General features: G+C 40.6%; 2 protein-coding genes across 3 annotated transcripts; one reads left to right on the top strand and one right to left on the bottom strand.

The window, feature by feature from the left end:
- Positions 1-12,645: 12,645 nt before the first annotated feature.
- Positions 12,646-103,363, bottom strand: dock4b (dedicator of cytokinesis 4b). 2 transcript variants are annotated; one of them, XM_026326652.1, is made up of 52 exons: positions 103,159-103,363; positions 77,501-77,584; positions 74,778-74,818; positions 74,085-74,140; positions 73,883-73,979; positions 73,182-73,330; positions 71,708-71,792; positions 67,270-67,421; positions 63,308-63,389; positions 63,097-63,157; positions 62,855-62,987; positions 61,784-61,872; positions 57,369-57,494; positions 54,993-55,117; positions 54,282-54,444; positions 52,185-52,291; positions 50,671-50,824; positions 49,167-49,264; positions 48,875-48,958; positions 48,071-48,171; positions 46,999-47,080; positions 46,030-46,200; positions 43,618-43,810; positions 42,873-43,009; positions 40,847-40,981; positions 40,409-40,507; positions 39,904-39,998; positions 39,490-39,565; positions 39,069-39,169; positions 38,866-38,924; positions 38,003-38,151; positions 37,623-37,708; positions 35,686-35,781; positions 35,527-35,587; positions 34,869-34,962; positions 34,384-34,532; positions 33,243-33,329; positions 32,971-33,075; positions 32,558-32,699; positions 31,425-31,591; positions 29,394-29,480; positions 27,926-28,102; positions 25,078-25,161; positions 24,606-24,725; positions 24,068-24,189; positions 23,071-23,182; positions 22,018-22,099; positions 20,635-20,744; positions 18,817-18,889; positions 17,047-17,163; positions 16,201-16,262; positions 12,646-14,236 (listed from the first exon to the last, which is right to left on the bottom strand). In XM_026326652.1, the coding sequence occupies exons 1-52, from the start codon at positions 103,193-103,195 to the stop codon at positions 13,784-13,786; spliced, it is 5,907 nt and encodes a 1,968-aa protein (XP_026182437.1). In that variant the 5' UTR covers positions 103,196-103,363; the 3' UTR covers positions 12,646-13,783. The 2 variants fall into 2 exon arrangements, with proteins under 2 accessions (XP_026182437.1, XP_026182436.1); XM_026326651.1 differs by having other exon boundaries at positions 23,071-23,191.
- Positions 103,364-123,582: 20,219 nt separating this feature from the next.
- On the top strand, positions 123,583-130,536 carry ifrd1 (interferon-related developmental regulator 1). The gene is made up of 12 exons (XM_026327268.2): positions 123,583-123,830; positions 125,608-125,712; positions 125,913-125,994; positions 126,825-126,949; positions 127,621-127,778; positions 127,956-128,006; positions 128,309-128,487; positions 128,626-128,734; positions 128,855-128,989; positions 129,148-129,276; positions 129,612-129,707; positions 129,867-130,536. Exons 1-12 carry the CDS (start codon positions 123,800-123,802, stop codon positions 129,951-129,953), a joined length of 1,287 nt encoding a protein of 428 aa, XP_026183053.1. The 5' UTR covers positions 123,583-123,799; the 3' UTR covers positions 129,954-130,536.
- Positions 130,537-142,565: the final 12,029 nt, after the last annotated feature.

Consider the following 142,565-nt stretch of genomic DNA (forward strand, 5'->3'; position numbering starts at 1 on the left):
ACACAAAGACAAATTCCATCTAATATTACCTCTAGATTGGAGGTCACCAGTCTTTAAAAACGGAGATGAGCTAGGCTGTGAATAAAAGAAGGGAAACATTCATTTCTACACCCCATGTAGGGTGTCATATGATATGCCTTTCAATTCTCTGCTGCAATCAAATTTTGAAAGTGGAAATGGCAACATGCATCCAAAGGCCTGCTGGTAGCAGCATGCCTCACAGACAAAGGTGCCGCTGGTACCCTGCTGCTTTCAGCAGTTCTCCGATGCCTTTGCTGAATAACGGGCATAATAAATCAACTGCCAGAAAAGAGGTGGGGAGAGAAAGGGCTTGGGGCATGAATGGGAGATGCAAGCTTTTTTAGTATACATAGAAGTGGATTGAGAGGTAGAGATGTATAAATACAGAGATTTGCAAAAAGAAAGAAAAAAAAAAGATAAAAACAAGAGACACGCCTATGAAAGGCTTTTATGCTGAGTTTTAGATTTTGCATGTTTGCTTTCTCATACTATCCATACTAGACAACACTTTCTGGACAGCTTTTAGCTCTACATTGCATTTAAAATGTGCATAGATCCTGTGAGAAGCTGTCTTTAATGTCAACCCTATGCAATATAAATCAGCCTTGTTCTATTTGAGCAAGCACAGACAGGAAGCACAGCTATATTTAGGAGACAGGTTCTCTCCCATGATTAAACATGGAGCACAACAATTAACATTTTAAAGGTTAGTGTCTCCATAGAGAAACAAGCATGTTTTCCTTTGCACAGCACATATGGCACAGTCAGCAATGCCAGTGTTGTTTACTGCATATCTCAAGAGTTTGACACAGTTAAGATGGAACACAAGCTTAAGATTCAGGGATAATCCCTCAGAGAGAGACAGAGAAAAAGTAAGATCACGAGAAAATGATGAAAAACTGAGTAACATGCTGCAGGAAGGCAGTAGTTCAACTGAGTTTCAGGATAGGCAAGGATCAACAAAGCAGACAAGACCAGGTCCAATAATGAAAAAAACAGCCTGTGCAGTGCTTGATCCAACTGATTGTATGCAATTGCCCTGGAATGACTAAATAATAAGATAGCTATGCCAGAAAGACAGATGAAAAAGCCCCATGCAGATTCTGTTTGGCTGGATCCACCACAATTAGCCAGTGTTGCTCACAGTCATAGTAGCCTCAACCAACATGTCTCAGGACTGTGGGAGGAAATCAGAGCACCCAGAGAAAACCTGTGCGAACATGGCAAGAACATGCAAATTCAACACTGAAAAGGCTTAGAGGATTCAAACACAGAACCTTTCTTGCTCTGAGGCAACAATGCTAACCCCACACTCCCCAGTCATATTATTTTCAGTGATGCAGACCTTCAGCATCCTCTATTCAAGATTCCACCCCTTTTTTCAGAGATTCAACTTTTTAAGATTTCAGACCAACTCTTTATATTATATATATTTACAAGACCTGTCATTTGCACTAAAGCTTGGTCACTGTTATAACAGGGAAAAGAACTGGAACTGAAAAAAGGCAGTACTGAAAGACCTCAACTGGACACTTTATAGGCCTTTAAAATAAATATGCTCAATATGCTCACTGGAATCCATTTGAATGTGTTTCCATTAGTCACACTGGACATTCAAATTTTATTTTCAAATGTTTGAGTCCTGTTTTTCAAGTCTAAAACCATATTCTCAATGTTGCCTTTTTCAGTTTGCATGATTTTCCACTGTCAACAGGATCACAAAGATCAGACATAAAATTCTGGGAAAAAAAAGTCTATGAAAGGAGGATGTTCAAAATTTGAAGACAGATTTGTAAGACTAACAACAATTAAGCATTTTTTTCCAGATGTGAATATAATTTAAAAGCCTATCTTTCAGTGTTAAAACCATATTTTATACTTTCAAACTTTATTTTCAACCTTTCAAAACCTAGTTTTAATGTTACAAATTCTGTCATCAGTTTGACTTCATAGAAGAGAAGCTGATGTGTCACCTCATATCTCATGTGAGAACACGACCTGAGGAAGGATTTCTCTTTTGTTGTCTTCAGACAGAGCTGACTATTCCCACACAGTGCCACCTCTTCTCTACAATACATATTGCAGAACCTGCATTTCCCATGCAATTTCTCTTTGATTCACACCCAAGTCCGGATCAACAAGCACAGGGGGGAAGCTCCACCGAGGTGAGAATAAATCATAATTTAAAAGGCACTTCATTAAGCCATGTATATATTTACAAGACCTGCCATTTGCACTAAAGCTTGGTTGATGTAGATGACACAAATAGAGACTTAAGTTGTATCTATGAAATGCAAGTACCTCAAAGGCACAGTAAAGTGGCACCTCTTCTACACTATATGGCTGTTGGATCACATACGTGAACAGAGACATACACTTACACTTCATATTGTTAAAGAAACTCCTAGCACGCACACACAAATCATTAGGAGAATGCTTCAGTCACATTATACCATATCGCATTCACATGCTGAGACTAACAGTCAATCCAGCCCATGAGATCATGCTGCTTCAGTATAGGTTGGCAGGACATTTTCTTTTCTTGGCCTGCCAAGAGATGCAATTGTACCATCAGTATCAATTGGACCTCTGCTGTTGTCACACATCGTGGTCTAGTGCTGCACAACTGCCAGTGCTAGAGTGTATTAGCCTCTACCCTTGTTGAAAACATCAAGACCAGAGCAGCACATAAAATATACCTGCTTGCAGTCTTTCATTTTTTTCTGGAGCATTGTGCAGTTGATGCCGCTTAGAGTAATTGCTACTAAAAAAAAAAAAAACAATGTTAATGAGAAACTAATGCTTCACAAAGAATGACTGCGTTAAATCAATATTGTTTTGTTTGCATTGTTCATGTTCTATTTTATAAACCTATATACAGCATGATTGTTTTACTCATGTTAATAGTTTTTTTTTTGCCATTTTGGCTAGGGCCCAATAAAAATAATAACATGCTGATTTTTAGCAGGTATAATAGTTACCATGTATATTGCTAAGTAGGGCCAACCAAAGTAATATGCCAAACCTTAATGCAGTCTACCCAGTTGTTTTGTTATATTTCAGTCAAGCACGCATCTAGCATTTCCACTGCTTCTACCATCTGATAAACACATACAGCTTAATCTGCATTAGCTCACTTGACAATACTTGAGGGCAGCTGGAATAGGAACAAGAGCTAGTGGGGAGGTGACAATCAGAAGATCAGATCAGTACTGTGCTAATCTCATTGCCATTTAAACCAAAATTGATTTCCATAGGAAGGACCCCTGGCATTGGGGCCTCCTCAGTGTTTAGAGCCCATGGCCTTATTCAATAGAAGGTAAAGGTCTGGTATTTATAAGGGAGGTAATTAGCTTAGTGTCTCGCCATGCTAAGTAGGAGCCCCTCTAAATCAATCCAGTCACTGTGACCCACTCCACAGGGTCAGTCGCCTCTGTTACTGACTGAGAAGACAAAGTAGTAAATAGTAGTTGTTTTTACATGGTTTCTTTGAGTAAACAGCTGCACTAAAGCAATAGGTTTGTTGGACTGCTGAGTTTAAAGAGAAGCTCTTTTTGTTTCTGTCTAATGATCTGTCAACATAAGCTTTACTTTAAAAGGCATACACCAAAGCTGTTGAGTGGTGAGTTTACATGATTATAAAACTGTGACAGAGTGGGTGAGTGGACAAAAAGAAAGTAAAGATTACCATAGATACAGATTGTTTTCCACAAGACGAGGAAACAGTGCAAAAGCCTCTCTCCCATACACTTCAGCCACAGAAGCAGTGGTAAAGTTTGGGATGACAACTACAAATATAATTATTTTATGTTTAGATTATTCTGAACTTTCTATTTGGCCTAATATGTGAGTGGAGAAAGTAAATAAATAGGACAATTAAAACCAGTAACTATATGGCCCACCCATTGAAAACTCTAGGTAAGATATTGAGGCATAAGATACATAAGGCACAAGCTGTGGACGGTGTTGAGAATCATAGAGGGTAAGCAGACAGAAGGAAACCACAAAAGCAAAAAGAAAAATTCAGGGGCTCTGAAGTGAAAGGTCCTCCAATTTTGCCAGGCAGCTTGCTGTACTGTAAATATGTCCCACTTGGTGGGAATCAGTGTAAAAGGCAGCTAGCAGCTGGTGCTTAGCGGGGTCCTGCTGGCCCAATCCCACAGTCGCTCCGGCTCACTGATGAAGACAGATGGATTGGGCCACAGCCTTGATGCAGGAAACACACCCTCGAGCCGGCAGATTAGAGCCAAGCTTCCGATGGAGCTCTGATAGCCCACTGAGGGAGAGAGAGCAGAGTGGGCAGAGAACTAATGCTTGGTACTCTTGTGCCTCCTTACATGAACTTTTGAACCAAGAGATGATATGGAATGGGGTCAGATGAATGTCAGTGGTTGAGGGAGACAATAGACAGAAACTGCAAATGCCAAGAATTTTAGAAACACTGTCAAAGTTACCAACAGGTAAACAGACAGCATCCTATTTAACAAATTTTAGGTGTAGAGCAACCACTAGTGCTTTAGCAAATTACTTACCACTAACAAGATTACTTTCAAGAGGACGCTACAGCCACATACCCTTGTACTATGTACACTTAAACAAATGCATCATATGCTAAAAGATTAGGGCTGTCTTATGAGAGCTATGTCACCCTAACATGGGTTAAGAAAAACAGCCTTTCTTGATTTTGTAACGATGCATTTAATAGCAAATCCAATTTTCCTAATAAATTTATTTTAGCTAATGTAATTTTCACTAGTATCTTTTTATCTCTTTTACTAGAAGTAGGTGAATGTTGACTATCAGAAAACCAGATGTCATCCAAGTTGTGCTGCCTAGCTCGCTAACGGGACACTGCTGGGTGCTTAGAGCCATCCTTCTCAAGCAAATCAAAGCATGAATTGAAACATTATTCCATATTTCAATCACATCCTGCTGTTACAGAACGCTTCCAGCGTCTCTAGGCTGTCTTTATGTTGAACATTAAACTGTATACTCAGCTTTCAGATAGACTACGCACATACACATCTTTTAAGGGATTCGAACCACTGTGCTGAGTCCAAGTGACTCAAGTGACTCAAGATGGTGTGAGCAACAGCAGTCCTACAAGGAGACCCTGCTGGTTGCGACACTGCTGGCTCAGGCACACCTCTGATCGACTTAGTGTGATGAGAGCATAATTAAGACTGCAGCACATTAACAGATGGCCACAGTATCGCACACTGAGTGAGAGAGGATACCTGGCATGCATATTATAGCATAATGGACATGCTTATCAAAACATACAGTACACACAGATGCTAGTAAATGTATTGGCACAGTTATGTCTGGAACGTGAAGATAATTATATATGCATTTGTGATATATTACTAACAGAAAGAGGCATCAAAAATATGTATATTCCAATAAAAGACTATACAATCATTTCTCTTCAGGGATGAATAAAGTTTATCTTTGCATCCGCTATGCAAAGTAAGACACCAAAATGGGCTATGAGTTAAAGCCCTTAGTATGCATCATACAACCACACAGATGAAGCTTTCTTCTGATTGGCTGGTATGTTACAAACTATTAAGACTTTTAGGTCTCCTGGGACTGTTCTGCTTAATGTCTCAAGAGTTGCCCAGGTGGCCAAGCAATGTTCACTTTCTACACAGGTGGAAAAATATCCAGTAAAACCGATGTCTAGCTCTTTTAAAATCCCATATGCCATTACAATTGACTATGTAACCTTAAATTTAATTTCTCAATTGTCTACTTATATGTCTTGTGTATTGCTTTGTCTTTTTATGTCTTACGTAAACACTATGAATTGCCTTGGTAAATATTATTTGTTATTTATCTATACTGAAATGTAAAATAACACTTTACAACTAGATAAAACTTATAAGGTAAGCAAAATGACACAGCACTGTTTAATAGTATGTTAATGTAAAATCTGCAGTTTGCTAATATTAGTAACATTAGCTGCACATAACACCAGTAAGACAAATAGCCCTGAGTGTACTAAATTCAGCAACAGTTTTATTGCTTATGAATTGAACTATACGTTTGCAATATTCTAGTATTCCTTCTTTCACATCACAGCTGAAGCTAAGTGCATCTTGTGCATACAGTAAAACTGCATCTCCTAACCCTTAGATCAAAAGATCTGTTCATTCTGTTTACTTCTATTTCTCATTTTTATTCTGCCTGCTGTTGGTTTTTGTCCTATCCAAATAGGATAAAAAGTTAATAGGAGTGAAACCTCAGGGAACAGATGAGAAAACAGTAGTCACGATTCAAGCCGCACACAATTTTATGACATGACCAGGAAAAAAAAAAAAAAAACAAATCAATAGAATTCATTGTGAGAAACCCCCTCAGAGCTTCACTGTCAGAACAAAAGAAGAACAATTTAGTGCTGTCTAGCTGAAGTGGTAATAGCCCAGTGAAGTCATTCTGCTGCAGGAATCAAAACCATGCGTACTCAAGCAGTGCATTATCCTTCCCATGGCTAACCCCCTGCCGCCATCTCCACACCCCCTTCATCACATACCCAGACATGAAATTCTGACAGTTTTGTCTTTTGAAATACCATTTACAATTTGAGGGCAGTCGAAAACAAGCAGGAAAATGAAAAGTTTGCAGAAAGTCAAAGAAACAAAAGTGTTTTGGCAGCCACATTAGCTGCTTTTGTTAAGCTCTACAGAGAAGTCATAACCGCTTTGTTCTGTTAGCATCTGTTAGCTCTGACACTAAGGCCTGATTTGAGGGTCTAAGACGGTCTTTATAGAACCACTATATTGTATCTTTAAGTATCATATACTTAATAGGTTGTCTCTTGCCCTTATTTGAATGAAAACACCGTTATAGCACCGAAATGACTCCTACAAAAGAGGAAAAGATTTTTTTTTTTTTTTTAAATAAGCAAGAATGGTAGCAATACGTTACCAATTGAAGCTTTCTATACTTAACCGATACAGCTAGCTAACTTCGAGCAGGGAACATTGGTGGAAAGTAAATACATTTACATTTAGAAGTATGGGAACTACACAGAATAACATTAGGTGATTTCACTTGCAACTCTTTAAGAACATTAGCTGTGTGTTTGGTGTGTGGCGGTTGAAAAATTACATTTGTTAGCACCCACACATATAGCTATCACTAACCAACCACTTTGAAATAGCAATTTTCAAATCCATCTGATTTTGTAGAGCTACTAAACTCTCCTGCTTTCAGGACAGTAAGATATATATGCCCTCAGTTTCTCTTCAGTATATACACTTGGTTTCTGTCAGGTAGGTATTTGCTATTTGCTAGATTCGCTAAACAAAGTGTTTAATGTTAACATTTTCAAATAAAACTCACTATCCCTTAGAGGGAGCAACTGTTTATAATCAGATAAACAGTGATTTTCTTTAACCATTGTTAAAATACAATAAGCATCTATGTCTCTCAAACATCTAGATGAAAGATGGTCTGTACATTTCAAACATGCATTCTCTAATGAATAAACTATCTACCTATCTATCTAATATCACATGTGATTGTCCCAACAACAGGTTACTTTCCATTCAAGGCAGTTCCACTTTAAGATTACTGTACTATTGCTCAAGCTACCTGACTAAAACAGTCTATTTTATATTTAGAGAGGCTTACTTCTCCAGTGTAACTCCTGAGCTGGTTTTTAACTCGGTGGCAAACCCTTATGGGGGCAACACTTCAAAATCTCACCTGACCTTTCGTTTATTCATGTGTGTAGGAGAAACAAGAGAGTCCTTTTCACAGCTGAACTAACCAGGCAGAACTAAGGCAATCACCCAAGAGAGTGGAGATGGAGAGAGCCTAACATTTAATTTAATATACACCCCACAGAGAATGAGGGCTGGTGACAGCAAGAGGTTAGATAAGGGCAAAAGGGTACCTATTAACATAGCTGGCCTGATACAAGTCTTGATGCAGCCGCCCTCTGGTCCTGCCCCGCAGACTTTCCAATCACGATGGCTGGAGCGGAAGTAAGGATCAGGAACCCTTGGTGGGCATGAACACTCAGTAAACCTCAGTCGCCATTTGTTGAACTTCAGTGGATGACCTGCTGCAAAGGACAGGGGTATATATGTTAATGGTAGATCAAGTGCTGGATTAAGAAAGTGTCAAGAGTCATAAGGCATGGGACTGTCATACCAAGATTGGTTTGCTTTTAATTATTTTTAAGTGAAATACTTGTAGGTTGTGTATACAAACTGTACTAAATATGAACTAATACCATGTATCCAGGTTAAGTACAGAGTTTCAACCACTGATTCTTGGTATAGAAAAATTCCAATTGCAGTAATGGTATATAAGAATGAACAAACCACATATGAAAAAAATGTATGTATACATCTGCAATCTATAATACTAGAAGTGGACAAGAGTTGGAACTATACTTTAAGAGTGACTAACTGGTGGTTTATAAAAGTGTTTCAGTGGCTTGTTGGGGATTTCCTTAAGCACCACAAAGCATTTTGGTAACAAATGTTTTAAGAGTCAAGTCATTTCCCTATCTTGTTAGCACAAAGGGTGACCCCTGTGTTATACCTCCCTGCACTGGCTTTAGAGGAATACTTCAAAAATCTGCAAGTATACAGTATGTCTCTCCCAAGAATACACATCTCCCAAACACACACGCCTGCATCTCCCTGATCTTTGTCTTGTGGTTCTCTTCAGCATTCAAAGGGTTTGAAACTAGTAGTCAACTCCCCATTCAACTGAGGCAATAGTCCTCCTCAGAGGACAGCACAAGTAAAAAAAAAAAAATTAAACTTCAGTCATTGTGCCATTAAAAACAACCTGGAGTATTTGAAGCTGTCAGGTTAAAATCCCCCATAAGCTGCTGAACACAACAGAGCTGAAATAGGAGTGGAGCAGAAAGATAAAACGCACCATCTATTCTTGTGAGTTTCTCTTTGAAACTTCTCTTCAGTGTGCCTGTGAGATGGAGGTTCTTTACTCCCTGCAGAGCTGCTCCAGCTTCTCTTCTCCCTGGAGAGATTTGCAGAGCGAGACAAACACCTTGGGTTTCTCTGCGGCTGTGTGTTCTCGAAAATTCGCCTCAGGCAACTTTAAATTAATACCTAGCATTGCATTTCCCCTGATAATTATGTATCATCACCCATGAATGCTATAAACGGAGGGTGTTTAGTGCTTCTATAATAGGGCTAAGCTGTTCAGCAAAAAACTCATGCTGGATATAATGAATGTTGCATCTTTTCAAAAAGTGCTGAATGACTTTACAATTACAAGGAGCTTTGCAGGTTTATAATATTTACATGCTATTACAATGTCATGCCTTACAGCCATGGTTTCTGCTTTTGTGAGGAAGCTCATCCGTGACAATAAATGCAAAATGTCACTGTCTGCAAATCAGCATACATTTGTTTTGTGCTTAACTCTCTTTGGTCCGTTAACCAGGACAGGCTTTGTTCACTGCTACTACAACAACAAAATGCTGCTCTTTACTCAATAATGAGCAGACTGACAAGCCCATGGAGGTCTGTAACCAACGACTCCCTCCTGTCACTGTTGTATGCTCCCTTTGTTGCAAGGAGACTCAGCCATTAGCCGGGATTTCATTCCTGACATGATAATTGCTGTCAAATTACAGCTAACCAACAACAATTATGAGTGCTGACAGGTGAAGTGTGCTCGTCTCACAATCACCAAAATGCACACACACAGCATTGTTTGTAGGTGAGTGTGTGAGGGGATTCACACAAACAATTTCCAATTGTTCAAGGTCCCCCGGTCAAGCAGCACAGTTTCATCAACACACAACTGTAGTGCTGATTACAGAGCAGGAGCAGGCCTCAGTTCAGCTGCAGTGGTGGGTAATTAGATGGTTTGTGATGAACAGGGAACTTACTCCCTTGTGTGACAGTGTCTTCTGTTATCACACACCAGTAACTCATCTACAGCCTCTGAGCCACTTGGGGTGAAGGCAGACTTCTACAGGCTTTAACACTTGGCAGTCAATGCTTAGGCATGTGAGAATTATGGAGAGGAGCAGATTAACAATCGAGCTACTTCGGTCTTCGTGTAAAATAAAGTCTAGTGTCAGTCTGAATGCCACCTCTTATTCTCAACAGGGACATGGCATTTTAAGATTTTTTTCCAACTCAACGTTAAAATTGTTTACCATGAATTGTTAACACTGACAGTCCTGTCTCTGGCATGGGAAAACACAGCGAACAAGCAAATATATTAGTTGTCCTGGAGAGTTTTAGGTTTACATGATAAAGTATATTCCTTAGACAATATAGCAACCTATTGTAGTACTTCTTTATTGTGCTTAGTTAGCTTAAATGCATAACGAAAAACTAGCTTCATATCCCTCTATCACAGCATTTACGGTAGCTGGCCTAACGTTAGTAAACCAGGGCTAACAACAACAACAATTCAAACATTCAAAACAGCATATTTAAGATAAAAAGACGCCGTTTTTTTTTTTAAATAAAAACATTTAACAACAGTGGGACAGTTGTGGATGTTATTACAGTATTTTTTTACATTTAGCGTTAACGCTGTTCTTGCTTGTAACAGAGCAGAAAGCGCTCACGGATAGTAATAGTTAGCTAGCTAGCGTTAGCTAATTAGTTTGGCTCCCGAAAAGAAAAACAAACAAACAGTTTTTTCTTTTCGATAATACTAACTTTAAATGTAACAGAGAAGATAATTCACCTTACCTATTATTCTTTTTGTTCGTCTTTAAACAAGGATAAGACGAGTAATGCTATTACAAACTCAGTCGGGGGTGCAAAGGCTGTTGTTCCTGAGACATCTGAGCACAGGTGAATGTAATAGCTTTAATTAAAGCTGTTTCTGCTTCAGGACTCATGGTGTGGTTCCTTATTATTGTTATTCCCATTTCCTCAGCTTTGCAAACACAAGTCAAAATATTTGCTGTGGAGATAAACTATTATCTCTTCTGAAGTGAATGTGGATTTTATTTGAATTGTTTTATTTTAATAGCCTGCCTCTTGTCAGCACATACAGTTGTTTTCTAAACAAACAAGCTGTTCAAGCCACTTTTATATTATGTTACTTTATACTGAGACAATAGATTTAAAAAAAAAATTCCCTCAAATGGAAATTTTTACATTATTCTAAAAAACAAAAAATACTGAAAACAAATTTGTTTAAGCAGGTATAAAACCTGCCATGAAAAGAATTGAGCATATATACCAAAAATAATGAAAGGACTCCTGTAGCTTTTCATAAACTGGAAACCCTTTGGCCCATCATGCTTCATCCAGAATTCCCATCTTGGAATTTCAAGGAATTGAACACGGATTCTGCTCAGCTTCTAGTTCTTGAACGACTCCTTAGCCACCCTCCATGTTTTCATTCCTGTTGTGTTATCGTCTATACATTCTGAATGCAAACTGGTCAAGCATCATCAGCCACTTCTTTTCACCTAACATAGGACCTTGTAAACTTTACTTATGTTTATGGGGGCAGTCGTGGCCTAAAGGATAGAGTCGGACTTGTAACCCGAAAGTTCGAGTCTCAGGACCGGCAGGAATTGTCGGTGGGGCGGAGTGAATAGCCAGCGCTCTCTCCACCTTCAATACCGCGACTGAGGTGAGACCCTTGAGCAAGGCACCGAACCCCCAACTGCGCTCCGGGTGTGTGTTCACTGCTGTGTGTGTGTGTGTGTGTGTGTGCACTTCGAGTGGGTTAAATGCAGAGGGGAATTTCGAGTATGGGTCACTATACTTGACAATAGTAGTCACTTTCACTTTCATTATCTTTTTTCACCCCAATAAAAGTTAGTACACTAATGCAGCAACAACCATATGATCTCTTGTTAGGGCCCCACCAACAAACACAAACAAGCAAATGTCAACACCTGATAAAAGAAGGCAAAATCACAAATTTCCAAACTCTCATAACATAGAAATGTGTTGTTCAATCCATTTGAATGACATAGGGCAGTTTATTGAACTTGTAAATGTGTTAGGCGTCATTACGCATGACCTTAGTTTTTCTACAATCACAAAACCATAAAAGTTTGAACATTTATAATAATAATTTGCTGCTTTAACATTACATTCAAAGCTGTAAATTGTTATAGCTACATTTTGTTAAAAACACAATATTTACATTAATTGTAATACACAAATTTTATATTTGGCATACTTACATTAATCTCATCATATAATTTACAGATTCTCAAGTACTGATTAATGTGAATATTTAAACTGAAAAGTTCACAACAAATCAAAAAGTAAATTAACCATACAAAGATGAAACATACAACATACAAAAGCTAATTACCCCCCAAAAATGGTGCACCAAATTTAAGATTGATTTAATTCTTATGCCAAAATTTCTTCTATTATACAAAACTGTGAAAATTGCCTGCCACAGAACACTTACTTCACTGCAACAATGCAATGCGTTTGAGCTGAGCAACTATTCATAGTACAGTCAACCCACGTCCTTATTTTTAATCAAGCAGAAACTAAATCTCAACTATACAAATATTTGACAATGATTAGTTTGTATTTCTCAAACAGAGTCAGTCCTTGTGTTTTAAGGTCACTGCTGACACTGAAACTCCAATTACTGCTTTGTCAGATTGAGTTCATAATAACAGTCCTGGTTATAATACAGAAGATAAAATCTTGTTTGTGCTTGTCTAGAGTTGTTTCTGATCAGTAGATAACACTTTATTTATGATTTTTGGGTGAAATCATTTAAAAAAATCTTTCTCAAAAATTTATTTTTTAGCTGAGCACCTAAGCTTCTTCATTTTAGGTCCCAGTTAAAAAGAAAAAGGTTCTTTACAGCACAATGTACATTATCCTTTGGCACAATACATGATAAGACCTCCCAATCCCCCAAAGCTCATGTACATCATAAAGAGGATTAGGGGGTGTTTAAAAAAGTGATCAGTGGCAAATTCCAGCGTTTAAACATGCATTGCCTCCTCTGTTTGCCTGTGTGCTTGGTTCAGGACCATGTTTTTGTTGTTAATGGGGGCAATGCTCAACTTCAGTGAACAGTAAGAGGCTAATTCTAAGACTGTAGAGAGATGGACAGTCGAGTGGTTTGTTAAGGTGCCAATTTCGAACTGAAAACCTTTCCAGTCTTCTGATTTACATATAACCACCAGGAGTTAAATAAGCCTCGAAATAGTTGTCATTAGTGTGCTGAAGTTACTTTTATTTCAGTTCAACTTTTTTTTTTGTACCAGTGCTTATTTGGATATGGCAATGAAAACACAGCCTTGTCTACTATTACACTTGACTGAAATGCATACACGAGGCCTCTAGCACCTTTTTAGCCATACAGTATAAAAATGTATTGTTAAAAAAAAAAAATAACGTGCAAGACACGGATAAAAGACTCTGTTTCCAATACTTAAGGCAAAATCAATTCTCATATATACCAATATACATATATTTGAGATTATTATCTATCAAAACTTTATCTAGAGTGTTCTGGTAAACATATGTTGCGAATGACTGTGGAGACCTATTGTACATACTAGAGCTAAAAGTGCAGAATGACCATGTCAATGCAATGCCCTCTAGTAAATACAAAAAGGAACTTTTATTACCAGACAGTTTCTTCAGTTTTTTGACTGCCTGTTATGCTATATGCCTATGTTTTTTATTGGAGTGTATGTCAGGAATGCCAAGCTGAAGATCACAAAAAATAAGTGAGTGCCCAGTAGAAAAGTGCAAAATACGCCAGTGTGTTTCTTTTATTTCCTTCCACATGCCTTACCCAGCACCTATAGCTGGGACACCTTTCTGGGCAGAGGCCTTGGTCTTGGGACTCGTGGGTCTGATGTTCCATCCAGCTTCATGCTGCCTGTGCGGAGCTGGTGGGGCTTGGGCGGCAAGGCTGGGGGGTCCGTCTGCGGAGGGATGGAAAGGCTGTGGGGCAGCGGCACGGGTCTGCGAGGGTTGTTCCTCTCGTATACGCTATACGGGGGCGGCGTCTTGTTCTCTCGGCGGATCGGCTCATCTGAGCTGGAGACCGAATTTGGCAAGGTAGTGGGTGGAGGCAGTGGGTGTGGCAGGTGGTCACCTGCAGGCAGCTCGGTGCCTGAGGCCTCTGATACACTGCAGCGACTGAGGGAGGAGATGCCACTACTGTAGCTGCCAGAGAGGACAGGGGAGTTGGAGACCAGGCTGGCAGACTGGCACTCTGTGGGTGATGGTGTGAAAGGTGGCATTGTTGTCTATAGAGACAGAAAGAGAGACAGAAAATCATACTCATACAGAAAATCTCATGTCAGTGACATAAGCCATCATCCTCTAGTTAACATTATTTGATTTGCAGTCCCATGTTTTTAACAAATTAACATTTTTTGTACATTTGTACTTAAAATTTATAGAGCCATTTATGGTGGTAACAATATCGCCATATCGAATGCCTCTGGGTATTCTGCCTTCTCCAGCACAAGTGCTGACACAGCCATAACACAACAATAAATACTTAAAAAAAAAAAAAAGAAAAAGAAAAAAGGAGAGTCAGTGAACAGACTGAGAGGGCCAGGTTTTTTCACTCCATCAACCAGCCTTGTGCACCGAGATGAGAAAACACAATATGCTGCACTTCCCTCTCAAAAATCTGATCACTCTTCAAAATGTTTTTCTAAGCAATTACACCATACTGCCATTATATCTGCTAAAACTTAATTGGATCTAGTGGTGTATGCAATTGATCATAAGGTTGCATTGTTCATACTACAGGGGGCTTGAACAAAGAGGTATTCATTTGACATGCACAACTGGACAAAGCTTTTTACATTTGGGTTACCATGATAAAAATCTGTATATTTAATATAGTGCTGAATAGCAGTTTAAACTCCTGACCCAGTTTTTCAACAGAGAAGCCACCACTAAATAACATTTCTACCTCTGGAGATGAGTAAGTGCAGCTCTGTCAGACTGGCACCATGTGTTTTCTACAGGTTTACTACTGTCCTGGGGTTTCTGGTCTGGTAATGGGCCCCTGGCTGCATTGACTGATGTGTGTGTTCAGCGTGTGAGCGCTCCTGTGCCTGCTGCAGGTCCGCGGAGGACGCGTCTCTGACTGCTCTGATGGGCAGCTTGGTACCTCGCTCCAGGCCTCGTCTCTTGCCACAGCACTCTCCCACACACACACGTGGCATTGTACACACACCTAACCCCACACACAAAATCTGATTGACAGAGCATGCTGAGTGCCAAGCTGTCACTCACACTTTGGTTTCCAGAGTTATTCTCTTTCCGCTTGACACACACACACACACACACACACACACACACACCCGTGCACACACAGACACAACCGCGTTCTTGGTAGTTGTCACATATAAGACATCACATCCACAACAAAGCTGGGAGCTTAGCACTGTTTGTGACAGGCCCACAAAGAAGAAAACAGTTAGCAGGAGACAAGCTTTGGTTCACCAGAGTTTCAAAACAACTTCCTCCCCTCATTAAGAGCTCACTCAGAGCAAGGTAACCTTGCCTAGACCTCTGCTACATCTGCAGACTTGTATTAACTACTAAGAAGCTCATTAACAATAAATCACAGCTTGGAGACAAAGCTAGAATAATGTTATCTGTAGATAAACACAAAACACTCGAGGTCAGAGATATTAAAAGTTTGTTTTAACACATCTCAGTTGCCAGATGCTGAAGGGAACATTCAGGACGGGACACAGAGGTCTCATCACATTAATAGTAAAGGAAAAAAATGAATAGGTACTTTAAAATCGCTGACAAGTACATGTAGTAAAGTTAAATAAATCCATGAGGTTTGGCATATTTTTGGCAAGCAGGCCAGGTGACATCCTTACAGTGGATGACAGTTGGCGTCTAGCAGATAGATATTTAACTAATACAGTGAATCCCCTCCAGCCAGTATAGTTATGGGTCCTCTATGGGACAGTTATGTCATAAAAACTACAAAATCAGCAGCACTGGAGCAGTTAGCAGCTTCAGTGAACAGTAATGCAAAGCTCCCCAGCCTTATGCTTGACACAAAGTAGGATAAAGACCCTAGAGCCAGTCGGTAAGGTGTTAGCCGTGCAGGATAAAGGCTCCATGGCCGTCACTAAGCAAGGTCAGGCTGTCCCAGAAAAAAAAGACAGAAAGAAAAATGCCCAAAATGCAGAGCAAATCGACAGTTGAAGAGTGATAGAACAGAACCAACCTTTTGCGGTGATCTGGATGTGGGGACAGGGGACTGCGACCTCATGTTTTTAGCTGAGGAGCCTGTTGACAGAAAGATAAGAGATAGCGAGAGAGAGGGAGAGGGAGAAGAAAACAGGGCAAATTCAAATTAGAGGAGAATTTTCTTCTGTTCACCAGGATGACACAGCATGAGTCATGCAAACATACACACATGGAGCTGAGAGGGGCAGTGGCTTAAAGCATCAGTGAATCACATAAGCGGTAATGTTCTGCAGGTCCTTTAGGTCGCCTTAAGCTGTTGCTGCATCCAAACAGCTGTTACTGCTCTATAGCAATGAGGGCAGAAAAAGGGAGGGAAAACAGCCCATCTGCTTATAATGCCACTGGGCAGTGCAATACATCAAAAACACTAGAGGATAAATCAACTCTGTTGTATCTGTAAATAAGTAAATAACAAAAACATAGTTTGGGTTGCTGCTGGAGAAAACTGTTACTGAAATGTAATGACATTTGTTTCTCAGGAGGACTGACAGGAAAAGCACAAATCTGGGAATTGACTGGAATTTCCACTGGGACCGATTTTAGCCCTCTGAGAGTCCACAGAGATTTTCAAACTTGTTCTCAGTTGATCTAACATCTGATACCAAAAAATATCAGAATTTCAAGCTGGTTAAAATAAATAAATAAATAAATTTAAAAAATGCTGGCATCATCATGTATGCGGACCGAAGCCAAGAAATATAAGCCGAGAGCCTCAGATTGGAAAATGCCAAGAAGAGTTACAGAAAGCACCAGTTGTCAAAAGATGGAGAGGAAAATTAGTACCATTATTCATCAGAGGAATCAGCATGAACGGCCAGGTTACCTGTGTGCGGTGGCCTAGGAGGTACAGGAGGGCATAGCAATTTGCCAACAGAGTCAGAGAAGGAGGGAGCACTCTCTTTGACACTGTCTAGGCTCCAGCTACTGGGTGTGGGTCTCACTTATAGTACACAGAAACATCACAAGTCACGCAACAGGTCACATGATTACACAGGACAACATGAGAACATAGTGAACATTTTATATGGATTTTATGATAACTGGAAACATTTAGGAATGACATTAATAACGACATTAAGAACATGTGTGCAGGAGCAGACTGCAGTGATATATGCTAAAGGCCTCACAACTTATTCTGTCAATCATCTCAATGACTGGTGGAAGTCTACAAAAACACACTGTTTTTTTATACCAGTTTTGTTTATTTCTCGTGACAGATTTCTTTATTTCCTTTCTGCTCCGTGCTCCTCTTGCTGGTTTTAAAATTTTTAATTTATTGACACTATTATTGGTTTAAATCTTTGAATGTTGTTTTTTGTCTATAGGTCACACTGAATCATGCTTATAACTGTTGAAACAGCTACTAATTAGCTAGCTAGTTTCTGTAAAAATAGAACATAATTAGAGACCATAAATGAATCAGTGTTTTGTCAGGTGACAGTTTTGTGGTAGCTTCAAATAACTTTTTTTTTTTTTTTTTTTTAATTGTTAAGCGGCAAACGAAAGACTAGTGACTGCCATTGTTTTAATGACATTTTGTATTTGGTATGTAGAGTTATACAGTAATTTAAGGTTCAAGGCAGAAAATGTGAGAAACCACTCTTTCATCACAGGTTTTCTGTAAATTCTAGCACCTTTTGTCATTGTTGTATGTGTAAAGGTGTCATGTCACCATATTGTGGCAGTTCATCTATCTCTCACTGCATTATTTACAGGTCACACCTAAAATCATGTGGAAATGTGTGTGTTTGTGTGTGAGTCACAAGGAAGTGCTCACATCTTTATTTTAAGGTGTCTCTTCCACATTCCTCCTTAATTATTTCACAAACTGCTCTGAAAGCTGCTCTTTTGTGCAGCAGTGAACAGTGCTGATGGAAGAAAAAAAAAAAAAAAAAAACGTAGGTTCATTTTGTACTCAGAATTTTGCTGAACTTCAGAGAAAAGCAATCACACCATTCAGTTTTATTTAAATTACACATGTGGGGTAGAGAGAGGGGTCTCAATTCACAGACTTCTTTTCCCCAGAAAATATAGCTCCCCTTGACTATGCTGAGTGAAATGACTACCTACTGAGATGAAATGCTGTGATCTAGACAATGTGTCTGGTTTTGGAGTCGGAAGAAAATGGAATGCAGCGTGTATATGTATGTGTGTGTGTGTGTATGTGTGTGTGTGTTTGTTTCATTTTGTGCGTATCCTGAGGAGCTCCCTGAAGCTACTGTGTGAAGACAGATGCCTCCGGTCACTCTGTGGTCAAACTGTCATGCACACCAACGCATCCGAGTAGACACCCACCACCCTGGACAGGTGTGTAAACATAGCTGAGTAACTGAGAAGCTGCCTGTCGTTGCTGCGGCACCTCTGCATTATTGTGCTCCACTGAAGTGTGCTTTTATTAAGAAATTATACAGGAATTACTGTTAATGGACACATGGTAGGGAACGGGAATAAACGCTCTTTTAAATAACAAAAAGAACCACAGAAATCAAAACAAAGCGGCCACACGTTACCATTATTACTCTGCCTGGTATATCTGGAGTGTGGGAGTGAGTGCATAGATATAATGGATGTAAAAGAAAATGCTGTGTTTTACCTTTGTCTGGTGCGGAGAGGTTTGGGTCGCTCCTTGGTAAAGTGGTATCACCGATCTGATGAGGAGGAGCTCTCTGCGCACAGAAGAGTCGGTTCAAATTACTCACAAATGCAACGACAATATATCGGTGTAGTTGTGATATAACACGGGTAAATACCAGGTTTAACAGACAGATCAATAAAAGTGAATGTTGGGCAATACAAAATACCACCCTTGAAAATTCAGTAGAATAGACAGGAGATAGACAGCAACACATTCAGACAGACAGAGACAGAGAGGAAGTGTTGAAAGTGTAATGACCTTTATGTGTAGTGGTGTGATATTTGTAGATGTGGCTGAGCACTCGCCCTCCAGCCTCAGAAATACAGAAATGTTTTTGTTTTTTTTACCCTACTGCTCTAATTACAGTGAAGGATACAAGTGATCAGCGTTGCTAATCAATATTCCATTAGCAGCTAACAGCGAGAACTTCACTGTTGTCAGCTTGGAATAATTGTTAGGCCTCCCATCATCAATTCATCTGCAAATTTAAAATGATTTGAAACGACAAAGAGGGTAAGAAAAACAGATGAACTGTACCAGCAGCCCCGACATGACCGTATGAGATGAAGAGCCTTGAGAAGCGAGCACATTTTTCTGTTAGTGCAGCTTTGTCACTAAGGATGGAGTGGGTGACTGAGTTACGCACTGCCCTTCAGCTAGAGAAGGAAGTGCAATATTATGTTGTTCTTTTTGGCTCTTGTTATTGTGGTAGCATCAGCTTGCAGTACTGGACTGTGTTCTTTTTTTTTTTTTTTTTTTTACTTTAACAGAAAATGAGCCAATCCTGGATTGTTTGACTTTAATAAAACATTACTAACTGCCTCTCTTGGAAAACTACAATTCTCAGCTACAAAATGCTTCATTTCATGTGCCCTTGTGCTGGAGACTTTTTTTTTTTTTTTTACAAGACTGAAGTCACCCATCAAAATATATTGTACAATAGAAAGGTGACCTTGTTTCCTGCGCTATTATGCACCTTATGGGCAGCTGCAGTGCTGGATAAAAGTACCTGCCAGGAAGGATGTTTTCAAAAATACAGAACCACCTTTGTCTTTTTCAAACTCCCACACCCACACATTTGAGCAACAGGTGGAGTCCAGTGAGCACTGCCAATTAGAGTGGAAACAACTCACAAAAAATTGAGGTGTTCCTCTTCAAATATGCTCATAAGATAAGAAATGTACACCAAGTCTGTCGATTTTCAAAACATTAAATTTCATAAGGGGAGTGTTTTTTTTTCAGTTCTGCATTTCAAATATTCTGTTAATTGCATCTCCAGAAGCACAGGACTTCATTCCAATGGGTTTATGTAATGCCTACCACTTTTAGTTATTTGTAGTGGGCATGGTAGCTGGGAACATAACATAGAAACCTCCTGTTTGAATTCATCCAAAATAGACTTCAGAATTTAATGTTCTGATTAAATAAAGCTGTATATTGTATTACCTGTCATTACCTGTATTGTCACAACTCTAATTTTTAGCTTCTGCCTGATGTTAGTGGTGTACATAACACAATATAATTTATAATTTTTAAGCTGATTGGAAGTAACTTTTTTTTCTCACCCTACCATTTTATCCATTTTTCAGGTAATCATCTGAAATATTATCTAACAATGATTCAATCTCCTGAGTTTACCTATAGTCATTTTACAACATGAAACGCACTTAACAATTAAAAAGTGGTGTGTGTGTGTGTGTGTGTGTGTGTGTGTGTGTGTGTGTGTGTGTGTGTGTGTGTGTGTGTGTGTGTGTGTGTGTGTGTGTGTGTGCTAACCTGTGCAGGGTCCAGGGGGTTGGGGAAGATAGCGCTGACTGGTCTCTCTCGTGGAGACAAACAGGCATTTTCTCTTGAATGTTTGTGCTTCTCTGCCATTTGGGGCGAACCTGGAATAAATGGAACGCAACTGTATGTCAGAGTCACACATACATACAGAAACACATACAAGAGCGTGCACAACTCAGAAGAAACCAAACAGCGGCAAGGTATTACACTATAGACCCCCAAATACTGGCAATCAGGAAAGGCCAATCTCCCTGCAAGACACTCTGCCATTCTTTCAGGTTCACTTGCTCCATAACATGATAAATGACCTGTCACCTTACACACACACACACACACACACACACACACACGCACAGCAGAATCACGACTGAAAAAAGACATACACTAAACCTTGACATAGAAACATATGTATCACACCAGCAGAGATAAACATTGAACCCCCACCCCTACCCCACCCCGCCCCGCCCACACACACACACACACACACACACACACACACACACACACACACACACACACACAAAATGACTCCATCAGGTCGCTATTTTCCCAGCGTTTGCTCTCATGTGGTGTTTGCCACAGTATAGATCTTGATCCATTAACAAATGTGAAAGTACTTGGAAGGCTATCATCTGAGTATGAGATACCCATCGCTGGCTCTCACTCAGATAAGACCACACCAGCAATAATTCTCTACAGGTTTTATGGGTAGACAAAGGCCACTTTTATTAGGGCACCGCCCGCTGCCAAGAGCTTGCCAAAGGGGAGTGTGTGCGCTTCCATAAACGTCTTCATATATTCTTACTTTTTATGATGTGGATCAGGCAGAAATACATTTATGCATTTGAACACAGCAAGATAAGAGGGCAGAGAGAAGCATTACATATTTACACTCCACTGTACAGGACATTTGGATGACCGAGGCCAACCTGGACTGGAGATCATATTGAGGTCCAGGAGGGATACTTGGCAGAGCAGCAATCATCTCTTACGCACTCTTGCATTTTCACTGGCTGCATGTTTCAGTGGCATTTGTCTCCACCTATCTATCTGCCCGTTATATTTTTCATTTTGGCTCATTTTGCATTCTCTCTATTTGTCAGACTAACTTTTCTATTCAAGCCTCCTTTCTCATTGTTCTCTTTTTTCACTCCTCTCCTCAGTGTATCCCTAGTTGTCATCTAACCTCTCCAGCCTCAGCAGACTGCGGTGATTTTAGAGAACACCGTGTCACTGAAAGGTCAAAGGTTTAGTCCTCGTATCCGGCATGTCCAGCTGAACCTCTGTCTGCTTCACTCCGGACTGAAATATCAGCTAAAAGCTTGCAGAGTATGACACCGTGAAAAGAGTCGCTCTGCAGTGTGTCAGTCTCACCTCTGGCGCTGGAGGGGGCTGAGCTGGTGACATTGGGCGAGGCGGAATGGTTGGAGCTTAGGCTTGAGGTAGACGGACTGGGCTGCAGGGGGGGAGGGGGGCAGACAAGAATATATCATAAGTATATAACAGAACGGAGCATAGCTTTTAAAACATGATAAAAAACTGTAAATATACATATGTCTTCAGCTCAGGTGTAATCATCACGAAAGTCACATGAGAGGGTAGTTTTCAAACTGAAGTTTAGAATACTTTTAGCTCTTTTATTTATACAAACACAAGATTCAGCTAACACATTTCCAGTGGTTTGAAAACTGCCTCAAGCTTCCAGTCAAATCCCAATGTCTTTGATCAGAAAATTAAAATAAACCTTTCGGGATAGATTACACTTTTATGTTTTTGGGTGATTTTTCAGAAAGAGAAGAGCTACTGCCTTTTAGATCACTTATGTGAACTGCACAGCAGAATCTGTGTGTAAAAGCTTAAAAATACAGCACATTGTCTCCAGGAGGGTGGGCTACAAAAGTATTTGTGTTACAATGCACTTTGTACATTGAAATGTAGCATAAAAGTAGTCATCTAAAGAATAAAGGGAATGCTATTCTGCAAAGTTATTCAGTCAGATCTCTGACAACAGTCTTCCTCCTTTTGTGTTTTCATCTGCCTCCTGTTATTCCAGGCCTGCCAGGTGCGGCAGTCAGCTTGCCAGGAGTTGTCGGCAGCTTTCTGAAATGGCCAAATCTAGTTTAGAATACTGCCCAACTCCAGCAGGCTCTCTGGACGTACCACACAAAGCGCTGTGTCCTAATTTGATATAATCATGACAATTTGCTTGGCCAGACAAAGCTCTGAACAGGCGGAGAGGAAGACAAAGAGAAAAAGGTCAGAGGAGAAGAGAAATGAGGGTAGATTAAAGTGAGGGGGATTAAAAAGTATTTCGAGTGAAATCTGTAGGGAGCATGAGGACAAATGGACACTATCTACTATTTAAGAGCCTTTGAGTGTGTGTGTTTATAAGAAACTGCATGTATGTGTGTGTGACGGAGAGATTACCTGCATGTTGAAGACTTCATCCGAGCTCTCTGATTGCCCTGTGATGTTACTGACCTCATTGGAGGCTTGAGACGACAGAGAGGACGAGGAGTAGCGGTTCACAGCAGGGTAACTGAGGACACTGAGGGTGACAGATGGTTGTGATGAGTTTTGGTAAATGGAGACAGGTAATGTTATTCTGTTTCATTACATTTGACAAGTTTCACTCACCAGAAATTCAGCATGAACCGCAGAAAGGCAGACAAAGAGGCAGGCAGGGAGGGGAAAAAGACAAACAGACACAAATGTCAGATTAGACAAAGATAATTGAGGCGGCAATCAGAGCATTTCATCAAATATGTGTCTACTAAAAGGCACAAGTGTAAAAGAAAGGTTAGAGAACAAACAAAATGAGGTTTTTAAAGGAAGGTTAAAGCAGATGTAACCTGATTCTGTGTTGCCAAACAGTCCAAAAAAACTCGATAAGTAAAGCGTGAAATGTCACTGGGAGATTGAGGTGATGTGTGTCTGAGCTTTCTGTGTGGCTGTGTTTCCTGAGATCAGACCGTGGAGGCAGAATGTCGCAGGTAGACAGAGTGACAGGGTCACTGAACACATCAAAACACACACACACACACACTTGCACACTGTCTGCCTGCTGGCCCAGCAGCAGTTACACAGAAATATCCCTTCAGGTGCCAGCCAGTCACCCCCACCTATTCTGTGCCCAGATGGAGCCACACCGGTAAAGAACAGGAGAAAGGCGAGAGCAAAGGCAGAGAGCGGGGTGTTCAATGTGAGGTGGGGAGGCAAAGACAAGGGGCTGCAGTGAAGGGCAGCATATCAAGAGAAACCAGAGGACAGTGAAACAATATAAAGGAGAAATTTAAAACACATCCTGAGAAAGGAGTGATAAGGCACAGATCTCTAGTGTGAGTAACATTACATTCTTTTCAACAGGAAAACAGGGATAAAACATCACAAATGAAAGAAAACAAAAACAAAATTGAAATGTCACCTCCGCCTGGTGACACTTTTGACACCGTCTGGGCTGATGATGTTGGGGACAGAGTTCCTGCACGGTCGTGGGCTTCCGTTGGTGAAGTGGATTGGGCTTGCTCGCACATAAGCTGGAAACTCCTGGGGGTTTTAAATTGAAAAAGAGGAAGTGCACATGATCAAAGGCTATTTCGTGTCAGTGTGAGGTATGTAAGTAAAATACACACAAATGCAGATGAAGGTAGCGCGCTTAATGAGGGGTGGCTTTCTCGCCGGAGGACTACGGGGACCATTCACTTGGAAGCCCTAACACAGTGATCGGTTTCTGCTGTCACATGCAGAGTTAGCTTACATAAAAGACTTCGGTTAATGATTTGAAGAAAATTATGTTAAACAAGTGGAATTGTTTTAATCTTCCTAATACATGATTTATTATCATTAACTTAAACAAATTCTGTTTAATTTAAAATACGAATCTCTCACTGATTTATAAAACGTACAGCCTTTGCATTCTTTAAGACGTACTGAAGTGTACCGTCTCTCGTCTTCTGGCCTACCTGTATGCCGAGGCTGGATTTCATCAGATGAAACTGGTCCACTAGCTTCTTATGCAGAGGTCTCATGTCCTGGGGGACAAATTTCTCATGCACAGCGAGACCGTACTCCAGAATATGCGCCTAGGAGACAAAAGCTGGTCAACATCTCTGGATTTTACGAATAACCAAACACAAATGAAAACCAAAATGAAAATCCTTTTATGAATGTTATTTGTGCAAATTGATAGCTATTTATACTCATTTGTCGCAGACATGCTTGGTTACAGTAAGCTGCAAGGTAACTTATTTAGAAAAATGTCTTCCCTCTTACCACATCTTACTGTGCATTCAGTTGTTTTTAACAACAATTTGCACAAAACAGAATGAGACAGAGGAAATATATGGGTCATACCAGCGATATCAAGTTAATCTCACCTCATACATGTATTAGAGCTACATGTTTACCTTCCTGCATTTATTCCTTATTACCAACCTGCTCAAACATGAGTTCTCTCAGTCGCCCGATCTTCTCGCTGTCCTCAGGGTGATTCATAATGTAGTCCTTCACGAAAAAGGCCTATGTGGGGACAAAATGCAGAACATCTGTTACGTACACACGGGAAACTGAAGCAGTAAGACTTTTCTGCACTGCGGTGTTACCTGAATCCCTGCAGGGCTGACACAGTGAATTAGTCTCCACATTTTTTTGTGTTTAATCTTTCTAAACATGCACAAACAAACTGAGCAAATAAGCAAACAGAGTAAACTGACATTCAGCTCAAATAGGAAGTATGACTGCTGTCTGCGTTTTTGTGTTGCGATATTAATATCAAGTGCAGGGATCAGAATAAATCTAAAAACAGCTATAAATAGAAGAAATTTGGTGGAATCAAATGAGTGATTTTACTTTGATTTAGGAACCAATTTGGTCTCACATATTAAAAGCGTTTTTCACTTTCATTCATGTCCCTGCCTGCCGTTCTGTATCATGTTCCCTCAGAAACATCATACATCCTGATTACGGCTTATGGGCTGAGCTTTTTATTCGTTTTCCCAGAAATTTTCTTCAAAAGGCGACTCAAAAGAGAAAACAGATAAGATGAAAAAATGTTGTGGTCCGCGCTGAATGATGATGAAGGTTTGTGCTCCAGCTATATATATTAAACGCCAGGTCCTTGCTGTTTACAATGCCATCAACACTTGTGATGGGGCCTACAGATTCTGGTAAATCCTTTTCAATCTGCATCGGAGTACACAAAGAGGAGAGACGATGAACCGATGAAAGACTCGGCTCATAATCTGCTTTCAAATCTGCCACGGGAGGAAACACAAAGAAGAGACTGAAAGGTAAAGAGAGAATTCAGAGGAAGGGAAAAAAAAAAAAAAAAAAAAAAGATCAGCACGGATCCTCTCCCAAGGACACAGCTGTCTATCTCCAAAGAGACAGAGGCAGATGACAGTTACAGAGAAATAAATAAAATGCTTAGTGCTGCTTCAAACATGTGAGCAGGCAAACACACCTCGCTCATTATCAAAGCATGCATGCCACTATGGCTTACGGTCTACTAATGCTCAATTAAACAAGGAATATTATTATTCCAGACAAATATCCTCAGATGGAAATCTTTATAAGATGCCATGTATTAGAATGCATTGCACATTGTAATAATCTCTTAATCATGTAAGACAGATGGTTAGGAATGTAATAATGTAAACATTATTGTGGTCTTTATAGTTATTGTACTCTAAAATAGTATGCAGTAGAGTCAGGACTTTAATCCTGAAGAGAACTGCTGTGTTTCAGCAGGAAATTCAATCTAAAGTCCTCCGGAAAAGGGAGAGAAACTAATCAATAATTTTCTACAAATGATGGACATTTCTCGTCGGGCTGCGGGGAGTGAGATGTCGCCGTGGAGTGGCTCCGTTAATCATTAAGAAAAGTCCAATTAGAGATGGAAGGCTGAGGGGAGGGGAAATAAATCGGGCGGCATCCCCCCTTAAGGCCTTCATCTCAAACTAAAGCAATAAATCTGAATATTAACACTGACGATTTCGCCTTCATTTATAGCTGAGCAAACCTCCACAGCTGTCGATCGGTTTTACGCATGGAAATGACTAGATTTCTAGGCGTGTTCTGTGGGGGCACTGCATATATTCTGCAAAAACTCTGAGTAGCAATGTGTTTGCTGCAGAAATAGCTCCATCTGTGTCACCTCATGCAAAATAATTGAAATTTGTCTATTGTGTATTATATGAAAATACAAATTAGAAAAGGCTTACTGACGATTACCCTGAAAACCGTCATTTATATGCATATAAATATACATAATCAATGAATGAATGAAAAGGAAGAATTGCTTTATAAACACACTGACAGCTAAAAATTGTTTTTCTAACAAAATAATGGCAGTAAGGACGGAAAGCACTTTAGTGACCCATGCCTTTGTGGCTCTATCAAGTATCCTACAAACCCTAATAAGCTACTTCTACACAGAAGCACGCTCTTCTGCACAAACCCAATATACACTCCCAAACACACACACACAAACAACATATACGCACACAAACAGTCGTACATGCACGGACATGAACAGGCACCCTCGCATATGTGCTCCCAGTGGAAAAGAGTGGTTGCTATGCGACACAGAACAAGTTGCTGAGACCACTCAGTTTGTTGAAGGTAAAAAAAAAAAACATTTTCCTTGAGTAGCTTTTCGGTTGCTTTTTCTTCAACTGTGCTCCACTCGGTTATGAAATTGCACTGCATTGTTATCCTGCAATTGTGCCCCTTCAAAAAGCTTTTAAAGACCCTGTAGATGCAAATGTTTGTCAGTGAGATTGACCGTATTTGAGTTTTTCTCTACCAATCTGTGTGTCTGTTACCACTTCAATGTAAAATAGAAGCTGCATCGACACTCCCATCTCATTCATTCAGCCATTATTAGCCATCCATCTCTCCATGCTCCTTACTCCCAACTCCTCTATCTGACATTTTTTGACCTGACCTCTCTTTCTCCTCACATCCATCTATCTATTGAATAACCCCCCTATCCATCCACAAGATTCTACATCATCATCCATCTCCTTTCCCACTTCCACCCTCTCCTGCACTGCAGTCGTCTATTCATTCATTCATTCATTCATTCATCCAGTCATTCTTGCTTCCCCTCATCTATCCATGTGTTCATCCGCTCCTCCCTCAGCAAAATGCTCTCTGCTCATACGTCTGTCTGCTAAAACCCACCTTCATGCATCATTAAGCTATCCATATGTCATCGCTCCGCACCCTTGCCTTGGTCTCTAAAACCCTCCAACCTTTTCCTCCATCTATCCATCCATACCTCTTGGTACCGAGCCAGCCCCCCGTTGACAGCGGCGTCGATGACCCCGTTGAGGCACATGGTGAGGGGGTTGATGTTCTGCATCTGCCGGCTCTGACACTGGGTGATCAATGTGCGTAATTGTAAGTTCTTGTTCTCGATGACCTCAATGGCATTCTCCAATGGGCTTACTTCCACCTACGAAGAGGGAGGTTGTAGAAAAGAAAAAACAGTTGTAAGCAACCACTTAGGGCCACTAAAGGGAACCTTCTAAAGTCTGAACGAAGAGAGTAGAAGAACACTGCTTATTAAAAGTTGGGGGTGTGGAGTTTGTAAGGAGTGGGCATCTATCAGATGTGCACTGAAACAAAAGATGCTCTTGAAATGCATTATGGGAAGTGTAGGACAATTTTGGAATTTGACTATGAACTATAAATCAGGATATCTTGGCCTGCTGATGCTTTGATTTTGACCATTCTTTTCTGTCTCTTGCAGATTTCCAAACTTTGTGGAAATACGATGCTAAAATTCCTACAACAACCCTTTAACTCCCTAATTTATTGTATGCAGTGTATGCACAAGCCTTAAAAACAGTAGACATTTGGAAAAGAGAAAAAAAACTACATTTCTGTTAAAAACTTCCACTTTAAGTTCTGACTGAAAACTCGCTGTGATAATTATCTGTGGGTTTAACAGTGCTGCTGACACTTTTAATTTAATGTTGCACTCGGTGCCAGTGTTATGTTAAAAATTATGATCATAGCAGCTTTATGTACAGGGCATGCACTATATTATTGCTAACATAAAGAAAACCTCCTTCATCCTGTATTTCTTTGTGTCTTTTTCTTCTTCTGCATCACACAAACCCTAATCCTCTTGCTAATAGAGCTTCTGCCAGTTCTGTATTTTTTTTATATGCTACCGCACTGCATAACCACTTTAGAACAACTCTGTGTTCACAATCCACAATTTCACACCACGCTCAGCAGCTATCCACTAAAGAATATGCGCTTAGACCCACAAGAGACAGACACTGTGTTATGTTTAGCATATGCTGGACAAAATAGCATTTAAAATCCCCCACTGCTCAGGAATCTGAATGAGAAGATCCAAGACAGAAAGCTTTTGAAGGGATTTACATGTAACACTGAGTGTGAATGGACTCACGTCAAATACGATGGTGGTTACAAGCTAAAATGAGGGAATAAATATTGGCAAAGTTTCCCAATAGAAAAATCCATTCTACAAAATAAAAAATGGACATGTTGGTAATGAAACCAAAGCAATTCCAATCCAATCTATTCAGTGGAGGAAATGAAATGTGTCCAATCGCCCCAAACTCCTGACCTGGATCATTATTGTTGTTCAATGTAATGTCCTGGATCGATACTTCAGTACTGTCTAACAGTACTCCAAATTGCAACCTGAAAAATAAGCGTGCGGTTATGGTTGTGGTTATGGTCATTTCTTCAGAGGCGGTGACACTCACCAGCTCCCTCTTCTCCACCTCAAACCAGCGTGAGATGCCTGGAAGACTCTGGACCAGCGTCAGGGTCGTCCTCTCCACCCACAGGCTCTGCACAGGCACACAATACACCCATGAGTATTAGCTGATTGATAAACACACTTAAAAAATCCATAGCCACTTAATGCTTGATGTACACATGCACTTTGTCTCTGGGAGACAGCACACAATTTAATTACAGATACACAGGTTGAGGGAAAACACACCGAAAACACCAAGTGCCAAACACCCATTTTTAGGTGCAGCTGAGATGTCATGTCTTATATCTCCTATCATCATTCATGTTCCTCCATCCTCCCTGTCAGCTAGCTTTCTTGTCAATATGCCAACATCCCACAAGGTCATTCTGGCAGTACGTAAACTGTGGAAACTCCAGCGTTCACTGTGTTTGCAATAAGGGATTCAGGGTGGAACATCTACAGAAATGTTCAGTCCATCTTTGTTAACAAATTAATAATAAGCATAAAGAAGAGAGAGTATTTAAATTATATTTTGTGCACTTGTGCTTTTAATACCAAGACTGAAACTTCCCGATAGCACAGAAACAATCAACAATTTTGATAACCAGTTAGAAGCTTAAGTCACATAAAAGAAACAGTTTTATATGACTTCAAACTCGGAAGATCTTAAGGAGCAAATAAAAGCAGGACATCCTTAAAACTGAAATGTTGGAACGAGAGAAAAAAAAAATCGTCATTTGTGCTTAAAATGCACCGTCTGAAAAAGAAATAAAACAGCAGATAATTAACATAGTTTTCCATCACTTTTGTGTTGATCGAACAATAATTTTACTTTTATCAGTTCATTGCAGCCTTAGCTCTTGTCTTAAGTAACACTACATTATTCTGTTTTATTCTAAATGAAGCTAATATGGTCATCATTACTGTTATTGTTGAACACCATAGGAACATTTGTGTTCTGCTGGGGTGTCTCCACGGGCAGGTGAGCATCAAGGTGCTGGTAAATAAAGCCTCATTTATTTTAGGTTTAGAATCCAGTGTCTTGCTCAAGGACACTCCAACAGAGCAGATGAGTGTTGATACGTTGTATTGATCCATTGTCCTCAGGTTTTAAAGAGGGTCTTCTGTCTCACTACACAACCCCAGTGCCCTTTATTGATTTTATGCTTTTTAAGGCCAAAAGCCCCACCTGAAAACAACTTGGAAGAAAAAAACCCGCATGTATTACAGTTTAAGACTGGTAAGCTGATAGGAAAATTTGATACTAGAAATCCTGACCTTTCTTTTTTTATTTTCTCAGCAGATAGAAACGTTTTGAATTTTGGAAACAAGCTTCTTTACTACTTTACTGTGACATATCATATCAAATTCCTGGCTTCTGCAGACTCCAGTCACCCTAAAAAAGCTTTTCACACATATTATTAGATATCCGGCCTTCATGGAAACTTCTATCATGATTAAATTTGGCCAAATATCCTTGATGGAACTGAGATGGAATGTGTGGACCGTGTGTGTATTAATACTGAATATCTGAGCCTATTTTCAAGGTCTCAGTAGTGTGTGTATGTGTAAAAAAAAAAAAAAAAAAAATCAAATAATTAGTGATACTACAGTCATGATGAATAAAACATTCGCTGCACACAGACTAATTCCTGAGTTTCAAGCTATCACTGCCTGCACAAGACTAGGATCGATGAACAAGACAGACATGTCAGTCTGCAGTGAAAGAATGCTAATGATCACAGAAATGTTCCATAGCATTTTGCAGCAGACATTTTGCAGCTATAATACAGATACAATAACAGGCCATAAGTTCATTTTTAAAAAGCTCATTTTCATATTTCAACATAACAGACACTTTGTGCTTAGTGATAAAAGGGATGAAATTATACAGATGTAGAGAAATGTCTAATGTACATGACAGTATCCTTTTTTTCTTTTAGGAGTGGATGTGTCTAAGAGTTGTGCTTCATGTGTCAGTGGCTGTCTAAATTAATCTGACTCTCTACTGAGTTTCTCTTTTTTTGCCCTGTACCTTGAATTCATTCTCCTTGTCTTTGGTGCCCTTGTGAAAGGGCCGGTCATATCTGAACCTCCAGATGTGATTGAACTTGTAGAAGCTTTTGATGTTGTCAGGCACTCCATCTCTCTGCAGCACATCCTGACTCTCAGGGATGGGGGTTACGGCATAGATCTGCAGGTCTGGAAGCATCCGAAGTTAAGGAGAGTGCAAGAGAGTGTGACAAGGGTAAGCGCCGCAGATGAAATTGGGCAAAAATTCTTCAGTGACCTGAAAGAACATGGGAGCACACATGGGATACGCTCACACGCTGACAAGGACACACACGCAAGCAAGAGTTTACAGGATAGTATCTCTCCTACGACATCCTTTGTTTCATTAGTCAAGCAAAAGACCATGCATTACCATAATCCACGTGGAAACAATACTTACCCAACAACACACTAATTGGGACCAAAACAGTACCTGGACCTACGCACAGGATGCCTCTCAGTACTACACTGGTACTAAAAGCAGCAATTTCTCTATTTCCTAATCACAAATAATTGCTAACAGAGAATACTAACTTGCCAAGTAGCCTGAACTGCCTCTGGGAAGTCCTGCCAACCCCCCACACAGACACTAAAAACACACACACATACACTCACACATACATCATTATTGTGAACACTTTTTGCTCTCAAACCAAATACTAAGAACGCAGAAACAAGAACATCAAAGTAAAAACTATGGAAATGACAAGCAACTTTAACATGTCTCTCTAGTCTCTGCTCCTGTTCTCCTCTTTCTTTTTGGCATAATGTTACTGAGTCCATGCCTTGTTCTCTCTCTTCCTCTATATAGGCCAACTGTTGTCTCATACATTAGTGTGAATAATTAAAACTGCTGCCATATTGTGCGGATGAATTTGAACACTATATGGAAATGAAGAGTATAGCTCTGTGTCCCTTGTTTACAGGCAACAGTTGCATGTAAATATGAAGCATGCTTTGTATGTTAGTAAGTATAGTTGGCTCTACCTATGTATCTATATTGCACTGTTGTCCATTTGTATGCATTTCCGCACATCTTACTGCTCGGCATGGATGTATGTGTGCATGCTTGTGGGAATGAATTTTGTATGTGCTTCTTTCTATACCCAAGGATACATTGAGCATCTGCCTGGTATATGGTCTGGTCCGGCTGGTTGACGTGCTGCATGGCGATGGCATGGGGAAACTCATTGAGCATCCGCTGCTGGAAAGCCTCCAGCCTCTCGTAGTCATGGCCACGGCACACAAACTCCTTATTCTGCAGAAGGGGCGACCAGAGGACAACATAAGGCTAGCTTGACATCTAGTGGTCACATGCTGCAACTGCAGCCTGATTTGCAAACTCTGTCAAGGACAGGCTTTACATCGTTAAATGACACTGAATTAGAGCTGAATGTCACTTTACACTGGAGGAGTCTTACATAAGAAAAGTTCATGCTTCCTGCACGTCTCTTTTTTCTTTGGAGAGGGCAAAACCATTACTCAATCTGCTATTCATGTCACAGAAGGGAATATGGAGAATTCATTACCCGTAAGAAGAAAGGGAACTTTTTTCCATAGAAACCAACTCTGAAGAATTCAGGTTCTAGTCTTTGCTGGTCCATGATCTTGTCATAGAGAGAGGCTTCCATCATCTTGCAAGGAAAACAGTACATAAAATTTGTATGTAACAACATGGTTCTGTTCTTTCAAATACACAGATAAATATATAATCATATAAATTGTATAAAATGACTTATTTTTTTAGTAGTTTTCATAAATAACCCACTAACTACAGCTTAAGCAAATATGTGCAACCTACCCTCATTTTGCTCAGGTTCCTGTAGTCGTAGTAAGACTCATACTGGTCAGCCAGCTCTCTGCACAGGATGATGCCGTTCTCCCAACACTGAAGACATAAAAACACTTATTCATCCCCATGGTCACTGTGTCCTGTCTCAAAATGCAGTGACAGCAAAGCCAAAATCAATCAATCACCATGCCTGTCTGTTTGACTGAGTAAAATATGAATAGAGGGCTCCATGAGTCTCTTGCTCTGCAGTGGGCCTGGTTAACTCTGCTGCCTCCACTGGATGGCAGTAGTGAGTCAACAATACAAGCAGTCAAACGCAACCTCTTCATGCAGGTACATGCAGCACGCAGCCATCTTACTAACAATGTTATTTTTTTTTCGGGTGTCTTCTGATCTCTGTGCAGCAGCACCAGCATGATGACATAGGGAAAATTTCCTCTGTGACTAATGACAGAAGCAGTTTCAGTGCTTCCATAGATCCTGATTATTTTTTTTAATGATGCATGTCATTTCTGAGAGCTTCCATAATGCCATTTTTCCATGGCAAAGGTAGTCAGGATAAAAAGATAAAATATGAGTGATACACAGCCATGGAAAGTGTATCTCCTGAAAGATACTTCTCAAACAACTATCTGAGCCCTGTTTAAGCTGCCTGTCCACCTCATTATTTGCTAAAACCCAGCACCACCGATGCATGTCATGTTTCAGCTGTCAGATTTGCCATCATCATCTCCCACAGCATTTCTGAGAGGAGTTGTGTAGGATTGTGAGGACTGATATGGATCCTACTTTAATTATACCCAGCAGCAACTTATCTGATTAAATCTGAGGTGGTGCTGAAGCCTTGACCTGTTGTCATAGTTCACAGCATGTAGAAATTAAACTGTCAGACTGTGACATGTATGTTTGCTGCCTCTACTCTCCACGCCACAACAAGAGGGGAACTCCAGTTCAGCTGCATTTGAAATGAAATAAGTATTCATTTTAATAGAGCTGTTAATGTATATTATGGTCAAATCCATCCACTGAGGACTAAGATGTATGGAGTTTAAATCAGAGGTACACATATATTTTAAAATAGAAGAAATAAGGTCGACTGGGAGTATGCTACAAAAGTGCTGAAGAAGATTATATTCTTGTTTCTGTTCACCTTCCCCCTGTCGAAGTTCTGGACGATAGTGAGGTGAAGATACTCTTTTCTTTGCCACTCGCTCTGCATGGGGTAGTTGAGGAACTCCCTTAGAGGCCTGTCGGACCATTCCAATAACTCGTCATACAGCAGCAAGGTGTAAGACGCCTCTGCGATACACACAAACACAGACATTAAAGAGATTAAAGATAACATTAATATATAGAAGCTGCAGATTGCTTTTAGGGAAAAATGAAAGATGTAGCGTCTCAGAAACAACACATTCAGACATACAGTGCTGTAGGGATAAAAACACTAAAGCACAATAATGATGACTAGCCACTACGACAACTCGTTATACAGCAGCAGGGTGTACAACACACACACACACACACACACACACACACACACACACACACACACACACGGACACGTTACCGCACACAAACCACAATAATGTTATCACCCAGTCATATTGACAACCACACTCTTTCCTTCAAGCATACCTGTGTAGTTCTGTGCTTTCAAGTGCAGGTCATACAGTTTGTGAATGTAGCGGATGTACATCTCCTCTTTGTTCAGCTCTGTTTTGTAGAAGTTCTGCCAGGAACAGTGGGTGGTTCGAGGATGATCGAGAGAGCAAAAAGAAAAGAGAGAGAGAGAGAGAGAAGGGGATTATGAAAATGATAGAGTCTGAAGATGTAAATAAGGGATAAAAGTGATAGATTTTTGTTTTGTGGTAGAGGTTCAGCAATATTTTTCAGCTAGTGATTAGCACTAACTTCTGATCCATCTGCCTAAACACCCAGGTGCTCTTGCAGATGGCTGCAGATACATAAGGAAAATAACAGTGACAACACACATAAACCAAAAAAAATGGCTTTTGGGTTTTCAGGTGTATTAGGAAGAATTTATGTATATACACACACGAGAGCAATAAAAATGTAGATATTAGGCACTGTAGCTCTGTCCAGACTCCAGTTTACACTGGTTTTTGTACATATTAAACAAATATGATAGAAGTTTTATTAGTGAGCTTTAAGCTGCTGGTGGGCATATGATTGTTTATGATGCATGAAGTCAGTAATTCAATCTGGTTTTAGAAAACCTTTTAGACAAACAAAAAGAAGCCAGGCCGTTGACGGAGACAGTATCGTTCCTCACCAGTAAACTGACAGTACATCCAATCTTTTTGCCATCCACCTCTCCCAGCTTCATACAGTCCCTGAGACAAAAACATAAAGCAGAGGACGAGTCAAACTATACGACATGATTAAAAGAGATAAAGCGTGTATGAATGTGGGTTTATGTGCGCACTCTCACCTATAGTCCAGCAGTCGTTCCATTAAGCGAGTGACGGTGGCGATCAGAGAGATCCCGCTCTCCCTCCAGGTCTCTCTCTCAATTTTCTTCAGCAGGCTGGAGGGCAATTGGGGAGAGACAGAACAAGACAGAGAGATGTAAAGACCAAAAGAGATAAGGGGTAAAAGAACAAATGGGAAAGGGATGGTGATGGTGGCGGTGGTGGTGGTGGTGTTGGGGGGTGGAGAAAAAGAAGAAAAAATTACTAAGAAAGAAAAGAAGGCAAAGCAAAGAGGGAGTCATTCCCAGTCACACCAGTGTCACCCATGCTTGTAGCCCTGCCTATGGGTGTTAACAAAATAAAATACCCAGAGTGGCTAAATAAATCACAATAGCCGATTTACAGTTTTGCAACCTAAATGCATTTTTAAAACTGACTGGTTTTCTCTTCTGGCTGTTAAAGAAGACAAACACATCACAGCCAAAATATAACCCCCCCCCCCACACACACACACACACACAGACGACACTGACAGAACAAAGAGGAGAGCGTCTTACCTAGGGTATGGACCAAAGAGAGGAATTCTACTCCAGGCGGGAAGCATAGGCGGAATAAATTAATATTAATACGATTAATATGAGCACACACTCACACAGGTTAGTTTAGGGATTAGTTGAGTTAGTAGGAGGAAAATAAACGAAGAAACGAAATTAAAACAAGAAATTAAGCAAGAAAAGTAGTAAAAATCATAATCATAACCAGAAAACTAAGCTCTAATCTCCCTTCTGCCTGAATTAGATATTGGAAATTTTATTGGGATTTCTAGTGGACAATTACATTTTATTGCACAATATAGAGTAGATATAAGTATCTCACAGCAGTTTTAATATTACACAGTGATATTATGCAAGTTTTCTTTCATGTTTCACATATAAAAATGGTGGGATAGAAAATGATCGACTATGAAAGACAAAGGGACAGTTACAGTAGATGCATTCTGGTTAATACTTATCGAGATCACACGCTGATTCACATCTATGTGATACTGAAGTACACAAAGTTTGTGAATCAGAGAAATGACTGCAATAATGGTTTTAGACACTAAGCTGAAATGCAGGGGTTCGATTTTCCAAGTCCAAATTTACAGTAGTAATTAACAGCAAAGTGGGACAGAGAAATATGAATAGACAGATAACAACAAAAGAGGCAGGGACACACACACACACACACACACACATAAACTAGCGTTAGCGTATACACTAAGCATGCAAGAGCGCAAACCTAGAAACATAAGGACAGAGTGGGACTGGCCACAGAGGATTTGTGAGTGACGATGAAGATGACTGAAACTGAATGTTGATCACTTACCTCTGACTATTATTTCATCAATCCACTCTACATATCAGCACTTTCAAATAAAAAGCTACCCAAGACTACTTCTTCCATTCTAATAAATGGTATACAAATTTGAAGGCTACTGAAATACATTCAACTGTAAAAATTCACTTTCCTTATTAGCAGCACGTTCTATAATTAATCTAATAGCTTAATACGTTTTTATGAGGGTTTTTATGAGGCCTCGTCTGTGCTCTTTGGTTTTGGTTGGCAGAACACAAGCATGCAGTATATCTGCTTGCAGATAAAATAGCCTTTTACCGAAGCAACAACCTACTAGTTGCAGCCTACACACACATCCACCTGATGAGGCCTTGTGTGGGCTGCATCTTTCAGATTATTATACTCCATAAAATCTGTTATGTCTGTCAGTAGAACCGTCCTGGTGTCTTGAGCTGGTCTCTGTCCAAGCAAATCTGTTTGGGGGCCCCTGCTGTGACTTTACTGTTAAGCTGTTTGAGCTCAAGTGACTTCATAAGCCAAATTATTCTGCCTTTCGACTGCATCCATACAGCCCTCACCCATTATCTAATTTCTATTTCTAGTCTTTTCTCTAACTCACATGCTGTTGAAGAGTTCCCTGTACGTCTCATCTCCTTTGCCCTCGGACATCAGGCTGTCCAGCTTGTCGATGAGCTTGGCCTCCACCTGAGAAGAAAAAAAAAAAGATTTGAATCTCCAAGAGTCTGCCATTTCAAAGGATACTGATAAAGAGCAGGGAGGACGAATATGGTGGTTCGGTTGGGTGGTTTAGATCCTAAAACTGAAAAGGGCTAGATAAAAATTTGTCATATCATGTCAACACGAATGGTTTGGGTGTTTTTTAGTTTTATGATTTAATCCTGCTAGGATGAAAAGGTGTTTTTTTTTTTTTTTTTTTGCCCACTACTGAATGTTGATTTAATTTTCAGTTTCAGTCTGTTTTCTAACGGCTGTGTGTACCTGTTTGAAATTGCCACTGCGTCTTTGCTCCCAGTCCATCATGTCATGGAAGATGGGGATCATGACATTCCTCAGATCAGGTTGAGGCACCAGTGTCACCTCCAGAAAAGGACCAATCATCGCTGGGATAAAGTTCAGCTTGTGCTCCCCTGAAGGACAGAGAGAGGTCAACACAGAGGTTAGGCTCCAACTTTAGCCCTGAACGTAATATATAATCTATGTCAGTGGCAATTTGGCCAAGTCCTTTCTCAGAAATGTCACCAACACTAAAAGCCGCTCTCCTAATTTGGTTTAAATGTACTGTACTCTAACCAAATTATTTCATGGGGTATTTTCATTTAATCACACCGCATATATTTCTATTCATTACTGTTATTGAAGGGACTGTGGCATTCATACTGTCATCAAATAAAACAAAAACAAAAATAAGTGAAGTCAGATGCATTTTACACTGTGCAAAAAGACACTTTAATACACATAAATACACTGGAAGTGATTTGGAAAAAAACAAGATTGTATAATACGGAGAGCAGAACAAAAGGAATCCGTACACAACACTGAGGCTTTCAGTTGGTTGCCATGGTGACATTACTTTTTGGCATAAAGATAAAGTTGTTTTTTTAGCTCCCATTAGCTCAAGTACAGTACAAAGAAATAGAGAGTTCATTTGCCTGTACTTTTCTACTTCTGCATCAGAAGAGGAGGACACTGTACTCCTCTTCTGATGGAGGAGGACACTGTACTCCTCTTCTGATGGAGGAGGACACTGTACTCCTCTTCTGATGGAGGAGGACACTGTACTCCTCTTCCAAGGTCTACCAAGGATTTAGTCTAAATTTAGCAGACGTGTTTTATCATCTTACCTAAATTCTGCCACATGCTGAAGATTTCACAGCCCATCATCACCCTCATGTCTCCATACCTACAGTATAAAGTATAATAGTTATAGTAGAAATATGTGCTTGCAAACACAGAGAAGCACAGAACAGTAACGGCACGACTATACTGTCTGTGGGTTACAGCACAGTTTGGATGTGTGGCTGCAGCTGCTTTGATGAACACTCACTTTTCCAGTATTTTCTTCCTCTTGGAGGGAGAAAAGGACTCCAGCTGAAGACACGGCTGGTTGATAAATATTACAGACAGATAGAAATACGAGTCCCACACCTGAAAAAAAGTAAAAAGTATCTGGTCGATCCTGTGCAAATAATTCTTCTTCTAACTTACATTTTTGGAAATTTAGGTAAAAAAAAAAAAAGCATGATCACTTGACACTTCCCACTTCCTTCTTTCATATAGTTTTCAGTTCTATCCTGTACATACTGAACTACAATCAATTAATTGAATCAGCTGTTTACTCACTTTGAATCCAATAAGTAACTATAACTGAATATAACATAATCAGTGTACAGTATAACAGTATCCCAATACTGAGGCATTGATAACATGTCCACACACACGTCTACAGACTGGAACATTTCTCCTACCTTATAGTCAAACTTGTCATTGAGGAAGTTTTTCCTCAGAGCATCAGAAAGGTAGAGAACAGTTGTAATGATGACACTAGATAAACAAGAGAAAGTGATGTCACCTTGGAGGAGCAAGCATCATCACCAACAATACACGTTATTGAAATAGCTCTTCCGTAGAGCATGCAGTAGTGCAGAAGTAGAGATAAAACATGATGTCGAGGTAGATGAAGAGAATGTGCAATTACGAAGTGAAGTGGCACTGACGATAAGCTGGGAATGAAGAGACACTAATCTGTTGGAGTCCACAGATTTTGGTGCTTTTTCACTTTTTATTATTGCAATCCTGGAGCAATCTGTTTTCAATCTGGCCTGAGATGCGTTTGTTTTTTTTCCAAATCTGTGAGTGCAGATTCACATGTGTGCTCTTACTTGTTGGTGACCAACCGCATGACAGTCCAGTCTTTAGGAAACATTTCTGGTCGGATTAGGATCCTGAAGACCGTGAAGATCTGAAGAAGGAAGTCCTGGAAAAACACACCAGCATCATCGGGAATGCAAATCACTTAGATCAAGCTTCATTTAAAGTATGTGCAGTATTTTACATCACAGTATCTAATATTCTAATATCTAACATCCCAGGGACCAACTATAATTCTGTGTGCACTCTGCGAGTTCTTTTTTCCAAGTCCAGTGTCTGCTCAATCGGTGAAATCAATTTGCTTCATTATATTGAATTTCTGATCAGATTTAGTTTTAAATTGCACAAAGATTACATTACTGGCTTTATATAGTGCAGGTGGGAATCAAACATCTGTCTCCATTTAATCTGCTACTTCAGATTCACACACAGGCGCACCTGCACACCTGAGTGAAATAAGCGCTGCCACAGACTGGCAGGTATGGAAAGATAGAAAGGTGGGTGTGGTGGTCTTACCCTCAGGTCGTCTTTATTGCTGAATGCCTGCAGCAGCTTCTGGTAGTGTCTGTCACTCATCTGTCGCAGGAGCGCCAACAAACACGCCACAAACTCTCCCTGGTGGGACAACACACGCCCGGAAGAAAAAAGAAAGTTTGTGTTCATCAGTATTAACACTAACAACTAACACTAACTTAACAGAATAATGACCCTTCACCTCTCCACAAGTGATGGACACCAAATGATGGACACTGTTGATTCTGTGCTGTATTAAAAATCTTAATTACTGCTATTAATGTTAATAATGTGGTTGGAATTATAAGTTTCCACAGCTGCAAGTCAATTTAAAAATCTATAATTACTCATTGCACATTTTGTCCCCAAACACACACACACACACACACACACACACACACACACAGACTGACACTGTACTGCATGGTAAAACACACATACAGTCACATCCTGGAACTGTAGTCTCATGGCAGGTCCGGCTGATTGGGGCCGATTGCTAATTTCCAGGATGGTCCTCAGTAAAACTCCCAGCAGGCTTTCCACAATTAGCTCCACCTCCTCAGACACCACAGGCTCCTACACAATGGATAAAACACACACGTACAAATTAAATACATGTGACCATTGCAATTCACTCTCAGAGAGCATAAAAACAATGCATCTTGTATGGTTACACGAATGTTCTCTTGAAATTATTTTAAATTGTATTACACTTTGAGTTTTTCTGGCACCACAGCCTTGATTAAGAGATGACATCTCTTCCAATGAGCCAAATTCTGCACTCCTTTCCCTATAATCTTACTTTGATGGGGTTTTAATGAGTCTTCAACTAGTATGTGTGGGCAATAATAAGATGTTTCAATGTTAAGAGCAACATTTTAAAACTATAAATCCACCTAATTATGAAAGTGGAAAATGGGAAAAAAAATGAAAGAGAAAACAGAAAGAGACAGTTGGAGAATGGAGGACAAACTTGTTTATGTGTGTGTGTGTGTTTGTGTGTGTGTGCAGCTCCCTCTGGTCTCCATCCCTGACAAGACAGACAGGTCTTGGACAGAGTGATAATGAGAAAGAGCTTCAGACTGGCACATTGGCTGCCACTGCTGTCACTTCCCTTTAGATGTGGTGCCATTCTGTGTGTGTATTGTCTGTGTGTCCCACTGTGCGCCTTTACCACTAGCTGCCCCTTTGGCAGCGAACACTGCAAGCCAGGCAACCCAAACTGCGACACACACAAATAACACACACACACATAAACACGCTCAGCTCGAAGCGACTGCCACTTCCACAATGCCCACTGCTAAATTGATGGGCCTCATTACTGCACTGCACGGCTGCCAGTGTCCCCGTTACTAAGACTAATTGACCATATACACACAACAAAGCAATCTGCTATTGCAATGTATTGGCGAGGAAATTGCTGTAAAACTAATTCTTCCAGCTCTGCCTTCCTTTAAAGTTATTTTCCAGTTGTTATGGCAATAATTCTCTTGTATAGCCTTGTAAAATAGCAGAGGGAATTCACTGCAACTCCACAGCATGCTGTTAAGTTATAAGAGAATTACTGTAGATGAGAAGACTGATACCACTCTTATGGCTGCATGGTAAATGTGCAGCTAGAGCCAGCTAGATTAGCTTCACACAAATAATGGATATGGGGGGAAACAGCTACCCTGGTTCTGCCCAAAGGTTAAAAAAATAAAAAAAAAACAAAAAAAGAAAGAACAGCAGAATCTCTAAAGCTCGCTAACTAACCACTGGCCTCTGCTGGATGCTCAGCAACCATACAGCAACGGCAAGACTGAGAAGTGACTGCCCCATTAGTCTAGCACTAGTACCCCAGAAAAATCTGTCTTTTTCAAAGTTTTTGTATGAAGTAAACAACAGAACTAAAACACGTTACCGTATTTTCTGGACTATAAGTCATACTTTTTTTTACTCCTCTGGCTTAAAAATATATATATGTATATTTACATCCATTTGTCGAGTAGTCACTACTGTTAGGTGGCATTTGTGACTCGACTGAAGATAATATTATACTGCGGAAAAAGTTAAAATGTTACGCTAAACCATAACTCTTAGTGTGACAAGTGAAAGTGCCACCCAAAAGGAAGAGCTATGCTGCAGATTTCAAACTGCAGGTAATAAAGGATCCAGCTGAAACAAAGTTTGGAGTGAGGGTCGGCAATATTTCAGTGTGACTTATTGTCCAGAAAATACGGTAATTAGTGAGCATTAGCTGTGCTGATACCTTTGAACAGAGTGTAGCTGCTTCAAGTCTTTAAGCTAAGCTAAAACTCTGCTGCTACTATCTGCTGGCTCTTGCTTCAAATATACTGTACAGACATGACAGGGAGATATTCTCATACAACTCTCTGCAAGAACATGAAGAAGTGTATCTTCCAAAAGGTCAAACAGTGTCTTTAATGATGAGAAGAGTTTGTACAGGTATCACTGTAATACTTACAGCTGTGCCATTTTCCTCCTTCGTAATAAGCGAGAGCATGCTGGTGAGGATGCTGGCACACATGACCAGGTCTCTCTGCTCCTGCATGTGGGCCTGGAGGACTCGGAGCACCACTGGCAACAGGATACACCGCGAATCTGAAGCACACACACACACAGACACACACAGTGAGCTGTCAGACATCATGAGACGTTACGATGCTCGTGAGATGAACAATCGAGTTTTAATAAAAAGGACAACAAAGCATTTTCAGTCATTGACTGTGGTTCCATGTTGTTTCTTAAATTTATTGTGATGTTCTGATTACCATGAGGGATGTTTTTCACACTTGGAAATAAAACACTGTCACAGTAATTTGCTTCAGCCTTTATCAAGAACAATTGTATGACATGGAGTTTAATGAACTGTAGGGTAACAATTAGTCAAGGTGTGCTCTCAAATGACTGCACTGTAGGAATGCACAGCTGAACAGTATCATATGGACTGATATCCTGTGTTTATAGAGTACAAGACAGAAAATATTGCCCAGCATTGTCAGCATATTGTGGATAATCTGCTTGTTTGCTTCCCTCTGTGCTGTTTATTGTGCCTGTTTTTCCTCTGTGCTCATAATCTGTTTGCAAGGCTTTTTTTTTTGGATTTGTGTTTTTTGCTCACCAACTTTTTCATGCTGGGTTTACAGTGTGTTTACAAGCTTTAATTATGTATGCATATCAAAATGTACATAAAGTGTGCATCTGTTTACCTGGGTTAATGTAAAGCTGGCTTTCCACAGTCTTAGCGATGCACTGCAGTTTGACAGTCTCCAGGGGGCAGTCGGCGTGGACGGTGGTGGGCAGGCTGCCCAGGGTCTCCCTGATGAAGCCGGCCACCTCCCGCACCGTGAAGATCTTCAACAGCTCGCCATAAACTGCTGGAAATGTCCGCAGGAACACCGCCTGGCCAAGAAGGGTCAATGTTCAGTCACACTATGAATCATGTTTTATCAAAGGCTGGAATCTTTTGTAGGTAGCAGCAAAAAGTATTAACACTTAGATCATGTTTATTTAGTAGTTTTAATACATTCTCCACTAAGTGAGAAATACATATCAGGAGCTCATAGTCGTGATAATGCAGACATCCTCTGAAGCTCGACAATGCTTGGTGCCGTAGGGGTTTTACATAAAAGGGTTTATTACACGAGATTCTGTGAAGTTGTAAAAGAAAAGGCGAATATAACACTCAATACACCCCATATTTATATATCTGTGTTGATGGGAACTGTTTTGTTGAGAAAAGTCAATATTTAATATTGTGCCACGAACCACTGGCCTGAATTGTATTTGGTTAGAGCCCCTGCCAGTCAAGGATTGTGTGGATTAAACTAAAGAACTGTTCCAGAGGGACATCTGTCTGCTGCTGCTTGCAGCTTTCTGTCTGATGCTTTTTCATCCTGTCAAGTTCTGTCAGATATTCACTGCAATGCTGAAAAATACAGATAACTAAAATCTAGAGCAGTATCTATTTTTTTTTTCTTTTAACCTTCCTTTATCCTGAAAAGGTTGGGAGGAAACTGAATCTATTTTTCAGCAACAGCTCGTTTCATTGTAATCTGTGTTTCGGACCGAGCCACGGAGTTTCTATAGTACTTGTAGTTGCTGGATAAGAACCCAGAACCTACACAGACTATACAGTATGTGTTTTAGCAGCAGGATTTTTATTAACGTTAATTTAACATTAAATTCAAGAATAATAAAATAAAGAAGGACACCAAACTGAAAATCCCATCACAACTTTAAACTCTAAGTGATCTGTAAATAATTGGTAATGTGAACTGTGCCCAGTTCTGCTGTTACCGTGTGTGTCTCTGTGTTTGTGTGTGCTGGCCAGTGTGTGTCATGTTATGGATTAAGTGGGATTAGCATTAGCCTGACCTGCTTCCTCCCTCAGGTATTGTTGTGTTTAGAATACAGATTAGTTGTGAGCAGAAGTCAGTGGAGGGGTGAAGCAGGGCTTTTCAGACTGCATGGAGAAAGCAGAACTGGAATAACTCATGGACTTCCTGTTGGTCGTACGACCTTGACATGATAAGCTTTTTGCTTGGCCCGACATGAAGAATAAACATGCTGAGTTTGGTGACTGTGCGATGAAAAAAGTGTTGGTGTATTTTCACTATTGTAGGGGCGCCGAAGAGCCATTCTTTTGAGGTCGTTTATGAAACCTGTAAATTATAACATTTTCGCGGGACAACTTTTGGTGAGTTTTCACACATATTCAGGGGGTCAAATTTGAAGTCGTTACCGAACGTGAAGAAAAAGAATAATTATATTCCTAACGATTTCCAGGGCCACGCCCGCCTTAGACACTGTCTAAAGTCACCCCACTTCTTCACTCCTGGCCCATTGAACAATTATAATAGTCCCTGCGCCTTCACCTTCGGTGGGTGCTCGGGCCTAATAATCTTATTCTCAAAGTAGCTTCAACGTGAGGTAAGATTACTGAAACGTGACTGGAGGGACTTTAAATGAGAAAACACAGCTCTTTCTGTCACTGTCTTGAGTAGATTGTTCTAATTGTTCAAATGAGCTGTGAAAAGAAACCCTGATGGAGTAATAAACCTGATGAGAACTATTTTCCCTAATGCAAGAACAAAACATGAGGTGAACACAAAGGAAATAAACGAGAAGAATCATTTTTATGCTAAGGAGAACTGACACAGGCATCTGACAGGACGGCTAGGAGCGCCCAGGATGGAGAAGAGCAACACAAACTGATACGCAGATCACAAAAATAGGTATTTCTCTGATGACTGTGCAAAAGAAAGACACACAACCACATGAGCAGCTGTTGCTGGTGTGTAATTAGGATTATCTTTAGCGTCTTTAGCTTGTTTGTTTGGGTCTTGCTTGAAATCAGTGAAGGCGGCAGCCCCGCTGTGCAGACCTCCCACCGGAAGAGCAGAAGCTGCCACAATATTTCCTATTCATACACTAGATCCTCCGGCAACGTGAAAGTCAATTACAGCCAATTTTTCAATATCACAGCTGCATGAAAAGGAGTCCTCAGGAAAGAAAACATAATGTGGTGCACGTGTGCAAATAGGCACAGGTTCACACATTCATAGACAAAAAGAGAAACTGAGACACGCAAATACCACTGACACACATACACCACACACCTGGGTTTGTGCGACCGGACTGCTGCCTTTGTTTTCCTGCGAGAGGAAGAAGCGGATGGACATGAAGAGCTCGTGGATGCAGACTCTGAACTCTTCCTCGTTCTGGCCTCCTGTGGCCAATGAGAAGAGTCGGCGAGACTGGATAATGTACTTGAAGATGTACTCGCTCGCCTGAAGACACAGACGGAAAACATTTCTTGAGAAATAAAAAACCTGCCCAGACAGCCTTCATTTTCAGCAATTTTTTAATTTTGCACTGAACATAAATATAGTCTTTGATGATTATCTTACATTGTATAAACCATGCAATTAGTTAAGAAACTGAAAAAGCCCTGAGTCACAACCGAGTGTTTTGTTTATCTGCTACAAACTGAAAGCATCTGCTTTTCATTTTCTATCACTTCATTGCAAACACAAAACAAATCATCTAAAGTTCACTTACTTCATAGAAAATTATACTTCTCAGTAATGTGGTACTTCACAACACCAAACAAAAATGTTTTATAAATTACTTATAAAAGCAAATGGCAATGTATCGCTATGTACTATATAATATTACTGTTTACTTCTGCTGCAGAATGCCACCTGTGAATGATAATGGGAAGCTGCACTGTTGAAGCTGCTGTGTGCTTCTCTGATGGTGCATCTGCATGAGTCATTAGAATAATATCATGTGGATTCCCAACTCCAGAGGCACTGCATTTCTGCTGATTAAAATTGCATGCAGCATAACAAACAGAGGAGGAGAATAATGAATGGTGGCAAAATGTATTCGCTGCTGATGAGGAGATAAATTAGCAGGAGTGGCTGTGAGTGAGCAAGTTTGTATTTCTGGACGCATCTGTTTTGATGGCGTAATGGTCTGTGTGTGTATTGTGTGATTATGTGTCTGTAAAGACAGCTGCATGTAGGAGCGTGCAATTTGAAAACACCCATGTTTGTGCAGGTGTATTGCACCAAATGCCTCACCTTGAGCACCTGCTGTATGTGCTCCTGATGCTCTGCGTCAACAATGCGGTCCACGTACCACTTCAGTACTTTGATCAGGTCCCTAGAGAAGCCACCAATACACACACACACACACACACACACATAGACGCTATCACCATTCACCCCTGGCTACATTGCATATGGTCTTTCCCAATGGATTTGCCAAATAGAGATGAGGCAATGCTGCATTTAGAAGTGAAACAGTTCATATCACACAATGTTTAAATCCATTTCTAATAAAATGCCATGCTTCTATAAATGCTTTGCACATTATAGCTGGGAGAGATCACCTTGGGGTGGCCAACTAATACGGACAAAGACCAATGCTGCTGCATTTTTAAATAGCTGTAGTTCAAATTAAATATTTCAGGAGAGCCATCCTTTTAGTGTAATGTCTGTGAAGATTCTCAGTCGTCCAGGGGAAGTTATCTAAAGGTTGAGTCAGGGCAACTGGACTTTCAGTTTTAGTCCAGTTGCCCTGACTCAACCTTTAGATACTTTTTGTGTAATAGTGAGCTGGTGACTGAGACAGTCCAATTAAAATCTTAAGATAGTTGCAAGAAAAAAAAACTGACATCGGTGAGCACAGTTTTCGTGTTGATTAATTTAAGTGTAGCACTTTTAATGAAACAATATCACAGGTAAGAGTTTAGAGCACATGGATATAAAAATAGCAGCATTCTGTGTGTAAAAAAAAAAAAAAGGCAGCACCATTTTAGCAGGTATAGAAAGTGTGAAGAGTTGGACTGGTTAGTACAGCAGGCTGTGAATATGCATGTATGTGTGCGTGTGCATGTAACAGATAAGGAGGGGAAAAAAAGGTGATGGGAAAAGTCGGCACAATTTTCTAATTCACTTTTCATCAACCAGGGGGCACCAAAACCATTTCATTCACTCTTGTATGGGACTAAAACAAAGCAACAGAGCTGAGCAGAGCCACCTCTCAGCTCTGACGCAGATTGGCTTCTCATACTACCCGTCAATGTGATACTCAATTACAATACAATATGCAAGTAAGGCTGAGATATTGTAGGGCCAAGGTGCTGCCTACCTGTAGGACAGGGCTCCAGCAAAGTGGCTCTCGATATAAGTGTCCATGACTGGTTTGAAGTGCTGGAATTTGCTGTCCTGGAGGAGGTTGATGATGTGGACCTGAGGTAAAGCAGAAAGTAACACACTTCAGATTAATATATACATTTGTACCTCGAAATTAAACTTTAAATTCTACCATCAGACGCTAAAGATAAGGGGAAAGTTCAAAAACTTATATTTAGATATTTACGTATACAGATCATCTAAAAATATAACAACATTTTGACACTGGTTGCACTGATTTCTTCATGTTGTGTGATAGTTGTTGTAACTAAATCTGTCCAAACCACAGAAGATAAGTCCACTTGTCAGACTTGTTGGATTGATCTCAAAACCACAAAAAGGAAACTTGATGGTTGCCCTGGCTTGTGAGAGCTTTTCATCATTGATAACACCACACTGAGAGGAGAAAGTCTGTTCATGTGTCAGTGTGAGACTGATGACAGCCAGAGAGAGAGAGAGAGACACACACACACGCACGCACGCACGCACACACACACACACACACACACACACACACACACGCACAGGGAGAGATCGATCACTGGCCTCGCTGTATCTGTGCAGTGCAGCATGACCGGGGTGAGATTGGTCCAGCGAGCTCTGAAGCGTTACATCACTAGCTCTTTCAACCACAGTTAGCACGTGTTTCTGTTTTTTTTGTTGTTGTTTTTTTGTGACTCAAACAATATGAGATTTTGCTATGGGAAGAAGAAAAAAATAAGACAATACAAAGATCCATGAAAATGGACAGCTTACTTACCAGAGAATCAAACACCTTCAGTCCATATCTCTGAGAGCTTTCATCCAGAATACCAAAGAGAGTGTCCAGAGTGTCCTGTAGAAACTGGTAAAAGGAGTGGGACAAAAGAAAGTTTGGACAAAGCGACACAGAGCTGCACCATGAACTTATGGCTTTTCCGTTTTTTAACATTCTCAACTTCTCAATTTGGAGACTTAGGTGCATGTGGACTAAAATCTAATTAAAAACAACTAGGTGTGACTGCAAGGACAGCAGGAGCAATTCAGGACTGGGAATCTGATTCTGGACCTACTTTGACAATCTCTGAGCCATCGATCTCCTTCAGTTTAGAGAGGCTGTCATTGATCCTTTCAGGGTGGGCTCGCCACTTCAACAGATCCAGCATATCACCTTGAGAAAGACGGGGTGGTAAAGGGACACTTATCAGTAAACAAAAGAGTGACAAGCAGCAGAGATTAAGACACATCTTTTGCTTGTTTGTAAAGAAAAGGCAGGATTAGGGGCCAATATGCACCTCAGATCACAAAGCATCACCATCCATCCATCCATCCATCATCTATACCCGCTGCTGGAGCCTATCCCAGCTCTCTTTGGGTGAAAGGCAGGGGTACACCCTGGACAGGTCACCAGTCCATCACAGGGCCACATAGAGACAAACTACCTCACACACTCACACTCACTACTATGGGCAATTTAGAGTCACCAATCAACCTGACATACATGTTTTTGGACTGTGGGAGGAAACCAGAGTACCTGGAGAAAACCCACACAAGCACAGGGAGAACATGTAAACTCCACACAGGAAGGCCAGGTTGCGAACCCACGACTTTCTTGCTGTGAGGCAACAGTGCTAAACACCCAGCCACCGTGCTGCCGTCAAAGCATCACACACTTCTATTATAGCCCAAAACCTCCGCCGAATCCAAACAAATTATGACATTTTCAAGTGCAGTGGGATAAAGGAGATAAAAAGTCATTTTCCTGAGCCAGAGCCCCCAGACACACACATGAATAAAACATAAGCTTCAAGAAGAAAGTCTCTTAGATGACCCGTCTGCTCAACCTGAAGTATCTCTTGAAACGTTATGTATGAATTTGTGACAAATATTCTTTTACCATCAAAATATCTGCAATACTCCTAATTAATTTACCAACAAAATCAAATGTATTCTGGAAATTAACAGCAAATTAAAGCTTTTCCCCCAAGTGAATTGTGCCTGTAGTTGTTATATTTTCTATACTGTATTCTTCAGCTAATCCTGCTAAAATAGGGACAGAGCTTGATGAAGTTTGTAGTGCACCAGTAACTCACTGGAGTCACTGCTGATTTTGATGCATCTTCACTGTTGGCTAAAGATTTATTTATTTTTTACCATGAATGAGGCCAGCTAGTCTTGATGAATCAAGACTGCAAACCCCACTGTGCAAGCAGATTTCGGAAAGCATATGGATTTATTAGTTTGAGTGAGTTCTGCAAACTGGAAGCTGTTTCTCCCACTATGAATATTCACAGGTTTATTCACACACACGTCTTGGATGGAAATACCATTTTCTCACTTGCACAGAAACTCACTGTTTTTTCCTTAAACATATGGCATTTTACCATTTCGATAGTCTTTTTCAAACTATCTTTGGTACTAATAGTTCAACACCCTACTTTACAGACACACAATGACTGGACAGTACGGCAACCTACAGGATAACTAATTTAAAATGCGACAACAGCTCGAGCACAGCGTCCGCACACACACCTCACCAGGCAAGTGGGCAGACTGTCAATCCCGAGTCTAGTTTACCATTTTGTGTGAGCTTGGTGGAGCAGAGAAAGCTGGTGATCCAGAAAGACTCCTTTGTGCCTTTCAGTGTCTGGTTGTTGGATGGGAGGTTGGCCTTAGAGAAAGGCAGCTTCAGGTAGCGCGAGCAGTCTGCCAAGCTGGTATTCTCCTCACACTGGAAAGAGAAAGAAGAGAAAGAAAAGCACACATTTGGTGAGCTGGCACAGTGGGTTTATAAGAAAGAAGCAGATGAACGTGATAATATCTGAAAGCTTTCATTAGACCATATGTGAGTGATTTCTTTTAGCAGTAAGAAAATATATATAGGTTGTAAATGATAGGTTCACATTTTATAACCGGTGTAGAATTGTAGCTTGTTTACAGTCATGACATTGAAAACATTAAAACTTTGGGAGGTTCAGAGACAAATGGGATTTTTTTTTTTAGGATTTCATGTGCAGTCTTAATGCACTTCTGAGGCCATTTGAGCTCCACAGTTTGGACTGATTCTTCTGTGTCTATTTTGGGACTGAGAAGAAACTAGGCCATGCCAGTTTCATTGAGCTTTTCAGCAACCTTCATCTGGCATTAGATTGGGCCTTTCCCCCTTCTCAATGGTGGGAACACAACAGACTACCAGAGTTCTAAAACCTGTGGAATTGATGTGTTGCTAAGTCTGGCAACACAAGGGAAAACTGGACAATTATGATTTGTCTTCACTTTTAAAGACAGCTAAAACAAATTGGAGCTAACAGTAGTGTAAACAAGCAGATTTTTGGTCAGTGTGCCAAGAAAATGCATGAATCTGCTCCTTCCTTTTCTGTCCTGTGCACAGGCTGAGGTTTACGCACACACCCTTTGCCTGAAGCTGAAGAAAAGCATGCAGTCTGCAATTACTCTGAATTCTGCATCTTGCAGAAGCTTCTAACTGGGGATGCTGACCATTTTATTAGCTTTAGTCTTTTGATGTGTCAAACCAAAAATGTGCAAAAAGATGACTGTCAGCCTCTTAAGGTCTGTAAAATGCAGAGAATGGACATATGGGTCATGCTAAATATAGATAGCATGTTAGGTCTGCACCAACATCTGCCAACTTGCCTCAAAGTAAATGCACAAGTACCAACTCTCTCTTAAACACGCTCAAGCAAACCTACAGACATTAACACTCACCCGCAGTTAAAAACCAACCTCAAACCTTACGCAAGTGGACGTTACTCACTGGTTTGTCAGCCCGACGCAATGGATTGATGTGAGCGGTTTGTGATAACAGAATGACCACATTTTACCATTCAGCACAAATGATTCACATAATCATACACAGTACAATGTGTAATCCCCTCTGAAGTAACCTCACTGATACAAGCGACACAAAACAGATGACCACTGGACTCCATTATCTCTGACTGGGCACATCTTTTGTCTGCAAATTTCACTTTGGCCATTATAGAAATATCATGTTAAGTATGTCATAAATGGATTTAAGACGAGAGAAAAGCACAATGATGAAGACCAAATGTAGTCGGTGAGAGCTTTACCTTATGAATAATGAGCTCGTGTGTGCCATCTGGCAGAGTCCTGCCATCCTCCTGCATCAGAGGAACAAAGGAGTAGCCAAACAGTTTCTTCTCTCCCTTGTCTTTAGCTGTCAAACAACAACACATTGACATGGCACTGAGTCTAAAACACACAATCACAGGCTGCAAGAAAACAAACAACAAAACAACAGCTGATATAATGAAACCAGTTCTATAAAGTATAACCAGTATCTTAAAGTGTAACTTATTTTAAAACTGCAAATGTGAACATAAACACTAAAATGTGTTGCCAAGAAAACATTTACAGGATATGTTTCATCTTTATGTAACCCACATACCTGTCTGTTGGGTAGAATCAAAAATGTATTGCACCTGTACCACACTACCCATAATACCTGGGTGTTGTGACCTTACCCTGAGTAAGTACCCTGACCTCAGCACAACATCAACTGCTGGCAAAACACAACCACACACACACAAAAAAAAACACAAAAAAAAAAACAGCAGAAAACATATTTTCAGCCTTTATTAAGTTACTCTTCGAGGGCCTGATTAATGTGGTCTGTGTTTTAAGAAGATTTCTTAAAGCTCTGGGCATAATTTGCATTATGAACACATGTAATCTGATGTATCTGCTGCTTTAGCAATAAAGTGCTAATGTGCACAGCGGGAAGTCAGAAGCGTAGTGCTATGAAGGTTTCTATTTCCTTTCATTGCAGCACCACTGATTCATTTAGGCGGCTTGTGTGTCTGGTTGTGTGTTCGCTCTCCCTGGAGAAGGACAAGTTGTACTGTATTATACTTAGAAATTGCTACTCCTCCACTGCCATTTTATTCCTGTCTTGCTTTGCTGTGACGAAGGTTTTACAGCGGGAAAGTTATTGCTTGCTATACACTTTTTGCTTTTTGTTGTGTCTGGTTCTCTTCGGACAGGTTTTCCTAATCTATAAACCTTTACAGCTTTGGGCAATGGGGAGAGACTGGAAAGCTTAAGGGGCACTGTGGTAAACGCAGGCTTAGCTGAGCTTGGCAGATCAGGTAGAGATTGATGTACGTTATATTTCGACAACACCCTGCTAAATGCATTATGCTATTATATAGTACAATCTAATGGTTTAGGGGCTTTGTTGTGCATTTACAGTTCTAAAGTCTAAATGTGGAATATTTTATTTTGTCTATTAAGAATCTAAGAAATCCAGTTCCAATGACAACATGAGTTTAAAATCTTACATATTCTATCAAAAACAGTCAGGTATAATAAAGGTCCTTAAAGTACAGCACTGCTGATGCTGATAAATGCTCACAGTCCCCTTCAGTCCCATTTAGGAACAACACTAGACTGCTAACACATTAACAGTTACCAATGCTGCATAATGACTCCAAAAACCAGACAGCAGTTAAAAAAGCACATTCATAAAAATGAGCTTTCTCTTTTGCCTTAATTGAAAATTACTGTGTCTGCTAATCATATTTCTACAGGCAGGATATCCTTGAGTTGAGGGGCCCTAATAGTATGTGCAGTATTGTCTTCTCAGTTTGGTGTCACCACAGGCCTAAATTGGGCTCTTAATAGGCCGCCCTTGGGTAGCAATGCTAGCACTGCCAGCAGTAATAAGGCTACTATATCTACTGCACACAGCCACACAGCCTCCCAGCCTGGCATAATAATATCAGCTTGTTATGAGAGAAGAGACTCTGCCTTCTCCCCATAGCCCAGCAAAACAGTGCAATAGAGTGAGGGCAATATTTTGTTCATAATTAAAGTTTTGTCTCATTAGGAGGTGAGAAGTTGGACAAACTAGTATCGTTATGAAAATGCTAAAACGAGCCCGGACTTCTACTCTTGGACATTGTGTGTTTGGGGGTGGCAGCAGCCTCGGGGCTTGAGCCCTGAGGCTTGGCAAGTTGAAGCGGATGGGAAAGTGAAAGCTTATTCTCCCTCCACAACAACGCCTTTTTACCTTCAGCCCCTCTGGATAATCAGCTGAAAACAAAGCAGTACCTCAGGCATTCACACCGTGGGCAGCTAATGTGTGAACGAATTAACCCGTTTAACCTCTAGCTGATAAATAAATCAACAACCTCATTCCTACTTACTGGAGCAGTGTCTGAACTCAAACCGGACATGCGACCCCCGGAATACGTCGACTGGGATAGGAAGCTTGATCTGCTCTGCCCAGCGGGGGCTGTTGTTGTGGTACAGCACCAAGGAGTGGTACTCATCCCCACCCGGTTCACCCGAGCCAGCGGCCATATGACTCTGAAAGGCAAAAAGTAAGAAGGAACATAGATGGATGAAACAAGAGTAACAAAGGAACTGGAGCTGAAGAGAGGAAATGAGGGGCAATGCTCAAGGATGAGATAAAGAGCAGATTTGAAGGAAACTGAATTAATATGTCAGACATGCACAATATATAAAAGTACTAACAACCATGTACCGCAGATATACCAATATAGTGACAATGAGAGGATTGCGTGCCATTCGGGGGCAGAGGCAGTTGGAGCAGGGTTATATTTGAGTCTATTTTCTGTCCAAAGCCAAGGCAGGGCAGGAAACCACAGAGGCAGACTGTCACAGTGCTGGACCAGAAATGGGCAACACACTGGAAAGACACTTACTGTAGCTTTCATCTGGGTCAGCAATATTTAAATTAGTTTCTCTCCAAAATAGGAGTTAACTGCTACAGGATTTACTATCCTTGATCATAGTGTTCAGTCTTTAAAATTATATTCTTTCCAATGACAGTTGCAGGTCAAACAAAATGAAGGCACGTGACATAAAGCCACTAAATAAAAGATTCTTTTTACCTTCAGGATTTGTCCATCGATGTCCAGCACATAGACTGTGATCTCTACATTCCTGGCTACGCTCTTCCCGCCCTTCTCAAACTCTCCTTTCTCCAGTGTGATGTAAAGGTCATTCCTCATCTCTCCTGTAGAAACAGGAAGGTAAACGAGGCAACAAGGCATTGATTATGCATACAAGTGGAAATTATTAATGATGTCTCAGCAGCCTGATGACAATTTTCAGTGGAATCCATCATGACAAGGATGGGCAGCATTTACATTAGTGGCATTTAATATGTTTTCTGCTGATGTGAAATGTGAGATTTAGCTATGACCATCAGAGAACGCACGATTTAAAATCGGCTGTGAGCAGATGTGCAGCACATTTACACAACTTTACATAGCATATGCAGTAGTACTCCTCAAGACCTGCAAACAGTGACTCTCAGACGCATGATATTTGGACAGGTGCATACTGAAATCATGTTACTTTACAGTTTAATCATTATTATCGGTTGCTTAATGGAGATTTGCAGTAAGTGCACATCTGAGCTGAGTAAATACCGTATATAATGATAAACACAGAGCCTTCCTGCACATTTTAAAGTAATCTGGTAAAGTCAATTATGTTTTAAGGGATTCCCAAACCCAAATCTGACCTACAAATGCGACTGTAACACAGCTTTACGTCAAGAGGGTTGCTGCAATCTGCCAAAAACACTGATTGGTAAATAATCCCTGGAAATTGGTGCAAGGCGATCTGGATAAGAAAGAGGATAAGCCTGTTTCCTCTGCAGACGAGCTGTGGTCAGACGCGTTGTAAAATAAGCTCCCTATATAACCGTAGTAAGTGAGAGCGTGTGTGTGTGTGTGTGTGTGTGCTCATCATATCTGTATCTCTGGGGTCAAGATTGATTTTCTGCTCTTAACAACAGTAACCATGGCAACGTGAGGCATTCTATATGGATCCATACTGTACGCTCGCAGCACACAAGCAGGGTGGACACACAAGGAGGGGGACTGGAAAGGTGAGTGTGTTTGTGTGTGAGAAAAAAAAAAGAAAGATACAGTCAAATACAAATCCTGAAGGGAAAGAGAGAAAAAAAAAGGGAGAGACAGTTTCCATAGCCCAAGGGCAGACTTAAAGAGGCAGAAAGGGTGAGAGCACTCAGCGTTAAGGGTTTGTAGTCAGACAAAGACAAAGAAAGAGACTGTGAACATAAATCTGTGTTAGTGAGGCTCTGGGGGACCCACAGTCTGTGGTTCCTCTTTATCTGTGTGACCAGCCAACACCACACTTATTTAAAAGAACAACTCTTCTGTGGATTAAAAAAAAAACGCTGTCATCCTGCTCAGTAAATGAACAAACAAAGACCCATTTCAGACTGCACTTTCCCATGTACACACTTTCCCCCTGTGTCAGTAAATATGAACAGGTACATTTTTAGCCCCTTATTTTTCCTTCAATTCAAGTGGTTGTACATTTGTTACCAAGGAAACAAGACCCCATCCAGCTAAGCCGGGGGATCTCTGCAGGGGTCTGTGTCATTTAGAGGAGCACCTATCTAAATGATGCCTGTCTACGTGAAACAACCTGAATATTTCATCTTCTGAGAGTCCCCTTAGGTGTAATTCAAATATGACTCTACTCATGCAATAACTAGGTCAGTCAAATGTTACCAAGGCAGATACAGAAGCTATTATGAGGCAGCTCAATGTATACAATACAAACACTGGAAAAGTGATCATTAATTTTAGAGCCTCTAAATAGAATTTTCTAATCTGAACTGACAGTTTATTAAAAAAAGGTTGATTTCTGACTTACTGTATATATCTAATCAACCATGTTGTTATATTTTAAATTAATCTAATACATAGGAAATTACACATTTTATGTCAGTGGTAACAGCAATTTGTGGAGAATAAATAGGTGAAGTACTATTCGAGAGTGTTTAGCACTGCTGCCTCACTGTAAGAGGCTTCTTCTCTAAATTGGCCAGCTGGGGCCTTTCTGTGGAGAGCTTCCACACCCTGCCCTGGACTATTTTCTTGCAGGTAGTCCTATTATAAATCTGTAGTTGTGACAATACTGTCATTATGTTTGCCTGTCTACATTGGACTCTAGCACCTTAAGCCCTCATACAGATCAAGGATAGATACAGAACTAGGTGGGTAGAATGATCAAAGGTTGCAAGCACATTCACGAAAAACAACTCAACAGAAAAACAAAAGACACAAGTGTCACAATACCAGAAAAGTGAAATGTTTTATCCTCATCAGTAGGAAAAACGGATAATAAACCAACGAGGCCGGTGAAGGTCTTCAACACACAGGTATCTAACACCTGACAAGAAACTTGTGCGTCAATCCTTGTTCATGAGGTTTGTGGCGTCCTACCTGGCATGATGACATCAGAGAAACCCAGTTTCCTGGTGATGGACACACCCCGGGTGAAGAGGACCATGTACTCCCGCCTCAGCTGCTCTATGTCCCCATGGAGGAGCTGGAGAGCCACAGCTAAGCCTAAAATGAAATCAACAACAAAACTCAACATCTGAAATATCATATTCTGATGATATACACACCCAGGCACAGTTAGGTGTTAGATTTTTCATTTAAAGCTCAAAACGTATCAAATCCTATTCTCAATTGGTGATATTCACAAGGACATATTTCAAGTTTTATTAAAGATGAACAGACTTGTAAACAAGACAACTGTAGTTATACCTGCCAACAGCAACAGTTAAGTGCATCCCCGCACACATAAACAAAAGATGCAAACAGCCTGTGAGTCATCCCCCGCTCGTTTTTATTAGGAAGAAATCCTACATGAAGGCTGTCATCTCAAATCAATATCCTTATGCAATAACACCAAATGTCAGAAAAGCTAGATTAAAGCACCAGCTTGTATTTAGAGTTGAAAATGCAGGTGCGATGTGCTTGTCAGTGTGTGCGTCCGCGCTCATGACAGGGCGAGCCAGACAGATAAACAGCAAGAGACTGTGTGAGAGACAACAGGATGATTATTATTATTGTTGTGGATGCTTTTAGTAAAGTTGGGAGGCAGCGGTGAAACGGTTCATTAGCTGCAGTCACTAAGAGTCAACAAAGAGACGTGACTTGTTTGCAAAAACATTAGCAATATGTCAAATTACACTGTGCTACCAAAATCAGTAAGAAACAGTGACGTTGAGGAAAAAAAAAGGCTTAAAAACATTTTTAGTCAGACTGTCAAACTGTAGACAGAAAGATGACGTCATCATTTTGGCTGATAACTTTATCAAGAAAAACCACTTCCATAGAAAATGTCTGGGCTTTAACTACTGTTTATAACATATGTAAATGTGAGCTTTAATGTGATCTATCATCTCATCAGTGATTACTGGTTCTGTGTCATTGCTGGATGCTGATCTGCAGATTTTAGCCAGGGAAAAACTAGTGTGTATCCAGTGTGTCACAAAGGTGTCGTGGGGATTAAAAAGAAAATCCCATTAGGTGCAGGGGAGAGATTTTTTTTCTACCTGAGCTTAATCTGCCCGCTCCTTAATGTGGATCAGACCTTTGGCACTTCTATACATAAACAGACACATACTAACAGGCGGCCTTGAAAAGCTACTGCAGGGCTACAATTAGGCAAAGGTTTCATTACTATTCTGCCAGGTAGATGGAGCTTATGCTGAAAAAACACCCTCAACCTTTGCTGCTCTCAGCCCACCCAGCCTCCCTCTTCACAAACTCAAAAATATATAAATAAACAGGGGAAAAAAAGAAAAGAAAACAAAAACTCATTAGCAAAACACTCGAATTGTCACTACCTCTTCTGTCTCTGCCTACGCTGGCATATGGAGGTGGGAGCTGAATTATATACCTGACCTGACTCATGCAGAACCAGATTTTTATGAGATCTCTTTTATAGATTACTGGTTACATGTGCACAAAATCTCTCCTCATCAACTCTCCTCGTTCCAGTTCGTTTATCCAGAAAGACCTCATGACTGTGGAACGTACAGGTAAAGAAAAATGAGATAGTCATTAGGCTACATGTGAACAAAATAACAATCTCTCCACAGAGTCTGCCTCTATATTACCCAAACAACCCGGTGTTCTTTATATTTTAAGGGCAGCCCATTCATCTCTTTGCTGCTAATTGGCTGCTAGTAAGAGACTTCTGGCACATGGCCAGGTCTGTTTAAAAGGAGAACCACACAGCGAGACAACTAGAGACACACACAAGGATGCATACGCCTGGGCCGAAGCACACAAACAGCATAGCGCACACATACATAAACACATATTATGTTACGACACTCTGCTGCACACTTGCTTTAATTGCCCTTTGGATACTAAATGAAATTAATTATGGTCCTTCAATTATGCATGGTGTTCTGTAAGTCCTGCATGGGCATTTTTGCAGGGACACACGAAAGATGAAATATTCTCTCCAGTCTGCACATTTGGTCTTGAGGCTAGACGAGCGACTCAAGTGTTATCTGTTCTGTAAAGTTGTTCTGTAGCAGAATAACTGTCCTGTGGGAGGAATCGACTTTCCAGGTGAAATGATACCCAGTGAAGGCACAAGTGTTTAAGAACTGAGAAAGGAGGGGATCTGAGAGTTTGCAATGGCAATGTGTGTATCCTTGCAAAGTCAAACTGTCAAAGCCAATACAATTATAATTAACAGATTTGGTCCAGACAGATAAATGGTGCTCATAATACTTAAATGAAACTCAATATCCACTGCTCATTATCTTAGAAATTGAAATTACTACTCTTCTGTTTTGTGATTAAAGCATTTTTTTGTTCATAACATCAAAGTCAAATTCAGTTAAGTGGTGGAAATGTAATTTTGGAACAAACTGACTTGAATTATGCAAGCCAGCATATTGTGACAAAGGACCTGCATCTCTCCTCTAATGCACTTTGAAAGAAAAAGCACTGAGGCAAATCAGGCGTTCAGCTGGATCAATGTCTTTAGCTGACAGCTACTCAATAGCTAACATCCAAGTGTTTGTAATAAACTGCACTCTGCAGCCAAAGATGTGAGCAAACCCTTTAAAAAATTCACTTACACGCGTTTATGACGTGTGTGAGTGTGAATAATGCTGTAAAAATAAAGGCCCGAGGCATGACTTACATGATGGATGAATGGAGAAAACACTGTGAACGAAGGAAACACTCTGTCTTGTGTCGGTGATGTGGTTTTTTACCAGTTAGCGTGATTAACTGTTTTTGATCACATAATCTTGATGTCAGGCATCAAAAATGATGCTTTTACTAGAAAAACCCCTTATCTGCAATATCCTCTGCCAAAAGTTATGCAAATTAAACTGCAACAATGCACCATATTATCTGCAGGGGTTATCTATTATTAAATCTGATCACATGTGCATATCTGTGTGTGATAATAACTATCTATGATAATACAGCCAGTCAATGGTGGTAGTGGTAGGAGTAGCAAATAAAGCTGATATACAGAAAGAACCTCATTAAGATTTTTTTTTTTAGTCCAATATAAGATAAGTAAACAAGTGGTTTCTTAATGTTTCTATTTTCTTTACTGTACATTTGTTGCGCTTATCAACTAGGCAATGGAGCGTGCTCCACATCTCAACCCATTCAACAGTAACTCCATTTAAGATTTCACGCCGATGATGCAGTTTTGCTCTGAACCAAAGTGGAGTAAAACACGCTGCTCGGGTAATGCAGACTGTTTTGTGTCATTCTATTTAATTACTGCAGCCCTTCATGCATACACAAGATTATTCATGATCATTTCACATCCGCCAGTTGTATGGCTTCTCCTCAAGTAATTATTGTTTTTTTGAGGGAGGGTGGAAAGATGAGCTGACTCAGTAGATCAGTCTCAGATATTTGACATGCCTCTAATCTTGTTTCCTATTTCTTCAGTTCCTCTAACAAATATCAACTTTTACATAGCAGGCTATGGTGTTCCTGTACAAATACAAGAGGCAGATATAAGACAAACTCTGTTAACACACAAAGCAAATTATTTTCATTATGAAAGTAACACCCTGCAGCAAGTCTGCAAGTCTCTGCAAATCAGCTTTAAAATTTCTGATGAACTGCAGCTGATTGCTGACTGCTAATTTTACATTTCCCCCTTAATGCAAACAGCTGCAAAAACTAGCCAACACTGTTTAGATAATAATTACAGCTTTATTATTGCACATCACTCTCTGTGTCCTATTCAAGCCGCAATCACTGCAGATTCGATTTTGTAGTCATTATCTGAAGCTTGTCCTGGGCTCTGATTTTATGTTCACAAAAATATCTGTAATTTGATTCTTCTAATGAATGTGTCTCTTTAACACCAGTGTACAATCCAATAGAATGATGTACAGCCTTCATATGCTATGACATTTCTTGGACGTCTGAAGAACTGAATGTTCTGATTCTCCGCCAACCTGTTGCTATGGGAAACTGCTGATGCTGCTGTTTTGTATGGTGCAAACGCAGCTATTTATAAAAGTCATCTGAATGCATTTGCAACAGCATGATTCCTGCACACAAAACCATGTGAAGACTGATCTGCTCCCCTAAAGAGGAACTTCATACCCACATGAACGCTAGTCAGACTGGAAACTGACCATTGCATGGTAAGAGACAAAAGGTTGTATGAGCTAAGCTTGTTATCGCAACATAATGAAGGTATTGTGATTGAAACCACCGCTAAAAGTTCTATCAACCAAGGAGGTCAACTCGTAGCATGCATAATTCCCTTTGTTTAATATGTTAAATCAAGAGGAGTAGATAGGAAGAAGCAAAATGGAAAAAACCAATGTGGTTCTTACCAGTGTTAGATCCAGACAGGTTGTACCTGGAATTGGCCTTTTTGATGATGTTTTCATGGATCTGGTACCACTCACTCTCAGTGTTACACCTGAAATAAAAAATAGGAGAAAATTACACATAAGGAATCATCTTCATAGACGTCCTACATAAAAGGCTAACTCCAATAATTAAGTGCTAGACTTGACTTGAAACTGGACTCACGCGAGACAGATTCCTAAAAGAACAGCCAAAATCAATGCAGGAAAGGAAAAGAAATTTTGACTTTTTGGTCCCGCAAAATAGGTCAGACTAGAAAAAAACTAAATCCTACATTTTCCACTGTGCAACAACAAATATCCAAGGCATTCCCATTCTGTAACAAAGCCTGTCTGGTTTAAATTTGGGGGTAACCAAACCTAAGCTGCGATAATACAGATGACAGCATCGATGGGTATTTTGCAAAAACCTCCAAAACCAAAACCTACTATTTCTAGTCTGTTTTTAAATGCGGCTTCTCTCACACTAATTCTGAAAACATTCAGCTTAGAACTTAAATGGTAATAGAGCTAAAACCTCTCCCTGGTGTTACTGCAGGTATTGTGAAAGTGGTTGCATTTTCTTTTGAACTAAGTGTGTTTGGCCAGTCAGTCCGATCCAGTTATAATTTAGGTCAAACTGCTCTGTCGACAGTAGCCTTTTCTGTCCCTTGGGGCAGGCTGCACCATGAAAAAAAAAAAAAAGCATCATGCCTCTGAAGTACAACAAGAAAATGTGCAACATTTAACCTTATATTTGGGAAATGTTTCTGGTAATATTACTGTCATTTAGATAGAAGAGTGTGTATTTGTTTTCTAGATACAAGTGGGGCGAGAGGAGGTATACCACTCTCTAATGTGTCTGTTAAAACAAAGCTTAGCACAAAACACAGAGGTGAAAGAAAAGAGACATTAGTTCATTAGTAGTTCATTAGTAAGTAGGGCTGTTTTTCATTTTTGCAAGAAAACAAAACCTTGTACTATTGCTTTAATTATACTGTGGTTCATTAATAGCAGGGAGGCTTAGTGATGAAATGGTGGTTTTTTTCCACTTACGTATAAACCTTGAGCAGGTGGTCGTCCTTGGAGTCAGCAGTGAGGAGATCAGCGATGCTGACGACAGCGCAGCCAAACGGCCGCCGGTACTGTACGCTGCACAGGTTCTTCTTCTCCCCCGCTCCCATCCTCCCTGCGGACACACAGACACACACAGGCAGGGATCCACAGTCAGCACTGGGCTGCTATGAGGAATGTGAATAGCGCTCATAAGCCTAAAGAAGCCGCATCATAAGTCCTACCTATTCTTATGATGTGTACAACGATGTAAACATCTTTTCGTAGATCACTGCTTCCCAAATCCTGACAAAGAAGACAGGAAACACACTGTAGCATCAGTTTCTTTATGATTTTCTGTTTTTTCATAACAACAGAACACGAGTTACAGCTGTACACTGGTTTAAATTGGTCTCGGTTCATCTTTGTAAACATAAAGTCATGTTCACCACTCACCACAAATAGCGTGCATTGTCTTTCTGTCTTCTCAGGAGACTTGGGCAACCCGCTCTTATTCAGCCTGACAAAGAACCTTTCACTGTACAAGCAGAGAGACAGAGAGAGTGAACACACACATTGAGGTGAATGGATGGGGTCAGGAGTGACGGCTGGGTGTCATCATAAACAACTGCATCCAAGCCACTGTTAACGGGAACAGAATAAAGATCAGAGATGGTGTCAAAAATGTCAAGCGCTGAACAGAGGGCACTGGAGAAATCGCTTCAAACTAGAACTGTCTGAAAAGTTGAAACAGAATATGAGGCTGAAGAAAGGAAGGCAGAGAGGGAGCGGAGAGAGAGAAAGGGGGAAAGAAGATATACAAAGCTTAAATTACCGAATCAATTCCCCGATAAAGAATCTCAGCAACACTTCCGACAGCAAGTACAGCCACACGTGGCTTCTCCTAATCTAAATAAAATATATACCATGTTTTTGCAAGTTGTGGATTTTCACTGAGGGTTTTTAGCGCCGATGCTGGACTGTCAGCAAAAACAGTGATGGCTGACAACAAAAAACATACAAACCCAGTCTTATGACTGCTTGTTGGGACAAAGCTGGACTTATACCATTATTAACAGGGTTGATACAGAATCAATGTACTGTGTATATCTAATAAATAAAATATGTACATGTACATGTAGAAACTATGAATAGCTACACTGAGATGGAAAAAGTAAACTACCTAACTATAAAACTATCTAAAACTATAAAATTCAAGACCTTCAAAGAGCAGGATGAACTGTCTCGAAATAAAAACTCTGGCCTCAAATGTCCTGTAAGCCCCCTTTGTGCAGGCAGGAAATTAAGTGCATGTCGGGCAAAAACAGAAAGGACGGACACAGATCGCCTTGTCGTTCTTTTTGTGCTCCGTCCTCTCGCTCTATCTCGCGCACACACTCAAAGAGAGGCAGCGGAGGCATCCTGCTGGGCCCGTCTCATCCTGGCTGGCGAGCTGTGGGCTAATCCAGTTAGGTGACTTTCACAGTCCACAGATAAGCAGAGAGAAAACCTTGTAATACACCAGTGCCTGACAATGAGCCAAGTCGCTGGCACGGCCAGCGCTGCTAGCTGCAGTAGGCCCATTCGCACAAATGCAGAATCTACCCCAACATATTGTATATAACTTATGCAGCATACAGCCACAATGGATTAGTATGTTTCATGATAGCCTGTGCTATTACAAGCTTTTATTACAAGCTTAAAAGTTGTCATGTCTCTTCCAAATAAGAAGCTGCTCCTTCCACTGTAATTCAGTGTTTTGTGTATGTAGGGCAGTGGGTGCTCATGTTTGAATTAATTAGACTCCTGATTATTAATTATACAAATGCTTATGATTTTTCATACATGTATTCCTTCAGTAAAGTTTTCCTTTTTATTGACCGTGTTGGAATCAACCAGTTGAGAGCCAATTTGATTCAGATGCGGTAGTTCCTCATTAGCCGCTCTCCGTAACTTTCCAGGCCATTTATCCAGCCGTATGGAGACGGATTCCTATGCATTACACATGAGACTTGCACGTGCAGTCCCAAACCCTAATTAGTGCTCTATTGTTGAAATCCCAATTGCCAATTAACAGCCACTGTCGCAAACACAGGCACACACACGCGACTCCCTTGCCGTTTCTTACACACCCTCCCCTGCCACCAGTTCGTCTCCCTCACAGCTGTAGTGTGTTGATCAACCGAGCTAAGAGGACTAGTGTTCCCCAGCGGGACCTTATCTCCCTCTATCACCGTTCGCATTAACATAACATGAATGGCCTATTTCCCTCCCCTATGGGCCATCACGACGCTCACTATTCCCTTTCCTGATATCGATGGTTGTATTAGGAGCCGACGAAGGGGTGGGGGCAGGTGGTGAGCAACTGGCGTGTGCTGGATAAATTGACTGCTGCTGCAGCTTCGCACTCCTCACCAAAAAACAAACAAACAGACGAAAATATTAAAATAACTAATTCCACCCTCAGAAGTCACATGGAAAGACAAGAAAGTGACTTCACATCACAGGAACAGATGAAAACTTACACACACACATCCAGCCATTAATGGATAGCCTTGTAAATGGAGGTAAACTGGAGGTAAACTGGAGGAGGTGTGTGGATGTAAAAAGTTGTTGTTTGGTTTGGAATAGCATCAAATCCCACAAGGCTGAGAGAACAACAGGATCATGTGTGAGGATGTTACAGTGTCCCACTGTGTGTGTGTGTGTGTGTGTGTGTGTGAGGGTGTGTGTGTGTGTGTGTGTGTGTGTGTGTGTGTGTCATGCTCAAGAGCCATACAAGGAATCTGTGGTGAACACAAAGAAACTGCCATGGTGCACGGCTGCTGGTCTTGGCATGGTACTGAGACAAAGGGTCGGACCCCCATCTGGTTTGTGACACACACACACACACAACACACACACACACACACACACACACACACACACAAGAAATCACCAGAACAGAGAGAAGGCTCGAAATGGCTCATTTCCAGGCAGCTTGAGTAAATTTGTGTTCTGTATATGTGTGCAGCCAGACAGTGAGAGACAAGGTTGGCAAGCTGCCATTGCAAGATTTTCCTCGAAGACAACTGATGCAGTCATAACACACACACACACACACACACACACACACACACAGAAAACAAGAACCACAAAAGCGCAATGGTTTCGGCCACTGACGGCCTGTACCCCCCCCCCCCCCCCCCGCCCAAACAGATAGAAATATTTTAATTAGCTGATTATGAAAACGAGATAAACTGTTATGAGAAAAACTGAGCTTTGTATCCGTTCATTATTCTACTGGCTGTATTGAAAACGATTACAGTGTTTCTATTGTTTATTAACATTTTGCTGTCATGTCAGAATTTTCCTCTTAACTAAAGAAAATATATTGTAAATCCAAACACATGATATAATTCAAGGAGTCTATTCACTCCTACCTAAGGTGCTAAACATTTTAATGTAGCAAGAAGGAGGACAGGGAGGAAGAGAAAGAAAAAGACAGAGAGGAAAAAAGAGCGACAGAACATGACAGTGATGGAGAGAAGGGGAATAAGAGAAAGGACTTCAAGTGGAACCTAATATGGCACCAGTGGACGCTAATTATCCACTTCAAGACAAGGAGCAGGCTGGGAATAAATGAACAAACCTTTTACCTTACATCACAATTTTGGATGTGTGAGTTTAAAGGAGATATTTGAATGTACCTACTTTTTAGACCCACTGATTTTATGTGTGTGTTTGCGTGTACTGTACAAAAGTAGATGTCTTGGTTCAGAAACACGCTTCCTCTCAGATAGAACAGCATCATGAGACCCAAACAGCTTCGCACACATTGAAAAATACCATGGCCATTCTCAATGCAAGCTTTAAAGAAACTTATGTTAACCAAGTTGGCACAGTAGTTAGATCTGCTGCCAGCAATGTTGATGAATAATAAATTAAATTTCAGATAATAGCAGAAGAGGAGTTCCAGTGTGAAGCATAAAATAATAAAAACCAAGAGTCTCGTCAATGTCACCCTTGTTCTTCTGATGTGACCCTGTGAGGCGGAGAGCAGCGTCAAACAAAAGCATGACTTATCAAAAGGAGGCTCAGTGTTACCAGGCTCATTTTCAACCCACTCATTTTACTTTGCCTGACGAACCCACTTGTTTTTGACATGAAGTGGAATTTCTTTGCTTTGAACTATGAAACTAGAAAGTTTAAACGCACTCTTCTGTTTGGCTGACACCCCAATAAAGAGACTGTGGTGTGTGCTCCCCTCCAATCCACCCTAATTACCCGTCTATGGACTGTGCAGTCAAAGAACATTAACTAACACTATGAACATACAATTTTTGAATAGATCTCATTGATTAACAGCATACATACCAACACATTTTTAATCTATATTTCTTAAAAGAACCAGAGGTTATTTTCTCTGAAGTCTCTACCTGAGTGGCCGGTTCTCCCGTCCATCATAAATGTGAAAGAAGACTTCTAGCTCCTCGCCCACATTGGCGCTCATCAGGCTCTTTACATGGACAAACAAGTGATGGGTGCTAGCGGGCGCTGGAGTCTCTTTCTTACGATGTCGATGTTCCATCTGCAGAGGAGAGGAGAAGGGAAGATATCTGCATTATGAAGAAATAGAAAAAAAGGATTACATAAAAGTGATTCACATGCATGTACTATACTCTTCTGATTCAAATGTGGAAGGGTAGATTTGGAAAGGTTTAATAAAAAAAAATAAAATTCATGAGATTTAAGGCCTGAAATGTCCTTAAATGTAGGATGAAAGCTTATCAATACTGTTAATACCAGTAAAAAAAAAAACAACAACATGTGGTTACATATATTTTAATACTGGCCAATCACATTCAGAAGCTGCTGTATTTAGTGTTGAGATCCCAGGTTTATAAAAATCCTCTGAGGCAACTCACTGGCAAAGGTTGTACTACAAATTTGCATATATATTTGAAGACAGTAAAAAAAAAAAAAAGCATCAGATATATATTTATTTGATATCGAGCAGGTTAATATAGCATGTAATATTGCAGCCTGTCTGCAGCATCACAGGATAAGTTGTATAATAGGACTTTGCTGCAATCTTGGTTCCAAAGAAAGAAATGGGACACATGATGCACACATCCTGTATTTAACCCACACATTTATCATTCAGCAGTCCAATTATTTTCCTGACACACAGAAATAATGTTTTTATTTGTGTCGCTTCGACCTGGTTAGATATCGCTGAGAAAAATGAACAAAAAGCATTCGGGTTCACCGAATACAAATGCAAGCAAAAACAATGCAGTGCAATGTAAATACCATCTAGATCAACTTGGATACTACAGCTCTGTTTATGAGAGGTTCCTCCTAATCTGTCAACATCCAAAAATACAAGGACACACAGATACACACACACACACAGAGCACCAGATGGCCAGAAGAGCCACTGCCAAATTTTGCTTCTGTAGTAGGATGTAAAGAGATGAGAAGGGGGAAAGAAGAAGAAGAGAATAAAGAAAACGAGAGGACTGTGTGCAGAAAAGCACCTACACAGAAGATCCAAAGATGACAGTCATACCAATCACCTCCTATGGTATTAACCAAATAGTTTACATGCAAATAAAAGCTGGATTATCCTTTTTGGAGTCTGTGCTGGTTGCCTAGTCAGGTTTCATTTCTTTATGCAAGACAAATGGTGGAAACGATTGTTTGATCCGAGCATCTGAGTCAAACTAAAAATACTGGTGATTTAACAGTCAGCTCTCAAAACCCTGCGTCTTTGTGTTGTCTACAGTATATCAGCCTGAACAAGGCAAGGTGCAGCTATGAGCTGAATGTTGCCCTGAATTCAACAGATGAAACACAAGTGTAGCAGAGAGAGTGTCAAAGGCACAGGAAAAAGACAGATTTCAGTTTAGATCTGGAAGTGGCTAGAGGTGGGGCACATTTAACGTATTCAGACTGTCTGTGTGCAGCACAGTTACAGTAAAGTAGCTGAAGAACTTGTCTAATGACTCTTTTTGGCAAGATACGACAAAAGAAGATTACAGTAGTCCACCCTGCTGGAGTCAAAGGCATGGGTGGGTTCAGTGATTATTGTGGCCTGAAATGAGTGGATATACTGCATGTTTTAGCCTACAGTAACTAAAGGAAGGTTCAGGTTTCTCAAAGTTGATTTTCATGCTAGAGAAAAATATGAGATAAACAGTAATTGCCTAGAGGGTGAGAAATCAATTCAAAATTTTCAATTGGCTTTGGAAAACTGTGGGCTGTACTATGAATACAAACACACGCACGCACACACACACACACACAAAAACACTAACATGGTCCTCTAAGACTTAAACATAGTAGAAGTTGTTACCACAAATCATTTCGCAACTGTAATATCTGTCAGAATGATGAATATGCTTTGTTTCGTTCTTACTGCTATTCCCGAACTGAGATCCCAGAAGAAAACATGAAGAAGAATGACCTAGCAACACTAACACTCTAGCTGGTTTTGACACAGAATGACTAGGTATTAGCAGGCCTAATTTATGCTGTAGGGTTTTATTACGAGGTTGATTTCAGGGTGTCATTTAAGCTGCCCGGCAGGAGGAGCAGTATATGACAGCTTCAGCATGACTAGACACAAAGGACAGAGATGAAATAAGGCTGGCCTCCCTACTGGCATAACATAATGCTGTGGGCAACAAGGAGAGGGTGAGAGAAAGAGAGATGGCTGAACAAAGGGAGCACGTGTGCTTGGCCAACCATCTTATTATTTGTCACTCTGTAATTTTTTAAACACTAGGACACGGCATCAGGTGCAGTGACTGTCAAACTACGAGTAACTTTCTAAAGGAGAGAAGTGAAACTTCTTGTCTATGCATCCCTCCATCAGAGCATCTTTCAACACTTCCACATCACTCTTATCCCTGAAAAAATTACCACCATTTATTGCACTTTTTGTGGAAAAGTCAAGACATTTTGGGTTCAAACTCACCGTATATAGCCTATGACATACCTGGACCATTCTTAGTATCCTCTTTTTTCTCCCTGGCAGATACCACATCATTTTTATACAGTGCAGCAGCCAGGCTTTATATACTACAGTAACACCTCACTGCCATTTCAACACACACACACACACACACACACACACACACACGCACGCACACGCACACACACACACGCATGCGCGCGCGCGCGCACGCACACACACACACACACACACACACACACACACACACAGACTCACAGACACACACACAGGGGCATACATACTGTACTCCTGGTAATGCCCACTGCAATTTCATTAACCCAAACCACAGAGGCACAGCGCAAGGCAGAAACAACAAAGCTATTCTCACGAAGATTTTACTTAAAGAGACTGATATAATTTGGACTCGATGCAGTGATGCGTTGTGTGTGAGCGAGTGTGTGTGTGTGTGTGTTTGTAGGTGGATGGCAGTGGCGAATGCCGGTGCCTTTATCTTGTCTCGGTATTGGAGAATAGCAGTCATTTGCTCATTTTGTACGCCATTTAATAGAGGTGCATTAAGCTTTCATCCTGCTATGACTGCTTTTGTTTTGACTAACAAAAAAAGAAACAGATGGATTAAGGGCTTCAATTACCCCTGTGTGTGTGTGAGAGATACAATTCACTCCGCACTGTATGAGGGCAGAGAAGTGGTTGCCATGGTAACAGCAGTTGGGGCTTGGAGAAAGCGTGAAGGAGTATCGGGGAGCAAACAGTGGGGAAAGCAAGAATATGTGGAGACCATCGGAAAAGAGAGGTGATGCAAAATTACCAGTTATGGTGTTTTGAGCATATTTGTATCCAGTATCCAGTGGCATTAGAAAGATTTTTTTTTTATGTTTCAATCTCAACTTTAAAGCTAACATGGAAAATGGGTGTTAAAGTACAATAAAGTTGCACTTGATGCAGTGTACCTGGAGTTTTGACCTCCGCATGCTGTGACACAGTAAAAAGTCCCTGAACAGGTGCTAAACGGGCCCTTTGGTGAGATTATTTTTCCAACTACTGTTCACAAAAATGACCTTTCAGTCACAGCTTTCAAGCAACATGGACAAAAAGTCCTTATGGTGCTCAGAAAAAACTAAACATCAATGATTGCATGACATCTGGGCAACCTGCATCTGCTGCTGACTGTGTGAAGCAGTCGAAAGTTCAAGAACAGCTACTTAATGGACCTTGTGAAATTGTTTTGAGGTCAGCGAACAAGATTTTCATAATTTTCTACAATCTGATCCGTGAAGTTACAGAAATCTATATTTTGCACAGTTAAAGGCCTGTCAGTGGTCTGTCAGTTCACACCACTACCTCTGCTACCTGCCTGCATTTTTCAAAAGATTGTTATCAGTGATGGACAGCTTCCCATTTCACCTTAAAATGGTTTGGAATAGGTGGATGAGAGAAGTGAACACACTAAAACATCCTTAAACAATCTGAAGTGAGTTTCAGAGTTTTCTGTGACTGACACTTCAAAACATATTTTCTTCACACAATAGTAGCAGAGAAGATCAACAATATTACATGTCTATCCAGCCACTGTCTACACCCACATATATCCTACATTTCTATATCCCATCAATTTGAACAGCTTTTTATTATAGGTAGCTACTTAACTGAAATGCAACCAGTTCTACAAATATCGCAGTTGTAGTTAGTGCCAGTAATTGTTGCCATGCTGGCACTGTATCATAAGAATTATCTAATACCACAAACTGCATTGCAGTTTAGAAAATAACTGCTACTATTGCACTTAACATCTTATACAGGGATACCTGAGAAGATGTTTGCTGAAAATGAAACACCACACTCCCTAAAGCAGAGCAGATGCATGTTGCCTGAGGAACTGCAGGACCACTCACCAGTCTGTAGAGCTCTGTGACGCTGATTTCATCTGGGTCCACCATGCTGAATTCTCTCCTGGGGACCAGGTCCAGGCCGAGCTGTCTGTTATACAAAGACACATATGGTAAACACGCAGTGAAACATTAACATGATAGACAGGATTGACTGAATTGAGCATGAACAACAAACACAGGATCCACAAGTGAACATAAACCATCACGTCACTCATGTCAGTTGTCTAAATAACCTGACAGGTCATCCTCTTCTTTGGAACAGATGAACAACAAAAAAAAACAAAACTCTCCCTTTAGTCCCCTGCTATGCCCACAGTCCTCTTTATCCTTCTTCCTTCAGCTACTCCCTCCCATCTCTACTCTCTCTATTCTTTAATTCTTTAACCTCTCTCTATTCATGTTGGGATCCACAAACAGCTCAACCTCTCTACCTCTTCTTCTTCACATATTCCTCTAGGCTGGCCCTCTCAGTGGACCACAACGCCACGCTAGAGTGTGTCTCCTTGTCAGCAATAAATGAGACAGACCTGGTCAACCATACAACAGCCCACATTGAGGGACTGTCCAACCTCCAGTAAGAAGAAGGTCTGTGTGTGTGTGTGTGTGTGTGTGTGTTTGTCGAGTTGTACCCACAGCGGGGAAATGAAGGTGACTGAAGGGTAGGAAATGCTAGAAAGAGAATGGCAGAACTTATGATTTTATTTCACCCCTGTGGCACTGGGAGGAAAGAGGGGATGGATGGAGTAAGAGCTGCCTGTGTAAGAGGGAAAGAGACTTGATTGAGTGAGGACTGCGCCTGCAGGGAAGGTAGGTGACAACAAAAGACAAAGGAGCAAGCTGAGAAAAAGGGGCTCAGAGGGAGAGAATCTGGGAAAGAAGGAAGTTTGTGTTAGCCACAAGTAACTACAAAGGCAAAATAAACAAGTAGACAACCTACTTATTAGCTATTATTACAATATATTGCTTCATGACGAAATGTGGGGTCTGTGCAAAAACAAGGCAGAATTAAGCCTTGTTAGCTCGCTTTGCTTACTAGCTTTGTCTCGTTTTCAAAACCAATTACATCTAAGATCTTTGTTAACAATAAGTGTTCAGAACTGCACACTCTACCTCACCAGTTCTCATGGCATCAGAAAGTCAGTGGAGCTAATATTTTAGTCCACAGTCTCTGCAGTCAAAACACTTCTGAGTTTCTCGACAGGTTATTGGTTCCCTGGTGAAGTTCCTGTGGTGGAACGGGGCTAATGGAAGACAACAATAAGCAAACATGGGAACATGAATTCTATAGCACCTTGCTTTAAAAACCCTGCATGTTCAGCAACCTACTCCCGAATTCCTGACGTTAGATTTTGAATGTGCGCACCTGAAAGCTTTGGTCCACAGCTGCATCACGACACAACAGAAACATAACTTTTACAGCAAGATAAGCTGACACATTGTCCACAGTGAATGTTTATTTTGCCCTTCATCTACTCACTCGTTGCCCCAGTCCAATCTTGCTGTGATGTGCTGCTTGACGTCCCTCATACGGTCATGGGTGAGGTGGCCCACCAGCACCTGCCTCCTCAGGTCGAGGATTTCATTCATCACATGCCACAGCCGATGGAACAAATCTCCCTCATTCTTCTGTGTAAGCAGGAAACAGAGGGGATGGAGAAGGAAAGGAATGAGTTGAGAAGCAAAGAGAGTCAGTGAAAAGCAATGAATTAAGGGGAAAAAGACAAGAAGGAAAGACAGAATGAGGATGCACAGATAAGAAGATGAAAATATACAGCGGCATCGGGCCACCAGAAAGATAAGTGAAAACAAAGTGATGGAATGCACATTAGAGAGCCAAATGAACATTGAAAGGAACAGGGTGACCCAGAGAGAGGCAGACAGAGGGACTTAAAATGGATTTGTGCAAATTGGCTTTAGTGTCCTGCTGCTTTTAGCTACAAATGTATGCACTTTGATCTGCGGGTATTCATCAGCTCAATTTAATAAGCACCCCAGATAGCTTAATAGGCCACAAAATCAATCACTAATGAATGCGTATGAAAAAGCGTGTTTGTGGCTCCTCGAATTACCCACTTCCAAATAAATTCTCCTTCAATGAGAAACCTATAAAGTCAGCTTCGCTTAGGCAGCAGTGATATTTGAATCAATGCAAACTTTGTGTCTGTGTGTGATTCTCACCACGTAGAGTTGTTTCCACATGGTGCCCCAGTCTCGCAACGTTGACGTCATCTCTGTGATGACAGAGTCTTCAACGGGGATGACTGTCTCAAATTGCCTTTAAAAACATACACACACACACACACACACACAGGTTAAGATATCAGAGATCGCACCTGTAACATAACATGCATGCAACAAAAGAGAAGAAACATGACATTACCCTTTATTCTTGACGTGGGCGTTCTTCAAGTGGATGTAACTGGATGGGAAAATCCCCTTTGGGCAGAAGATAAACAAGTTAATCGGGAGCCATTCAATTGCTCCCCGACTCATTCCCCTCCATTGCCATTAGCATGTGGAAATGATGCACATAATCAATATATTGTTAAGTGTGTTTGTGGGATAAAAGAAGAAGGGAGCAGAGGGATTTAGGAGACAGAAAAAGATGAAAAGTGTGTGTTGTGCGTGCCCTGTTTGATGCTAATAAACTGCAAGTTGCTCCCAAATGACATGAGGGGATCAAAGCAGAAGTTATGTTTAAGTATCTGAGGATAAATGCAACACTCTCCCACACAGACCCCGATCACGCACCCAACACTCGACTCCCAGCTTGGTTTACTGTATGTTATCGCATGTTGTTCAGCACAAGAGCTTTGAAAAGCCACATCTATTACTGTCAGTCAGTCTGTCAGCTCATGTCATTTTCATCTTTTGTGCAGTGGGTTTTTGTGCTTGAAATGTGGAGCATGATTATCAACAATTATTTAGATTGGTTTAATTGGTTGTCTGAAGCAAAGACAGGCTTTTATTTTCAAACCACACTTAAAAGACTTTACTGGTGTAGTTACAGCAGCTCAAAGACACACACACACACACAGACATATAACATGCAAACACACAAAAATTCACTCACCTTGGCATTTGGATTCTTCAAGATAAATCCTCTGTACCAGCCTGCAGAGACAAAACACCATTTTAATTTCCAGCACGTCACTTTAAATATTACACCTTTATATCTGGCCTGAACTGCAAAATAGAAAATGTGAAGAAATATGTAATGCTGTATATTAAATAACAGGAGAAAAGGGGAGGAGATGCATAGGTGTGTGTGAGAGAAAGTGGTTGTGCATATTTTTAGGAAGATTTGATTTCAGGAAGACATATCCTTCAGCGAGCATGTACAAATACTTTCAGAAGAAGCCTAGTGTCCATCTGTTTTTATTTCAATTCAATGTCACGCAGCGCTCAAATAAATTGCTGTACAAAGTAGCTTGCTGTTTTTAACAACCAATGTTTGCAGTGACCACAGTCTAATGCAACAGCAGAATGAGGTCGAGAACCTGTGACACATAGACCCTGTTAACCTCAAAATGATTTCTCCTAAAAGGTGTGAAATTGCAAGGAGAGCAAAAAAGTTAAATAGCTGCACATGCTCACACTTTTCTCACCCCCAGCTCAAGTTAAATTAGCACATGCTTGATGCTTGTGCAAACCAAACACTGATGGAAACAGTCTAACGCATTTACATTGAAGGCTTTCAGCTGATGCTTTTTCGTTCCAAACTGACGATTTAAGCTCATTCCACTGCAGTCATTGCAAGTCCCTCCAGAAAAGAGCATTAGCCAAATAGCTCAGATGTAAATGTATTAGATTATTCTAATCACAGCTGGGTTTTGCCAAAAGCATCTGTGATTTAGGGAGTATTTTCTTCCTGATTTGTTTCAGGCATGCATGGTCAGAGCATTGAGTAATTTGTCTGGGTCTGCAGTGTGGAACACACACTCAGTGTTTCCTGGATGAGTCACTTTTTTCAGTAGCAGAGGTCAAACATCGTGGCAGCTCTTTGCAAGGTTTTATGTTAATAGAGGAGGAAACACGTCTGCAATGGGTCAACACAGACAGACAGACAGACAGACAGACAGACAGACAGACAGACAGACAGACAGACAGATAGATAGATAGATAGATAGACAGACAGACAGATAGACAGATAGACAGATAGACAGACAGACAGACAGACAGACAGACAGATAGACAGATAGATAGATAGATAGATAGATAGATAGATAGATAGATAGATAGATAGATAGATAGATAGATAGATAGATAGATAGTTGATGCAGTTATTCAAAAGTTGAATGGCAGACACCCAGCTTCTTCAGTATATGTGCAACCTGAGCTAATAATGACAATAAAGTCAGTTTTATAAAAAAAATATTCTTCTAATTTCCAATGTTTGGGAACTACTGTTTTCCACAGTTTATCTTGGACTGCCAAGGACTGCCAGCTTCCTGTGTTCACTCCTGTCATGAACTTCACAAATGTCAACAAGAGCCACTGACGGGCCCAGTCAAAAATCTATTACTGAAGCGGCGCGTTTTCGGACAGCAGCTACATGTCAGTAAAGCCATGTTCACTCTGTTAGCTCCTGTGTTTTCAAGTGTCAACAGTATCAACATGAGGGCGAGCCATTAGTCTGTCTCTCCCGCTGTCAGCAGCCCATCTCTCAGCCTCCTCGCTGCTGCTGAATTTTGAGTTTGTTCCTCCGTTCTGGGCCAAGCAGGATTTTGCTATTGTCTACTTCCTCTGGGCCTTTTACCGCAGTATCACATCCCTTTGGTTGGCTGCTTGACTTGCCGCTTGACTGGCCGGGCTGACTCTCTCGGTGTGCGCCTGTCTCCCGACAGAAAGTGAGACGGCGTGTCAAGAACTCCAGAAGAAGCAGACGTGTGTGTCTGCACATGGTGTTTATTTGTGTTAAGGTGTGCACAACAGTGTGGCTTTGATGTGGTTGGATGATTATACATTATTATATCATACGGTCAAAGACAAAATGCTGATCTTTTACATTCATCCAATGAAACATTATAATTGGATCTCTTTAGTGCATGATAGTCATCAACATACCCTCTTTAATATCTGCCTTTAATCGTTCCTCTTACTTTTGGAGACAGGAGACAAGAAATAACATATTACCATGCACGAAGGCTAAGAGAGCCAGACAGCAAAACAGAGTGGAAGAAACAGCAAGTAAAGGAGAAAAGCAGACTCAGCGTGGGCAGAAAGGCGGGAAAGGCAGCCAGCCTGTGCTGCAGGAAACTGTAGCAAACAGGAGTTTCCATAGGCTGATCGCTTCGTGTGAACCGCGACATCCCTCAGTTAGCTATGTGAGAAGTGTGAGGTTACCTCAGCGGAGGTCTGCCAGGTGAGCTTTGAAGTAAAGAGGTGAACAACCACACATCTGAGCGCTCTGGCACACATTTGTGCGGTCGTTGCCAAGTTGTGTGTCTGTTATTTATGGCCAAATACATGTACAGATCTGATGACCAGTGAGTATGTGTGTGTGTGTGTGTGTGTGTGTGTGTGTGTGTGTGTGTGTGTGTGTGTGCCTCTACTTACAGTATTAGCTGTGATATATTTAGTTTTTGGTTTTGACATAGATTCCCCTAATCTGCATAATTCATAAAAACAGGAAATGCACTTAATTGTGTTTAAGTGCATGTTTTCGCTTCACTACTCAAGCAAAAGCTATTGATATCCTTACACGAACTCATCTGTTTCATTTCTATATTTCCCCCTTGCAGACAGCAGCTATGTTGTAAAGTAATGTACGTATACTAAGAGCATACACAGTACCTTCACATTTCTCCAGGATCTGCACCGTGTCTCCAATTTCCAGTGGGAGGCCATGCTGAACGGTTCCTCGGAAACTGGCCAGCACTGAAAGAGAAAGAGGCACAAAACACCCACAGGTCTTTTTTTTAAATGTTTTATCTCAGTTATGAAAAGTTACAAAAAAGGTCCTAAGACATTAGCGGAGCGATGCATAACGAAATTCTTCTTTTTAAGGAACTCGGGATGAAAAGTAAAAATATCACAGAGAGAGGAGGTGCAATCAATAATCTGTGTAGGTGAAATCAAATCAAAGCTTATGAAAACAACTCTGTGCTTCTGACCAACCTCAAATAGTAACACGCAACAAACTTACATAAAGCACTTGTATGAAAAACTATGTGAAATTCAGTTTTCACAGTCAAAAACTCCCACTAACTTTCAGAAATCATTTTATGTATTCAATTCATCTTGAGCTGTTTACCACAGAGACCTATTCAGTACTGAGAGACCAGCCGGTAGACACATACAGGCTGGTAAAATAAAGTCTCTACACTGTCTCTAGACACTTGCATAATAAAACTGTTTATTTGATGAAAGCTTTGGAGGTGGTGGACACAGGACGCTGTGCGATTAGAGAAACATCATGTTTTTGCATGATTTCTGCTTCTCACATCAAAACTGATGGACAGCAGAAACGGGTGGATTTTTAAGTGGGGGGGCACAGATTTCACACATTTGGTAAGTGTGTAAAGAGCATACTACTTACACTGCTCAGCCTGACAAAACAAAATGAGGCAGCTGCAAACAGCATCTGGGGATGTCATTGGGTTATCTCAAAGACTGTATACATTTTTAACAGAAAGCCCGAGGATGTGAAGTTTGAAAGATGTGGCTATTTACAAAGCCTTGATGGTTTAATATAATGATAGTAAACAGATACAGTAGCTGGATTAACACTATATGGGAAACTAAAAGGCTTTATAATAGGTCTTAGACTTGAGTCGCACTTAAGTCACACAGTAACTTGAGACTTGACTTGAGACTCAACTCGAACTTGATGTTTGGGACTCGTGAACAATGTTTAAATATTTATTTGCTTTATTTTAGTGCACTAAGTTGAATTCACTAAGTGAGTAAGTTGAATTGGTGTTGTGAACATGACCAATGCCCCAGTAAGTGTGGTCCCGTCTGTTATTGAGACTTGAGACTTGAAACTTGAAACTTGACTTTGACTTTCAAAAAATGACTTGAGCATCTCTGGTAAACTCTGAGGTAAACTTCAAATAAAGCAAGCGGAAAGTTAAATGTCAGTCAAATGAGTTTGGATACTGTTTTGAGAAGACATAATTAAAATGTCAGGTTGAGATTTGAATCAGTCAGGTTTTGAATCACTATTGAAACCATACATTGAAAATAAAATGGAGAATAAGGAAGGAGGGTAAGGACAGAGCAATTCTCATGGTCCATTAGAAGTGAACAATACTTTGTGCTGTGAGAGTGTAACAGCCATCAGCAGAGAGTGTCATTCAATAGCTCTTCAACTAGCTCTTTAAACAGAGCTGTGTGCCGCTGACTCACACACTGCAGCCACACACACACACACACACACACACACACACACACACACACAGACACACACACACGGTGAATTCACCCAGGCACTTAAACCTGCACATACACTCAGATGTCACCCACCACACACCGACGATCACACAAACACAGCCTGTAAACAGATCCATCCACACAAACAAACCAGAAATGTCTACACATGCTTTTACACAGACAGCCAATTCACCCAAGCAACCTATTCAAACAGCAATGTATGCAAGTATGCATGGACTAACACACACACACACATACACAGATGCATTTGCACATGATACAAACATAGAGGGGGAAAAGGCAGCTTCACTGGGATTTGGAGTGGAAACATATAACAAGAGTCCCTGCCATGCAGAACTGAGAGGGATCCCACCACAGATAAAGTGTTTAGAGAATTTCATTTCTTGTGCCTGCAGGGCTTGTCCAGCGTACCTGAACACATCATCTAAACAGCACAGAAACCCCCCCCACACACACACATACAAAACCTCCACCACCACTGGAGAGGGATTATATTTAATCCAGGACACACACAGTGAGCTGCACCCAGAGACCCTGAGTACAAAGACCGTGGGCGCAGAGGTGATGCTTCATGGAGTCATGAACACATAACACTGCACACACTTATTTACCATTCAATAAATCCACAAAGCCACAAAGACCTATCTGAGCTGGCTTCCTAATGGGCCCCAGTATTTGAGTTCTGTTCTACAAATCCACAAAGTTAGATATTATTTTTGAAAAAGAAATAAATAAATGGTAAAAATGAATTAAGAAAAGAATCATTTGTGATTCTGCCACAGATTCTGGTGCATATCATGAAAATCCATTTAAACTGCTGTTGCCTTCAAAAAGTTTTTTGATGAAAATTGACAAAAGCTGAGAAACAATTCCCAACGCTAACAGACCAAATTGCACTCGAAGAAAAAAATCCGCTCCAAATCAGAGGTTGACTCTAAAATGTATTTATTTTGTAGTTTCAGGTTTAACTTCTGGCAGAGCAGCCCACTACCCGACAGAGGATTCTGAATTAACCGTCCACCCACTCTCCCATGCTGACATTGAGAGCAGATCTGCTGATGAAATCAAACAGCAGCTCTGTGCTGTCTGTAACTCTGAATGTGAGAGTTAGTCTGTGTCCTCCTGCATTTTATGGTGAAGCTTCGCCACCTCCTTGTTATCCCCCACGCTGCAGAAACACTATTTTTACAGGGGAATTGTCGCAAGTGCACATCTGACTTTATAATTCATTCAAAGACCAACTACTTGCCGACACATGCAGAGAAACCTAAAATGCATCTTCTTTTTGTAATTCATCCAAAGCCCACTCACTCACTCACACACATACACATGCACACACACACAGAGGCAATCACAGTAAACACACTTACACTCTTGGTGTACCCAATGCATGAATTATCCACGTCACTTTCCCAGCTGCAGCGAGCTAAATTATTCAGTTTCAAGTCGCAGTTTTTTTTTTTCTACTGCAAAGTGAAATCTTCCCGTCTGTCTATCCACAAGTCGAGAGCCGTCTGTCTGTCTGTCTCTAGCTGCCTGTCATCCACCTGGCATGGACAGCCTGTCTGTCAAATGCGTGGGCTGGCTAACAGCCAAGTGATCCACTGAGGTGACAGGGAAGGTTTTCACTCTTGAGGGAACTGATTTCTTGTGTCGTTTTGTCACATACCCTAGGACGGTGGGATGTCACTTGATATAAAAAAAAAAGAGAGAGAGAGAAAGAAAAAAACGGGTACAAATGGGGAGACGGATGCCATTCGTGACTGTTCCACCACACAGCTGCTGCAGAGTACAAAAACAGGCATAGCATGGGGAAAATCCTATAGAGACTAGCATGTCTAAGTGAGTGCCACTGGTACATGAATATCCTATTGCATAAACTGAACAAAGGCAAACCTACAAACACACACACTCACTCTGTTTATTGAACCCATTCACAGATGGCCTGCACCGACCAGCCTCCAAAAGGCAAACTCTGATCCTTTCTGACACTCAAAAACAAACAGTTCCATTGTATGTGACACAGTCCAGTGGGTCATGGCGAGGACGCTGCTATTCTTGATCACAGTGTCATCCCTGAACTAGACATTACACAAAGCTGGCAGCCTGGAAGGGTCATGCACACATGGATAAACAGACAGCAACACAAAGAGTAAGCCATCACAACATGTAAGAACGTCCCTATGGGATTCGTAGCTTATGTGAAGGGATTCTCTGACATCTGAAATACAAAATATCACAAATAGCCAATGTTTGGTCAAAATCTTCCTGGCTTCTCAATAAAGTTATCCTTTAAAGGTGAATTAACACACTGTGAACTAAGTCTTGGTGCATACTAAAATGACATTTACTTTTACTCAGTCAGCCACGGCTGCCTGGTAACTGGAAGTGAGTCTGCCACTGTTGACGTTCTGTCTCTATCTGGCACTGTTTGGGTTGGCTGTATTGTGTAATGGGTTTAATTATCTCAGCTCCATTTCAGAGTGGCTTTGGCGCTGCGCAGATCAATTTTGACCTGGCTCTCTTTTTAGGCGAAAATCAATTTATGTACGATGCTGGAGTTCAGGTAGGTTTTCCACAGGTCTGTTTTATTTCTACTCCAGACCGAAACTTGGACCCATGCAGACCTGTAATTGAGAGCATCTTCTCACACAGGGCTTTTTTCCACAGAATGACTCTAACCAGATTTACTTTTCTTTGTTTTATATAACTGTCAATGGGGATGCATTACTGATCACCTGACAGTGACTGTGTCCGCATATGACCCACAAGTGAGAGGTTTCATTTCCAACTTTTAATGCACTCTCACCTCACTTTAATCCATTAGGACAATATCTGTGTTTGCTTGTTTGCCAGTGAATCTTTCTGTGTGAGGCCAGATGCCTAGAAGGGTAGTGGCTTGGATTAGGCTTACATGTGTTTTAGGCTGCCAGCTGAAGTCAAGGCCTGTCAAACCGTTTTACATTTGGTTTGCTCATTGCTCTGTTTGAGCTCCTTAGAAGAACAAACACTGCCACAGGCCCAGAGTAAGAAGAACACTGCCGCTCCTCCTTCAAAAACAGCCCAAGCTCTTTGAGAAAAGTGGTGACTGAAAGAGGCAGGTACACTGCCAGTGATCAAAGCTCAATATTATGTTTCTGCTACACTCAATTTTACAGAGATTTCACCATTAAAGTAAAAAAGAAAAGAAAAAAAACGTTCAAGTGTGGCATGGCAACTTATTTCTGTCTCAGAGCTCACAGCCTTTGTTAGCTTTTTACACCAAATGACGTGACACTTTTTATTCAAAACACTCATTACTGGGGTTTTTAACCTCATTAGCCTGTCACTTTCTTCTCTCCAATTGATCTGACGATGATTCACATGGATAATCTACTCCCACATGTTAATTATACCGCATTTATATCATTAATATGCTAATCTCACAACACAGCAACTGGTGGTGCTCCACTGGTCTTCACTGTAGGGAGGGATCATGAATATTTATACTGTTCATGTGAATATACATAAAACACACACACACATATGCAAAAACATTTGTAAGGTACATTGAGATTGAAACAAAAAACGGCCAGTGGGTTGACTCTGAGGAAGGAACAGAAAGCAAGATTTATTCGTTTTACATTTAAAAATGTGACCATTCCAAAAAAGCAGCTAATGCACAGAGGTGAAAGTTGACAACACCAATAAACCTCTTCACTTCTTCATGGTGCACGAACTGCGTTTTGCACATTCTCTTTCCAAAAGCACAAGAACTGCATTTGCCAAACCAAAAGTGCCTTTTATTCCAGCACATTCCTATTTAGACCAAAACCAGCTCAGCTATGTTTTGTATAATCCAACTCTTTGCAGACTGTGCTCCAGGTCAAAGATTTCAAGCATTATTCCTTCTATGCGGTGAAGTAAAAGGGGCTAAATTACCTCCACGCCATGCCAAAATACTGTACGTGTCACACTGTATTGTGGATTTAATGGTGAATATGGTTAACAGCATACATGGAATGAATTAAGGGTAGTAAAAAATCCTAACCACAAAGATATGTTTATGCATACATGAAGCACAATCACAGAGGACAGTTTTAGTGTAGCTGCAGACAGATTAAGTCAGTGTGTGCACTCGTGAATCTGCAAAAAAAAAAAAAAAAAAAAAAAAAGGTAATTTTTCTGTTTCAGTTTGAAATGCTGGGAAGTTGCATTCCACATAACATAATGCAGGGGAATCGGCCAGGGTCAGTGGCGGGAGAAGCGAGGCAGATGTTTGAAAGTAGCAGAGCCGAGAAGGCCGGGACTCAACTTGGCAGTTGTGCGCACAGAGACGGACAAAGATGCACACATGTGGAGACGTAGAGGTCTGATAGGCAGCGCAGACAAAAAGCCAGGCCCGCAGAATTACCCAGGAGGAACGGCTTTCATTTCGCCTTCTCCATTGCTGGCCGCCAGGTTTCTTTTGGTGCCTTTGTGTGTGTGGAGATAGCAGCATAACCACCGTCACAAAACCACTCACGAGCAACAATAACCTTTTGCTCAAATCACACTGCTGGAGCAGTCGCTTTCCAAGCAGAGTTGTGCGAGGAATGTTATTACTTTTTTTTTTTTTGGAAATTGCTTGCAAAAAGTGTAGCACTGGGCTCAATAACATCTCAGCATGGACTTTGTGTCAGAGAGTGAATGTGAAAAGGTATACCTACAGCATCTGACCTGTGAAAGAACTCAAACATAAAGACAAACTGCGCAGCTGAGACACACTTCCACTTACTAAAAAGAGAAAACGCCCATGAATGTCTGTAAACTCCTGTTGCCTTTCCTTCTGTATCGCCTTCAACATGATTACCACAAAGAATGTAGAATTAATAGCACAGTGTGTTTATCATTGGCCTTTCAACAGCATGATCACCAGCTAAGGTGCAAAAACAGAGCAACATTCAGTTTGTCCTAATAGCGTGAGCAGGAGAAACCAGAAATGACTTAGATTAAACAGAAATATAGGTCAGTGCACTAAAACCTCACCTCATTCCCAGGCATTAATCGGACTCTGGCTGCCTGTGTGTGGGTGTGTGCGTGTGTGTGTGTGTGTGTGTGTGGGGGGGGGGGTTAAAGCAGCTACAGTTAGTGCTTGCATTAGATAGCCCACCAACGCCAAATTTGAGATGAGTTGATTATTATAATCCTCTTGGGAGGTTTTATCTCACCTGCGTATAATTGTCATTTATCCCCTCTTCAGTAGTATTTATCAATGGGCTGTGTTTGTCATTGTGATTTGTGTGATTGTGACCATTCTGATGTGATCTGAATGCTACTGAAAAATTATCCTCTTCATCATACATGTTACATATTTAAACTTAGCAAATAGAACCAGGTACTGCAAACTGGTAGTGGTTTATATTGGACAATTTGAGTAATACTTTTACCATTCGTCCCTGTTTGGCTAAATTGTGGGTTTGTCTAAAGTCTGACTCTTTCTGTTCGCCTGCCTGACTTGTTTTGTGACATTCTATTCTAGGAGTGATGACCAAAAACTACAAAAATAAGTTGTAATAAAGTTGAATTATCCTTTAAACTATTTTGCGGCTGGTTGAACTCATTCAAGCATGGCATCACGCTCAAACAACACATGCATCTGTTTTCTCTCTTGTCCTCTTAACGCTCCAGATGCAAATGCTGAGAGCTGCTGGTTCTGAGAGTGTTAATTTTTAGCAGCGGCTGAGGTCACACCGACACCACTGCCTACACATCCTCCCACCCTGCAAAGAGAAACATGCAGAGTCGAGGAAGAGAGGCTAAAATACATATGGTCAGAGGAGGAAACTTAAGGGTGTGGGTGTGGCTGCTGATAAAGCAATAAAAGAAAAAAGAGGAAGGGAGACAAAGCGATGCTGTAGAGTGATGGAGGGAGAATCTGAGTTAGATAAGTGGAGAGTAGGCTGCAGTTCCCACTGACAGATGAAAAAAACGATAAAGGAGCAGAAAACATCTGCTTTTCTTCCGTCAGGTATAACGGTTAGAAGAGGGAGTGTTAAATGAAACCTATTACATCAATCTGTCTCTCTCTCTCTCTCTCTCATTCTGACTCAGATGCAGCCTCTCCTCTTCCTTTCTATTCTGCCGCTACCATCCCTCAACTGTTGTCTCTCAGGGAACAAGAAGTGCAACTTTCTTGAATCAGATTACAACAAATTATGGTCTTGCAGCAGTAACATATGCTGCTGTGAACACACAGACACACACATACTCAGGAAATCGAGTGAACAAATGAGTGTGTGGTTTTAACAGAACATGTACATATATGAGTGTGTGACCTTTGTTACTGCAAGCAAACACACACTTTTTCAATCAGAGATTTGTGATGCATGTGGCAGGTTGTGTGTTCAGCATTCAGCATGTCTGATAACACATCTCATTGATATGTCATCAGCAAAAGACCCTCAACCACCACTGGGAAAAAAAAAAAAAAAAAAAAACATGCATTGCATGCATCGCAATAAAGTCCACAGTGAGTATGATGAAACTATGGTGAAAAGGTGATGAAATAAAATACGCCAAAAGCAGCATCTGTGCTGGTTTCATCTCACAGCACCAGTTGGCCAAACATCAAAAACCAAAGGAATGGTGTTTATTTTAAAAAAAAAAAAAAAAAAGGAAAGAAAGGGAAAACTAAAATCAATAGATTTTTATAAACAGGGCAGGTACCAGTGCTGAAACAGCTTAATTTAGATTTTTATATGTGTTATATGTGTGTCTAGACATTTAAAGTGGGAAAGACAGTGCTGTGTAGCCTACAGCCACAGCCTCCAGGCTGTGAATGCTCAGACAGTAACGAGATTTGTGATGAGTGAGGAGCAAGAGGAGGCAATCTGGGTAAAGACAGAGGGAAACAGTGAAGGACACACGAAGAGAGCAGCACAGTGAGACCGACAAACAAAAGCACTGGAAAGAGACTATGGAAGACGGACAGGGTGAGAAAAGGAAGAACAGAAAGTGAATGAGAGAGAATGAAAGAGAGAGGCAGAAGAGACAAATAGCTGTCAGCTCTTGTTTATCTCACTCCAGTTTGTTTGCCCCTGTACTTCATGTCAGCTTGAGGGGAAGAGAGATGCTCCCTGTCACCTCTCAAACATGTACTCGCCGATGGCAGGGCCAGTGGAAAGCGCTATGGATGAGTGAGAGAAGGGAGCAAAACACACAACAGTCAAATCAATCATGGAGAGAAGAAACAAAGAGAGACAACTGCATAATACAGAGAAAACATAAGATAATAAAAAAAAAGAACACATTAGAAATGAAAGGTGCTTTTAATGGAAGTTAAGGGAAAGTGTAGGGCTGTGGTTGGACAGGCTTCTCATGCACCTGTCTGCCTGACAATGGTTAGATAAATAAACAGTAAACTCATATTGTTGGTTGTAATGAAATCATCTCTGCATATTTATCCTGAAGCAATGCTTCTTGATCAGTATATTGTTTAAGATGTTGTTAAACTGCCTAAGGGTTATCAGGATGAGCTGTGTGTTACTTCAATCTTAATGTGGTGTTATCACACCATTTGATTCAGTTGTGTCATGCTGGACAGATGGTACTTATCACCTCATTAAAAAATATTGCCCCACCCCACTCTAATGAAAATGCATGTTGTTTTGCACACATCCATATCTCAGCATGCATTGGGAGTGCATGGATAGGTCTGTGGAGACAGATGATACACAGTCCAACACTCTGGATCTGCCCTAAGCCATGGATAACAATATGGAGGCCTCTTCTTAGTTCAACCCGCTGGATTGTTGCATGACAGTAGCCAGGGAACAAGTTATGTATTTTATTACACACAGATGTAGCCTGTTTTGAGCACTGATTTGTTGTTAAGGCAACATGCTGCCGCAACATCACCACCGCCATTCTCAATTGCAGGGTACGAGCCATGACACAGAAGCCCACAGACGACAAGTGAACTTCCACCAACTTACACAAATGCCTCCTCCAAGCTCAAATTAAACCTATTGTCCAGCTTTCTTCACTGTACAGTGAGATCTATCCACATTTCCTGACACTGAGCACGAATAGATAAACACAGACATGCACTTAAAGGGCAACTCTTGTTCATGCATGGTAATAAAAGGGCGTAATGTTTTCTAGCTCTCTAGGGTTTAGGGCTATGGCATTAAGGGCAGTGAGGAAATGAAAAAAAAGTGTTCTTCGCGCCTTCATTTTTGTGAAAAACCATACACACACACACACACACACACACACACACACACACCTTTGCATCTATGTGGCATCTTAATCCGCCCACAGTGTGTATCTGTATGTGTGTCTTTAAAAGGGCACTGTGTGTGCACTCATGCCAGCAGTATCTTAACACGCCTAAACAAGAGACTGTGTTCATATCATCCCTATGGGGTAGAAAACCTCTGTGTAATCTGTAGCCTTCAGCTCAAGGGCTACACACATACAGAGAGAAGGGAAGGATGAGGAGAAGGGTTAGACTGGGAGTGGAAAAGAGCTGCGTCAATCAACAGGCAACGATGGACAGATGAAGGAGAAGGAGAGAGACAGAGAGAGACAAAGAACAGAGAGAAAAGAGAAAGGGAAACAAGGTGAAATATGCTACTGCTGATATGAAGCTGCCTAAATAGTAAACCTCCTGGAAGTGAAAAGAGGCAAAGTAGGGAGGAGAAACTAATTATAGAGCTGAAGACAATTCAAGCAGTTATATTACTTGTTTCCATTTCTGCTCAAAGCTGGCAATGCCACTGCCACAAAGAGTCTTGTTTATTATAGCCTAGTTTACTGCAAACAAGATTAAAAAAAACAAATAATATATGGGGGACAAATGTGGGGAAAATGAAGCAAGCATCATAAAAAGATGAGAGAGAGATAATCCCACTGGTCTTGTATCCCAAATGCTGTGTAGTCACATTCTGCTTGTTCATTTCACATCCAGGCCGAGCAGCCCTTCATTCAGCTCCGCTCCCGAGGAGATAAAACAAAGGGCTCAGTGACATGTAGAGACACAGAGACTGAATAAGGGAAGAGAGAACACTGAAGTATTAGTGAGTGATTTGAAGCAGTTGGGAGTGTATGAAAAGCAGGAGAGTGAATGAAAAGACCACAGCGTGGTTTGCCTGTGCTGAGCTGAAGGACTGGTGAGTGCAGGTTCGGATCTTGGATGTGTGCTGAGATTCGCTGTGTGAGACAGAGACATGAGGAGGACTGGAATGTGGCCGGTGACACAAACAGGACATGCGGCATGTTTACACACACACACACACACACACACACACACACACACACACACACACACACACACACACACACACACACACACACACACACACACACACAGATGGCAGGTGCTACACAAATACAAGCCACTGGAGCATATCATATTATCAGCTAATCCAGCCAGCCAGCCAGGTAACTAGTCACAGTTTCATAATATGATCCAGCCTATAGATTTGAATACTTCATCATCTTTCTAAAGAGGAGTGACGCTAACAATCCAAATAAAAATTTGCGAAGTCAGCAAATAAAGTAGAGCTGAGGATATGATGGATGCATGCATAGCTATAAGGCAATGTTAGACAGTACAAAGATATTTGTTAGTCAGCAGGGTGCGTTTGTAGCCATGTGTGTAGATTTTGTTACCACAGCATTAAAAAGATGTCACACATAAGGGCCCAGAAAAATTACAGTGCCACTGAAAAACAAAACATGGCTGTTGAACCCTGAACACAATGCTGATAGGCTCACTAAGAGAATAAATACATGTCATATTTACATAAACATTTTTAGGATTATTAGATACAAAAAGAGTGTAAAACACATTTTAATGTAAAACAGGACTTTTTTTTTTGTTTGTTTTTGTAAATACACTTACAAACTATGCAAAATGTTCAACCCAACACGGAAGTCATAACTGCTTAGCAATCAGAAGTCATAAACCTTTGCAAGTCCCCACAATAACATTGACTTTTGAGTAATGAGTAACTCAGATGAATTACTTTATCACTGAAGTTATTTTTCAAGCCCCTAGTTTGGTCTCTGGTGCAATCTGGGAAGCTGTTACCAATACAATTTAGTATCCCGAGGTCCTTCAAACAAAGAGCCATTCAACAGTGGCATTTCCATGTACTGCATGTACCACTGGGTATCAGGCAATTCTAAGTAACACTAAAACTTTGTAATCTATGCCACAAGTCCTTCCAGGCTTAGCAGTGCAGAAAGAGCAGCAGAGGCAATTTAATGTGTAGACGACAATAGAGTTGAAATAACAATGACAAGACAGAGACAGCAGTGAGGGGCGACTGAACCAGAAAATATGACAAGTACAGGACCTGTCATCTAGCCCGAGCCCTGGAATAAAAATGAAATGTTTTCATGTGATGTGTGTTCCGCTGTGCATGAGCCAAAAGATATGGACCATGAATGAGTGTGTGTGTGTGTGTGTGTGTGTGTGTCTACACTGGCACTGATTCTCATTTTTTACCATAAAGAAAGCCACACATGCTGTGAACTAAAAAAATGAGTCTTGGATTCCATGGCTTGTTGGCATACAAGTCCTCCTGACATCTGTTATAACTTAGACAAATCAATAATGGATATCTTTCACTCACGGAAAAATGGGCATGTATTGAGGTACAGACAGGTGCTTCTTGAAACAATGATCTGCTGATCTGGAACAACTGTCAAAAAACTGGATCCACTCATGTACAAACTGTGTGCACAAAAAACATATGAAGGAAATCATTTGTTCTACAATGTCTAATGGGTTTCAGTAGGAAATGGATTTCCTTCCTTCTGAGTGTTTTAGTGACCTCACACGGCGCTTGCTGTCAGGAAATGTAGGCCTCATGAACAGAAAAAAAAAAGAGGTGACTCGTTCCCCATATTTGCTTTCATGTTCATCCGGAGTCGACGTAAACGAAACGGGTGAAACTGCTAATGTAAACAGGAGCAGGAGGCTGGCGACCTTTAGAATGAGCTGCTCTGTTCGGCTCTACACTGCGCTGCACTGTGTGTTTGAATGTATGGCTTGCGTATATGCGTGCATGTGGTCAAACATTCCTGCGGGGCTAAGGGGGTTCAGCTGTCGTCTGGGCTATTTTCCTGTGTGCTGCATGCCATTGGTGGATGGAGGAGGATTATTCCTGGGCTCGGAGAACTTTGGATTTGGAGAGATGGAGGAAAAAACCGAAAGAGCTGTGTTTGTCAAAGCAAACCATGTAGGAAATCACACAGCCAAGAGCTACAAGGGAGACACGGAGAGAGAGCGAGTAGCCACTCCCATCTCGCACCATAAGAATAATTAACCAATACTCAAGTGTCACATTTGAAAACTCCAGGTGCTTTGCCTTAGCCTGAGGAGCTGCCTCACACGTTGCTTGGACATTAGTACAAATACAACAGTGTGAACAAAAAAAACAAAACAAAAAAAAACACTGCTCTCTAATTTGTTTTATAATGGGCCTCATCATCCAGGATCCCAAACGGATGGGATTCCCAAATTCCCCTACACTAGATTAAGTTGGGAAGAAAAGAGCTGTATTCCTGCTAACTCAGGCTAGGATAATTCAGATGCAACAGCAAGAGAGGCAGCTGAGAGGCAGACACAGAGAGCAACGGTGTCACACTGATGGCTGTGCTCAGCTAATTTGCTAGCGCTCGGGTCCACACAGACAAAATCAATAGAGTGGAGTAAGAAAGTTGGAGGGGGTGAGGGGAAAAAAAAAAAAAAAACGTCCCAGTTTCCCGATTTAGGTCAACAGCAGTCATGTGCACCCTCTAAAGCTGTCTGTAATTAAATAAAACTAGTTAAAAAGTCTGCAGGAGCTCTGAACTTGAAGGGGGAAGCGGGATGGGAGAAGGGGGAGGGACGAGGCTACAGTGATTAATTTCATCTTTGTTTTTCTCCTCCCACAGTTGCAGTGAACACCATTATACAAAGTAGAAAGGTAGCCTCATTTGCGTGTCCGTTTGACGCCCGGTGCTCCCCGGAGGGAGGAAAGTATAAAGATTCTAATGAGCTATAGAGAGAGTTCCTGAAACACAAGAGGGTAGACAGAAACACACTGGGATGTTGCTGCGCCAGCCTTGGCAGCTCAACTCTGAAGAAAAACTCCATGTGGACCTTCAATTGACAGCCCATCAAGCATTACATTCTGTTTCTGTTTGGTCCTCTCGGCTTCAGTATGTCTCCTCCTCCATCTCACCCATATCCACCCTCCTTGCTTTGTTTAGTGGCATTCGGTAAAGCCCGGCATACTGTGCTGGGGACAATGAATGAATGCATCCTGACGATGGTGCTTGGTAGATGCACATGGGCCACGCGCCTGTTTTCCTCAGGGTCACAACTACATGTCTTGTGGTTAATGTTTTGCTAACTCAGGCATTAGGAGCATCTGCTTTCTGTTACACTGCTGTCCGATCCAAGTAGTGCTTCCTTTCATGTTTATTATTGGTTGGAATCAATCAGGACAACAGAATTTTGTAAAACCAAAACAAGACATGACCTTATCACCACTATACGACTCCACTATAAGTCAATATGCAACAAATCTGAACTGTCACTGTCTGATAATATCATCAGTATTTAGGTAAACCTGATGACCTGTCCAGGGTGTATCCCTGCCTTTCACCCAAAGAGAGCTGGGATAGGCTCCAGCAGATCCCCGTGACCCTGGTTAAGGAATAAGCGAGTATAGAAAATGGATAGATGGATGGAATATCAGAGACTGGCTCATATTTCCTAGAATATGCATATAAATAAGCCTCCATGTTTGTGTATATTTATTACATCCATTAGAACAACCTGTTCAAAGAGGATTATGGCTGCAGTCCAAATGAGGGTCCGGGGGGAAGCTTGAGGGTGACGCATCACTACTGATGATGCCTGGAAAATTCCCCTACAAATCAATGGCCTGGTTCCAAGCCCATTCAATCGCTACCATTACCACACTAACCTTTGAACTTAACATGAGCCGGAAGAGTTGCAGCTGCAGAAATGTCAAACTGGGTGGTATTGCTGTACCTGCAGATACTGCATTGTAGCAAGTGAATTGTGAATAAATCGTTATTGTCTGGGTTACTATACATTGATCAAAAACTCAAAAAGGCAGCACTTTTGATTTGAATCACAGATCAAGACATTTTTTTCTTTTCTGCTTCAGAAGACAAAAGCAGCATCAGCAGCCCTGCAAAAACATATGTCAAAAATGTGTGCAGTGCGGTAAGCTCCATTTGTGCATCAGTATTTTTAGCTTCCCCATACCCATTATGTCAGCACGGCACAGCAGAAGGCCCAGGCTGGTCTGAGCGAAGGAAGAGAGAGACAGGAAGGAAGAGACAGTTCTGCCTCAAATCGGGCACCAGCTCAGACATGCGAGCCGTTCACATGCATCTTGGCCATGTTTGATGTGTTCCGCTCACTGCTCCAATTGAGTTTATCTTTGAGAGTCATGAAAAACAAATTTGTCTTGTTAGTTGCGTACCAGGAAGCCCTCAAGCTCTTCTGAATACAAAGTCAAGAAATAGGGATTCATGTTTCAAAGAAGAGACATAAATCAGAGATGTTAAGCTGCCCTCCTCACTGCACTTTCAAGTTGAGACTAATGACACAAACATGAAAGCATCCTTCTTCAAAAGCCGACTAAAAGGTCATAGTGGGCTCAAGGTCAAAATTGAACCAGTGACAGGTAATTAGGCTGTAGATGAATAAGTATGAGGATACACAGTCCAAGATATCCATTATTGATTCATCAGCCGCAGAGATGACTCTTTAGGGAATTACCTCTAGTTGGGTTATGTTGATATTTTATGCCAACTTGCTTTTTGAGAAGATAACAGAAACCACCATAACCTCACTTGACTTCTCTTGACTACCAAAACATCTGCGTTTAAAAAGCATCAGTAAGTACCTGTAAACGTGGCCATTTTTGTAGTGGCTACCAAACTTCTGTACCTTATCACGCCAGGCTAAATATATTTTACTTTATCTGAGGCCACCTCTCAACATAAATTGCTTGCTATCAATAACATACAAACAATAAATCTTTCTTTTACGTCACATCCTCCACTGTACTGAAACAACTGGTGTCCATCCGCCGTCATCACCCAGACCAATCGCTTTAGCTCCACACAGAAAGGCTCCTGCAGTGAACCTTTTCCTTTGCACTTCCCCTCTCGTCCCCACCACAAAGAGGATCCATTTCAACCGCTTTTAGCAGCACCACTTTCCTCTTTTAGCTCGTCTGACTCCCTCCCCTGAGGGCACGGATGGTGGAAGGAGAAAAATAAAGCCACCAGGTGGATGTTTGGAGAGGTTAAGCTTGTGGCAAACAGGGCCACCTTAAGTCAATCCCACCTGGGCTGGATGTCTTTTGTGGAATTGCCTAGCGGGTAGAACAGTAATTGATACAAGTACTGGGAATGACCGTGATGCTAACGCTCCCTAATGTGGTGCTGCTTCATTTGATTAAACTCAAATTTACATTCTCTTTAAACAAAACATCTGCCACTATGTCAAACACACTTTCATTTTTCTGCCAAGAGTCAGACGAGAAGATACAACAAACTACACCCAGAAAATAATTAGCTTAGCTAATTATTAGCTAAAAGCTAGAGTTTTTATGCTATAGAAACACATACTATGTCTACTCCAACTTATTTAAATGGCAGGAGAGAAAACATGGCAGGATCAGCAGATCAACAGGAGGATTCCTCATGTAACTTCCACTGAAAGAGCACAAAGCATATCAACACACTGTGATGCCAATCTTTGGTGTTGCTGGAAGCATACCGAAAAGCCCTCATTCAATCAACGATGAGAGGCAGGAAGCGGGAAGACACTTGGTCTTCTCCCCTCAGACAAACCAAACATCAAATGATCCAGTAGCTCAGATGTTTAGGGGGCTTATTAATTCAAGACAAGTATCTAGCTAAAGAATCTGCTTCTGTCTCTTCATGGTTTGAAGGCTTTCCTCTTAACTGGATAAACATTCCAAGTAGCAAACAGTCCCCACAGAGGGGTTGGGTTTAAAAGAGTAGACATAAGAAGGGAACTGGGTCGCAGTTGGAGGTTTAGTCAACCTGATGAATTAAACAGACTCTCTGAGGCAACAACGCTCTACAACACTAACACAATTAATTTAGGAATTCATAAGAATCATTCAGCTGGGGAGAAGCAGTCAGTTTCAAAGTTATTAGGGAGCATTGTCACTGAGATTTTAAAGTTAACTCTTTCATTCCTTTGTCCAATAAATATAAATAAGGCAAAACCATTGCAAACAAACACAAGATAGTATACAGACTACGTTATTCTACTATAGAATAAAGGGATTTCAATCTGCTGAGCAGTCTAGTATGCCAGAAATCAATTGCAATTGGCCTGAACACTTCAGCCTTTTCAAATTGACTGAAAAGGGGAGTGTGACGAAAGCAAGCGAGTAGCAGTGGACTGCAATGAAAAGCCCTTTTGAAAGTCAACCTGACATTAAACTGGCTTTTCAGTGAGCGGGCAGAGGAAGGAAGTGAGGGAAGCTGACAGAAGAGAGGTGAGGCCAGGCAGTAAGCCAGCAACCTCTCATGCTGCAGGTTGATGTGCAAAGGTGAGCCAGACCATCATCTCATCAGTGCAGCGAGAGCAGAAAACAGATCATTTGCGCACATATGCACAAACCTCAAAAGGGACAAAGAGCAGAGGTAGAGTCCATATATACAGTGATTCAACCACAGAGGTTCGATCACACCAGACGTGTGCACAAACATGGTGAGCAAGCAATAAGACATAACAGCAGCCAAGGTCAGAGAGGCTGCTGCTGAGGAATCAGCGAGGCAGCAGATGATCCTCCCAGTGTGATCTTTACAAAGGGAGCAAAGATGGGGAAACAGTTCAATCTCAGAGACCAAGGGAGGGATCTAAACCAATCAATGTCACCACCACAGCACATTGAGTCCACAGTCAATACTCGCCACTAATGTTACATACCTGTGGTGCATGCATGCAAGCATTTCTATTTTATGATTTTCATCACTGATTCTGCACTGATCGTGACTAAAAGTTGCTAAACTGTATAGACTGTACTGAAGTAAACACAAAAAGGAAGTGGATAGAAAGACGAGGTGACAACAAAATCCATAACATCCTTTTTCACAGATACAGAAGTAATCCAAAGCGTAAATGACAAACATGTAGTGTCAATTTTATGTTGATCCTGCACTGTAGCATAAAAACAGCTTCCTCATCCATTAAACAGGTAGTTATTACCCTTATTAGTCTCACAATGGGGAAATTGCATTACCACCCAAAGTGCACACACACAGGAATGAGCACACACTGCTGCGGAGCCCGGGGAGCAGTTGAGGGTCCGGTGCTTTGCTCACCTCAGTCATGGTAGGTGGAAGGTGGACAGGGCGCTGGCTATTCACTCCGTCCCACTGACAATTTCTGCCAGACCTGAGACTCAAGCCTGCAGGTTACAAGTCCGACTCCCTATCCATTAGGCCACGACTGCCCCCAGGTACCATAAACAGGCTTGATGGCACAGAAACCAAACCCAGGGAAATGTGAATATACCTTCTGTCTACTTAGTGCATACACTTCTAAGTAATAGACACGACTAACAATGAATCTTTTTTGAAATTTTCAATAATTGATTTTGTGGGAAAGGTAGCAAAAGGTCTTTTTTGATATTATTAGAGTAGTGAACATCTTAGGTCTAAAAGGCTTGTAATTTGTCCTAAAGAGCAGAACTTTGTGATTTTGCATTTAACTTCACCAAAAGGCATAAAATAACAATTTGGCCTAAAAGCTGTAAAATGGCCAATGTAGCTACAGTGCTACAGTAAAGTCTGTGGGCCATCTGTGGTGCTTTATCATCTTCAAACCTCCAATCCACTGAGGCTGCAGCAAATACACACCTGGAAACACAACCTACATAAGCATACATCTACATACTTACACTATTACACAGAGAGAAAAGCCACAAATATGCATGTGGCCTTGAATGCAAAATCTCTGATAAGACAGGCGACCAATACACATAGAGTATGTGGGGACATCTGGGGCAGGTGAGTGTGTAGCACGAAGAGGGAAGGGGGGAAAAAGAGACAGAGACACATATGGAAGAGAGATAAAGGTGGAACAGGCTGCGGCACAGACAGAAGGAAGTGGGCTACAGAAAGAAATGGAGTGGGGGGGGGGGATAGATGAGGGGGAAAAAAGCAGAAAGAAAGTAAGATAAGGGTCATCACAGTATGACCTGCTGTCTCTGGAAACAATGTGTGGAGAGAGTGGAGAGGGAGAAAAAAAAATGGATACAAAGTGGTGGAAGAGGAAGCTAAAGAACCCAATTGAATTCATCATAAATACAGACGCATTACCATTTAATGAAAGCACTATGAAACAAAACTAGTAGACAGAGGGCACAGATGAGGCCAGAGAGGTGTGGACACTGCTGTGGGTGAACGCCCAGTTAAGACTGAGCCAATGCAGTTCACCAACCCTGTGTCTGAAGGCCTTGCACCCTGTTCTTCTCTCTCTCTCTCTCTCTCTCTCTCTCTCTCTGGCCGCTGTCCTGCTGACACACTAACAATGTCCTCTGTGACCTCAGCTGGACTGTGACACTAGTACGAGGAAATGAGCAGAGGTGAGCTGTACTTTCCCAGGCACAATTTTGCTATAAGTATCTTGGCCCTGTGATGAATCTAAACTCACACATTTTCAGTCTTCTGATGTTCTGATGTGTTCCATCCGCATTAAACTGGTGATCTCTACAAAAACCTGTCTAGAAGACAGCTGTAGATAGACAGTTTTAAACATGTTTAAAGTGGCCAATTTTTAACTTATGAGAGAATATCTATTTAAGCATTTGATGCAAACCTTCAGTACAGTTATGTATGTCATCTGCCATGTCAAAGGCATCCCACCACTTATTGCATGTGGGTGGTAACAAACCAGTCTGCTGTTGGTGAATCATCATTAAACTAAAAACAAAACAGAAAATTGCCCACTGAGCGTGGACACATCTTTTGTGTCATTAAAAAAACAAAGCAGGATGAAAAAAAAGAAAATAGACGCCCAAAGATAAAACTGCCCCAGTGCAAATTTTGGCCCGATGAGGGTCAATCACCCCACAGAGCAACAGATTACACACTTCAGTGCAAAACAACGAACTGGACGCGAACTGTGTGGGTATCCACTGGTAACACATCCACCACCTGTGACTGTGTCAGAGAGTGTTAGAAGCCAATTCTATTTTCAAGAATTAACCTCATAATTGAAGACAGAGACAACCACAAGCATTAGCGCTTTACTTTCTTAAATTATGCATATGTCCTTTAAGCACTTGACACTTTATTAGCCATGAATAATCCATTAATGAAAGATTTAACCTGAACGGGCCACAACCATTCCTTTTCATGAACATGTTCATAGATGGGTGGAAAGAGTTATCTATCACTAAGGTCAGGGTATGAGAAAATTGAAGCCTTGAGGACATGACGATGCAATTGGTCACCCACGCAAATCAATGTACACTTCCTTTATGGTCAATACATACAAGTCTGGATTACAGCCACAGGACACTGATATCTGATGCTGCGCCAGCACAAGTCATAATTTTTTTTGCTGCAAATGAGCATAAAAAAGGAAAGAAAAAAAAAAAAACAAGGTCTCTTGATGCATAAACAGCTCTTCTCACCCGCCAGTCACAGTGATTGTCACCGGCAGACGTCCTTCATTTATTAAAATGGCATGTCAGTCATTTCCCCTTGCAGCCCACACAGATGACAAACACACACATACAGACACACAGACACCCTGCACTCATCTCCACTACAGGAGCACTGCTGATCAGCTAAGCTGCTGAATTCCTAATATGGCATATCCCATTAACCTCTCTCCAACAGATCACAGCTTGATATCAAGGAAGAGGAACCACAACAACCATGCTACACCACACCAGGCCTGCCACAAAGAGACAAACTATTTCAGTACAGTGGAGCCAGCCTAAAGGGAAAAGGTGAGAAGTGAATTTAATTGCAATTAAAATAATATAACTTAGTTTCTTAACAAATACTGCACAAAGCCACTTCTAAGAATCTTCCTCTTTCCCTTTCAGCTGCTCCCTTCAGGGGTCGCCACAGCGAATCATCTGCCTCCATTTAACCCTATCCTCTGTATCCTCCTCACCCACACCAACTATCCTCATGTCCTCCTTCACTACATCCAAGAACGTCCTCTTTGGTCTTCCTCTAGGCCTCCTTCCTGGCAGCTCTAACCTCAGCATCCTTTTACCAATGTATTCACTGTCCCTCCTCTGAACATGTCCAAACCATCTCAATCTGGCTTCCCTGGCTTTTTCTCCAAAACATCTAACATGAGCTGTCCCTCTGATGTCCTCATTCCTGATCCTATCCATCCTCGTCACTCCCAGAATGAGACTAGCAATTACCAGACAGACAAGCATATGAAACCAAGAGCAAGGGGATGTAAAACAACAACAGTCATCATATTAGCCTGTTGAAGTGTGGTACAGTAAAAATCAATCAGCCATGTCAGAGCAGAAGAATTATCCTTGTACATGAAGTATGCTAGACTGAAGGGGGAATGCAGGAAAGCTACCCCCACCTGCCCATCTCTACATTTTACATGGATGTGGACAGACAGTCAGAGCAGATCGGTTTGTTTGTGTCCCCAATGAGATTCACAAGTGTATCCCATATGTGTGTGTGTTTGCAGTGAAGAAAAGCTGAAAGGAGGTAAAGAACAGGTAAAACAATAAATAAATAACAGAGATCACACAACTATCTCCTTCTTCTGTGTCTAGTGTTGCTGGTCTGAACAGACAGACAATGTTTGTGCTGTTTGACTGTGTTTTTTTTCATAATTGAGGGCTTCAATAAGTAGAGCATGATTTAATTGAACTACACAAACGAACCAGCAGTGGCATTTCTCCAATTCTGTCCTCATGTCTCAGGCTATGTTTGTGCTACAATGGCTATTATTGTCAGGGTGAATCAGCGATGAATAAAGCGCTCGCTGAGCCCGTCATATGTCACATGTCCATGTAGATTTATTTAACCCTTAAATGATGCACACACCAGGGAATAGCTTGTGTATAGTAGTGGGCTGGGTGGTTAACTCTCATGCTCTCTATATTCTTACATTTTGAGCATCTGTTGAATTCACAAGGGAGCCTCCTACATTGGAATTATATGTGTGCAAATTTGTGTGCACACAGAGGAGAGGGGATGCTATCTCTGCAGATGGAAACGAGGCAGCAGGCGAGGAAGTAATTACAAGCTGGTAGGCCTCACCTCACCACGCCCCCCTCCCCCTCAGCCATACATTGCCGCTGGGCTTGCTGCATTGGGGAATCATGGGTGTAATGGTGGAATGGGCCTCAGGGCCCCCTACAAAACAACCTGCTAATCCCCTGTGGAGCAGGGGATAAGGAAGGGGGGCAAGTTTGGGGGATGACAGGGCAGAGTGGACGCATCGACAATGAGTCTATGTTGACACGCGCCAGCACCCTTAACCAAGGACCGCCCCCCACCCCGACCCCCCTCAACCACACTAACATCCTCCCAGTGATGGAGCAAGCAATGTCAGGCCATGGGAGAGCAGGAAAGCCCTCAGCCTAACGTCAGCCCTCCATTGCAGCCTTGAGCAGGAACACTCAGTCAGGCTGCAGATCCATTCTTTATCTGATGGAGCCAGCCGCTTCTCCACTGCTTTCAGAACATGGAACTGGGTTGCATATTAAATCAAGCTTCTCCAATCAACCACTGGTGGGGAATTCAACTTGCACACACACAAATCCAAACCCGCTCGTTAAAATGGTTTAATTATGTGTCTAAATTATGATGAGCAATGACATGGCTGATTGGCTGTATCAAAGGGCCTTAATGAGGAGAAAGGCCTCACTCTTGGTTTGCCTACACCATTAATTTGACGTCTACTGTCTCAAAACATGACACAATACCATCTCGATTGTGATCTGCAGTCAGTGACTGAGCATGTGTACTCGCTGACATTTGTGACAGATTAGCCATCATCTATTTATAGAATGACATTCTTGGGTCCGTCTGTCATCTGAGATTCAGTTATCTCAACTCTTCATCATTTAACTTCATGCCTCCTCTTTTCCTTTCTAACCTGAGCTCATCATTTTCCCTGGCAATGTAACCAATCTTTGCATTGAGAAATGTGACTTTGATACGAGATTCTCCCCCTTGGCTCAATCTAATGTCTCCATGTCTTCATACCAGCAAGTCCATTTAGGAATTACATATTAACATCATCACATCAATCTTCCAACATTCTTGCTTCAGGTTAGAAACCCGTAATCACTCCACTGGTGGGCTAATGGGTGCCTTAACATCGCCGAGAGTCCATTCATATTTCATCAATGGCAGTGCCCACCATCCTCCCTGGGCCCTGTTTCGCTAGTAAGGTGAATCGACATCAAACGCTGAAACCTTTCAATTATACAACTAGACATTCTGATCTCATCTCGATTTGCCCTGAGATCAAATGTTCCTGCAAGGATCCGAGGAATTCCAAGCCCTTTTAGATAGCCCGCCTCCCTGTCAAAGGGGGATAAAATGTTCGCTGAAAGCACCTGGAGGAGATAACATTTAAAAAAGCTAAGATAAGCACTTACTTGTACCAATATTTAGATATCCCAGCAGTTCTACATGGAGTAGCCAACTGCTCTGCATAAAAAAAGCAGATGTTAATGGTGGTCAATGATGTTAATGGTGCTGAGGTGTAGCTCAATACCATTTCAGGTTGTGTTTTGCTATAACATGTGGAGACCTGTGGAAAGGCACCAACTGTTCCTCATGGCATGAATAATTTAGGACGAGATTCCATCTAGGGATCAATGGTCATTAATGCTGTGAGGTCATAATCACAGAAGGATAAACATTTGGTTATTAGCTTCCCTTGCAAAACAAATGAACAATTTGAAAACGGCTGATGGAAATGTTTGTAATAACATTGGAATAACTATCCTAAACCACAAACATTTTGTGATTGCATAGCTGATTTTATGAGATTTTGAAATTATGTATGCAGGGCTACCTGAAGCATTTTGTTTTGAAATTTAAGATGGCATTATAGTTAATAATATATGTTTGACAGATGCTCAAATAGCTAAGGAAACCCCCTCTCCTCCCATTTCTCTGACTTCTGAATTGAGGCAAGGCTTCATTCGACAATTTCTGTAACTTCCTGAAACCACCGTGAATCACTTGAAAGCGCTGATCCATTTAAATCGGATGAATGACATCCTCCCCTGACACTACTAAAGACTGCACAGTACACCCTAAAGACCCAAAGCACATCGATTTGTCTGAACCCATGGCTCCACTCGAACCCATGTCTCCAAACTTCTTCCCTCCATATATCGGTGTAAGCATGTGTGTGCCTGCGTGTGATTGTGGATCATGTAACCTGAATTTCACAACAGGAAGCACCTTAGTTCCTTCCTCAAAAGGACTAGGCTACAAAAAAAATGCACTGCTGCCAAAACATGCCTTAAAAAATAAATCACAGCCAATTAAAGGAGTCTTATTGCTGTTATAGAGAAACGGGAGGGATAAAGAGCCTTAATCCAATTAACAGGTCCCCCTTTAGCAATTTGGGGACAATGAGAAGTATTCAGTCTTCAAAATAAATGTCTCCTTTTTCTCCAGCCAAATGAACTTTGACAGGAGAGAATGAATTTAAGTAGCTAAATGGAATAAATCTATTCTTCCCTATCAAAAGTGTGAATGCTATGGGCTGTAGGGGTCTCTGCCCTACAAAGGATTAAGTATAATATAATTACACAATGTCTAAGGTCAGGGCTTTAGCATTTATATAGACAAGGAATAGAAACAAGTCTATACCAAGGAAAATTTTAGTCAAGCAGTCAAGTGATCAGACCATGGAGTGTCACAGGGCGACTTTCTGGTTTGCTGTGCTTCACTGATTTCAGGTCACGGTGGCACCTAGTGCATTTTTGGGCATTAGGTAACATTTACAGAAGCCTAGGGGCCTTGTTATGCAATCAGATTGGATACAGGGAAGAAAAAAAATAAACACAATAAGGGAAAAACATGCACAACTGAGCAATTGAGACTAATTTAGTGCTCATCAAATCCCAGTTTCATTAGTTATAAAGATGTTTTTAACCGTCCACCTTTCGTGTCTCCCTTACACAAAATTAAAAAATGATTATTGGCTGGATTTCATCATGGGATCATGTAGGGACCGGCGCTAACCAATATCTCTAGGGAATATTATTATGAGACATTTAAGCCGCCTCTCAGCGGACGCATTTCAATGAGACAGGCAAAGAAGAAATTCCTACCCCACCAACTGAACAAAGTCTATGTGGGATTTTTTTTTTTTTTTTTGTCTTCCCCACGTTTAGCTTTGGTTTTTGGTGTTTGTCTCACTTCACCCCCGACAGCCTGGAACAATGCACTGTAACATACACACATTTCCAGGTCCTCTCAGGGTCCTCAGCGATCTCTAATCCAGATGCACTAAAATAAAGAAAATGTCTAAGAAACTGTCTCCTCTTTGTTCCCTGACGTGTGTTTCTTTCGAAGAATTGGCATAGACTAAGCAAAATACAGATACACCGCGACTGACTGTCGTAAGCAGTGCACCCCCCCTCCCTCTCTTCCCCATTCAAACAAACAGTGGAACAAAAAAGAAAAACACAGGACCTCTAAGTCTAAATACATCATACTTTGTACTCTGACAGTGCAAAAGTGAAATAGCGCTACAGCAAAAGAAGCAGGGTGGGAAAAAAAGCAAAATGTGGCTGTTCATTTTATCAAACCACGGGGGGTCAGAGCGACAACCCTATGCTTTGCAATGTGGCAGGCAGATTGAAATCCAGGCTCTCTCATTATGAGCTGTTTGGGAGAAAGCTGATGCTGCCGGACAGGAAAACAGTGGTGGAAACCATCGCTTCCATCCACAAACCAATCCACACACTCGCACTCATGCCCTACAACTGAATGCGCAGGGGACAGCAGTTTTAAAAATATAAAGACAATAAACTTACCGACGCCGTATTTTTCATGTTCTGTAGGTATCCACATGTTTACGGTCGGCACATTTAAGTGAGCGGTCGGAATAGCAGCGAAACGCAGGGCTTTGGTGCTGGGTAACGCATTCTACTGGCGTGCTTTCCTCCGGTCTGTAGTAGGAGTCATTGTTTAGGTTACACAGGGAGAAAGCGCTGCTGCTGCTGCTGCTGCTGCTGCTGATGGTCGTAGAGGTAGACGTGCTGCCTTCAGGGGCTGTGGGAAATTAGAACAAACCAAGGTCAGCACACACGTAGGGCCCAGTAACGTACATTATTTCTCTAGTTGCTTGACATTAAAGAATGAAGAGCATATGATCCTAACAAGTACCGATTAATGTACTTCAATACGAGTACTTCTGTATTTTAATATTTACTTAAGCTTTAGGTTTCAATTGTTACTCTCCGGTAGCCTATACTGACTCTCAACCACTTAAATAAAAAAAAAGCTATAGGATAAATACAAATATATGATACAGAGACTTGTATCATTGCTTATTACAGATGTGCAGATTCCATCTAACAAATGCTCTTAAGCCTCAACAATTCTGTAACGAAATATTACTAAAAAGCAACAGCCCAGAAGAAATATCACGCTTTCCGAGGAGTACTTGAATCAGCAGCTTCGCCAGCACAGCGAGAAATGAAAGAGATGTATTCTGGGAGTTGTAGTAGGACCCTGTGTCGTTGATGATGGTCCCGTTTTTCATAGCTTCTGCACACTTGGAGATTAATGAGGGTATTCTTCTGTTTTTGGCTCCAAAATGATATATACAATTAGTTCACCACCAAAACCACCAAATCTCCATAACAAAGACATGTAAAGATACATATTTAGCTACGGCCAGAGCCTATTCTTACTATAGACCCATAATTATCATAGCACTGGGGTAGAACATGACCTTCTAACAGTGGAGAGTCTTTCCTTGGACATGCAGGCCTTCTACTGGGACAGCTAGTGCCTGAAAAATACATGAGACTGTGAGGAGGAAGCAGAAAACCAGAGGGAGTCCCACAGCCAAAATAAAGGAGTTCAACACACAGCTCTCTTATGTGTGTACGTGCATGAGTGAGTGTTTCTGTACATGTCAGCGTCAGTATGTGGGTGAGTGCGCGTGCACCAAATGTCGCACCTTTTTTTTTTTTTTTTTATGAGCAGGCTGTCCTCATCATCTAATACATCCATATCACTCAAACATTTTTTCCCCATCTTTGCTTTCATTCCCTGCTATCATCTGTCTGGGTGTCTGCTGGTGTTGTGATTTAGTACAAAAGATTTTTGCTAAAAACACACACACACACACACACACACACACACACACACACACACACACACACACACATTCTAATGCATGTTCATTTCCCATGTTGTAAATGGTGCATTAAAATGCTTTGAAGTGTCAAAAAGTGCCCCTCTTTTCCCACTGTCTCATCACCGGTTCACATGTCCACTTACCCATCCACCTTTGTAGTTTCTATGGTGAATTATGAATGGGTGTGCCACGAAGAAGCAAGCAACCAGACGAACGCTGCTGGCTTTGTAGGTCAAAGTACAGGTCTTCTGCTCAGAGCATCGCGAATCACATTTTCATCCCCCTTTTCTTATCTGCCCATGTTCACTCAGCTGGCCACAGTCATGCAGAATGTACAGTAAATGCCATGGAATAATACATTTAATTAAAATGGGGACAAGCAGATAGAGCTGGATGAATTTAACAGTGTGTGTCTATGTTTCACAGGGATGAAGTGGTAGAGGTGTGCAGGTATAGCATTTTTGCTGTGGGGATTGTCAGAATGTTTTCTTTTTTTTTTTGAATGTTCATATGAATAAATCATAAGTCAGGGAGCAAAGTTAAGACAGGAACCCTTCTGGATTCATCATCCCTGAGAGGACAGAAGATTGAAGCCAGTGCTCTTTTGAAAAGTGGGTATTAGACTATGTTCTACATCAGTGAATCAGTGCGCAGACTCCAGGCTGCCATCACAGTTTATGTTTCGATAGAGGTGAAAAAAATATGGCAAGACAAGCAGAAAACAGAAATGGGACAGATAAGATAGAGCTGTCAGCGGCTTACAGCTAAATGGGACTTGACTGAAATGCTGTAGTGTTATATTTTCAGACGTTTTTCATGCCTTTGTCTCAACGGATTCATACAAAATAATATCATTCTCATCAAATTCATGGGATACATTTAAATGATCAGCAACATTATGGGACTGACCCATATCCCAGGGCCTCCCATAATTTGGGGGCACTTGCACTTCACTTATTTCAAATTAAGATTTTATATATGATGACTTGTTAAAGATTAAACTTCCAAAACAAATGGGGAGTAAAAATTTGTCCCACCTTGACAACCTACAAAATGAACCTACTGAATATATGTTAATGCTTCAATAACAATCAACTAGTGGTATATTGTTATTAACTCTAAAATGTCTCATTGGGCAAAATGTGTACCTTCATTTTTGTTTTATCAGGGACACTCATAGGCTCAATGTTGGGTGTCATTTATTGTGGTAGAGCTGAAGATGATGGAGTCGCCCACTTGCACAGTCAGAGGAGAGGAGAGGAGAGGAGAGGAGAGGAGAGGAGAGGAGAGGAGAGGAGAGGAGAGAAGAGAAGAGAAGAGTTTTCTTAACATCAGCCAGGATTCAATTGCTTTTGAAATATAAACAAGTTGTATCTAACAAAGGAGATTAAAGATGACATGGTCACTGATGCATTTAAAAGCCATAGTAGAGCTTTCAGGTTTCATTTGCAGAAAACCCTGTTTTTCTTTCATATGATTTCATTTTCCCTTCCCTTACAAACATCCTTTGGGCATCAAATCACTACAACCGGTTTATTTGTCAAAAAGTGAGACTACACAAGGCTGATTTACTTCAGTGGTCAGTTGGAGCAAAAATGACACTGGCTTATCTCAAGAGACCTCTGCATGCAACCTCCGCTCGGCACTTCTCAGCTTTGATTTAATTCACACCAGGAAGTGTAGGTCAGATGGGGGAAAAACATATGCCTCCCTGAGCTTACACACAGCAGGCAATATCCTCACCTCCAGCAGAAACCGGCCTCTAAATATAGCCATGAAAACAGACTGTGCTTTACAAGAAAACAACCCTCTGTACACTGTGCTATATAATGACTGAATTTCACGCCCTAATGCCTCTGATAAAGGATCTTCATATAGGGCTGGCAGCTTTAATTACTTTCCTTTTCCTAGACTGAACATTTACATTATTGGCACATTTACTGTAGCTCAGCAAGGGATTAGTCGTTTGCTCTTTCAGTATATTACGTGTAATGTTTTCGTAGGATATAATCCGTCAATAAAAGCCCAAACACTAAGCCATCCTTCGAGTTATAGCATCACAGCTGCTCAAAATTTGTCAAAACCCATCAAAAGCTATGTGCTGCCATATATTTCAGTATTTTTCTTAATATACTGCATGTAAAACAACATCAGTGATAAAGCAGCATCTGCAGATCTCAGTAGCTCTGGATGAGAGCAGCATAGCAGCTCAACTTTTCTTCCTTTTCTCCGCTGGGCCTCCACTTCAAACCTTGTTTGGCTGGATGTAAAAATAGACCTCCTCTGTCTCCCTGCTTAGCATCAGCACGAAGTGCACCATGGATGATTTTTCATAGGTTTGATATGCAAAAGTGCACTCAGAAGAAATGAAATATGATTTGCTGTACGGGAATGGATCCTGTCACCTGCGAGTGTTCGCAGTGGGAATCAAAAGAAGGAAAAGTACAGTGTTTCCCCTCATGTTATCTCTCATCTGGTTCAACCGTTTCTCTGATACACCCAAAACATTTATCAAAAAGCTCATGAGTCACTTGCAGACAATGATGATCCAATTATCTCTTTTATTTTTGGCTCATCCCAGCTGCTTATCACTTTGGAAAAGAAACCTTTTCTTCTGTGTTTCGGTCTCACCATATTTCCGTAGCACAAAGATTTTTCATGCCCATGGGATCTGATATAAGTACAGTCAAAAGAAACACCTCGGCCCTCTTTTCCAAACCTAATCTATTATCCACTTTTTCCTATGAAGTGGACTTTTGTTTCCACTTTCCCTCATAGAGAAGCTCTGTGAAACTCATCATGCAGCCATTTGCCACAACACTTAAGACACTTTTGTTTCAAAGCTTGTTTCACTGTATGATAGTGAATGATCCTCTATTGTTCTTGAAAGTCTTGACTAGACTACTTAACCGTCTAAGTATGTGCACTTTAAGTTATACATTGTACAATCCACTGTGTATAGTCAGTTACTTTAATCCTGATTTAAGATTATTTTCCAACATACTGGGGCCACATTACAGGGTAATCAGTGTTTTTCATGTTTACTTGCTAATTGCTATAATTTACATAGAACACAGAATTGCTGGTTGAATCTTGAACCCTGACAACAGAAAAATGTTCCATTTACAAGCCACACTGGAGCTTTCTGTCATATCATGTGCTCTTCATCAGTGGGTGGAGCTTTCTTTGTTGACATTTATTTCATTTGCATTTTGTTGTATTCGCAGCAGGACCTGTGCTCACTTCAAGGTTAATTCCAGTTGTTGACAGGATAAGTACATTTTCACACTGTAAAAAATGACTATGACTTGTTCCCAGTGTAGAAATAAATTTAAAGATTTAGATCTATAGCAGGTGCTTTGAGTTTCTTTACTGTGATATGAAGATACTATATTAAACATGGGTAAAATACTTCAGTAAACCCAGAGGAAAACTGCAGTTTTGTTTTAGACAGATAGTACACTTTGTTGATCATGTAAACAACTTTCGTTTGATTCCACATCCTTTCAGGATAGAGTTTTTGGTTCATGGTAACAGCAGGCCCCAGACTGGGCATTTATGAGTGTTTTTTATGACTAACATGTTCTGCTGGGCTCCCACATCCCCCGTGCTGTTGCACACTGTGGGTGCAAGATTACAGTATGCAGCCACCTGGACCCTGACACCCACCAGCGAAAAACATAATTGTGCTTGCGAGTTTTTGCACACACATACACACACACACACATGCTGGACAGATGGCTGTCATAAATGGCTGTATCTGTTAGCAAGTTGAAAGCAATCCTCAGCAGTGTGTCCCCTCCCCTACCCTCACCTACCCACCAACCCCCAAGTTTCATCTCATCAGCCTAATAGGCACATGCTCACACAGAGAAAATATCTGTCTTAACAATTCATATTCTGTGGTTTAATAGTACGACTTTGAAACTTAAAAATAACAATAAAATAAATAAAAGTATATAAAGCATAAATTTAACCTCTATCTTGCTCCAATTATGTAAGCCAAGCAGCCAAATCATGTTAGAGTGAAATGAAAATCTGTTTTTACTTGTAATCATTGGCCTAATTAGCTTTACACTGTAATACATTAGCTGTTCCTTTATTTCAATGTCTCCTACATTGATTACAGACCCTTAAATGGCCCCTGTTTTAAATCAAGTAATTTGGAAACATTAAAAAGATAGCTGGGATTAGATTCTTCAACCAACTTGAAGCTAATGTTAGTTTAATTATCTCACTTGCTACAGCTGATATAATCTGCTAGGGACAAGTTAATATTTCAGCTGCCACAATGATGGGTCACTGTTTTGTCTGCTTGTGTCTGAAAATAGGGACCTGTTGTTCCAAAAAAAGAAAGGATATCGAGTGATGAATCTGCCTTGATGTCATTTTAAACCGCATATGGAAAACGTGACAAGTGTAGCAATAGTATCTAAGAGTGGTGGGGTATTAGTGTTCAATTAAAGCAATGATCTTTCCTAGTTCATAAAAACATTAACATTTGTTGTTTCAGCAAAGAGCAATGGACTTTCCCATTAAGTATACCAGAGTAACAAGTATTGTAGAAATAAGTATAACAGAAATAACATTTTATGAATCAAAAGTGGATTATTGGGAATACAGAAGTAAAACTGGACTATTAGCACAAATACTATGAAAACTGAGGCAGCAAACTAATGTCACTGACAGAGAATGCAAAAGAAAAATAAAGTAAAAAAGCAGAACAGTATTTATTAAGAATGAAACAATGTGTCATTGTTTGCTTTATAGTGTCCTTATTTCATTTGTTTGTTTTGACAGCAATCAAATAAATGATTTAACACCAGATTAAACATGTTAGGTATCCATGTTTAACAGTGCACAAACTGTAATCTTTTGCCTCTATGCTACGTCATCTGTCTTAGTCATATCTGTAAAACCACAAACTAGCAATAGCCTGACCAGCTCTAAGTAGGTTGTTTGCTCTTTTCTCGTCGGTGCTTAGCTCTTCTACCAGCCTGTTGGCCTGTGGGTGTTGGTGTGAGGAGCAGTATGTGCTGCGCTGAGTATAACCTCCCCACCTACATTCTCTAAAACCGCATGAAGAGGTGGTGTATAAGATTCACTAGCGGGAGAGCTGATAATTTCTGCTTTTCTGATGCATTCGGCCCTCTGTGCATAAAATTGTCATGAGGGTTGTGATTACAGGACTGCATGTTTACAAAGGCTAATAACATAAAGACATGTTGACATCTGTAACTGCAGCCTATGGCCCCTGTGACAGCATGGAGTACTATGAGCCTGATGAGCCAAAATAACATCATGTGACTGTATTGAACTATATATTTAGCTGAAAGCCAAAGGTTAGGTAGGAGGTGCAAATTTGGGCACATTCTGTAAATCCTTTTTGTACATAACAACTGTACTAATCTTGCAATGCTTTCCTTGATTTTATTTAGCTGAAAACTGGTGAAGCAATAACACAAGGTTAACAGAGCACTTAATTAAATTTTGCTGGAGATCAAGGTCTGAAATTTCCGACATGATATGATTATCTTAGTCATTATTATTATGGTGAGCGCATATGCTAGTGGTAAGGCAAGTCTTTGGGGCTTCTAATGCAGCAATTTAAAAAAAACAAAGTCCTAAAGATACAAACCTAAACTGCTATGAAGTCTTCATTTTTACAGGTTGAGAATTCAATGGATTTGGTAGCGACTAGTAGAATCTGTTTTGCTTTTATTTACAACCAAGCTTCAAATGGTTTTGAAAAAAACTATTCCGGCCATATAGTCTCATGTGTGCATCTGAGGGGGTTTGGGTATGCTGAGCACTATAGAGTGGCTGTGGCTTGTCAGCAACACCAGAAACAGGAAAGACTGAGCTGAACAGAAAAGTCAACAGAATTACAAATCACGTCCGGATATGAAACAGCTACGATTTACTGCCATGGGACATACTGCCTCACATTGTATACAAATACCATTAACAGGCCTGTGTATTATGCAGTCATAAACAATGGACCACTATAATGTGAAGGGAAATCATGAATTCATAAATTCCATACATCATAAAACATATTGTCAGTGTTTCAGAGTGGCCTGGTGACAGTACTTACATACTTACAGTATTTTATGATGTACACATGTTAACTGGGTAAAATAATCAAAGCTTATTCAAATCAACTTAAATTCAGTCAGTATTAGGCAAGTGAACACTTTTTGATGGCTTCGACTCTGACCCCAGAACCTTATCGGCTTCTTTGAGTGAACAAACAACCCAGTCCAGTCAACACTTGTCAATACCGAAGGTGGCGCTGAAAAATCAACATTCATTAACACTGGCAAATTTGCTGCACATGTGTGCTTTTGCATTTAGAGCATCAGATGTTCTTGAAAAATCTAGGTTGTCAGTACAGTAGAAGAAAGAGGGTAGAAAATGAATGCGACAGTGAAAAACCTAGGTAAATAAATTATATTATGTGTGTGCATGTGTGGGTGCTTTCACTGCATTAAGGCACAGATGAAAGCATGTAGAGAGAAGGTCTGAGGCTCACACCAGGCTTTACTCTGATAACCCTCTGACTGCAAGGTGAATTGCTGCTCCACTCACTGCAGAGAGCAGTAAAAGGCAGAGATATCCACATATGCAAATACCCCCACACACACACACATAAGGACTAAAACAAGAACAAGGACAATAAAACAAGGGGAGGGAGTAAAAACTATGAAACTGACAGAAACAAGGTCAGATGTGCAGTGGGAGGCGAAGAGAGAAAGACAGTTACTGACAGATTTACAGAAACAAAGACTGAAAAACAAGCAGATCCATTCTGCCTACCAGATCTAAAATCTTTTTCTCCAACTGTCAGGATAGCTGGATATCAGGCTCGTCTGTGCTCCCGCTTTGATAAGCTGTCCTTAAACCTTGACTGTCAGGTGTCTTCTGCAGCCAGAGCATGCAGAGCGGCCTTTTACGGTTTATACTTGAGACGCAGTTATGGGAACAACGTTAGGGGATATAACAGGGAAGAGTCTAAGTGGATGGACGGGTGTGTGAGGGGTTTGGCTGAGTGACAGAAGGACAGACAGACTGGCACCTGGAGAGATATAGAGTGCAAAAGAAACAGCAGCTGGGTTCCCATGATTATGATTTATCACTCCATGGTAATGTGTGTGTAATCCAGACAGACCAATCATCTATCTGTTATCAACATCGCACACCCTCCAGAGGGGTAAGTAAATAGATTGTGTCCAACATACAACACCTAACTGCAATGTTGTTAGGTGAGCAGTGCTGCAATATATTGCTGTGCTTGGGTGTTTTTTATATGAAGGAACATTGCTTTTTTTCCTCCCTAGGGCGAAACTGAAACTCCTTTACACTTAAATAAAATGACCTGGGCTCATCTGTGCAAGTCTGGATGACAGTTCAACCTTTAATCCAGGAGATAAAAAGCAACAATTTAATTTCTTTGGTCCTTCCTATTATTGCCATTATTAGACCTTCTTATTCCACTCAAACACATTTGCTTCTCTTTCTCTGCATTTCTCTATCTCTTTCACTCATCTCTGGGATGACAGAAAGGCTGAGTCCCAGCTGATATTCTTTTCTCCCTGAACTGTCACAAACAATGACATAACCTTTAAAAAGCCCTTTAGCTTGGCTTCTTACATCAGTCTGCTCTATTTCTGAACAACACCACGCTATGATTAGAGCAATTCTTCACTGAATGCTCAGCCCACTTCAATTATTAACCAAACACAGCATGTAACACTCTAAAACAAAGAACAAATCAATACAATTTGTCCAGCACTGTGCATTCTCTGGAAGTGGTACAATGAACTTTAATATGACTCAGGTATTAAACTATGAAGTGACAAAGCAGTGAAGATTAACAAAGCAATATTTCTAGTTACACTTGCAACTGTGTAAATAATGTAAAATCTGCCCGGCAACGCTTAGGTGTTGGTAAGCCTGTAAATTGGGCTTAGCGCATCGAGATGTGAGTGGTATTACTCTTCTCATCTAACGCTCTGTAAGAAAACTAATACTTATTTCCCAAATTGTCATACAGATAAAAGCATGCATTCTTCCTATTTCTAGCTCTGAGGTCTGTATCAATGTGTTAGCTCTACTTCCAACAGCAGCTGTGCAGAGTTGCATTTACTTAAGGTCAGTAGACACAAACTGGCATCGCTTTGAGGCAGCACATTCTGTGATTCACCTTCACGCTGCTGTCGTAAAATGTGACTGCATATTAAGGCGGCACATTTGGAGAAATCAAGCCCTATATTCCATGCCCTCTAGCCTCAGGCCTAGTCGTGGTGCTTTTGAAGCTATGCATACACGCCTGTTAGCAGCTCACATACATATACGAACACACACGCCAAAATATGATCTATGTATCTTTGATCTCTGTGATGGCTGCATACATTAGCTGGGTGGAGTGGGGAGTAAACACACCTTGAGGACGAGAAATCTGGAAAATTAGGAATTCTCCAGCAAATCTCTGGAGAGATTTTCAGCTATATTATATATGGAGCAGGTTGGGGGTTGGATTGGATTCATGACTGCCATCTGCAAAAAATGTACTATCAAAATAAAATGCTGAAACTTAGATTCCAGTCATATCCCAATGCAAATAACTATATTTTGCATCTGTACAGGTATTAACAATATAACATATGTATTAACTTTGTTCAGGCATGTTTTCACACAACTTGCATCAGTTTGACAGCTTGTCAAAGAGATTGGAACAGAATAGTGTCAACAAGCCTGATATCTTGTCTTTTTCTATTGCTTAAGCAAGGTCAGCAGGCACACACATATAGGGTAAAACACATGCACACAAACAAACAGCCAGCTGCCTCAGTGGGAAGTAACACTCCCTTGAACATTGTGTCAGTGCTGAAATCAGAATCAATAAACGAAGGAAGGAAAACAGACTCATGGGGAGGGACCGATAGAGTGGGAGTGATATGGAGAGGTAACCGTATAGATTTAAGCACACTGGAGATAAGGGCAGAAACAGATTGCTAATGCAGACACAGATGCAGACAAGAAAAAAAAAAAGATGTACACATATAACTAAGCTTTTTTGCAGGGAAACCTTGCTGAGTCGATTCCAGGACTAGTTTATGGCATTTCCTTTAGCAGATAGCAGCCAGACAACCAACCAAGTATCCAGGTGGGAAAACACAAAGCTTCCTTTATTTACTCTAAACACACCACAAGTAAGAGCCTCTGGACCAAAAAAACAGGAACATGAGCTGTCTGCTCTTTGGAGGATGTTTTTTTCTTCTGATGTGATCCTGACTTGAATTTCAGAAGCAAACAATAAACAAACACTATTTGAGGATATTGTCATATGAGAGCATTGTTTGCTTATGTAAGTCTAGCCATAGAGCTTCAATCTGCACTGTGTTTAAGAAAATAAGCAAGTGGAGTTTTATGTCATGGCAGTAAAGTAAAGGGAAAAAGAGGGTAAAACTAAGTAAACTGTGAAAATAAAACGTGTGCCGAGTGATTTCAATCTATATATGCAATGTAACAGTTCACTGATAACAGACGCTGTGGTTTAGCTTGTTAATAAAATAATATGTGCTTGAGTATTAATATAATCCATAGTAACACTTTATAGATAATAACAAGCAGACCTAAACACAACAAAGAACCACAGAAACACACATAGTGTATGTGTGCTGTTTGAGCTCCCAAGGCATGAATATCTGTGTGTGTGTAGCTGAGGGCAGCAGTATTGGTGATGATTTTGTGGGACTCAGGGGCCCAGTGTCTGCCTCTGCCCACGGCCTTACTGATCCGCTCGGCTAGAGATCTAAGCTCTTTTTCCCCCACACACTCAACCACACATACATGCTTGTCTTTCTATAGCTGTCAGGACTTAATGCATTCCCTAGCCCTTAGCCCTAAACTTTAATCATTAAAACTAAATGTCCTTATCTTAACCTCAACCCTAAAGTTTTAACTCTCAACCAGCCTCAAAATTGTGAGGACTAACCAAAATGGCTTTACAATGAAGTACTTGACTTGAAATACCTAGAGCCTATACACCATAGTGGCAACAAGTTATGATGTATATCAGCGCATTTAAGAAAACATTTAATATGTGATTTAACATATTATACTCTTATCTTCCACGGTTGTCTCATTCTCTGCCATCCTCACTTTGTTTTTATTTCTTATTACTGAGTACCCACTGGCCTAGCAGGCAAGCAGCTCCAGTGAGCACACAGTGGTAATAATTCACAGTCAATCTGTGCACTGGACCGCCACACAGACTCATTTAAATACTGCCCACAGCCATTATGCTATTTCTCTCTCACTATCATTATACGTATCCCCCCCTCCGCACACTTGACCCCCCCCAATGCGTCCTGCCATGACCACATCTACTGTTTTTTTGGTTTTTTTTGCACATTTGTGTATTCACTGCATCTCTCCCTTGCCTTCCAATAATTATTTGATCCAACCCTTAGAGCTCAGGGGTGAGCTGCCAGGATGCCAGGTAGTTCTGATTAACTTATCTTTGTTTAAGGCCCCTGGCACTAATGTTAGAGCTCAGACAAAGAGCACAGAAAAGCCTGTGTCAGTGTAGGAAATTAGTATGCCATCAAGATGCCTAGATGTACATAGTGAATGTGTTTGCAGTGTTTAATATATATACTGTCTAATATCTGTTATTTGTGTTTTGTACTTTGTACTGGATACTACTATTTTCATGCTATCACCTAGTTCATATAGGACGATATTATACTATTAATATATTCTTCAGGTTCCATTGAGCAGTTTCTGTAAATGTCCTGCCCTGCCTGAATAAAGCAAATCTAAAAGAGAAAACCATATTTTGTTGTTACATTGCAGGGATGACACAAAACTCGTGTATTTTAGTTTGTATTTTTTCTGCAGAACCAGTACTTGAACCAATAACGGTATAATTTACTCACTTGTTCAATTCTTGATTCATAAATTTTTATTTGATTTAGTGGAAAGAGCAATGTGAGTGTGCATGAATGAGTGAGCGGGTGAGCACATGAGGGAGGGAATTGGAGCATGGTGAGGGATGTACCCTGGGAGTCATCATCTCCAGCTGCTGCCCACCATCTCTCCCCATTCCTCTGTTGTTTACTTTTTTCTCTGCTTTCTGTTTCTCTGTCCTTATTTCCCCTCTCTTTGCCCCTCTCTTTCTAATCTGTCATACAGCTGCAGGCAAATCTAGCTCAGTGTACCTATGGGCTGTTTATCCAAGGCTCCAGGTTCCACAGGCAGGTATGGAAGAGAAGAATCCCTCCACTGAGGCTCACCACATGTTCACTGGAGGTTTTCATCATTTTATTGCAGTGCACTGTTGGTGCTGACCTACAGAAAACACCATCATGGATGAGGGATAGTTTCATTATATACAACTATAAGACCATTTGTAAAGTTTATATAAGGTAAAATCTCTGAGACTTCTGCTTGTTTCTTTTGTTTTTTCAGATACTATAAAGAGAAGAAGTTGTGGGAATTGATTATTTCTTTTTTTTCTGCACAAACTCATCCCTGAGGTTACATAAGGCGTCATAACCAGCACCACACTTCCCCCTCTTTGTGGCTAGAGGGTTGCCAGGCAACTCCAAGAACGTCTGCCTGCCTGTGTCCCTGCAACCTTTTGTGGTTCAAACACACACATACACATACACACACACACACACACACACACACAAACCCAATCCTTTTAATCACCTGTTCTCTCCTGGAAGTGTCTTGCCTCAGAGGTAGATGAGGTTTTCTGGCGCTGTTATCTCTGTTTACCTAATCCAATGATGTTGCCAAATGTAGAAGTCTGAAAAGAGAACAGAAACTTCACTGGATACCAGATGACAGCATGAAGTTTCCCAACTAACTTCCTGGACACAGACGGCCAAAAGAACTTGGACGCATACTGAGCCCACGTCTTTGGTTTGTGTCCTCTTTGAAGTTCTGTTTCTTTGGAGCTCTATTTCCTTGACTCTGCCAACCCTTTTTGGGATAAAAACACATTTAAGTCAAATACTGTGATTTATAGTGTGTCTGATTCAGTTTCTCCAAAGCTGGATGATGTGTGATTAGTAGATGGGTGATACCAGACTGGAAAAACACAGAACAAACTAAGCCATTCAGATGTGTAACATTATCTTGTAGAATGGGTAGAATTTACTGGAAGTTTTGAGTTCTCACCCAGTGTCTGGTCACTTTTAGTCAGACAGATGTGACTATATAAATATAGATTTTTTTTTTTTTTTTTTTTTGGTGAATGTACAAAAAAATGTGAATCTGAATCAGCAGGATCAAGCAGCACCCACACTAAACCTGCTGAGTTACGTTTACAATTAAAGAAGTTCACTGGTGATTTACTATTGCATTTCTATCCATCCGTCCATCCAGCCATTTTCTATATCCGCTTATTCCTGAACCAGGGTCATGGGGATTGCATAAAATTCTATTCTATAAAAATACAGGAATTGCACGTAACTGATTTCAAACAGCAATATGCCCTTTAACCCTTAGTATTTTGTTTTGTTACACCCTTCATACACAGACCTATCCATGTCCAATCTCAGGAAAACTTTTGAAGACATCACTAAAGCCACTGATCTTGATCTAGATCGTGAACTAAATTAATGTCTCTGAATTAAATTGCCATATAGTACACAATGGCCTTTCCAAAGAAATTACGTCTTGCTAAAGAGAAACTTTGCTAATATATATCACTATTAGCCTAGCTTCATATCACTGTGTGACCTGTGCCCTATTTCTATTCCAACAGCTAGAAATGACCCAGTGCCATAGTACCATGCTGTTAAGGCCTTGATGACTTTGCTGCACTCACAGAGTGGGTTGCACTGCTCTGTGATTGAACAAGCCATTCACTGTCCCTCCTGGACACTGAATGGATTATTATGGGCTTGTATTCACACTAGTCTCACTTTGTATCGCAAGTGCAGGTGCATAGGCACTATGGTATGGCAAACACAGGCAGCCCTCATAGCCATGAATGGGCAGGGGGGTCACACAAATCCTGTGTCCATTCCGAGAGATTTTTACGTTATTCGCAATAATGTTGTGTTAAATACTAGCATGAAGCGGACTGTGAAATATGAGTCTTCTATCTACAGCACACATTGCAAGAAATATTATTTTGCATCATGACCAAACTAGTTTGCAGTGAGGAAACAAGTACTTCTGTCACTCTTCAACAGGATGGACACACATCAAAATGTGATGCCAAGCTCAACTTTGCATCTTCTCATGTTTTTCTTCCATGAAATCTTTACTTTTTTATTTTAAACTCTAAGAATGCAAACACAGGTTGATTTTCTTTGGTTTTCTGCTCCCCACAGGCAAATAGCCAGACAGGAACAGAAAGAAGAAAAAAAGATGACAGTGAGGAGAGAGAGGGGTTTGGGAGATGTTTGTTTGTGTGTGCACAGAGAATGAAAAGAGATGATGCACAAAATGCAGAGATACAGGGGAAAACAGAACGATAACATATAACAATGAGGTGTAGCAATTCAATGTGGCAAGCCAAAGAGCGAGGGATTCCCGAACAGATAAGTCTGCCTCTTTTAATAGCCTTTGGGCATAATGTCATCTTTAGATGCGATTCTATTGTCTGGAAGGCGGCTGTCTGCCTAGACACACAGACACAGACTTTAACAACATCTAGGGTATAATTTAGGTTTGTTAACTGAGGCGGGTGACCAGAAATTAAATGAAAATCGATGAAAGATATAATATGTACAATAATAATAACAGACTTTAACCTTAGGGTAACTGGAGAAGAAGATTGTCTTTTAAAATGAGTCTAATAGTTTCTAGCTCATGACAGAACAGTCTTCTAACTTCAAACAGATCAGTGAGTTAGCTTCTCTGGGTGGCTGCACAGAACCTTTAGATAGGATGTCTGAACTTATTTGTGTTACTATCCTGCCAGCCCCTTTCACAAGCTCTCCCTCACTGGAAGAAAGAAGGAAATAGTGGAAATTCCCACAATAGGAAAGGGGCTTTTCTGAGGAAATGGAATTGAACGAGTTGGCTAATAGCTCAGTGCCCATGGTCTTTTGTCCGTCCGTCTGTCTGTTTGTTTCTAGGACTGGTAAGAGATCAGGCTTTACAATAGGTGAAAAAATGCCTGTATGTCTAAATTTGGTTTGTGGCCGTAGGTGTCCACTATTGCTACTACAAGTTAATAGAATATATTATATGGTCCAAAACTGTAGGTTGAAAATAGTGGCTACCTCCAGAGTAGAGAACAGAAAATGAGTACAGAGTATAGTGTGGGGGGCACACACACACACACACACACACACACACAGACATCAGAGCCACAACCAGCCACTAAATGTGTTTTTAATCTACTTAATCAGATGGCCAGATGACAATGACATTACCTTATCAGCTTCGTGTGTGTGTCTGCATGTGTGTGCTTGTGGGATTTAATGGATTTTTTTTTCCTGGACTTAGATAAGCATATACCTGGAGTGTGAAATGCTTTCAATGCAGATTCTTAGTCAGACTCTGCAGCAAACTAATGATCACATGAACCTGTAAAGGTATCCCTAAAATAACATGTAGCAGGGCAAACACCACTAACTCATAATTTCAGTAGCCTATACCAAGCACAACTAGTGCTATTCAATGGCGACTGGCTTTTAAAAAATGTCAATATACCTATGTTCATTGGCTCACTAGTACTCTACATAATAAATTGCTATTCAAAGAGGCTGAAACAGGGACTTTCTGCTCGGATTAGGTTTGAAGTTGAGATGAAAAGGCAGGGTAGACTTGGGGCAAACAGGTGTTTTGACTGACCTTCCCCACAACCTATTCTCTATTCTTTTTGACCGTCTTTGATCAATTAAAATCCATGTTATAGAACCTGGGTGCGGCACACCACGACTTCAGAACAAAGGCCTCCCTCTCTCCCTCACTTACGCCCTCCAGCTCCCTAGAGCCCTCCAAGAAAGGTTAATGGATTGAGACTAAAGTTACAAAATATGAGCCATCAAGACAAACGTGTGGCAGGATGGAGTGGTAATTACAATGACGGAGGCAAAGCCCTGCTGTCATAGTAATCTATCTGATAAAGTGCTAAACCCCCTCAAGACCAGAAAATGAGAGGAACGAACATGGGATACAGCCAGTGGCTAACAGCCTGTAATTAGAAGTTGGATGCTTATGCTTATTTGCACATCTTAGCTCCATCAAACAGCTTTGGTTTTTACTGCTGAATAGGATATTTGACAAATAATGTGAATCTGAATTATACCAGATGATGAGTTGGTGCCAAATAATATCTATCTATCTATCTATCTATCTATCTATCTATCTATCTGTCTGTCTGTCTGTCTGTCTGTCTATTAATTTAAATGCAAATACGTTTATTTAGTCTTACACAAAGATGGCTATGGTAAGATAAATAAAAATTGTCATGACAACATACACAATATGTTAGATCTGTGCACAACAACTGATATAAACAAATATGTCTAGTGGTGTTTTGCTTGGTTAAAATTCTTTTTTGCCAGATATTATTGTCAAAAAACAGAGTTGTCCCCCAGGTCCTTGGAGTCCTGTCCACAATAGATGACCAGAAAAGGAAGAGATTACACATGGCTACATTTCAAATAAACTTTGAAAGAACACCTTTGCTAAGCTTTTAACATTGTGTTTCTAACCTATCAACCTGGGATCATTCAGACATCACTCCCTCCCCAGTAGACTGAACCCATGCAGCCTTTCCACATTGCTCCAGGCCAAGTCATTTATGAATTATTTAAAAACAGTAACATCGCACATGAAATTAATATTCAGACATTTTCTATTATCTGCTGAAAGACAGCACTCCCTCCCCCTGTCTCTCTACTATCAGTTATTTTGGTAATGATCTGTATTCCTGTGGCATTAGTTTGGTCAGGGCTTGTGCCCATTGATGCAACGTGCCAGGCATGCTGAGTGAGGTTACACTGGGCTGCTCTGTTTGTCTCTACTCCTGCACTGATTTACTGGCAGGTGATTTCTCTCTCTTTTTATCTGTATGCTGCTTTGCCTTGTCTAAACCAGTTCCAAGTACCTTCAACATAACATCTGCTTTTTTCATTTCTCAGTATTTCAACCAAACACCAACTGAAATAGCACTTTTCCAGGAGCCCTAACAGGTTTTGTTATTTGATATTTGAACTGCATGCTCAAGCCCATTAAACGTTTAAAGGAAGGCACAGCTCAGCAGTGAGCACAGTTCACCAACTTAATAAATTATGCATCAAAAAAGCATCTCTGGGAATTTCACTAGCTGTATTGCAGTGAGAGCAGTGTCCTTTAAATTTCAAACAGAATGGCTCCCCCTAGTGCCAAAGACTGTTCAGAAGACTGGCAGCTGAGTCACAGCAAGGAAATATCTGTAATATTACAGACATAATTACAGTATACTATATGCTTTATTTTATTTAAACCAATTGTCAACTTTCTTAGTCAAATGCAATGAAGCAAAACTATGTTTATATCTCTGAATCGTATACACTTAACAGTTCCAATAATTTTCATTTAAATGTTTTAATTTAAATATTGTATTTCCAGTTTAAACCTCACACTATGTGATGCTGTATCCACTAAGCACAAGTCAACTTCAGAGAGAATGAATTATTCAAGCTTGATGCTACAAACAGAACAGTAGTTTTGTCCATGCTCTGTGGCCCTAAGGGCTACATTTAGTCTTCTCCATGTGTGAGTGCAGTCGTCTTGTGGGCCTTCTTGAAGGTAAAACACGTTTGTCGCCTCAGCTTTTCAAGGCCAACTACAACCTCTCAACACACAAACAGCTTTATTAGCTATGTATTTGGTTATTCTGCAGAGGAGGAGGATTTATTTTTATACACATTTCTGTGCAAATCATTAAATTTTTGCATTTACTAAGCTTTTTGGTCATCAAGGTTTCTAACTTTGGACTCCACTGATTTTTGTATTTTAAATAGATGTCTGTCCTCTTTTTATTCAAGATTTCAACTGCAGTTGTCTATTCTGCAGCTAATGGCTACAGCTTGTTGATGTGATTAGGGACATACTCCTATGTCTAATGTCGTTGTATTCTATTTTTGTACATAGTTGTTTTTTGTTAGTCTGGAATTTGTATGTTTGTTTAGTTTTCATGACTTGGCAGAACATTCAGAAAAATATTAAAGAGTATTTGGTAAACACTTTTACCGAAACAGCGAATGCGTTTCTGAATCCACCCACACTTTGATAGTACAATAAGAAGAAGAAGAAGAAGAAGAAGAAGAAGAAGAACTTTATTAATCCCCAAGGGGAAATTTTACAGAGGTTATTCTCATTTAAAGTTATTAAATGTAATATTATTTAAATTATATAAATTGATAGTAATTAATAAAGTAATTATATATATAAAAAAACTGACAACATGATAAAAAGCAGCTTCATTAATTAACTAAATTTGCAAAGGCAAAAACTAAGAATCAGAATCAGTGTGTAGGTGTACACTTGGGAAGCAGCTCTGGAAACCTCCCAATAGTTGATCACAGCTTTGAATTCTGCAAGCCTGTATTCTGATGTTTGTCAGGTCTGAGCTGGCAAGAGCGCTGTTGACAGTTGGGCCGTGGGAATAGCAACAAGGAGGCTGCATCTGGGAAATTTCCCAGTTGTTTAAGAAAGAAAAAACTATTTTTGTCATGTCAAGCAAAAGCCAAAGTACCATTAATAATAAAAGCTAGAATAGATAATTTACTTGAATGATTAAAATCTAAGCTCTCAATTAGGGCCAAGATTTGCTGTAATTTGTATGTGTGTAAATGTATCACAGGAATGGGATTACTCTTTAGGGATAAACCATCTACTGCAAAACAGAATCATAATCCTCAACTCTACAATATATAATGATTCTGCTTTTAAATAAACATTTCAGTGTCAGTACTTAGCAATTGAGTTCACCATTAAAATTGTCTATAAAATCTATACTTTTGGTAGTGAGTGGAAATCCACTGTTAAATGCAGTTGCCACAAATTGCAGCAAGTTTTTCAAACTAGCTGGAATTGATTGATTCTCTCTTGCAATGTTTAATGGGAAAAGTCCATAGTCCTTGTAGATCTGTAAATAAAGCAACATGACTAAAGTAATGCCTGGCTGGCCCCTTTTACATTGATTTGTTTTTAAAGGAAGAAATGGGAATAAGTTACTTCACACGTTTGTGTGGTAGCATTTATCTTTATTCACACCCGCCTAAGAACAGAATATCTTTAGCATTTATGGATGATTCCTATTATTGATGTATTATGTCATACTGCATTACATTGAATGCTGTGTCCATCCATTGTACCAGCAAATTATTTATTTTAATGTGCATTATTGTGCAACTGCCTCACTTGTGATTCATCCATCCATCATCTATATCCGCTTATTCTGATTTAGGGTCACAGGGATCTGCTGGAGCCTATCCCAGCTCTCTGTGGGGGAAAGGCAGGGTACACCCTGGACAGGACTAATGACACCAGTCCATCACAGTTTTTTGCATACTGTACTGCGCTGCAGCACATACAATATTTTTAACAAGTAATGCAATAAAAGCATAACTGCATCAGGGGACAATATTATGCAGGACAGTCATCCATTGCACAGATGCATGAATTGACTCAACCGTGTCACAGAGCCCAATAGTCACAGAGTCAGTTACCTCACAGAAGCCACCGATCACAATCACAGCAGAGATCCTTAATAATATCTGTTACCTCACAGAAACACATGTTATCTGTTTGTGTTGTATGATATTATAGCAGAATGCTATATCGATCTCAATACCCCTAAAACTTTTTGCTGTTTGTGTAAACACCTTTTTAATAGTTTTGTTTGTTTGTTTCTATTAAAGAAGAGTGAATATATCTATTTTCCTCAGAGTGGCGTATCAATAAACGATAAAGTGATGATGACCTCTGACAGGTACCTATTTAACCAAAATAAGCAAAAAGGAATCTGCCTGTGCACTGCGTCACGCGCGAACACACGCGATGCTTGTTCCTTTTCCCGGATTGGTCAGCGATGCCGGGAAACCTCCTCGTGACATGTCTGCCGTTATAAATACTTAGAGCCGCTCTCCAGTTACGCAGCCCTGGTTTATGAGGGAAAATGTATCGTCTCGGCCAACAGTCTATCTCCAAGATCGCTTTCAGTTCCTTTTTATCCACTGTGCCACGGGAATATTTTCATTTTACGAGACAATACAATAAAAGCTGGTCTTGTATTGGCTGATTTTTGATCAAATTATACATTTATTTGCACGAAAATGCCAAGGACCAAGAAGAAGAATAGCAGGGGTAAGTGTGCGGCCGCATTGCTTTGGCCTTGTTTTTTTTTTTCCAACTTCTCTTTACTGACGGTAGTTGTAGTTCTTAACGGATTGTCAGTCCATTGAGTGGAGTTGAACGTGGTTACGGTAAGGACTACAAACGTCAGAGGCTGGCCCAACGTCAAAACACAAAGCTAATAGTCGTGGTTATACGAAACGTCGCTGCTGATAAAACGTGCCATCATATAGAAATATGCATCTGCCTTATTTATACATTGACACACTTGTTAATGAATAATTAAATGATTATAAACTAATTTATTCTTCACACGAGCCCTTAATTATCGGACAAGCTATCGTCGGCTAGCTTAACGTGTACTCCCCATTAGCAAGACACAACGTTGGTTTCTAGGGAATGTTCGTTTTAATACATAACATGGCACATATTTGACAGTTTAATAACTATGATACAATGATTATCGCCTAAATATGTCAACAAATTACATTTGTCTGGCTCCACCTAACAAAGGCATGGTGTTAGCTCGAACTCTTGAATGTGAGGTCGTTTTGTCTGTAGATTGGCCTCATTTAAACTTTAGGCGAAATCGTAGCCACCTGTGACGTTATTCATCACAACAAAAGTTGTGTGACTTTAGACTAACGTTACTATGTGAGGCAGATAATGGATTTGTAGGCTGGTCGTTGGTGTTTTGCGACAGGAGGCGGACATTTTGGACTCAGAGCGGGGGTGAAAACAGGCGGCGCCCGGTTCTCAGGAACAGCTGTTGTTTGGGGAGAGTCCACGTCGACGTCTGCACGTACAAATATCCACTTAAAGGGAAATAAAAATGCCTTTTTAAATTTACTAACAGTGATTAATAGTTATTTAAATATACTGATTATCATGGCCTGAAATCTTCAGGCACATGTTGTTACTATTACAAAGCTTATGCTTACAACATAGAACTAGGGGCACTATGCTTATGTATTTTGTCGTCAGTCTGTCATAACTAATGCAATCAAAGCATTTTAGGTTTGAAAAATGAACAGACTCGATATTTTCACACCCTTACACTGCGAATTTTCACAAGTCTCCCACACTCTTCTTGCTTTCAGGAAGACCTTTAGAATAATACACCTCGTCTGTCAAGTGCCAACTATGCAAGTGTTGTGTGTTAGTGGAGCACCTATTGTATGTAGGTCTGCATTCCAGTCAGCACTATTCCAGTCAGATGTTTTTTGTTTTTTTTTTAAATCAAAAAGTTCCTGTCTTGGACTTGTATTGTTTGATGTGGACTTTGGAAGGGGAGCTTGCCTCCTCTTAGATGGACCACCTAGATGCTTACCAGTGTGCTTTTAGACTCTATTGAAACTATACACGTCTATTCTAAATACAAGATTTGCAGTTGAAGTATTAATTGCGGTGGCAGGTTGTCATAGTCTCTCATGTTGCAACAGTGCGGTTGTGGTGACCCACGTCCCCCCCACCTTGGAACATTATGCTGCGATTGTACAGCAGACGAGAAGTATGGGTTATCCTTGACCCATGCAACATGTTACGTTTTCATCTGAGATAATGTTGCACCTGCAGGATAAGATGTGTGAAGAACATGTAACACATTAGATAACAGAGCTTTTTTTTATTTATTTTTACAGTAGCAGTGTGGAGCCTTGGTTACATAATGGACTTGCACAGACTTGCTACACTGCACTAATGTATTTGATTTGATTCATTATTTTTACATATATATATATATATATATATATATATATATATATACATTTTTTTTTTTTTTTTTTTCCAGAGGGGCAGCATGGACATGTGCAGCCGTTCAGTGATGAGGATGCCTCCATTGAGACGCTCAGCCATTGCAGCAGCTTCAGTGATGCCAACAGTGTAGCAGATGAAGGTGGGTTTGTTTGTATTGCACACATTTAAGTCTTTGTTTTTAACTTGCGAGTGCACATGCTGCTGACGCTTCTAGTAGCTGTGTGTTCCCTCCAACAGGAATCAACTAGATGCTTGTCTTTTGGGTCTAGTAACTCATATCTTTATTCTTCAGGAGATCTAAGAACATCAAACAAGATTTACCTCATCTCATGTTTGTAGGTGGAGAGACCAGTGAGGATGCTGCCCAGGAGGATTTTCAGTATAAGCTTAAGGGGTTCATAGATAGCACGGTGGACAAGAGGTAAGAAATGTACTTGTAATTTTTAACAGCAATGACAACACATGTTATCTGATCTTATTGTGTAGGTTGTAACAAGTTGGTGTACACATTGGAATATGACATGAAATATAAATAGAACAGTGTCACTTTTTTTCAACAAAGAGCTACATGAAAGCAAAGATTTGAGGGCTAGACTTTGTCGATTTTTAGAAATCTTTTGCCCACTAAGGATGAAAAGGTAAATGTAGGTAGGTGTAACCAATATTTTTTTTTTTTTTTTTTTTAGAAAGGCTTATTTCTGTGATGGGTAGCCTGAACTGAGTAGCTCTGTCAGTCACAGGAGAAAGGTGTCATTGAGGTTTGCAGCCCACTTAGGTTAAAGATGGACATTATCCCCAAAAAGACATGTCACCATTGCTCTGCTGAATGTGCTGTTACTGAAGTAGGGATGCACGAGTAGTGCTACTTCACTGCCAAAGTTATGTGGGTATTATGTTGTAAGCCAAAGCTTATATTTGTAACACATTAGCTTGTATTATAGCAAAGTTCCTCAACAGTATAGACTTAAGGTCTGACTGCAACCAAGTGGCAGCCAAAATATCATTTTGTTTACCAAAAAAGTCTATGAATCCACTAATTTTGTTAATCTCTGCTAATGCTATATTAGTAATATTAGCTGCCTTTTAATAAAATATTGCATTTGTTCTTCACATTGGATCATTTCTCCATTGAAATAATGAATTTCTATGACATTTTACAGTCACAGATCACTGAGTCTGAATGACATGGAAGGAGAGATTTATTGATTTGTATTATAGTAAAAATAAATGTTTATGTCCCTGTTTCCTCAGTGCTAAGACCAGACAGGGAGCACTGGATGGACTTAAGACAGCTATGGCCACTCGGATCCTGTATGAATTCATCCTGGAGAGAAGAATGACCATCACAGACAGCATTGAACGCTGCCTCAAGAAAGGTACTTAAACGCTTTTCATTATTGCTACAGGTTTTCACAATAAGAACCTCTGATACCGTAACACCCATCAACATCTTGAATGGCACTGTGCCACAGGAGAAGAATACCAAATGTAATTTTCTACAGAATTTAAGGTCTGTGACACACCAAGTTGACAATCAGCCATCAGGCAGCCTCAAGTCTCCTGACCTATTCTTTCAAATGTTTACCACAGTCCAACCTAGTCTGACAACTTTGACAGATTCATCTGTAATCACGACCTATTCAGCTCAGTATATAAGTGTAGTTTTTCAATTTAAGGAGAACTTTTTTTTTTTTTCTTTTTTTTTGGAGCAGTTTTTATTTTTTTTTTTGCCTTCCTTTTTTTTTTTATCCACAACAAAAAAAACTGAGGGTTCACACTGCTGCTGCCTTTTAAGCCGTCTCAGATATATTCTCAATTTAAAATATCTATAAACTCTTTGTGGTGAGCAAGAGTGGTGCAAAAATGTTAGGCAAGTGCTGCCTTTCTTACAGTTTTTATCTGCAGTATAGGTCTTCCAGTGCCAGTTTTTGGCCCAGATGAGGCAGCTTTCAGCGAGTGCATCAGCCTTCATTGCTGCTAGGTCTTTGTCAGCTTGGTGTGTCTCTGCCCTAAGGGAAAAGTTAATGCCCTCCCCTATCACTGTCAGGCAAAGGTGAGGAGCAGCGAGCAGCGGCTTCTTTAGCCTGCCTGCTGTGTATCCAGCTGGGCTCGGGCATCGAGAGCGAGGAGGTGTTAAAAACCCTGAAACCCATCTTCAAAAACATCCTGGCAGATGGATCAGCCAACATACAAGCCAGACAGGCTGTGAGTACCTGATACTGTCACTGGCAGAGGAATACGTTTTTATACAACTGGAAGAAGGCACTGTTGACAGGTTGCGGAACAGTAACCACAGAGTACCTGCTACTGTGCGGTTGTCTGGATTTTCCAGAGATGTCTGTATACTGTGAAGTCAACTAAACAAGTCTGTTTCTCTTCTAGGTAGCAACAAGTCTGGGTCTATGCACTTTAGTTGCAGAAGATGACATTCTGGTAAGTTTTTTTTTTTTTTCTTTTCTTCAACACTTTTGGTGTCTTTTCTGAAGACACTTCAGGTTTTCATGGCAAGCTCCAATGATGTCTTCTACAACCAGCAATATTTTTACCCTTATCAGCAATTGTGCCTTATCCAATCTTAACATCCCTGTTGTCAACAGCACTGCCAACTGAACAATGAACAATTACTCAAAGTCATAAATGCATTACTTGTAATGAATAGTGCTGTTCTGGAACATTTCCATTATTTGCACTACAAACTCCAGTTTTCACATGATCCCTGCTGCTTCCTGCTCTAGGATGTGCATGCCACAATGGAGTGCTTTGAGAACCTGTTCACTCGGTCATATGCGCGGATGGATGGGACCTATACCTCCATCAATCCCCAGACAAGCCAGCTACATACCAACGCCCTACTCTCTTGGGCACTGTTGCTCACCATCTGTAGTGCCAACCAGCTCAAAGACATCCTGCGCAAGTAAGACCCACTGTCAACCCTTTTAATTTCATAGTCCCAACTCATTACGTTTTCTATTGTGTTGCAACCCAGCCCAAGGTGTGTGCTGAAAAATATGAGAACAGACAAAGTTTTATGTGCCTGTGTATTGTGGTGCAGACACCTGACCAAACTGCCAAGGTTGCTGGAGAGTGAAGATGTCAACATGAGAATTGCTGCAGGGGAGACCATTGCTTTGCTTTTTGAACTAGCTAGAGACATGGACGCTGTAAGTTCATCTATTCTCTTCATTTTCCCACTGCTTTTCATTCATGCAGCACAGTGCAGTTAGCTGGACTTCCAGTTTTCCATGCATCATGAATCCAGATTTTCTTTGTGTCCCTTTTAGGACTTTGAATTTGAGAACTGGGATGAATTGTGTGATAAGCTAAATGCTTTGGCCACAGACTGTAACAAGCACAGAGCCAAGACAGACAAGAGGAAGCAGCGCTCTGTGTTCAGGGATGTACTCAAAGCTGTTGAGGTGAGTGTTGAGCACTTTGCTAGCCAGTTGTCAGTTTACATTTCAGACATTTTAACTTCCTGCTTTTGTCCAAAGCAGCTTAACAGTGATAGACTAGAGCATAGTTTTTATTTATCCTGAGAATTTCTGAATCTACTTCTAATTCCCTCTTCTTGCAGGAGGGTGACTTCCAATCTGAGACCATTCGCTTTGGGATGGAGCGCATGACCATTGATAGCTGGGTCAGAAAGAGGACATATGATGCTTTCAGAGAGTTTGTGGGCTCTGGGATGAACTATCACCTACAGGTATCATTTTTAGTAAGCAGTTTATCTCATAACTATATAGTGTGTATATATAAATGACAAACTAACAGGCATGGAGCGAATTGATGACTTGAATAATGCAGTATTGTAGGGAGAAAGTCATTACAAGTTTGCTGATGGCAAAGAAGTCTGCAATCTAGCCAGTTCAGAAATGTGCCATTTCATGGACCAGGGAATCTCAGACTACATAACAGTATAAACAATATCTAAAATTAGCTAGACTATTTAGACTCTATCTTATGCTTTGTTTTGATGGTGATTGGTAAATTTTTTTTTTTTTTTTAATAATGCTTTTGTGTTAACTTTATTTTAATCAGGCAAATGAATTCATCAGAGACGTGTTTGAACTGGGACCACCCATGTTGGTTGACTCAGCCACAGTGAAAGCCATGAAAATCTCTCGCTTTGAAAGGGTATGTGTACACAGGTCTCTTTTCCATTCAAAATTGTTATATGTAGAGTTTTTTTTTTTTTTTTAACATACTGTACATTCATAGCCATTTTATTTTTTCTACACTATATTAAGTTTTTTTTGTTTGTTTGTTTTTTTTTTTTTTGCCTCTCTCTTCTAGCATCTCCACAATTCGGCTGCATTCAAGGCTCGGACCAAGGCCAGAAGCAAGTTCAGGGACAAGAGAGTGGATGTGGGGGAATTTTAAATTTTTATTTATTTATTTTTCCCCTTTTGACTTTAATAACCTATTTATCTTGACTCCCTGCTTTTAGGTGAATTGTCACAAGTTTGTGTTCATGTGATCCTACCCCTATCGTATCCCTGTAAATCTATATTTAAATAATCAAATACTCACCTTCTGTAGATTTGGTAGCTACATAACAGAAGCTGTGCTCTGTAGTTGACAAAACCTGCTTTTTCTAACCAAATCTACAGGAGGTGAGTATTTGGTAACCAAATCAATAGGTTTTGGTTGAAATATAACTTTAATATATCTACACATAAATAGTGCTGTTGTACATATATGTTTTAATATTCATAACATTTTTGTTTTTTGAACATTGTAATAAGTAATTATTCCAGCATTTCTTTTGCACCATGTAGTTTTACATAGCAGTATCAAGACACATGTTATGGCTAGCCTAACACTTAGATGGATATGTATTAAGTTGCACTACCTAGTTAGCAAGTTATTTCTGTAGAGCCTTGCTATTGTGTTGTATTTTAGTACTAGTTGGGTAATCTAAAGGGCAAAGGTGATGAAATAAACACTGAAAAATTGTAACAAATGGGTGTATTTTTTTTTTTTCCCTCTCTGTTAATTACACATGGTATATTGCTTATAACACAGTGATTCTGATAATAAAAGGTCATTTTTTAGCAATGGGGGATGGTACAAATCTTGTTTATTGCTACTTTAACATATCAAAGTGAAGGCTCAAGGTGGCAGTGGCCTTGTGAGGAGAACTGAGTAGTCAACCTTGTATAAACATTTCTAATAGATCTAATGTCCTGAGATAACCACTCCTACTATTACTACTTATTGTTTGTCAGTAGTGAATCTAATTAGGGGGCCTAAGTACTAATGCAGGTCTAGCATGCATTGTACACAGTATATTTACTCACCCAGATCTCATGCAAAAGCTGCTTCTGTCATAGACAAGTAAAAATAGTCTGTAACAGCAGTGGTGGTGACTATCACATGATGAAGGTAAATGTCACAATGCTACAAATAGTTCCATCAATAATGTTGCCCTTTATACTGGGAGTAAGGCGCACATAGAGGCAGGCTGCAGTTTAGCCATTTAATGACCTCATACCTCAGGTGAAACAATTTAACTTAAGGGGACAGCAGCAACATGGAGCTGATCCATTTTTCATGGCCCGTCCTCTGGATTTCTCTTGACGGAAGATCCTGCTTAAGTACAGAGGAGTTTTATGTATCCCTCAGTCTTACTTTCATAACTTAACTCTCAACTTAGCCTGTTATATTTTATTTTTATATACAGTTCTGATGTGGTTTATAGGCTGTCATAACTGCTTTATGAGAAGCACTTAACCAAACCTAAGTTAGTCAGCTTAGTAATAAATCACACTCAGTCTTTCAACATCATTTTTTACACTGTAGGCAACGTCCCTTGTTCTGTTTAGTCTGTGCCCTCTGACCCTGTGTTGTCATACTAAAAATAAAATAATCGCTGTAAGTCATTTAGACTTGTTCTATTTTCAGAAACCAAACCTTTCAAGCTAATGAAACTCACGCTAGCATGGCACCATTGCATTGATCATGGTACTGTGACAGTCGGTTGACACATTAACATCTTCATCGTTGCTCCTTTGTTAAATTATAGATTCAGTGTCTCAAAGTAAGAATAAATAAGAAAACAAACGTTAACGTACTGCCTGCATAGAAAAGCATCAGAGGTTTTTTTTTTTTGTCTTTCCTTTTGGCTGCTCCTGCTAGGGGTCGCTACCGTGGAACAATTGATCCACATGATTTATTTGGCACAAGTTTTACACCGGATGCCATTCCAAATGCAACCCTCCTCATTTACTCAGGCTTGGGACCGACACTAAGACCACACTGGCCTGTGTAACCTCTGTGGCTGAAGCTACTGTCTTCCAAGATGGTCTCCTATCTCAAGTGCTAACCAAGCTCGGCCCTACTTGGCTCCTGAGACCTGACATGACCAGGCACTCGCACAGCAGAGTGGCCACCTATAGTAAAGCATCAGACTGATTTTCAATAATATTGAGGACAGTCTAGTTAAAAACACAATGAAGAAGAGAAGAAACAAGAGGCCTTAGCAAAAACAGGGTTAAATGATTCTTCTACACTTCCCTCCTGTTCTCCAGCAGTCTGCTTCTAATGTTAAGACTAATACATAAAAACAAGTTTGACTGATTTGATTCTTCAGATCAGACATAATTACTCAATATGAGAAATTTCTACAGGCTACAGTTAAATAGTGCTGGAAGGCTTTTAGCAAAATCAAAGCTGAGATTTTAATCACTCTGATTCTTGTTTGGAAGAGATTAGATTAAATGGCCAGGCCTAAGATTTGCTCCCTGTGAGCCTGACACCTTGATAACCAAGCTGGCAGAGTATTAAATACATGTTAATGTACAGCAGATGTCTTGTGATTTTACTTGTCCTTTTCATTGCCTCACTTAAAAATCCTTAATTTCCTGTTAAAGCTTTGGACATAGGGACCTGGACCCCCTCACTCCCATCCCTCTTCAACAAACCCAAGAATTAGAAAGAAATACAAAGAGAGAAAATGGGCCTGTGTGACTACCTGAGTATTTTGGACAATACTACTGTTCATTTCAATAAAACAGAAAGTTGTGGGTGACTTGCCTGAAAATCCTGAACCCTGCTCTTTGCTTCACACTTGCATTACGAGGCTGGTCATCTTTCCGTGGCCTGGGAGGTAAACTGATGGGTAGCCAGAGCCATCTGTGGAAAAAAAAAAAAAAAAAGTCTCTTTAAATTTGTTTTATTCTGTGAAGGGTTTCAAGGTGTGATTGTTCATGGACCAGTAAAAATCCTCACTAAACAAAATTGTACTGGCAGTTCATGATTACATAAAGAGTCCCTCTCTTCAATATGTTTTTAAATGCTCTTGGAAGAGCTGCGGAAGCATGGCAGAGCTGTGGTTTTTAGGATTTGAGGATTCAGGCTTTGAAAGAAAGCCTTTTCCAAAGGTTTGTCTTGGCTTCAATCCTTTTTGGTAGCAGATAAAAAGCTGTAGGCTTTCTGAACAACCTGAATACGTTTTACTAGCACTGACCCTGTACACTTGCTCGGTGGTAGATTAACTCCATAAAATGACTGCCTCTGTTTTTCCCTCCCCGCACTCCTGAAGAAATTATCTGGCACTTAAACCGCTAAACACTCCATATGCCAGTCAATAACCTTGTCTATGGTCGATGCTGGGCAGGTAGTGCACGGTCGGTTTAAAAGTTTAAGACAACTTACTGCATCTGTAATTGACCCTGGTGAGAGCAGTGAGAGTTTAACGAAACATTAAACTAGCAGGTCATGAAATCAAAATAATGAGCTGAGAGGTGCTGAAAAGCCTTTTAGTGCTGAGAAGATCTGATAATTCTCTAGGGTTCACCACTACTAGTGGTCACTCTTACATACATGTAGTCATTTAATCAACCGTTAATATTAACATATTGACTGTAGAAGGTTCAAACAGGATTTAGCACACAAAATTTAGCACAGAAAATCACATCAGTTTCAGTGTGAATGTTCAGTGTCCAGATCCTCAACAGCTTTCCTGTAAATAAACATCATTGCTTATCACCATCGTTTCTTATCTTGGTTTCTACATTCAGACAGGTAGAAAGGAATGTGGAGAATCTTATGTTCTATTGTTTTTCACATTTCAACAGAGGCTGTTGTACAAAAAAAAAAAAAAAAAAAAAAATCACTATGCAATTACGAGGGATAAATGAGGATCAAACGAGTAAGAGATGTGATAAGGTATCTTCAGTTTAATCAATAATTAGTTTAATTTGTGTGCTGTTATGCTTTCAACACAAAGTAGAAGACTGAATACTCCCACTGTTTCATTGACTTGCTGGTTAAGCAATTCCTTCTGCGTGGCTTTGTTGTGTGCATGTTGAAAAATAGCTGTCGAAAATGCAATGTGCTTGGGGTGATGTGGAACAAAACAGAATAGAACGTATCATTGTGGTGGGTGGCTTTTGACCAGTGGGTGTATGAAGGAGCAAAACAATGAATTCAGGGCCAGTATTTCAGGAAGAAAATGCACTTGAAGTCATTTTTTTTTTCTTCCTGTTGCACACTTCAGCTGATTGTTGATATAACTGTTATGGAAATGAACATTCTGTTTCAGAGAAGTTATCTTTCAAAGCGATTGATTTGAACTCGGATGCATTTTCCATCATTCAAGTTAATGTATTGTAATATGGTATTGTGTTTGATTAGCTGTAATACACAGACACTGTGAGCCAGTCATTGCCATGGCTGGTTAGGCATCCCTTGTTGAGTAGATTTCCATTCATCGTGCCACAGATTAGCAGCAGGAAGGCCCGGAAGCCAACCCATTATGTATATGTGTCAGTAACACACACACATGTGGGCCTGTTTGCATATACACCCTCCAGATGGGTGTTCCAATACTAAACCAGGTTAATATATTTATTCCAGCTGTGCGCTTCTAGTGTCTTCACAGCTGTCAATGTGGCACCTAATATACTGCAGATCTACTATATTTACAACTGCCTGATGTTGACAATTGCATGTCACCCACATGTACTTCTCTCTCCCCCGTCTTCCCCCTCGTCCTCTTCCCTCCTTCATCTCCATTAGTTGGGCCAGGTTGCTCCCTAAAGCCAGGCATATATAGTAACTATCTCAATGAAAAATGGATAGAGATTAGTGGCACTTTGTCATCGAGTGTTGTGTGTTCTCCTTCCCAGAATGCCAGGGGGCTTGTTGTTGTGACTGATAAAATGGCTGCTGCCTCTGATGACTGCAATTATGCAGCACATTCATCAAGAGGATGATTTGATCTGGCTCCTTGTCACCTTTTGGGGCGTTGATGAGCCACAGACTATGATAAACTGAAAAAAGTGATTTTTTTGCTTTAAATTCAGAGAGTGGAAATTTGTGGTTTGGTCTCTTTGTCTCAGTGACTTAACACTTGAAGGAAACTGAATCAGTATCTCTTCATACCCTGTTTGTCTGGTTGGTCTCTAGGGTTGACATCAACCTGTATTAGATCTGCTGTGGAATAATTAGGTAGAGACAGCACATGCACACACACACAAACACTGTATTAGCAGTAACAGCATAATCCTGGAGACAAACAGCCTTGACTATCTAGATGCGCTGATATCACATACTGAGCTGCAGTAGCAGCACAGAGACAGGGAATGGATGATCTTCCATTATTTACAAGATTATAGATCTAAGTCAACATGAAAACAACTTGTTTGCTCAGTACATATTCGCAAATTCACACCAAAGTTAAGTGAGTGCAGTGTAAACAAAAAGAGCCATGTTAATGTCTGTACTTATGAAGTGAGATGTAGAGAAAATTGGCAGACTCCCAGGAGACAGATATTAGCTGTTTTCCAAGAGGAGCATATTGAACCATAAATCACTGGTCGCACCGAGAGTTTATATCGGTCCTGATTCTTACTACCAGTGTCTATTCACCAATCCATGTTTAATGCATAGTGACTCATGTTCTGTAGAGTCACGCTCATAACCTAAAGTTAGATTCTATTTCATTGAAAGAAAAAAAAAATGGAATAACTTATCTAAAAATGTAAAATGGGTTATTGTGTGTTCCCTTAGTCCTATGTCTATTTCCAAGCACACGACCACTAAAGCTACAGTGTCGCCACCTGCCAGAATGAAATGTCTCAGAGGATTACAAAATTCTATTTACTCTGTTGTGAGTGATTGGCTGCATTCAAAATTAGTAGCTAATAGCATGATTTACTCAACCTCTTATGGGCCTCTTATGGGCAATTCACAGTCCCCTTGAAAGCAAGATCGGGCACTGAGCAGAAATTGGAGAAATAATGCACAGTGAGTGCATAACTGATACAATAAAACAAAAATTAAAACGCTATACTGTTTAAAAACATCATTTAGACACAGGACCTGTCATTTATTAGTATAGAATAGAGGACGATTGTTACTTGCTATTTAGTACAGAGCTTTTACTTTTTTTAAAAGGAGACTATTGATAACTTTTTTTATTCCTGCTGCAGTAAAATAGGTTTTAAGCGGAGTTGGTCAACTTTATTTATATTGCACCTCTAAAGAGTGCGAGAGAAATAAAAACATAATGTATGAATCATCTCCTAATGCAATTATGCTCCGTGTTAATTTTTCTTACATTTCTGTTGAACCACACACTGTCAGAGTAATAATGATGTCAAGATGAGTGTAATTTTGGACTTGACCAGGTGGTGGCAGTCATTTACCATGTGGCTGTCAGCTGTGTCAACACTTGATTTGACAGTGATCACCTCTGCACTGGCAACATAGGCATAACTGATAATACTGAGTATGGATTTTGAGGTTAAAGCATGAAAGCTTTTGTTGTATCATGCAGGTAAACATGTTCTCAATTAAGGTTATTTTTCAATTTACACCCACTTGACCATAATGTAGGATTTCTGGTCATGTGCAATCACATAAAAAAAAAAAAAAAAAAAAAAAAAAAAATCAGGTTCAACCTTTGTGTGAGCTAAGTCATTGAGGCAACATTTGTGTTTATACTCTAAAGTGGTTTTAATAGACAACCCTGACTCCAGGGCACAGGTTGCAAAACAGTATCAATGAAGCATCCAATCACTGAATTCCTCACATCTCACTGAACTGTCAGGAAAAAAAGAAAGCCCTTCATCATAGCATGCAAAGCTGACACCATATGGGATGTGGTAGTAGACTTGAAATAGAGTCAAGCGGTACACATTTGTCGTGCTGGGCGCAGATGCATTGTTGCCCCCACACTGTGTGACTCAAAGCTACTGTACGCTCACACACTGAAATACACACACACACACACACACACACACACATATATAGTGCACATGCGCAGATGAGCACTGTCACACTTCCCTCCTCCTTTCGTTTGACAATTCCACCTCCTCCACTCTCTCTCTGGTAATGTGGGCCAGTGACAAGCGCAGACCCCTGTCAGGGCTGACAACTGTTAGCCGGATGATGCCACAGAGAGGAGGCAAGAGGCCATAGTTAAGGCGGTGACACCTGTCTCTGCGCGCAGCAACATCAGCCCCCCCCCCCCAACATATAGACATACAGCACATGCACACAAAAATGACACACCTGGAGTTAATACACACTTGAATTTGGCATCTGAAGCTCAGTCTGAACATATTGGAGGCTGAGGTTTTATCTGCTCTTTTAAAGCATTGACTCATAAGCTGAATTGCAGGCAGCACCTCGCTGACAGGAGGTAAGAGAGCAGGGTTCCCCTCTCTGTCAGCTACTCATTATCAGCTGCTTAGAACCAAACTACAGCCCATAGAGCTTTAAAATGACTCAGGAACCGGAGAACAGTAAGATAGTCCTGCATGGAACTCCTCTATAAAATCAATTTTGTTTTTTGCTAAACAATCTAACAAGAGACAGTGTTAATAGTTGATAGCTCGTTCTCCCTTTCAAACTTAATCCAAGAGTCTCTGTCTCCAGCTTTCTATATTAAAAGTTCAGTGTAATATTTATAGCAATTTCATTAGCAGAAATGTATCATAGTATCTGAGCGTTTTAAATCTCCTTAGAGAGTGGCAGAGAGAGGCAGCCATGTTGCGCCAACATGTTTCTAGAGTATAGCCCTGAAGGGACAAACCAAACACTGGCTCTAAACAGGAAATTGCGTTTTTGTTTTTAAAAGTGATGGCCATGTACCCTCCCTTGCACCTGGAAACTACAAGACCAATTGTCATGACTCAACCTCTAGACAACATCCTGCAGTTTTACGAGTCTTATGTGCCAGACAATGTCTTGGTTAGGTGCATGCTACAGTCTTGCCTTCACCTTACTGGGCTAAGTTAGCTAACTAGCTAGCTGCCTGCTGGCTCTAGCTGCATACCACACAGAAAATTTTCTCTTCTAACTCGTGGCAAGGAAGCCTGCTCCAAAATGTCAAAACAATTTCTGTAAAAAGAAGAGAAAAGGGAATGACGAAAAGGTCCATATTGTGTTTTCATGAAGTTTAATGTGGTCATTTGCATCACTGATCAATAACTAGGTGGTTTCGCAAATTAGGATAATGTTTTAGGTTTTTCAAATTTTTGGAGTGTCCTGAAGGTCAAATGAACCTATTCTGAAGAGAAAATGAAGGTTCACTTTGGTGAATAAGAGGTCAAACATTATTTATTTTGAAAGATATGACCCGTGCACACTGCCTCAGCTGCAGCTAGAGCTGTTTGTTTGGTCGGTCAACAGCCACTCGCTCAAGTTTGAAATGGACTGAGGATGCCTTTTTTTTTTTTTATGACTGCAGTGTTATGGCCTGCAGTACCAGACTCATTGTCTACTTTGAACATGCTGCTGTGCTTATGCAGTATCTTTCAACCCATAAAACATGTTTTCGCTGTTCGGGCCAGCCAAAGTTAAATGATCCCATGGAACGAGAAATGCCTGTCCTGGCTCCCGCCTGAATCAAAAACCTCACTTCACACTCATCAAAGTTTACTGAGAAAACCAACTTTACCATCCGCCACTGGATTTAAACTGCCAGAGGGGGCCTCTATCTGTACATCAACCGTTGTGCAATAAATTTCTACATGACCCAACCTGGGCAAATTTTCCACTCAGTCCTATTTATGCAGGCACACACTTTTGTGTATTAGATCATCGTATGCATTTATGAGAAATGGTAATAATGAATTCATGAGGTCATCAATGATTGTCAGTCAAGGGATTAAAGTGGCTCAGCCTTAGTCTTCAGTGTACACAGTAGATCAGAAAAGACGTGGCAGTCTGTGTGTCACGTCAGCCATGAATACAGAAAAGAGGAGACAGATTTTATAGGAGACATTTGGACCCACACACTCACTCTGGAGCAAGCCTGCAGAAATGCACACTTTTCACTCACACAGATGCAAAGACCCCCCCACCTCCACACACACACACACACACACACACACACTTCACACTACTGTTTCGCTTTGCCGGGGAGGTTGTTGCCAAGGCTCAGAATGAGGAAGTTGATTGGTCGCTTCTGCTCATCATCGTAGGAACTCACCAGCTGGATTGGCTGGTTCTACAAAGGAAGCATTTAAAGATGCGTTCCCATCTCGCTCTGTACCTGCCGCTGGATCTCTCGTTACTCTCTATTATTGCCACACAGCGATTTTCCAATTTAATTAGCTCAGTTTCACAGTAGTGTTTTTTTCTTTAATGGCTTTTATTGTAGCAGGTATAATAGTGCAAGATGAATAAAATGTGGAAATCTGTTCCTAGTAAAGATCTATCTACATTGTCATATGAATGATGATTCTAGTAAGAAATTACTAGAGCAGTATATTGATTCCCACTAATCTTTGTCTGAGTATACACTCAATGCACTGTATGTATGTATGTGTGTGTGTGTGTGTGTGTGTGTGTGTGTGTGTGTGCCTATAGAGGACAAGGACATAAAAATCAGAATAAAAATCCTGTGTAGACTAGCCAGCAAGCAGCACACACAGACACTTTCCTTGTCTGTGGTTTATGTCTGTTGATAAGCGCCAATGACAAAATGTGTCCTCGGCCTCAGGGTAAGCACACTTGTGTGTGTTTGCATGTCCATTTTGTGTGTCTGTGTGCATGACTGTGTGTGTGTGTGTGCCTCACTCCTCTGGCTGTGTGTGGCTGTGCGCGTGTTAGTGCACCACAGTGTATGTGCTGAATTGAACAAGGTCACTTAGTGCAAGGCTTACTGCACTGACATCAACCCCCCCAACACACACAGCCACTCCCCCACTAGAAGAAAACTGGCCATCTCCATGTGCAGAGATGCTTTAGTGGTTTTCATCCCAGCCACAAGACCATAGATAAAAGTACATATGCTGAAAAAGTGATGGTGTACAACACAACCAGGCTACTGGTAAATCTGTACATTCAGAAACATCTTTTAGCAGTAGTTTCCAACCTTCCTGGTCTGTTACTCTTTTAAAGAATAGTTAAAACTTTTCAAGAAATATGCTTATTTGCTTTCTTGTGAAGAGTTTGAAAAGTGATACCACTGTCATGTCTGTGCTGTAAATATCCGCAACCATGAAATAACATTTTTAAATGGTATGTATATAATTCTGTTTTTCTAGAACTATTACTAGGGAAAGTACACTTCTTGTTTCATTTACAGGTGAAATTATGTCTCATATATGAACAGAGATTAAAAAGGGGTTAAATTTTATAGAACAAATGTTTTTAGACAACTCAGATACGTATACTGTAATTGTTAAAAAAAATAAAATAAATAAATAAATAAAAATCAATGAACATTTTTAATTTGAGCAATTATACTCTTTAAACCGATATGCAAAAATGTCTTTCACTAAATCCCCAAGACTGTCCTCACTGGTTTACTACCTACTTTTGCAATAAAAAGAAAATACTGAGTGGAGTAGAGCAGTGTGAAGCACACACCACACAACAGAACATCATTCTCCCACTCTCCAGCAGGCAACCTCATGTTTATCACTTTCTCTACTAAAACAACGAACAGGGGAGCACAAGCTAAGAAGAAGCCAATTATTGTCAGTTAGCTGTACACCGTATATCTGTCACTGGGTATTCAGGGTTCAAATGTACTCCATCATCATTTTTTACAAGGGACGATGAATGCGTTGCTGTTATTTATTGCCAGCTGTTTTCCTTTCCATCAGTGCTGTCACCCCTCACATGTTTACTGCACCTCCTTGTACACCTCTCTTGGTGACAGGAAGCTGGGTTTAATAATAGGAAACAGTCCGCTTTCCACTCTGTGTAGTTACGTTGTGTGTGTCTGTAGATCTACTTTTGCTATATGAATGCCAGGATGTGGAGAAAGAGATCTCGGTGAAGTTTTATTGTGAAGGAGCTATAGATTTGTACTTTCACATATGTCGTATCTGAAAGTAAAACTAAATTTTTAACATCCAGATTTCATTGATACAAAATGCCTACAAATTTCAAATATGGCTATGAAGTAAAACATTAAAAATGAATTGAGCTGTCAAGCAATCAGTGAATAAACATATGAGAAGACACCTCAGGGATGAACATACAATAATCACATACAACCTGACTATGTTTCACACCTGACATATTATAACTCCTTTACTCAGCTTTTGTTTTTATCTGTCGGCATATGTGACCTGAACTGAATGTGTTGTCAGTCCAAAGATCTAGATATTACACTGCATATTTAATTTGAAATGCTTTACATGTAGATGTATATTAACCACTGCAGGCACAACACCCTGCCCATTGATTCTCATGTTCCAAATATATATTCTTTTTGGTTGTTCACTGCAGTTTCAACTGAACATACTATTGGCAGTAGTTTAGGGTACTGCCCTGCTGGTCACCAAATTGTAATTCTGTGTATCTGTTGCTTTTCGTCCGAAATACAATATTTAAAAGAAGCTTAGTTACTCTGAAGTTTTCCCACACAGCCCCTGGCGACTGTTTACCCCTGGACGGGAATCACTGCTGTAAACATTTGGTGCTGTTGTATTTCTATCTCCCAGAGCAGGTTGGAAATGGTGAACTACAATGGTTATATTCTTCTGCTTTGTCCATGTTTTCCTGTAAATGGTGTTCAGAGCCTTCATATATTTCCTCTGAGTCAGGCCAATTTGCTTTTAATTTAAAGGATCAGTGTAGAGAGAATTTATTTCTAGATGCCAACCGTATATGTCATTTATACTTTGGCTTACTTTCTTTGGGACTTGTCTCAGAGATGATTTCTCTCAGTCAAAACGTCCCTGTTCCCTGTAGGAGCATTAAAAGGTTTGTGAATTGATGTGAAGGATGTTTGTCACTGCTTTGTTGTTTTCAATCACAGAATTGCTCCAGCTGTCTTCAAAAAGCTCGGCTGCTGGGACTGCCTTACTCTTATCTTGGTTCAGGTTCCTCCATCTCCAAATTGAGATCCATCTGGTTAGTTTCAACATGTCCCTGAGATAATCTCTGGCATGTTTATATTGAGCTTAATAGACTTCACTTAAAAACCTTCACAATAGTTATGCTAAAAGCAATAAACTACAACTGAAATGACTCTCTTCATCTACTATAACATCAACTTGAAGCCAATTTCCAATTTATTCCTGATGGGCTTATATTTCTGCTTTTCTCATTTTGCCATTCAGGCTCATCATTAATATGATTCATATTGGTTTAGCAACTCCATTGATAAATATCTGTGTTGTTGTCCAGTGCCCAGCTTGATGTCAGTGATGCCATGTCGGCAATACATAAAGAAGCACTTATTTATTTCACTCTCGAATTCCTCAAGGTAGAGATAAAGAACATCCTGCTCAACCAAAGACAAAAAAGGGGGGGTTGGATATAACCAAAGTCAAAAACCCGAAACACAAAAAGGGGATTCGTCCTCATTATTCTACAGTTCTTTCACAGACATACAGTTGCACAGAGGAGGGGGAAAAGAGATGGGAAGACACAAAGTGAAAAGAAAATGTTGACTGCTAGAATGATTTTACGTTTATTTCACTGGATGAGTTGCAGCTGTGCATTGAGGCTAAAACCTACCGACAATGTCACTGTATTGATTCATCGGGACCAGAGCCCAGACCGTGTCAAAACGCA

This window comes from Mastacembelus armatus, chromosome 23 (genome assembly GCF_900324485.2).
Source record: "Mastacembelus armatus chromosome 23, fMasArm1.2, whole genome shotgun sequence".
In the NCBI taxonomy this organism is placed as follows: domain Eukaryota; kingdom Metazoa; phylum Chordata; class Actinopteri; order Synbranchiformes; family Mastacembelidae; genus Mastacembelus; species Mastacembelus armatus.

What these genes read in the sequence shown, in the direction of transcription:
- ifrd1 (XM_026327268.2), top strand. Translation starts at nt 123,800, where the DNA reads ATGCCAAGGACCAAGAAGAAGAATAGCAGGG. An exon ending in CAAGAAGAAGAATAGCAGGG is followed by an intron (nt 123,831 to 125,607) that starts GTAAGTGTGCGG and finishes TTTTTTTTCCAG; the next exon opens with AGGGGCAGCATGGACATGTG. An exon ending in ATGTACTCAAAGCTGTTGAG is followed by an intron (nt 128,990 to 129,147) that starts GTGAGTGTTGAG and finishes CTCTTCTTGCAG; the next exon opens with GAGGGTGACTTCCAATCTGA.
- dock4b (XM_026326651.1), bottom strand. Translation starts at nt 103,195, where the DNA reads ATGTGGATACCTACAGAACATGAAAAATACGGCGTCG. An exon ending in CACCAAGCTCACACAAAATG is followed by an intron (nt 49,265 to 50,670) that starts GTAAACTAGACT and finishes GTCTTTCTCAAG; the next exon opens with GTGATATGCTGGATCTGTTG. An exon ending in ACATACAGCAGGTGCTCAAG is followed by an intron (nt 46,201 to 46,998) that starts GTGAGGCATTTG and finishes CTGTGTCTTCAG; the next exon opens with GCGAGCGAGTACATCTTCAA.